The sequence below is a fragment of the Anabrus simplex genome, chromosome 1 (genome assembly GCF_040414725.1).
Source record: "Anabrus simplex isolate iqAnaSimp1 chromosome 1, ASM4041472v1, whole genome shotgun sequence".
In the NCBI taxonomy this organism is placed as follows: domain Eukaryota; kingdom Metazoa; phylum Arthropoda; class Insecta; order Orthoptera; family Tettigoniidae; genus Anabrus; species Anabrus simplex.
The window spans coordinates 138,106,432-138,221,678 of NC_090265.1; the positions used below are offsets into that span (position 1 = coordinate 138,106,432).

General features: G+C 41.1%; 1 protein-coding gene across 1 annotated transcript; it reads right to left on the bottom strand.

Moving 5' to 3' along the window:
• Positions 1 to 18,739: 18,739 nt before the first annotated feature.
• On the bottom strand, positions 18,740 to 89,664 carry LOC136863039 (trypsin). Its single transcript, XM_067139361.2, has 7 exons — positions 89,511 to 89,664; positions 83,775 to 83,836; positions 75,366 to 75,457; positions 69,321 to 69,480; positions 51,283 to 51,393; positions 37,191 to 37,331; positions 18,740 to 19,147 (listed from the first exon to the last, which is right to left on the bottom strand). Exons 1-7 carry the CDS (start codon positions 89,593 to 89,595, stop codon positions 18,941 to 18,943), a joined length of 858 nt encoding a protein of 285 aa, XP_066995462.2. The 5' UTR covers positions 89,596 to 89,664; the 3' UTR covers positions 18,740 to 18,940.
• Positions 89,665 to 115,247: the final 25,583 nt, after the last annotated feature.

Genomic DNA, 115,247 nt, shown 5'->3' on the forward strand with positions numbered 1-115,247 from the left:
ATCTTGCCCTTTACAGTTACGCTATACATATAGAGTCACTGTACTGCCCTTTGCCCTTTACCTACAAGCTGACTGTCGGTACCAGCAGTGTTTGACCACGTGCTGGACTGTTTTGTGTCCTGTCGAATCCTCTTTGTTCTGTGAGTTTCGTTATACCGGCCATCGGCCTTCGGCACATGCGAATAACTTATTGTGTTCTGCTTTGTTTTCAACAGTTCTGTAAGAGTGTTTTCATTGAAGCCAAGGAACAAATACCGTACAAACGACGGTAAATACTGGAGTCCTGTTTGAGATTATTTTACTAGAATAAAACCGGACAGAGTATAATGCAATTTGATGTTCTTTTTTCTGTAAAGGGATCTTCAATCGACACAGCGAAGGTACATTTCAAACATAAACATCCCACAACAGACATTTATCAAAGTAGGTTCGTATCGGTGCATCATGTTTCAGAAAATGACAATGCAAGAACTGAAACTTCACGTTCTGAGCCTACCACATCTGTTCGGGAAATAACTGGACAAACCTATTTCCTATGTCACTAATGCAAGCTGTTTCAACACCATATACTACCACAAACATCACCACTACTACAAAAAATATGTCCGAACCAGTGGAGGCTGGTGGACTCTTAGGTCGTGTAGGGGGTGCGAGGAGGGGTACAGTACTTTTTCCACGCCCCTTTCTCGACAACTTTGACAAAAAGTGAAGAAGGGCAAAATCGGGTTTCTCTTATATTAAATGAATAATAATGTTTTCGACACCGGAACTTAAGGCTGCCCTTACCAACTATTTTGCAATTTGTATATATAATGATGAATATTTTTAAAGGATACCATCACTGAGAATACAATGTGGAAATTATCTGTGTACGGAATTATAGAGAAACTGATGGTAAATAAGAAACAGTAAAAGTTCAGAGTTGTGATGGTTCGAAAGTAATGAGCGGGCAACACACGTATGTACAGGAATGAATGACGGCCATGTACAAAAATGCGCACTTTGTTCATTGTTACGCCCATCAATTGAATTTGATTATCGAGCGCTGTACAATCCAAGACAAGCAAATAAAGGGTTTTTAAAAGTAACTTTGGGATTTTTATCGTTTTTCTCCAAATATTCCAAACGGACAGCCGTACTAGATGAGGTCTCTAAGAAACGGATCCCGAAAAATTCTGCTACTTGTGGTTGGAATTTTCGGGCACGATGCTTAAGAACTGTCTCCGTTTACAAAAATGACCTCCGTTTACAAAAATGAACTGAGGGAATGCCTAGAAAAGATTGTGGATGATGACAATAATAGTTTTTGTGACTGTCTCCGAGAAATCGCGTCTTATATCAACTGAATGCACGTGGGATAGAGTGAATCTAAGAGCTCGTTCCGTGTATTTGAAGACAGTCACAGAAAAGCTCAGCTGTTAGTTTTTTCAATGTTCTTCTTTAAAGTAAGAGTCTAGCTTGGCCATTAAGTTAACCAACCCACGAAATATTCCAGGATTATCGGATGAATCCGTTTCATCGTGTCCTCAAATTTCCCACAAAATTGAATGCCGTCATTCAGTTTAATGAGTATCTTACGGTTTCTCGATACATTCTGATTTAACTGCTTTATTTTCAACCTATATGCACTTTCTAACTGGCATCCGATGTCCACCTTACAAAGCATCGTTAACTCAGTACTATTGTTTATATGCTTTTCACTAGATTTATGTTTCTCTACTTTATCCTTCAAGTGTTTTAGGTCCTAAATGCCAGTTAATGTCCACACGAGATCACCAGAATTCATAGCCAAAGACGTGCAAACTAAAGAACGCGTTTCTTACCTTACGTCCACACAGTCAGGGTGCATGCTTGTTCAATGTGCGATTGAATTTTCTGTTATAGCCAATTTTACTTTTGCAAGGTTTCTGAACCTATGTAATAGACTACTTAAATCATGTTTCGTAGATCACTGTCAAAAAATATTTCCGCTCTTTAAAATAGTGTCCACAGAATTCATTTTCAAAAGCAGAAATAATTAACCACCCTAAGACGTAAACATAGTTAAAACAAGCATAAACATTTAAAACAGTTGGTAAAGACTTCCGCACTGCGAGCACAACTCACCAGTTTCAAAGTCTAGAGCACAGAAACACCTGCAGCTTCATCGGCTAGAACACTAAAATATGTAGGCCTACACTTGTTAATTTTATTGAAAATATTGTTGATCATAATTTGTCCTCTTACTTCAATATTAGCATTCTGTATCCTTGGATTGTCATGAGTTGGATTAGCATCACGATGTGTAAGATGTCATTTTAGCTCACTGTCGCCGGCATCAATTCGATAACGCAAAAATGCCCTAAAATTGCCGTCATGCTTACCTTGATTTGTTTGTATAGAAATGAGACCGGATTCTCTATAATCTTCTCTGCCACAAAACAGTACAGTTGAAGTTCATATGTAAGACATAAGATACCATCGCAGCATAACGGTGTGATGATACACCCTTTTCCCAATGAAATCTCTTTTCAAAAATTTGTTGGTTGCATTCTTATTCCGGGCAGGTATTCAATATTATAGTGTTCATAGTGGCCAGACAATACCTTATGCTAGGCACGCTGCATGTATGAGAACGTGCTAAATTAAATGAATGGTTTTCAAAATGCACCTACAATGCCTGAGAGTACGTCTCCTTATTTTACCACAACAGCCATTAAATTGTCCATTCATATTGCTGGCTCCGTTAAAATCCATATCTCTAAAACTGTCAAATTTAGACCAAGATTGTGTCGATTTTCGATAACAGTATTGGCCAACGTAAAAACACGAAAATCATACACGGGAACAAATTTAAGGAGATCTTCTGGAATGACGAAATATTGTTTCTGAATGTGTACGAATGCAGAGGGAGAATTGTTCAATACCCTGAAACATCTGCAGCTTCATCTGCTACAACACTAAATAAAATACACTGACTGACAGAGCAAATGCAACACCAAGAAGGAGTGGTCAGAACTTTATGCCAATTGCAGGGTAGACTGACGTCACTGAGGTATGCTCATGATGTGAAATGCGCTGCTGTGCTGCGCACGTAGCGAACGATAAATGGGACACGGCGTTGGCGAATGGCCCACTTCGTACCGTGATTTCTCAGCCGACAGTCATTGTAGAACGTGTTGTCGTGTGCCACAGGACACGTGTATAGCTAAGAACGCCAGGCCGCCGTCAACGGAGGCATTTCCAGCAGACAGACGACTTTACGAGGGGTATGGTGATCGGGCTGAGAAGGGCAGGTTGGTCGCTTCGTCAAATCGCAGCCGATACCCATAGGGATGTGTCCACGGTGCAGCGCCTGTGGCGAAGATGGTTGGCGCTGGGACATGTGGCACGTGCGAGGGGTCCAGGCGCAGCCCGAGTGACGTCAGCACGCGAGGATCGGCGCATCCGCCGCCAAGCGGTGGCAGCCCCGCACGCCACGTCAACCGCCATTCTTCAGCATGTGCAAGACACCCTGGCTGTTCCAATATCGACCAGAACAATTTCCCGTCGATTGGTTGACGGAGGCCTACACTCCCGGCGTCCGCTCAGAAGACTGCCATTGACTCCACAACATAGACGTGCACGCCTGGCATGGTGCCGGGCTAGAGCGACTTGGATGAGGGAATGGCGGAACGTCGTGTTCTCCGATGAGTCACGCTTCTGTTCTGTCAGTGATAGTCACCGCAGACGAGTGTGGCGTCGGCGTGGAGAAAGGTCAAATCCGGCAGTAACTGTGGAGCGCCCTACCGCTAGACAACGCGGCATCATGGTTTGGGGCGCTATTGCGTATGATTCCACGTCACCTCTAGTGCGTATTCAAGGCACGTTAAATGCCCACCGCTACGTGCAGCATGTGCTGCGGCCGGTGGCACTCCCGTACCTTCAGGGGCTGCCCAATGCTCTGTTTCAGCAGGATAATGCCCGCCCACACACTGCTCGCATCTCCCAACAGGCTCTACGAGGTGTACAGATGCTTCCGTGGCCAGCGTACTCTCCGGATCTCTCACCAATCGAACACGTGTGGGATCTCATTGGACATCGTTTGCAAACTCTGCCCCAGCCTCGTACGGACGACCAATTGTGGCAAATGGTTGACAGAGAATGGAGAACCATCCCTCAGGACACCATCCGCACTCTTATTGACTCTGTACCTCGACGTGTTTCTGCGTGCATCGCCGCTCGCGGTGGTCCTACATCCTACTGAGTCGATGCCGTGCGCATTGTGTAACCTGCATATCGGTTTGAAACAAACATCAATTATTCTTCCGTGCCGACTCTGTTTTTTCCCCAACTTTCATCCCTTTCGAACCACTTCTCCTTGGTGTTGCATTTGCTCTGTCAGTCAGTGTATGTAGGCCTACATTTGTTAATTTTATTGACAATATTGTTGGGGTTAATTTGTTCGCATACTTCAATACTTTCTTTTTGTGTCCTTGGACTGGAATACGTTGGGTTAGCAACACGATGTGTAAGATGGTATTTTAGCTCACTGTCGTCGGCATCAATTCGAAAACGCAAAAATGCTCTAAATTGCCATCATGTGAAGGTTGATTTCTTTCAAAAGAAATGAGACAGGATTCTCTGCCACAAAAAAGTACAGTTTTGATAATTGGCGTTAATCTTTTCCGATTTTCCTCTATTTGAGATGCTCCTACCTCTCTCTCTGTTTGGTCAATATTACAACTAGATTTGTTTGCAAAAACAGGGAAAAACTTTTAAGCTGAGCATGACTGCCTTTCCTGTTCCAACATCAGATAAAAGTATTACTCAGTACTTACTAAAGGCTCCCGGTTTTGCATCTGAATAGGCCAACTATCGAAACACCTGTGGCCAGGTTCATTAGAATTTTAAATCACTCCTTCTTACGGGAAAATTAAAAATGTCAGCAAGGGGCCATATTTCCTTCGAGTATTTATATTTCTGTTCGTCATAAAAACACACGGATAAATAGAGACTTACACCATAGTGAGAAATACAATAACATTTTAGAGGATCATCTTCAGAAATAGAAGTACAAGGCTTATAAGTTCGAGATAACACAGCACTAGAAGATTCTTCACCTGCGTCGTCTTTATTTAGGTTTCTTCGGTAAAATATAATTGTCTAATTTCTTCATTATGATGTGAAAAAATCACATGCCCTCACGCATCACATCAGCAACAGTTATGAATTTCCGCAGAAACCAACATCACTAGTTTACTTCACAAGTCGTACTGTCTGGAGTGTGACTCTATCTGTCTGAAGTTCTGTACTCGTCACATAACAAATACTTTGCCTGTTCTTGTCATCTATAGTTCATACAGCCCTGTTATGTAGGCCATTCAACTTCTTGGTTAACTATACCATTTCTCCACAAGTCCACACATCCTCTCAGTCAAGTCTGGCGGTTTTGCAAATAACGTATGGGAAATACCTAAGAACTGCGATGTCTTAACAATTGCACAATGCAACACACACTGTAGGTTAAATGCCAGGTCATGCTCACTGTAATATTTATTAATGGAAGCATCAGCACACTGTTGGCAAATACGTAGTTCAGATTACAAGAAAAACAATGAACCACCTAATATCTTCATTTACATGGCTACCATTATTAATCAAAAGATCTAATTTCAAAATTTCTGGGGGATTTATCCCCCATTCCTCCACTCCATACGTCCCTGCCGCTAACTGAGTAAGTACAAAACGACTACGTGGAACCCGTGCGAAGAGGACAGAATCAAACAAGATTAAATTTAACCGATCGAAATACCCAAAACATGATACTCTACCCAAAATTTATTGATTGAATTCTCAGATTAAATGTTCCAAACTATTTTAATTAATAATCCATGAATTTAAGAATACAATGAATACCATGAATATTATATGCCGAGTAAGTGTCTGACCGTAGAGCTGGCGCGTACTCATCGTAATGCAACTTGTTTATTCATGTTATTAAATACAAATTAAAATAATTCTTCAAATTTCAAAGTGGAAAGAAAACTGCACCTTAAGTTAATTACAAGGTTAAGAACCCTCGAGGTTGATAACATAATTACAGGTTTGTGAAATTTACAGTACGTAATATACTGGTGCAAAGTATTAAAACCTTACAACCCTCCAGAAAGGTCATATACAAAGAAGTAAGTCTTCGTATCCACATACAACGCCATCAAGTAATCACAAAGGGATTAACCTTTACAGTTTCTTTAAAAATTATTTTGCGCTAATATGCTAGGAAAAGTGTAACTCTCCTTGTCATATTAATCAGAAATAAATTATGGCTTGAAATAAATATTTATGCAGTAATTTCTTAAACATGAATGTAAATAACCTGAAGATTAATTTCATCAACAATTACATTTACTCAACTCTAACATCAGTCGACGGCACGGATACATATTTGCTTAATTAATAATGAATTCAATCACAGTGAGAATTCATTTCAATCAAACTACAAAATATTAATGATAAAAATTCAGAGCATCAGCATACTCATCAACAAAGGCAACCATTTTCATTTCAAATAACCCACATGATAAAAAACAAAACGATCTGAGGTAATGGCCCATATAAGAAACAATGACGGCGCCCACTTTCGCAACGAACGGCTGGGCTCAGTGAAAGTTGTAACACAGGAAACAAAAGATATAAGGTCCAAATATGGCAGACAAAACACAAGAGGAAAGGAGAAGTTGTAAAATATTTTCAGTACAGTTCATAATCTTCAAATTATTTAGTTTCGAAAAGCAGTACTCTTATTCTTCAAATAAATAACATGAATTGAGTACCGTAACCGAATATAAATAAAATTATTCAGTAGAATATATTACCTTTAAATGATTTAAATTAAAACAAATAATACCAGTACAGTTGACACATTTTTATATGCTTAGGCATAACAAGACCGTGTCTTGAAATCAACGAGAGTCATCAGTATAATATGATATTTACAATCAACTAGGATTCTTTTTCATTAGTGAATCGTAACAGTAGTAAATATATTATTTTAAGTGAGTAACAAGTTTTTTAGATAACTGAAAGATAAGGGGTACCGCAATAATAATAATAATAATAATAATAATAATAATAATAATAATAATAATAATAATAATAATAACCGGGCGAGTTGGCAGTGTGGTTAGGAGCGTGCAGCTGTGAGATCGCATCCGGGAGATAGTGGGTTCGAACCCCACTGTCGGCAGCCATGATGATGGTTTTCCGTGGTTTCCCATTTTCAAACCAAGTAAATGCTGGGGCTGTACCTTAATTAATGCTGTTTCGGGGTTATCTGTGGAACGCAGAGAGGTGAAGAAGGTGCGGGCTAGAATGAGTCTATCTACGGAAGTCAAAGATTAATTTAAAATTTTTAATAAAGGTTATATTTCTATTCAGAAAATCAACAGTTAACGAATAAAATTATTCACTTAGTGAAAATAACAATGTAAGAGGTACAATGACAATTTTGACCCTACAATAGAAAACCCAAGGATAGGTAATTTACATGTTTTTTAGCTTCAACTTCCAAATTTACAAGTTAACAACGTCGCTAATGTTGCGTTAGGTTAGATAAGGGGAGATATCTCCCAATGCACAATTTTCAAGAGCACTTGGCTCCAACAGTAACAATATAGGGCCTTTCCAAAGGCACCACTAAATATTACACAAATACCAGAAAAGAGCTTACATGCTCTCCAAATTCAACCAAGGAGGCTGGCTCCCAATTTCTTACAGCCTACTAAGCCAACTTTACATAATACCTTTCAATTATTGGTCTCTCGAGGCACAACCTACAATTTACAATTTAGTTAACACAGGGGTATATAGTACCCATACTACTGGGCCTTCGTGAAAAGGAAGAACAGGTTAAATTACAGGCCCAACTCAAAATGTATGGAGGCGTACACTTGCGCTCCTTGAAAACCAAGTTTAAAACCCTACTTGGGCTTGTGGCCAGATGATGCAGAGGCTAATCCCACACTACTGAGGTGACTAGAAAGAAAGGTTAAGTAATGCTTTACAGGAAGAGAAACAGTTACAAAATCGTAGTCACCTCAAGATAAATTGAAGGGGAATTCGAGAGGATAACTCACTCTCTATTCCCGAATTACAGTTTAAGTCTTTATGAAATTTTACATGAGAAGAGACAGTTTACATTTTAGAAAACAGACGGTTACATACGTAAAGATCAGACCATTCCCCACGTGTCAGTTTGAGGAGATAGCTACAGAGATAGAAAACTGGTGGCCATTACCTGGGCTGATGTTCTGCCTACCGAAGAATGAGGCACCACGCCTCCTCTCTTAACACACACACACAGAAATTCGACGATCAATAAGACAAGGTAACTTGAAAAAGCCGCAGCTTTTATACCCAAGAGGAGGATTCGAGAAGGCTCTGGACTAAGTCCGGACACACCCTCTCATTTTTATTTGCTAAACAAAAAATACAAGAAGCCTATGATTACCTGAAAAATAAATACAGAAAGTTTGTTATTGGCCAGACTCAAACCTGGCGGGAGGAGAATGAAGTGTTGCAAACCTTGAAGTATCAAATTAAATGGAAGTCAATTCAGTTGAGAACACCTATGAACACAAAATTTGTTTAAATCACTGATTTTTCCACCTTACACCAGAGTGCATGACATCAGTTTATTTGTAGAGACATCTATGTAGAATAGAGAGAATTTCTTGATGTTCACCAAAATAAAACAAATAAATCCAGTCAGTTTAGGAATAACATAACATATTACACGGTTATTTAGTAGTGACATCCTCTGATCAATGTCCCAATTTTATGCATTAGCTGTTTAAAGTTTTTTCGATAAATTGTGTTCGTTAAGGGGCTTCTTTTAAATATGCGGGGTATAGGTGTACCTCCCGGTACAAAGGCCACGGCGGCTTCCTTCCAATCCCTAGGCCCCCTGTCCCATCGTCGCCATAAGACCTATCTGTTTCGGTGCGACGTAAAGCGGCTAGCAAAATAATAATAATAATAATAATAATAATAATAATAATAATAATAATAATAATAATAATAATAATAATAATAATAATAATAATAATAATAATACATACATACATGATTAAACAACAAGAAGAAAGGTTATGGCAGATAAAAATATGAAACAGGAAGACAATATGTGATTAATTATAGTTATGAGAGAAGATAATTTCTTTATTTTAAGAACATTATGAAGTGAAACCTATTGCAAACGCACGAATGCCATAAAATAAACATATATGTTAATTCAATTACACATGAAGATAAATTTGAAGAATGATGCGACTTTTCGAAGAAGTCGATGTAGATTATTCATACCTAGAAGATTTGTCCAAGTTCACGATAAATTTATTACAAGATGATTCTCGAAATGAGTATAATGCAGACTTATTTGAATTAGGTTATCCAAACTCAAATTTCATACTACCGAAGACCCAATGGATCATCAACTTGGTTTAACAACGAAATAAAATAGTGAGACATGTTGAAATACTTCAATAGCAAGTTTACGAGTAAAGAAAGGAACACACGTTGAGAGCATCTATTCCCTCACCAACCAGGTTCGAAGAGCACGTAGGAGTCTCAATCATTCCCGTAAAAGGGATCAAAATTGGACCTCCAGGTGAGAACATCTGTCTATGCGAAGGTCAGATGAAAAATGCCACTCGAGGTAACGGCACTAGACTTACTGTGGTTACAACGGCAAGATATAGCCTGTAATTATTACTAAAACTCTCATCAATCAACGCTGTTTGTATGTGTCTACCGAGTAAGTGTCTGACGGTAGAGTTGGCACGTAGTCGTCGTAATACAACTTGTTTATTCCCTCTCGCACGTTATGGCTTTATAAGTGGATTTACGTCGCACCGATACAGATAGTTCTTATGGCTACAATGGGATAGGAAAGGGCCAGGAGTGGGAAGGAAACGGCCGTGGCCTTTATTAAGGTGCAGACCCAGCATCTGCCTGGTGTGAAAATTGGAAGCCACGGAAAACATCTTCAACGCTGCCGACAATGGGGTTCGAACCCACTATCTCCCTATTGCGAGCTCACATCTGCGCGCCCGCACCCGCACGGCCAACTAGCTAGGTTCGCATGTTATGGATTTTATTGTAGCTTTCCGACAATGTCAATCCAAGACTATGAGGCTGATGATTGAGTTCGATCGATGGATTAAAGTAGACAGTTGTTTCACGTCGTTGTCCGCGTACGTTAAACATTCTTCCAACCTTGGACATCACGAGCGCACTAATGCTCTTTGTCTGCAGTCTAGGTTTCATATAGCAAAATTAGGTGTAACCTATCATACATGCGTGTGTTCAGTTCTTACGCAGTTTTTATTGTAAACCATGACCGCACTGTCTTCGAAATAGCGCATGAGCTCTAATGGAGAAGCAGATCTCCGTAACTATCGAAAAACCATGCCTAGATTTACGTTTTACGTGCTCTACGTAATCAATCCATGTCCACGACTGTCGTCTAACCTGATCACAGCAATACCACGTGCACGTGGGTATCCTGGTAGCTGATCTCGCATAAACTCACCACAAAAATCGTGAATGTCTAGTTTTTGGGCAAACGTAACAAATTCTTCGTGCGTTAGAACGCGATGTGGCAGTGCATTGAGCAGACTTTTTTTCATGACATGGAGATGCCGAGCCCCTTCTTGTATGACACTAGCTTCATGTGTAGGCCTACACCTTTACAGTGCAATGCAATTGCCTCTATCGTCTTATTATGGCGTTCACTGTTTTTCAGCTCTTGCTATGCCTCTTTTACAGCCTCGAAAGTTCCTGCTACAGCACTAGAGCCACCCAGCTGAGATCCCAAAGCTATTCCAGAAAACATCGCTGGTAGGAATTAATCTTATTTTTGTACATGTTACCGAGGTAACGTTTTTAGCCTTCCCCATTTATGTTTTGGAGTAGCTATCGCTGTAGAAATTACGGTATGTCACATTATGCTCATCTTTCAAACTTGCTCTCTACGACTACTTCTAGGTTACTGGAGGCCATATTCCTAACTTATTATTTGACTTGCCTAATACTCTCTGTTCCATTTTATTTCAAGAACTGTCTGTTTGTGTTTCGCGTGTTCTGTGCCAAGCAGCGGTAAACTAGTGTCTGCCTTATGCGAAAGCGAGCCCGGCTCTAGCCATGCCTATGTCGCTGGCCAATCAGGGCTATCGAAGATTGTTACGTAATGAACTTCTCTCTCTGGCTTGGTAGCAGCCCCTTGTCTGCTGGAAGCTATCATGGCGATCAGAAGCCAACTACATTGTGGCTCTACGCTAGCAATCTGTGTAACCATGGATTTCGGATAAAACCGTTGATGTGCGAAGATGTTATTCATCCTCAAGAACTTTAGAATTGGTTTGGCCTTCCTACTAGTGGATTAAGTACGGCTACGGTGAATAAATTTGTGAGTATGTAAACAACGCGTCTCCAGAACATGGAAGCTACATTGGAACTGTAAGTTACATTTTCATGCATCTAATCTTCATCATCAATGGGTCTGTGACTTCAAGTAATCTTCCTCTTCAAAATTTTCCGAACTTTAAGCGGTGCTTGGAAAACATCGGATGATTGAAATTAATGTAGCCTAATCATTTAAAAAAAAGGAAAAAACATTTCGGTATTGGTAATTCTCCTTCTGAAACATGGGTTTCTCATTTGTAATTTTCTAAAAGCTTGCTCTCAAAATTTTGACTATTGTTATGTTATATTTAATTTAAAGGTGATGTTTTCGCGAGTTACGGGGTGGTTTTGTTTCACCCTAAAGAAAAGTATAATTCATTTGTGTAATGCCTGAAAGAGTTCCCACAAGTGTCTATTTCTAGTTTTCTGTTCCTTGTTTGTTCTATTTACTTTTGGTGTCATGCCTTCTCTCTATTTTATCTTATTCTGATAATTCATTATCCTTGAGTTCTTTTGTTCTTTCTCGTGTTCCATTTTTGTGGGTCCCTTGGGATTGGTGCCTCGAAAATTTTGCCTGCACCGCAACCATGGCGACGTTTACTAATTTTTTAATGATTGTTGATTGATTGACTGAAAGTTGAGGGTGGATTTTTCCTTTGAAGCATGAATTCGGTATTCTGCGCTATTTTTCGGATGTACTTGTTTTCTTGATTGATGTTTTAATTACTCTTTCGGGTAATCTTTGTTAATTTTCGTCCGATTTTCTGTTGTGGTTTTCTGCGCCTATTTCGGGTTCATAATTGGAATTTTTAAAAATCTTGACGCTTGTGAAAGCTCATGGCAATAAAATTGAAACTGGTCAAGTGTTTTCTGAAACTTTAAAGTAATTGCGAATTTTGGTGGAAATTCATTGAGATTGCAGATAGGTAACTTAAATCCTGCCGTAGGCCTACTTAAGATACCAGATTGTGTTCTTTAATTTTATTTAAATGACGGCCGTCATGTTATTGCAGGTTTTGCCGTTATTTTCTTAATTTCCTAGTTATCTAAGTTTTAATTTATTTATTTTCTTCGTTACATTGCAGCTCATTGAGCCTAATTTAATTACATTATTTTCTCCCTGTTGTTAAACACTCTTCTACATTTAAAAATTAAATTCTTTTATACTGCATATCTGGTTGGTCTTTCTTTCAATTCGTTGTACCAGTTAATACTGTACGAGTTTAATTCTAGTATCTACGGGAACCTTTTGTTTTCTAAAGGTAAGTTGTCTTTACTTGGTAATTATTTTGGTGTGGGGTATGTGCCCAGTGTTTAATTTCTTCTTTATGTATTTACTTATCTTGTCTTGTACTCGTACCAGCTCAAAGTACGGTACCGGCTGGTACAGTACAGGAATCATTCGTGGACGTTTGCAGAACATTGCATTACTCTTCGGGGAAATTCTTGCTCTTGCCGCGCATAGAACTTTGGTGATGGATACCTAACCGTGAATTGTGTTCTCCTCGAACAGCTTGTCACCTCACCTTTACAGCTGCTTTCCATCTTATAGCCTTCGTTTTATCTTCATAAAATTGGATACCGTGGCTTTTACCATTCTATACACAACGTCTCTCGTCAACAGCGAGTTATCAACTGATAGTTATGTCTGTACATTGATTATTTTGGCGAAATTTTCTTACAGTTGTCCCTTTCAAGTGTAATAATGACCATCTGCATATTTCTTAGCTTCATTTTCTTCCTAAAAGACCTCATTGTTAACGCCTCCCCCTCTCCTAAAGCAAGATTGAGGTACAATCTATCAGACGAGCAAGAAAATTAAAATTTGGCAAAATTATATGTCAGCCTGTAATCGACGGAAAGCTGCCAAGATCTTTAAATATTTCATTTCTTACCCCCGAAAAATATCAGAATATTGAGGCAACTTTAATGTCGGTGCAGACCTTCGTTTCGAGGTATTTAGCGGCTAAATGGTGGCGTATCAAAAAACGGATGGCACAATTTCAGTTAAATTTGGTCCTATGACTTTTCGTCGTATCTCTATTCCTTATGTGTTAGATTTGTCTCTATTATTTTCTTGATTATACCTACATTTTGCCCTTTGTAAGTAGTAGGGAAATGCACGTTCTAAATCACATGCGTCAACATTTTTGTACTGAGTCAGCACCCGAGGTTATTAACCCCTAGTAGTGTACCCAGGGGATTCTGATTCCGAGGACAATGACTCCTAATTGAGTAGTAGGGCAATGGGATTCGCGGATTTTGCGTACGAGAGCAAGCCTTACCTCAGTCGCCATCTTGGAGGGGCCTAACCCCACAGGGCGTAGTTTTACGGCCAGATGCCCTTCCCGGTGCCACATTGAAGGGGCCTAACTTTACAGGGCGCAGTTTTACGGCCAGATAACCTTCCCGGAGATTCATTCGTATACAGAATGCCTGAATGTCCTTGCCATTTATGTTCTCTTTTTGGCTCTCATTTTGGCATAGATACCTTAAATCCTCTTATTAACGCGCACTAGTAATATATACACTTTACACCAACACAGGTTTATTCTATCACCTAGCAATGATACTCGATGATATCTGTTCATTAATTGAATTGAAAAAAATATGCAATGACACTTCTCGTTAAGCCATACTCTTTTACTTGGCCGGCATGGTTATGGAATTTCCTATAGATATGACTGCGTACATTTTCTACCCACGAAATCACACCGCCGCGTGTCGAACACACGGTCTTCCTGACCAAATCAATTACACATTATATTGAACACATATACGTATTTCTAGGGTTTCCTGACTCTGTCATGTACAAAGTGGATCACTATAACGTTGGTTTCCTACCCATCACCATAAAACACTTAAGAACAACATAAATACATGAATATATTATACACAGATGTATACAATCACTAGTAAATACATTGACAAAAATAGATCTTGAAGGTATGGCCTAGTCAAGCCATATGGTGTCAGCTCAAATTCATCATCCTGACGCAGGTCGAACCTACGTTCACCAGCTTCCAAAGTGCAAAATTTGAAACCCCTATCACGAGATAATTTAACAGATAAAAATGGGGAGGAATCTGTCCTTTACGGACTCAAAAAATTCTCAACGCTGGTCATAATATATCATTGGCGTGGAATTATTAATGCAGTGGTAAATGAAGGAGGTTACAGTGCTACTGTTCTGAGAGCTTTTAAAGACGACTTGGTCCACATACGGGTCCAGGCACCCCTTTACGTCGTAAATCTCTCTCTCTTACTGTGGGCAGTGTTCAACCAGCTGGGCCACAAGGACACTCTCTATTTCTTCCTTCGCTTCTCATTTTACTTGTTGCCAATTCTTATCTCTCATTATTCTGGGCATATTCAGCCTAATTTAATACGTCACGATAACCAAAATTATTCTAATTATTTGTCATTCTGTCATCTCGAACATTTCACAAGCATCAACTCCCCTACCTTCACACCACTGCACCTCACATCCAACTTATTCATTCATTCTACTCAACAGGTGTTTAATTAACACTACCTCACTCGCGTATTTATATAATTCATAAGATGCACCTCGGGCTTGTACATCTTCTATGATCATATTCTTAATTATTAAGGGAATTATAAAAATGAATGCATTACCATGTTAAGCAAATACGTAATATATAATCAAACTATTATGAAGATCCATACCAGTTACAAAAATTAGGAAGGAATTATAAATTCAGTTGAAATGCTGTTCCGCCCTTCAACATATGCTTCACGCACACCTGAGCTTAATGGGATCTTTCGTTCTAATTCATGAAAATAAGCCCGCTGAAATATTAGTGATTATCCTTAAATCACAGAAAAAAATCCTAATTAGATTAATAAAATAATCTTTCCCAGTAACACGCGTATAGTGTTCCCTACATTTAATATTATTAATTATGTAAAATAAACAAGATTGATATGTACAAATTGTATCGGTATGCGACCATGCATATTTCATGCCTAGTATATATAAAATGTACTAATCGACATTGTGTGTAGTCTGCTGTCATCTTGAGGGTACACCTGGGGTTTTTATGCTTCCATTACGGCAGCTTTACTTGTAGATAGTCCTTGGTTCTTCTTCCTCGTGGTGTCGTCCATGATGTCTCGAACTGTGGTCTCCTACTGTCGTAATATCTCGACGTTCCCTGAAGAGATGAATGCAGGCACTCAGGCGTGGCTGTAGTTGATTGCAATCCTGGGTTCGATGATCACTCATGAACATTCAGGCAAAAATGGAAAATTGGTTAATGAATACTGTTTATGTGCTTTCAAATAACCTACTGGTGATTAGACCTACTCATTAACTCAAGTGGACTAACCTGAATAGCGGTAAGTCTGTGTAAGTCACTATTCATTCCCTTTTATCACACGGCCTGATTAATATTGCCGTTAATTAACATGAGTGTCCATAGAGTATGCAGACGTTTTCTACCGAGAATACTGTTCTATTAAATTATTGTGCGTCACTCACTATTCAAATGCCTTCAATTCGGCCACTACTAATCACTGAATGTAATCGTCTGTCTCACTAATTCTGAGCGACCTTACGCGTTTGCCCGTGCTTTGATAATTACTCTATGAACCGTCACTGAAGTTACAAACATCTATAGGAATAAAAATGAAAATAACACCTTTATTCATCACTACCGTACTTGTTTCGAACCACACGACTTATTTTCGCGATATCTGTACCACGCTAATATATATTTCTTCAACACTGCACTTCACACACTGTTATCCAGTTTGCACAGTTTCGCTCCGACACGTAAGTACTACGGCCGCACAAATTACAATGGGGTGATGGAGCTAGGTCTGGGTTACTTTTATAGAGACATAGCCGTGGCAACTATGGAAAGGGTTAACCACGCCCATATGCGGAAATTAGCTCCGCTAATCTTCATCTTTCAGCATCGTGTGAATAATCGAATTGTAGCTCTTGGCTCCTACTTTACATTGATATATTTTCATGTAGATCCCATCGTTGGGCCGTTCGTATTCTCAAAAGCGTCCTTTTCATAAATCAACGTGTCATGTATTATCTCGTGGCGACTCACACTTTCCTCTCACGTTGCCAGATCCTAACACTTGGCCTCGAATTACGCACTGCTGTATGACGTGCGTCATTACCGATCCATTCTTAAAACATTGCGTTTTCATACATCATCAATTTGCATAAAATACGCCGGTTCAAATGAGTCCTTACCCGTAAATTTCCATAGGTTATCTCAATAAAAATATTATTATTATTATTATTAGTTAAATATGGTGGGTTGGCACCAATTAATGTGCGAGTAAATCGGTAAGGATTTTTATTTCTTGGGGTTAACACGTCTTGATCCACTCCACTTTCTGACCAAATACTCTTCTACGCGTAGCGTCCTCTCATACTTCTTTCTTCCTCCAAGTGAGAGCGCAATTCCAAGGTTACGCGGTAATGCGCCTTCTTTTGCTCGGTACAAGCAATTAGATCTGCACCCTTCGAGCTTGCGTACCGCAACTTGTATCCCGGTTTGGGCTTAAATTGCTAATTACGACACTATATATCGCAGAATGTTGCGGAAAAGGGCATATATTGTTAACTAGGCCTCATAACATGCGTATGGTGTGGTGATGAACGGTTACATCACCAAATATGTGGATTCGAGTCCAAGTGCTTTTTAATCACTCGTAATTTCTTGTCCCCTGGGACTCTATTTTCTCGGAAATGTTCTTCCATCTCTCTTAAGAACTGCTTTGGTGATAATGTCGCGGAATTGTTGAAATGATTGAGCCTGTCAACATACGTCTTAATGATATTTATTATCGCCGGATTACCATTGTTATTATTTCCAAATGTTATATCATTACTATTCCGATTTGACTCTGCTGTTCCCGTCGACGTTGTTTCTCTTTCATTAATTTGTAATTCAATTGCTTTCTGCTTCTCATTATAACTTGAAATTACAGATCTCGTTGTCTGGTGTTCCATTCGCATCTCTTGTATTTCCTTTCTGATTTGCTTCAATCCCTCTTCTGCCTTATCTATTCTCTGATTAGCTTGATCTCTATTATGCTCCACTTCTCCCTTCATTATGCCTATCTTATAGGCTATTTGGTCTCTAGCTACTATACAATTTACTTCCATTGATTTGTTAGTAGTTTTAATTCCTCCATTTAACTTAGCTAATTCCTACTGATATTGTTACCATCACTGCTGGGAAGTAATTCTTAATCCCTCGATATCATTTGTTAATCTTTTTATCCCTTCTTCTTTCATGTTTTGAATGACGTTTCTGTTTTCAGATAATCCTTTTCTGATTTTGTTTACTTCCTCGTAAACGTCTTTATTTTGAGTCACCATAATTTCAGTCATTTCCGTGCGCATGTTTACTATGTCGTTCTTGATTTCTGAAATTTCTACACGAATTATTTCGATTTCGATTTTTTACAATTTCTCTCTGTCTCTCTTCCATTTTTCTTATTTGCTCTAATTGCTTCTGCTGCAATTCCTCTTCTCTATTTTGATCTTCCTTCTTTCTCTTCTTATCTCCTCAGATTAATTCTTGTTGCTCTTCTTCCTGCCTCCTGATTATTTCTTGCTGCTTTTCTTCCTGCCTCCTGATTATTTCTTGCAACAGTTCTTGCTGTTTCTCTTCCTGTTTATTTTGATCTTCCCTTCTTTCTATTCTCATCTCCTCAATTAATTCTTGTTGCTTTTCTTCCTGTTTCCTGATCATTTCGTGCTGATTTCCTTCCTGTTTCTTGACTATCTCCAGCAGAATTTCTAATATTCCTTTCTGTTCCTCTCCTATTTTCTTTATTTCTTCTTATTGTTCCTGTTTGTGACAGATGCTAATTTCTTGGCAATACCGCCTCGCAAAGCCCATTTGAATTCGCCCGCGACGCGATCTGATTGGCTAACTTCATCAGCTGATAAAATAACTACGGTGCGAGTTATCTAATTATTTTTTCAAATAATTTATTAGTATGGCCAACCCTCTAATGCGTACAGGCCTATACCCGGTTTACATTGTTTCCGACCACTCTGTATTTTCGTATTACGAGTACCTTTTGCCCATTTTGAAGGAGCAGTTATGGGGTTAAACAAAGTTCAGAAAATAGGGTGTAGAGACTAATTTTTGTATATGCATTTATTTATTTATTTATTTATTTGAGCAGATAAATAAATATTAATAATGTAATCCACAAATTATTATCACGTAACGTTAATGACGTCGAACATACAGACTAAAATACATCTGATTTCATCACATAAGTGCATCTCATAAATAAAGTCCACAGCTGAATATTACGTAACTTTAATGACATCGAACGTACAGACTATAATGAGATTTCGGAAACATAATAGGCCTATTAGTGTTGACTAGAATTTATCAATCTACAATCATAATAAGTATTTTGCCATATCTGGAACCCATTTCGTTCCTGTTTCAACTATAGTTACGAAGTAGATTCTACATAATTTATCCGGTACAAAGCAATTTCAATCATTTTTAGTCCAGTTCCAAGCCTCTGTGCTATACTGCCTAGTTTGTCCTGAAGCTGACTTCTGGATTATGTTTGCAATCCAGTCTGCGTAATGTGCGACTTCCGTGTACTTGCCGGGGTAGTCTTTATGTCCACAACTGATCCCATTCTTTACTATGCCTGTGAGCTTTCCTTCACACACCAATGGGCCACCAGAGTCCCCCTGGAATAGAAAACATAAATTAAATTTCGATTGAAATGAAGGGATAATTATACAGAATGTTGTTTTTGAGACAATTGCTTTTACAATCAAGTGATTGAGCAGACATACCAAACATGAGGATGTTGTTCTGATAAGTGAATGAAGATGAAACTTTTTCTGAAGCAGCCATAATTACCAGTAATACAAAAGCCATTAATCCTATCTCTTTTACACCTCGAAGCACTGAAAATATAAGGAAACTCTTATGTAACCCTGTCTCTGGCGGTGAAAATTACTATGTAAAATGTAATTGGAAAATTAAAATGTACATGTTAAAGTTTGTATTGAACCCATGACTTTTGTGCCCTAAGAACATTATGCATAAATTAACAATTAAACTAAAAGTTAGATTCTTGATAGCATGGATTTGACACGTGACGAGGGGGTGATTACCTTCGGTCCCACGCTCTAGGGTACGTGACGTCAGCCACACGTGTCAACGGCGGAAGAATCTCAAGTCATTTTTGTGAACTATTTCAAAGCGCGTGTACATGGCGTGACCCAAGCCAAGTCAAAAAAATATAGTGCCTATCAAAGGGGGTCAATCATCTCACAAATCGAACCCGTATAAATTTTAAATGTCCATGAACACTACCGCCAGAAATGTAGCAAGCATGTAGTCACTTTCAAAATTCTTGAAATTACAGTTTAGTTAAGTCAGAAAATTTATAGAAATTTTCTTGGCGGCAAAGGGAGATATCCGAAGAGAGGGGGTAACTGCTATAAATATGAAGGGACGCCATGACGAAGTCTCCTTCTCCGGCATTTGTGATACAAAGCGGACGAAAAATTGTTGAGCTGCTCTGCGAAATCAAACCAACGAAAGTAGACTGAGTTCAACTGCAGATTTTAGCCATTGTGGCTAGGTCTTGTCTCCATGAGGAGATAGTTTTCTTGAGTGAAATAATTGTACCAGATAGGACGGTCAAAGTACTGAATAAATTCTAATGTGATTAAGTAATTCGTGTGCGGAAATAATTATAGTCCATCGTGTGCGCTCAGCAAACAAGTGAAGGGTATTTTCTTTTTTATGCTTTATTCCAGGAAACCTGAAGAAACATAATGATCTGTACAGCCATGAATGTAAAAATGGCTAAATAAAATGCCAGGGTCGCAGGTGAGCCCTATGACGAACAATGGTGTGACTACATGAGGTAGGTGACTTTCCATCTTACTACCTCTTATATCTTGTCTCATGATCTCTAAAAGTGTATTTGAATGGGGATATACGACGCAGTGGTCACCCCTACTAAGGTTTGTAAATGTGAGAATACGACTAAAATCATTTGTTTCATTTTCTACTTGGATACATTTTTGAAGTCTTGCGAGTGCCGTATAATGTTGTAAAAAGTTATTGAATAGGGTTTCGAAGTGATATCACGTCCAATGTAGATCGTCATCCGTGTGAGTGTACTGCCTTTATTTTGTGATGTCAAATTAAGATGTTCATTCGACGTAAATTTTTCCTGTCTGCAATTTGACGTTAATAATGTAAAAATCCATGGTCACTCATTTTCAATCGAGTAGAAGCGCGCTGTCGGGTGAGAACCTAGGGTGATGAATTTGGTCACGGAGAGAAACGTTTTTCTAGGCCCATTTTAAACTGTGTCTGACTGACAATAAAAGATCTAGTAGAATGTTTCAGTCATTTTCTCGTAAAAATCAAGTTATTAAATACGATATCCTTTATGCGAAGTTATTCATGATTAATGCATTGTGCGATATTAGACGTCGAGATTTCTAGTGAGGATTTTATTCCAGTACTTTGTCGATGATAATTGTGGAGCTGGGAAACAGAGGTTAGTTTTGTTGATATGAGATTTGTGAATCAGGTTGGACCTATCATTGAAGCCGGGACATGGAAGCCCGAGGAATGTTTTATATGAGTTGAGATGAGATGTGCGAATCAGGTTAGAGTCCTGTCATTGAAGCCGGGACACGATAGTCCGAGGTATATTTTATAATGTTGGGAATGGAAAGAAATACATAGAAATCCATAGCGGTATTAATTTGCGACGCGTATAATTAGTGTGGGCATCTTGAAGCATAATCTGTGCATTTTGTTGGTTAGTATATCGTATTTGTTTAATTATGTCGGCAGAGTTTAAAAGGTGAGCATTTTGAGAAGCCAGTCAACTGGAATAAACCAGGTGTTTCATGTTACTGCCAAGCGAACTTGGGGACGAGAGGCCTCAGCTGTGATAACGGGACAGGCGTGGAATTGAGATTGTACTGTATTCTCGGCCGGGGAAAACGTTAAAATGCTGGATTTAGTTGAAATTCATAGCCGGTAATGATCTGAGTATTGTGAAATACTGTAAAATTTGTTTAATTGGGGACGTAATGAACATTTGAAATCACGAACTTTGAGTATAAGGAACAGAGTAACCAAATTCAGGGTTGTCCAAAATATAGGGCGATGGTTGTGATGATCGGTTTGTCTGTGAGGGGTGTGCAAAATTCATAAATGGTATGACGAGAGATGACATCGTAATTATATGGCGAGTTGTTTGGTTTGTACGTAGATTATTAGGATATCCAAGTGTTAATAACGGTTAGGACTAAATTAGATTTTAAAAGTGTGAGATCAGGAGACAAGATATATAACTGGACGTGAATTATGTAACAATTCTTTTCCAGCCAGATAAACATCACAAGATTGAATTTACATCACAGCTCCGTAGGAATTTGTGAAGAAACCAGAGTCCGCGGAGATAAAATTTACTGTTCTTTAACATTTCGATAAATCATTTAAATTTATTTAATTATTAAGTTCAGTGAAACCGCATTTTGAAATAACTTTAATCAAGCGAATAACTTGGAGATGCATTGTGGAAATTTTAGTTTGTTTTCTGGGGAATATTAAAATGTAAAGTAACGATTAAGGGGACATATCCGAAGGAAATGGATTTTACTGCCACAAAGTTTGTGAGCATTGCTATTGTTGTAATTATTGAACTTTGATTGATTGAGCAGTGAATGTGCTGGGGATAGTAAAGTGGAAACTCTGGTCATCAACCGATGTAACTTAATTGTGTTTAGCCTTCAGCCTAGAAACTTGGATGGTCAGGGGTCATCAACCTCAGTGACTTAGATTAGGGCCATATGCCATTGTAGCATCATTTCCTTGCGGACATCATCCACAATGACTTTAAAGTAACTTAGAAGATTAGATGTCGGTCCATGACATAGACGCAGGTCACATCGATTCAATTAAGGGTCCATGCCGTAGAACCACTGTGTGGCACACACCAATTGGACTGCCTTAATTATACCCAGAGTCCAGAGTTCGTGTTACGAGGGCTGGACCATAACGAATCACTATGATGGTACATGTGGTCTCACATGGAAGCTGAATTTAAGGATTTCCAGACTTTCCTTTCTTAAATGATTAATAATTGAGACAATGGTTTCTAGTAAGAATGCCCATCAGGCAGTTACGTTAAAGTCTCACACCAGTGTTCTGACCTTTATGTAAAAATGATTGTGGTGTCCAGTGGACACAATTGACTATGACGCCGTTGACATATCAGATTGCTTCAGAATTTTCCTGAATAAATAGGAATCTTTTAAATAGACCTTTCATTCCAGTAGATAGATTAGAATTACTGAACCCTACCTTTACCTCAGCAAGTGACGAAGAACTCGACACGACCCAAGAGACAGATGTCATGAACTTTGCTGATAGGTAAGAAAGGTAGCCATCCCTCAATGTGGACCAAAGGGTTCAGTATTTAACGAAAACAATGTTATACTGTAAATGTTACATTAATGTAAATTGGACAGAATCATAACAGGTATTATTGAAATGTCCTTATGAACTGAGTGACGTTGTAGATAGAAGTTTTACTTTGACGTCTACGGGTTTGCGAACTCTTGAGAAAGCTACATATAGTTGTCCATGACTAAGCACTGGAATGGAAAGATTTATCCCTACTCTATGTAAAGGTTGCCCCTGTGGCTTGCTGATGGTGACAGAGAAGGCCGAATTTACAGGAAATTACCACCGTTTAAGAACAAATGAAATTTCAGAATTTCCACAGCTATTCTTGTAATAAAACACGTTCTTCTTGTAGCTGGATCCTTCAGAATTTGCGCATGAACAATTTTTTGTCTAGTTTGATCTCAGTTAATCTCGTTCCGTTGCACGAACCAGCATTAGTATTTAGATTGAGAAGAATATTGCGACATATCCAGCTTGTTAGGTGTCATTCCTGAGAGATGAAGAGAGTTGAGAAATATAACAGGATAATGTACTAATGCATAAACATCATCGCATTCTACGGAGTTAATTCTAATGTACAGAGGCTAAATAAAACACGGATGAATGGATGGCATTTTATGTTCTTCGTATTTAACATTTTATCAGACTTAATTTTAATTATTATTAAAATATAATTTACTTCCCATGTAGATACAAACTCTGTGGACACCGAGAATACACATTTTATCTATAGGTTCTGAAAAAATGTCTCTGAGAAGAACTTGTACAATACCAACAACAAATTAAACTTATACAGCAATCAGAAAAGGCAAAGGGATGTGTCAAATTCACCTTTAATAACCCGAGGATTTATGAGATCACCAACTTATTCAAGAAACACAACACCAAACCAGCTTTCTCTACCAACAACAACACGAAACATAGGTTCTTTAATCACAATAAAGCTAATAAACTTAAGGATGACGAATTCCTGGAATCTGGCGTTTATAAGCTAACATGTACTCAGTGTAAAAAAACTTACGTGGGACAATCAGGAAGGAACTTCTTAATTAGATATCAAGAACACGTCAATGCAGAAAAATACAGAAGATTCTCTGCCATGGGAACTCATATGAAAGAGACTAACCACAAATTCACTAATATCAGACAGGACCTTCAAATCATATGTATGATCAATAAAGGAAATCTAATGAACAACCTGGAAAACATCCACATCGTTCTTGATAAATTAGAAACCGGTGAACAGAATCTTAACGAAAATAACGAGCAAAAAACATCTTGTACGAGCATATCAGTAAATACTTGGAATGGGTAGACAGGAAACAGACAAGACGGACAAGGGATATAATCAAACACGACATCGCAGAAGCACGGCCTAATCTTCCTCCTCCCTCACATGATATATTAGATGACGACAGAACTCTACTTCCCTTCTCTCCAGAGTATTGCACGAACTGTCAGACTATGTCACATCGCGCTACTACACTAGGTCGCGCTCAAAGACAGACCATCTGGACAGCGCAGAATAAACATCTTTTCCAAATAAGAACGAGAGGCAAGATGTCCTGATCAGGTGACCGCCATTTTATAACAAAGGAGTCACCAAAGAACTTTTACCTAACAGTCAACACAGCAATGTTTTTCATTATAACCTAAGAGTATCACTTGTGCTTATTTTCCTAATGTTTTTTCATCTTAGTTTTTTCTTTTGTACAGCTGAAGATGACCACTAAGTGGTCGAAACATGTTCTGTAAGTGTTAATATATATTCAATTTTGCCTGAGGCATAAAATAAAGTATCGATTAGGTGGTTCTTTATATTAACTTCTTGACAATACCATACACTCATTAAATTTTGAGAACGTTATTTTATCAACATTTTCAGAACCTGTTAGTTGATATCTTTAACTTATTCTGCTTCTTTCGGAGAAAGAATTCAATTCTCATTCGGCCGTAAAGAAAACTTAAATATTGTACAATATATTTTGAAATCCGTTTTTATGAAATAGTAATTATGCTATTTTAGCCTAGTTATCCTTTCCTGAGTTTTAGAAGCCATGTATTACAGTTGAGATCTACAACAATTTACATTCCTTTTTTAGTTTAAAAATCTTAATTTTAGGCCAAAGAGTAATATATTTTAACATTGACTGAACGGGGTTGGGAAAAGCGAAGATATAAATTCTACCTGGCACTGATATTTGAAGTCGTTTGAAGGGATTCAAAAAACATTTGCATGTAGTTTAATTGTCCTCTATTCGTTCACTAATGAGCAAATTACTGTGTTTTCATATTTATCTTGTCCTTTTCAAGCGAAAATATCTAACTACTGATGAAATTCGGCCAGACCTTGAGGTACTGACTGCCAGCAATATTCCTGGAACATCAGAGGATGTTTTTATCACTCCATTGGATGATACGAGTCCTATATCAAATGCCGATTCGGGTGACGAAAATGACTACTGCAATCCAAACAAAATTAAAGGTCACAACTACGGGCTGAAGCACAAGTTGTTGTTTACGATGATGGCTGAGCTGCTCTGGAATGTGACAGTGGATTTTGTGGGGATCCCATGGCATGAAGCTAGACGCCCTACCGTTCCAGCGATTAATTTTAACCAGCTGGTTATCGAAGTATGGAACCCCTCATTGCCATGTTAAGCACACGTGCACAGCCATGGTGGTCATCTTCTGGTGGACGGTCAGCCTCGGCGACGTTGTCACGTCTGCAAAAGTAAAACTGTCCGAGCATGCCAAAGATGTGATATTGCTTTACACCTATATTGTTTTACAGAATTCCACAGAAAGTAAAGTGCAATGTGTAAATGGGGACGTCTTTTCAACTTTGTAAATTTAGTAATTTTGGCGGATTCAATTATTTTTTATGTAAGACAAAATGTTTATAATAATGTTGCGAAAGCCTATTGGGCCATTTCAATAACGAGTATTCAAAGGAACGTGTAAGACAGACTAGGAAACTCGACTGATTACCTCTGTAGTAAATTTGTCATTTTTTAAATAACACTGAGTCATAAAATACACCAGTTGTTCTTCTATCATTAAAAGTATACCACGATGAACCCAAACACGAAAATAGCCAAAGTCTATGTTGGAGCTATGCCCCTGGGGACCATGCCCAGCGGGTCATTTATGACCAATACTATAATTTTTAAACAACAAAAAAATTGAAAATATTTTTGGGATGTTTTTGGATTTGGATAAACCGATTTGAGTAGTCAAAACCGTAAAATTAGGAAAACGTCTTGGACATAAATGGGTTAAATTCAATTAGTATTGTAATATGTAGGTTTCTAGGCTGTCTGCGGATGGAGTGTAACCATCCTAGTGGGTATCATCAAATGTCTTAAGGATTTACGAGTGTAGACCCTCGTTTTCCTTTTTCACTTTGCCTTCTGCTGATTAAGCTTTTCTAAATTTCCAAATTTGCTATCCTATTTTCGGTCTGTAAATTTTCTTTCCTTGCCTTAATCATCCGCTGTGTCTGCCCCATTAGGTTTTATGGCGAGTTATGTCACGGAATTGCTTGAGTGGACTCAGCATCCCACCCTGTCTTGTTTTCGGCCTTTCCTAATTTACCTTTTATTTTCTGTAATTTTCGGCCTTCTAGTAGATTATGCTCCTGTGCTCCTAGATCTCTCTGATCTCAATGATTTTTAGTTGTAGGAGTAGCGAGCGTCTAGTTGGTAAAAAGCTAAATATGTTTTTAAGCATACCTAGGAGTGAGGTTTGAGATCCCGCTGAAGGGAAAACATTTATTATTGTAAGCTTAAGCTTCTTCACTCTGTGAAAGCTAAAGATTAACTTTCTACCAAAGATGATTTTAAGACTAGCAAGTCTTGTATTGTAAAATGGGAGCTCCTTCTCCCCTATTAATAATTACTCTCTAAAGATTACTATTGTAAATTTCCTTTCTAATTTTGTTGTTACGAATAGAAAATAAACCATACCCATGGCACTACAACCCTTGAAGGGTCATGATCTACCAAAACACCTCTGCTCAGCCGAAGGCCTGCAGATTATAAGGTGTCGTGTGGTCAGCACGACAAATCCTCTGGCCGTTATTCTTGTCTTTCTTGACCGGGGCCGCCATCTCACCTTCAAATTGCTTAATTGTAATGACGTAGGCTGAGTGGACCTCGAACTAGCCCTCAGATCCAGGTAAAAATCCCTGGCATGGCCGAGAATTAAATCCGGGACCTCCGAGTAAGAGATAGGCACGTTATCCCTACACAACGGGACCGGCTTAGAAAATAGAAATTAAAACCAAAAACAGGAAAATAAAATATAATTTTGGAAACACATTCAAAATGTTAAGTTTTTGTGCGGTCATTTGCCCAGTAGCCTTAGGCCATGCCATTTCTTCCCCTCTACTGACCTTGTAACTCTTAACAAGAACTAGTATATTTTAACGAGTCGGGTGGGGTGGTAAATAAATAACAACTGATCGTGTTTACTCTAGGATTTATTAACTAATAGTAATTATTTGACACTACACAGGCACTCCGGGCCCACAACTTAGGCTAACACAGTACACAATTACACTCGTCCAATTTCTCTCCGCCCTCAAGACCAGCCACACTATTTGTTCACACTATCGTTTATTTGCTAATACAAATCAAATTACTCACTCTTCCACAACTGACACTGACAGTCTAAATCATTTCCACAGTTATTCTCGCTGTCGCTATAGCAGCCACTCACTTGATGTCCCGCGCACAACAGGCTTACAAGCTGTAAGACTGTCCGTCCACTCCCAACACTCTTCGTTCATTGTCCTTCGTCGATCCTACGTCGAACTCTTCCACGCTACAACGGACTTGACCTCACTTCAAAGCAACTGGACCGAGAGACTAAACTCCTAGACGACTCACAGAGACTGACACGCAGACTGCTTCCTCAACTCAGGCTGAACCTCATCTTGAATCGACACTCTTCACAGCGGCACTCCTCGACAGCATTAGCTCTCAGGCCAAACTGAGTGTACTCCTTGCACTCCCATTCAATTGCTAGCGGAACTCAGCCCAAACAGAACCGCTGAAGCCCATCCGGCCTCTCGAAAGCGAATGATCTGTGTTTACATTCCAGCCTTTTCTCACATCGCCGGCAGGCTTCCAGTGAACTAATGGGGCTACGACAGTAGTGGTGGCTGAGGGGTTGGTCTCGCGCGTACGGCTCGCCCCTGATTGGTTCGCTGTGATGAGCGCCGGGGCCACTAATTCTGTGGCGTCACTCACGGCTAGGCCCAGACTAAGTTGCTCCTCCCAAGGCCTTACGATGAAATGGTGGAAACCGCCAAGGATGTCTTCTTCTACGTTGTCGATTTCTATCATATTGTTAATCGTTTTCGCTCCTTCTATATTTCAAGGTTTTTGTTTAGTTCTGTGTTTTCCATACCCTCCCCGACTACGACAGACAGACAGACAGACAGACAGACAGACAGACAGACAGACAGACAGACAGACAGACAGACAGACAGACAGACAGACAGACATAACGAGAATCGAGTATTCTCGTTTGGTCCTCCGAAATCGATATGTTTTACAAGTACTTCAAAGAGCCAGCTGTCTGCCTTGCCAACTTTGTTTAGTTCCTGGCATGGCATGCCATTCTTAAAAGCGCTCTAGTGTCCTTTTGTTTGTAATCCTTCGCATTTTATTGTTCTGATGTCTTTCATCTCAGGTATTATTTCACTTATCGCAAAATAAGTAAATTTCGGTTTGAATTGACGTTATTGCTTTAATTCCCTAATTCGCATAGGTAAATCATTATTTTCTTAACTATAATCATTAATGATTCATTAAGATATCTCAAAATAATTTTAAATCCTTTTGCAGCATTTATCGTTAATGAGAAAAGTATATCTAATAATAGGGCGTATGGTAGGAATACATTTGAGCTGCCTGAGCCAGTAAAGAGGATACGCTGGTAGAGGGCGCTCTGGATGTTCTAGAACAATGGGTACTGAATCAGCATTTTTCCATGCTTTTGGCGGGAAATTTTAATTTTTGCTTAGTAAACCTTTTTTGGTGCATGCAAGGTCAATGACCTGGGTTCTTTTGACCCATACGTAAGGTCAACACAGCATAATAACGTCATGAGAGCAATCCTAACCTCACAGGCTCCACCCTGAAGGAGTCCTATAGGTCATGTTGGTCATGTAACGTTGCTCCCTAGGAACGTTAACCCAGCCTTATCGGTCAGGTTAGAAACCGACCTCTTTGGTCATCTCCCGACGACCAAAAAAATTGCCGGCTTCCATGGGGCTGGAAGCCAGCTAGTGGCTGCTCTCGCACGAATGGGTGAACTGCAGTGAAGTCTACTACTACAACTAAAATGTTTGCATTCCTCCCCTGAAGGGGTATGCGGGCCTCTTAGACGGTGACGCTGTCTCTCAGGCCGAGAGATTTGTTACGGCGAAGGAGATGTTCGGAGATGGTGAGGGGGTTGGTGGCCGTGGCCTATAATAGGAACGGTCCCGGCATTCGCCTAAGCACATGAGAATGGAAAACCACGGAAAACCATTTTCAGGACAGCCAACAGTTGGGGCCATCCTTGAGGTCCAGCCCTGTCCCGTGTCTCGAATGGTGAGGCATAGAGCCAAGGGAGAGCCGTGGTCACCCCTCATCTGCTTGGTTGATCGGTTAGAGTGCACGGCTGATGGACCACGGATCAGCCGTGATCACTTATGGGCCAAGACCCACTCTGAATCTACCGACGAGTGAAGTCTGTTCGATCCCGCTTTTCATAGCGCGCTCGTTGGCGATGGGAGTTGGGAGAAGTGGGGAGAGCTCGGTGCGTGCGCAGACCTACAACTAGCGCATACTGACGCTTAGTTCGTGAGTTAATAGGTACGTTGTAGGGTTGACTAACAGATGGCGGTAGCAGTTAGCGGTTCGTTCTGTGTCTTCCTCTACGAAGTGCTAGTGGGCAAGTTGGCAACACGCGTAAATGTACGAACGCAAGCCCAGGTTCAATGGTTACGACCTATGTTTGCGAGTGTTTATAACACTCATTTTCGAATATTATCTTACTCTGTTCATAAATTTAAAATCTAGGCACATTTAATCATGAACAGTAGAGTTTATAACAGTCATCATATATAATCTGCTATGTTCTGAACTGAAAAGAACAATCGCGTGTTTTGCAATAGCACTTGCGGTAATTACATAACCTGCCGCGTTAGCCTCATACGGTCGGATCCACATCTCCAGACGAGGTCGAGGACGGGATACACATTCTCATCATTCACTTCCTGCTCCACAGTCCCCGCTTTTTTCGGCTGGGTGGCTACCTTGGTTGGCTACTCAGTCGGCCCAAGAAGAATCAAATTGGCAGACACCTCGTTGGCTGTTGCTTTCCCTCACTATGACAACCTCTTTTATCATCCAGAATGTGGCCACTGACCACACTCCCGCTGAAATTCGCCAGCTTATGCTGGAATGCGGTTTTCACGTTCGAGTGGTCCTTCGTCTACAAGATGTATCGTCTGGCCAGCCGTCTCCAGATGTTGCGGCATTCTTCGAGACTGAATGGGAAGCGAAACATCTCTTCTCTTTTGGCACCATGAGCCTCCTCGGTGTAATACGGCAACTCCGCCCTACTCCGGCCCATATCCTCCACCAATTGTCCACCGATCCTGACTTCCCTCTCAAAGTCACGTCTCCTTACAGCACGCCGTCTACTACTACTATTACTCCCTCCAAATCTACGTCTCGGTCCACTGCTGCTCCTGTTCCCCCCACTACCACTGTCACTGTCACTACGTCTGTCCAGCCTCCCCGGACTACTACTCCTACTACCACCGTCGTCACCGCCTCACGCCTTAATTCTGTGGCTTCTACTACTCTCTCCACTACATCTTGTCACGCTTCTCCCGTCATGTCCGCCATCCCTACTTCTTCCCTCTCCACCTCTGTATTGCCTACTCAGCAAACTTCTGCGACCACTCGGCCTGACATTGCAGTGACCGCGTCCGCCTCCGCCTCCGCCACCTCTCAGGACGTCTCTACTTCTCGTCGCACACGTTCTCCGTTCTCCAGCTGTGTTATTCGTGGGATACACCCTACCATTCTCGAGCGAGACGTCCTCACTGAATTTTAACAAGCAGGGGTGCCGGCACGTCGTGCGTTCCGGATCTACAATGATCACGGCCCTACGTATATGATCCGTCTGCAACTTCCATCTGACGCCGACGTCGCTCACCTGGTCGCCACTGGTGTCCGCTTCCGCCGCAGGACCTACCGTGTGGAAGAATCTTACTCTCCAGTCCGTACTAGTACTCCCTCCTATTCCCCTCCGTTGCATGATCCCTCTCCACTGACTGACCCCCCTCTATTGAATGCTGCCCCTCCCTTGCATGTTCCCCAATCAGTTCCGCCGTTCGCTTCCACCCCGTCAGTCCAAGCCTTACCTGCTCCTCCACCTCCCTTCCTCTTATCGCCTTACTCGATCTTTGAAGTTCTCCGCTCTCTCACTGTTTCTGTTGCCAACATGACCATCATCCTCTCCTACCTCCTCTCCCTACAATACCCTTCTTATTCCGTACCCCTTCTCCCACCTTTTGTACAACCTTCATATATGTAACGTAACTATGTAACTCTCTGTAATATATGTTCTATTTCGTGATACGCGCCCGAGACCCATCGCTTTCAATAAATTTTCGCCCTTCTCTTCCTCTTTGCTGTTCGCGGGGGCCTGCTTCTGCGGGGTGCTTTGCGGGTCCCCTTGGGTTCCGCCTTGTTGTCCCGGTTTCCCTGCGCCAGATCACTAATTATCTCTCTTCCATGGTATGTACGACACATACCCTCTTTCAGCGATATACTCTCAGGATATTTCCTACTCTTAGGCCGAAGAGCTACTCGTTTAGCTGATGGCCCGCCCATCACCTGATGGGAATGAACCAACCGTGTGAAGAAGAATAATAAGAAGAAGAAGCGTTAGCCTCTTAGTTAACCTATACGTACGACCCTATATTTTGTTTCCGGTGACTGGAACACTCAATTTTTATTATAACCCATTGGCCTTACTTATTCGAACACTAGAGATTTATGGTAGCCTGCTGTAGCCTATGTGAGGTTAGGTTAGCGTTCCTAGGGAGGAAGGTTAGGTTAAGACGTCATAATGACGGCCTAACCTCACCTACAGTTCAGCTGACAGATGGGGCACCTCCAAGGGCAGCCTGTAAGGTTAGGATTGCCGTCGTATGTAAGGTTATGAAGTTATTATGACGTCCTAACCTCCCCTAGGGTTCAAAAGCCCCCAGGTCATTGACTTTAATAGTTAGAAAAATTTGGACTCGGCAAAAATTCAAATTTCACGCCTCCAGATATGAAAAGAGAATGTGTAAATGTGGGGAAGATAAGGAAGCTACTAGGAACGGGAAACGATTACTGGACTTTTGTGCTGGTATGGGATTAGAAGTTCGCGAATTTGTTGTTCAAGCACAATGCTATTTACCAAGACATATAGGAAAGTACGCACTCAATCCACAATAGTCGGTAACATAAATGAATTCAGGAATTAATTATCTGAGGGTGAGAGCGCTAGATAATGACTTGTCTTCATTATTATTATAATAATCCATGTGCACTCGTGAGCAATTGAATTAGATAGCTGCTGTAGTGGGGAAATAGCGCTGTGGTCAGTCCGGCGAATGTAATAGGAGGGTGATGCAGGTAACAACGATAACATCAGACCTTGCATGGGCTGTATGCGTAAAAGTTCACTAGAGGATGGATAAGACACGAGACCTCAGCGCATTTGTTGGCGATCGGATTGTCGGCACCAAGTGTATGGGCCACTCCATCGATGAAGTCGCGCAGGCACTGAGCTTTCCCAGGACCACCGTATCAATAATGTACTGGAAGTACGTGGATTCGGGTAAAGCCACCGCAGGGTCAACTGTCGTGGTGTATGGCGCGTTGATGACCAATCAATCAATCAATCAATCAATCAATCAATCAATCAATCAATCAATCAATCAATCAATCAATCAATCAATCAATCAATCAATCAATCAATCAATCAATCAATCAATCAATCAATCAATCAATCAATCAATCAATCAATCAATCAATCAATCAATCAATCAATCAATCAATCAATCAATCAATCAATCAATCAATCAATCAATCAATCAATCAATCAATCAATCAATCAGTCAATCAATCAATCAATCAATCAATCAATCAATCAATACTGATCTGCATTTAGGGCAGTCGCCCAGGTGGCAGATTCCCTATCTGTTGTTTTCCTAGCCTTTTCTTAAATTATTTCAAAGAAATTGGAAATTTATTGAACATCTCCCTTGGTAAGTTATTCCAATCCCTAACTCCCCTTCCTATAAAAGAATATTTGCCCCAATTTGTCCTCTTGAATTCCAACTTCATATTGTGATCTTTCCTATTTTTAAAGACGCCATTCAAACGTATTCGTCTACTAATGTCATTCCACGCTATCTCTCCGCTGACAGCTCGGAACATAGCACTTAGTCGAGCAGCTCGTCTTCTTTCTCCAAATTCTTCCCAGCCCAAACTTTACAATATTTTTCTAACGCTACTCTTTTGTCGGAAATCACCCAGAACAAATCGAGCTGCTTTTCTTTGGCTTTTTTCCAGTTCTTGAATCAAGTAATCCTGGTGAGGGTCCCATACACTGGAACCATATTCTAGTTGGGTTCTTACCAGAGACTTGTATGCCCTCTCCTTTACATCCTTACTACAACCCCCAAAAGCCCTCATAACCATGTGCAGAGATCTGTACCCTTTAATTTCAATCCCATTTATGTAATTACCCCAATGAAGATCTTTCCTTATATTAACACCTAGATACTTACAATGATTCCCAAAAAGAACTTTCACCCCCATCAACACAGTAATTAAAACGAGGGGATTTTTCCTATTTGTGAAACTCACAACCTGACTTTTAACCCCGTTTATCAACATACCATTGCCTGCTGTCCATCTCACAACATTATCGAAGTCACGCTGTAGTTGCTCACAATCTTGTAACTTATTTATTACTCTATACAGAATAACATCATCCGCAAAAAGCCTTACCTCTGATTCCACTTCTTTACTCATCATTTATATTGAAACGGGAATGCCCTGCGAGCATTCGCGTTCATGTATTTCTTGAGAGGAACTCGCTAACACCCGGCTGTATGGATTCAAAACGAGCGCCGAGCGCGCAGGCATCGTGGGAGACAGCATGCAAGCAAGCACTGCTCCAGAGTGCCAGCCAAGGCCAAGTGACGTCACACCGAAAGTTCTCTTCTGTTCTATGGCCTTTCATCACGAACGAAAGGTTAAATCATAATTTCGAGAACGTCACCTTGTAGGCCTGGACAATAAATTCTACTAACCAATATTTCATTAAAATCAGCGGAAGGATAGCCGAGATATAATTTTTTTAAGATGCTCACATTTACAGTCACGTCGTCCGACCTTCGGCAATAAAAGGAAGTCGCCAGCCTTGAGTGAGTCAGTGTGTCACTGGAAGTCTCAGTGTGTGTGTGCGAGCAAGCACATCGTCGTGAACCAGTCGCCTCGCTATACGGTTCGTTACTCTGTCCGACTGAGGACCGGGGTTCGAAAGTACGTAATACTAGTGTTGAAAGCCTTCTCTGTGGACTCTAACTTCGCGTGTAAGCGAAAGCTTATTCTTGTTAATATCAGTCTGTCGAGCCGTGTAACTTCATTTCGTTTGTGAATTGTGTAATTGAAGAGACTGTACATTTTGAAACTGTGCTTAAAGGACTTAGGGCATAAAGACTGTGCTTTAGTTGTTTCCTCTACAAGAGACTGTGTTAGGCTGTTTCTTAAGAATTGTGCCATAGTGACTGAACAATTCTTTTATGGACAGTGTCACTTTATTTCGTAAAGAACAGTGCCTACTTTTCTTTTCTTTCTTTCTGCATAAAACTGTGCCAATCTTCATTTCTAAAAGACTGTGTCAATCCATTTCACAGAACTGTGCTCATATTTACTTTCATAAAACTGTGCCGATATTTTCTTTCAAGGACAGTGCTGATTCGTGGAATACGGTACCTTTATTTTCTTTTCGAGGGACTATGTCAATTCCCCTCATAAAGACTGTCTAAATTTACGTGTAATATTGTGATAACTTTACCCCTGAGAAATTACGTGATTTTGTTAAGACCGAGTCGTAACAGAACTTGGTTCTCTTTCACAAGACTGCCATAAACTGCTTCTTTCTGTTTTCGCAGAAGCTTTAATTTATTTCTACGAGTGTGTGTGCTAGGACATTGCATGTACTCGTTGCAAACAGTGCAGAGAGTGTGTCCAAAGAACGTTATTTTGAGACGGAGTGAAGTGCTAAACTATCGCATCTCGGAAAGTTCCAGATTATTTTCATTGTTTATTATTTCAAGTTCGATAGTGCCTATTGCATTATTCTCACAAAACTGTGACTTTGAATTCATCTTTTTTCAAAAGTGCATCCAACACCATTTACAGTGGAACCTATTGGACCAGTTAACACTGTCTCGCCTTAATTCGCAGTGCAGTGCGGTAGAGAAGTGTCGTATCAGATTCCATTGACATTCTGTGCGAAAGTTCTACATTCCTCTGCTCCTTTCATAGGATTTTGTGGAATACAAAACTTAACAACTATTCCACGCTGCACTATCATCAGACGACCGCCCCAGGTTTGGGTCTCCGTCAACATCAAGAGCTGACAACAGCCGTGGGTCAACTCTGACAACGTGGGACGACTTCGACGACGGGAGACGACGCCGATGCCGCAGAACGACGCCTTCTCCACATTTTCAAGGGCATTCTAACTATTCGTCTGTAAAAGGTGACATGATTTCTATGCATTTCTTTTGAATAAACTGCAAGTTCCACTTTATATATGAACTTATTTCACTACCCTTCTCTCATACTCTCTAAAGCATGAACCGTACACGCCTTGGCGTTATCCATGCTCTCCGCAAAACTGAAGTACGGGCGTTCCTGTTTCAATATATATAAGAAATCATAAAGGAATTCCCCTCTAAATTATTACAGGGTCATAAAGCTTCGCCTACTCTAATTCTCTGAGATCTATTTTCTAGAAATATAGCAACCCATTCAGTCACTCTTTTGTCTAGTCCAATTGCGTTCTTAGGTCACCGATGACTAGCTCGGATCGTAAGAGCAGATAGACGGGCCACAGTATAGCAGACGATTCATCAATTAAGTGCTGGACAATAGCGACATGTGAGCGGCCATACCATTCAGAATCATCTCCTCGCTATGGTGTAAAGGAGCGAGCGTCCCGTGAGGGTATCTCTGCTCAAAACCCGTCACAAGACACAACGACTGATATGGGCAAAGGAACATCGTCATTGGTTGCTCGAAACATGGAAGAAGGTCTCGTGGATAGATAAGTCGAGGTACCAGGTGGTATACATCGATAGTCGTGTACGAATGTGTCATCAACGACGTGAAGCAATGCATCCCTCTTGCCAGCAGGGTACAGTTCAGACAGTGATCGTGGTATCCTTGTATGGGGACTGTTCGTCTGGGTTAAAATGGGACTCCTGCTACATCTCATAATGACCCTCACCGGCGAACGTTATAGGAAACTGTTGGCGGATCATATTCAGTCCTTTCTTCGCCTCCAGCATTCTGCAGCAAGACAAGCTTCAGCCTATCGCTCCCGAATTGTGGCTGATTGGTTCGATGAGCACTCCACGGATGTGAAGATGCCTACCTGGACCTCGAGGAGCCTTGATTTGAATTGCACCGAGCCAACTGAACACATCTGGGATGCTCTTGAGAGGGATGTGCGTGCCCTAGAGACTGATCTTTGTGTATTATGGGAGGCTGTGCAGCGATCGTGGATCAGTTTAGCTCTCTAAAACGCTCTCGTTGTCATGTCACGCCGCATCGCCACCGTCATCAAGGCAAACGGGGCGCTACACGCTAACACGCTACTAGCCTGGTATCTCTAATTCAATTGCTTATGAGTGTAGGCTGATGGGACGTGCATTTCTCCTTATGGATTATAACATTTCTCCCATCATACGTGACTATCAGCATAACTTTCGGATTACCGGTTTATCTTTTCATTTTAATAATGGCCTCAGGATTTGCTTTCAACAGATCTTCCGGTGTGAATGACAAAACGCGTGGCATTTCACTTTGTAATATGCCGAATGTTCTATTGTGCTGAAGGGACCTTTTCTTCAGTTCAGAACACTTACGTTGAGTCCAACGCCGACATCACGCCCTTACATTTATAAATCTGTCTTACCTGGCATGCGTCTCTTCCTCCTTCCAATCGACCCGCACACATGAGGTCACCAGAGAATTTGTGGTATAGGCCCTTGCATTTCTTCCTTGGAAAAGCCTCGATCTCAGTCACCTTGAGACGTGTCACAGTCGTTCCATTTTCCTTCAGAACAAACGAGAAGCAAAGGTACCAGCATTAATGTGGTGAATAGAGGAAATGCATCATTAGGCAACGTCTTATTATAGAACTTCATTTTCAAGGAACAGTGCGTAGATCGTGAATCGTAGTTATTTTATTAGATACTATCAACAACAGTAGAGAAAATACGCGACAGTCTGCGAGACGTCGAGGAACAGCGATTAGAACTCTGTCTAGCGGAGTGACCTGGAGTTACTGATTCTGTCATAAGGGCACGTGTATTTGTTTGTGAAATTTTTGGCGTTATTTGTACGTTTGGATTAAGTCGGCATAAGTAAGTAGTAGCGTGTATCATTCCTTTATATTATCTCCTCTCAGCGTGAGTGGAAAAATGTGTGTTGTGTTTGGCTGCAATAACTATGAAGTGCAGAAGGATTCACGATCTTCCGTTTCCCTCTTGAAAAGAAAATGTAAGTAAATATTGTGTTTGGATGTATATATTCTTCCAGTTACAAAGAGATGTTTATAACACTTCCTATACTTCTGACCTGGGAGACATATTTTAACTGGCTTAAAATATAATAAGCTTATTTTATTGTATAGTGCAGCAGTTAATCTTCAATACCGATGTGTTGTGGGTGTGATCTGCGGGTTTTGATTTAATTCAGGAAAATGCATATGTGTATAGCTGGTTGTGTTCCAAGTTGTCCCATTTGGAATGCCGTAATGCGTTGTCAAGTACTGAAGAAAATATGGGTGACTTAAGAAATGCACATATTTTGTTGAGACAATATGATGAAAATTTTCTTTACCCTAATGTAATGGCAAGTATTGCTTATAGGGAAATATTGAATGTTTTGGGGGCTAAATCTATAGATTTTCGTTCTGTTAGTGGGCTTCAAGTTAAGAGGAAAATTGTCCAGCTCTTAAATGTTAATTCATTGAGTCATGTGTGTAAGATATGTGCCGATATTTTTATTGATAAGTGTTTTAATGTGATGATAAAATGTTTTTTAAATGAGATAAATCTAGCCGTGAAAGTTCAGGCAGGAATGTTAAAGCTAAAAAAGTAATGCATAAATGAAAGATCAAGCCCTTTCACAGCACTCCATTGCACATCTTGGTTATATGTATAATTTCAGTCTTTAAATAATAACCTGTTAAATAATTCTTCATTCATTTACCGGTATCCAGGATTTCTTTAGCAACTTCGAAGTTAAAATCTTAATAAAACTTTATTTCTGGACGTAATTTATTTATCAATTTCCGTATATGCATTTCCATTGATATTTGAATTTAGCACAAATTTCCAGGTCACGCCGCTAGGAGCGCTACTTACGAATTGTCTCCCATTTTAACAAGGCTAAATCCGGAAGTGTCACATATTGTCTCTACTGTATTTGATACTATCTTGCTTGTTTAATTGCTTTGTAATTTTTGTGTAATACTTTCGATATTTAAGCGTTTAACAGCAGTTTTCATTTCTGTTAGTGCGTTGTAGGATCTAATAATAATAATAATAATAATAATAATAATAATAATAATAATAGTAATAATAATAATAATAATAAGGAAGTGGAAATGCTAAATATCCATCAGCTTACAGGCTAATCACTTGTCTACAAACGATCTACAAAATTTTTACATCCATACTCGCAGAAGAAACGTATAAACATATCAGCAACCAAAACATTCTGACTGAGGAGCAGAAAGGATGCAAAAAGTTATCACTAGGGTGCAAAGAACAGTTAATCATAGACTCCGTTGTAACGCAACAGGCAATACACTCATAAAGGAACCTGCACGCAGCGTATACAGATTATCAGAAAGCATTTGACTCAGTTCCCCCACTCATGGTTAAAAGAAGTTCTTTATTTGTACAAGATCAATTCTGCCAGAATTCATTTTCTTGAGGTTACTTTGAACAATTGGAAGACAGTGCTCTGCGTTAAGACAGAAAATAAATGTATCCTGTCCGACACAATTAAAATTGTACGTGGTATATTTCAAGGAGATTCATTAAGTCCTCTGTCGTTTTGCCTTGCAATGAATCCCCTATCCAATCTTTTAAAAGCTACTGGTTTTGGATTTGATATTAAATATAGCAATAGGAAACACAGAATATCCCATCTGTTTTATATGGGTGATCTGAAAGTGTATGCCCACTGAGCTTCATACCATATCTTTAATTGCGGGAATGACACAAACAGAGACCTACAAGTATCTTACATTTGCTCAGAATGCAACTCTGGAGCACAAGAAAATCAAACATTAACTAATTGACAAATACACATCGAGGTTGCATCAGATTTTGCGTAGCTACCTAAATGCCAAGAACAAAATTAAAACAATAAACACGTACGCTATTCCAACTCTTGTTTATTCATTCGGAATTCTGAAATGGTCTGCTACAGAAATAGGCAGCATACAAAGAAAAACGAGAACTTTGCTCACCACCTATAGATTACATCATCCAAATTCATGCATGGAAGGGGTCACTCTTCCACGAAAATCGGGAGGCCGAGGAGTACTGGATCTTCAAGTCATGCTCCTGAATCAGATAAAGAACCTAAGGAGATACTTCCATAAAAAACAAGAAAACAGCCTTCTACATAAAGCTGTAGTACTTGCTGACAAGTACACTGTTCTGTACCCATACAATGCCTCTGACCCTCATACAAATCACCAAGTATTCCTTCAGGAGAAAGAAAGGACCTGGCAAGAGAAGACACTCCACGGAAAATACTACAGCAGTCTAAACCAACAGAACATAGACAAGAATGCGTCGTGCATGTGGTTAAAAATGGGCGCTTATTTGGGGAGACAGAGGGATTTGCTGTTGCTATACAAGACCAAGTCATAGCTACAAACAATTACAAAAAGTACATCATCAAAGACACCGGCGTACTCTCCGACAAATGCAGACGATGCTCCGTTCATCTCGAGACCATCGACCATATCACTGCGGGCTGCCCAGTACTTGCCCCCGTAGAATACACGAGACGACACAATCATATCTCGGGAATTATACACTAGGTACTTGCTCAGGAAAACCAATTAATTCAGGAGCGTATCCCTTATTATATTACAAGTACCATCCAACACCACCCCAAGAGAACGAGTCGATTAAGATTTATTGGGACACTGCTGTAGTGACAGACAAAACAGTCAACCATAACAGACCAGACATCATACTGGTGAACAAGAAAACTGGGACAACTTTCATTATTGACATCACTATCCCCAATGACAGCAACATTGACAGGAAGTACCATGAAAAAATCTACAAGTACAAAGAACTTGCAGAAGAGATCAAGAGGATCTGGAAGATGAAACTGGTACGGATAATCCCTGTGATTCTGCCAGTCAACGGCCTCATTCCACACACACTTCACAAGAGTCTGCAAGAACTGGGTCTTCCACCGAACATCTACAAAATTATGCAACATTCTGTCCTCCTGTCAACATGCAACATTGTGCGATCGTTCCTCTCGCAAGAATGAAGATCCTGTAATCTAGAGTTTTGTATATACCTGTACATCAGTGCTTGTATTATAATGTGTAAGTACTTCAATTATTGTATGACACTTGGTGCATCCCGTGCCCTGTTACTACCCATATTTCCTGTGGAGAAGTGTATGAATAATAATAATAATAATAATAATAATAATAATAATAATAATAATAATAATAATAATAATAATAATAATAATAATAATAATAATAATAATAATAAATTAATAAAGATAAAGTAATCCGTGAATTTGGGGTTAAAACTAAATTGGCAAACCTAATTCATGAAATCCTTATAGACACTATCTCGAAAGTAAAATTTATGGGTGAAATATCTCGACATTTCACAATAAATACAGGTGTGAGGCAGGGCGATGGTTTATCCCCACTCCTTTGCAACTGCGTCCTGGAGAACATGGTAAGAATTTGGAATGAAAAACTGAAATAATCCAAAATATTGCCACTCGTGCCGGGGGAAAAGAACAAAGGTGTTGGAATAAATTGCCTAGCCTTTGCAGATGACTTTGCCATACTTTCAGAAAGCCTTACAGATGCAGCAATGCAAGTCAATCTCCTTGAAAAGACAGCCAACATGACAGGGTTGAGAATCTCTGCTGAGAAAACAACATTTTTGACGAATATAAAAAGTGCCCCGAAGTTTTTAGTAACAGATATTGGTCAAATAGAAAAGGTAAATAAATCCAAATAAGTTATTTGGAATACTTACAACAGAAAGTGCTTATCAACAAAACTTAAAATAAAGCACTGGAGCACAGTAGTGAAACCAGAATTATAAGGAAAATATTAGGTCCTTTAAGAATTGCAGAGTTTTGGAAATTAAGAAGTAACAAAGAAATTTACCAGCATAGAAAACAAATCAGAAACAATAAGAAAAGGGAGATTGCTATTTCTTGAACACATTTACAGAATGGATGACAATAGACTAAGTAAACGAATCTTCGAGTACCTTTGGGAAAAGAAATCAGCCGCCACTTGGATTCAAGAAGTCAAGAAAGACCTGGAAATAGACAGCATACGAAAAGAAGAATTATTGGAAAGAAAGATTTTTAGGAAGAAAGTCTGACAAATGGAAGGATTCCAAGGGAGGGAGGAAAAGAAAATAGGCACAAAGTGGACTGAAGACAGGAAAAAGAAACACAGTGAAACAATGAAAGAATACTGGAAGAAAAGGAGAGAACAACTAAGGAGGAGAATTGAAATTGTAACGTGGTTCTTAGAAGGCCAGAAGGCAATAGTAATAATAATAATAATAATAATAATAATAATAATAATAATAATAATAATAATAATAATAATAATAATAATAATAATAATAATAATAATAATAATAATAATAATTCTTTTTCTACCGCTTTTCGCGGCTGCGAACTGTGTAGCACATGCGGATTTGGCACTTTTTACGGACGGATGCCCATCCTGACACCAACCCAATATGGAGGGATGTAATCAATATTGCGTGTTTTTGTGGTGCTTGGTAGTATGGTGAATTTTCTGAATATGAAGAAGAGAGTGTTGGGACATACACAAACACCCAGTCCCCGAGCTAGAAGAATTAATCAGGAGCGTTTAAAATCTCCGATCCGGCCGGGAATCGAAAAGGCAGTACGCTGACCATTCAGCAAACGAGTCGGACAATATAATAATAATTGTACCGGGCGGTACACCTCCACTCCGTTAATTTAAAATGTGCGCCTGTTGGAACTCCTCTGCTGGAGGAGGGCTGAACTTTATCTACGCTGTTAATTCTTTACTTTCTCAAAAGATGTCACCATGTGGAAAAATTTGAGTTTTTGAACTGTGTCATTTTTGATGTGTTTTTGTTTCGCTTGAAGTAAGAAGTGTGAACTTTCTCTTCTAGAGGACACTACTGAAGATCTACAATAGTGCAACCTAGTGCGGAGTCAAAGAACTATTTTGTTGGAGAAAATTTAATTTCAAGAGTTTGTTCTTTGTTAAATTTCTTTCTGTCATTGTTTAAGTTGGCAATATTTACCCCTTTCTTCCCCTTGTTATGAATGTAACCAATCCCGAATTTCTTTAATTAATTTCTGACCAATCAGGGGTATCTTCCCCCAACTTGAATCTGTTGCGGGGTCCTATCCAATAAAAACGTTGTGGGCGGGTGTTTTCTTTCCCCTAACGCCTAGAACCTTCCACGAGAGGTTATAAACTGCTGATTTTTGGGTCTCCGGGCCACTTCTGTTCCATCTTTCAGTGTGTTAAGTACATAGCAGGGGGCGGGAAGCGCCTCTTTCTTCGGCAGCGGTCAACAACAAGGTAATGGCCGATTAATAACTTCTTTCTTTGCTAGCTCAGCAGTTTAACTTTCGGGACGGGTTCTAAGCGTTCTACCATGTAACCTTTTCCTAAATGTAACTACTCTTTTATATATTCTCTTTTAAAGCTTCATATTGGGATAGAGAGTGCTAACCCTCTCGAGCTCCCACTCATATTGTTGTGAGGTGAACTTAGTTTTCTCAACCTATTCTTCGATAACGTAAAACTAAGTGTTCTCTTCTTAAGTCACCTCTTTAGTATGGGATTAGCCCTTGTGTTAACGGCCTAGTGCCAAGTAGGTCTTAATCAAAGTGTACTAGGAGTGCCAGTTTGCCTCCTCCCAAATTGTCATTTTAGAGGTCATTTAATTAACCTTCTTTTTCATTCAATAGACCTCAGTAGGTTGGGTATTTTACCCCTGTGTATATGTCCTTAGAGGACAGCTTGAAGGTGAAGTTTGGTGTGGCCTGTGATTGGCTTACACTTTGAGAGCAGATTGCGCTTTTGGAATTCAATTTTTGTATGCCTCGAGGAGGCTTTACTGTGTAATTTGGAGCAAGTGCTCCAGGGTTTGATTGGGGTCTTCTGCCCCTTGGTTAAAATTTGTATATCGGAAAGTTGGGCTAGTTGCTCAAGAATTGTGAACTCAGGGCTCGAAGCCCAAATTCTGTAATCTCTGTAATTGTACATTTCAAATTGTGTTTCGGCTACTAAGTACCTGTTCTTTGTTATTACTTAATTTTGAAAAGAAAATATAACCTTGTTAAATTTTACAGTAACTTTGATTCCGTAGTTTGAGACTCATTCACGCCCGCACCTTCTTTCACCTCTACCTACCACCAAAACACGGTAACAATAATAATAATAATAATAATAATAATAATAATAATAATAATAATAATAATAATAATAATAATAATAATAATATGCCAGAGTATGTTGCAGTGTAAAGAATATTATCTATTTCGACTTTCCCCAACTGGATCGTGTAATCCTTGTGTAGTATACAGTATCTCTTCCATTTGATTAATTTTTGTTCTCAGAATAGTTTTTTAAACTTTCGTTTATTTTTTACAATATTTCATATGCCTATAACTAGGTTTAAGCTGGCCCCGTGGTGTAGGGGTAGCGTGCTTGCCTCTTACCCGGAAGCCCCGGGTTCGATTCCCGGCCAGGTCAGGGATTTTTACCTGGACCTGAGGGCTGCTTCGAGGTCCACTCAACCTACGTGATTAGAATTGAGGAGCTACCTGACGGTGAGATAGCGGCCCCGGTCTAGAAAGCCAAGAATAACAGCCGAGAGGATTCGTCATGCTGACCACACGACACCTCGTAATCTGCAGGCCTTCAGGCTGAGCAGCGGTCGCTTGGTAGGCCAAGGCCCTTCAAGGGCTGTAGTGCCATGGGGTTTGGTTTGGTTTATAACTAAGATTAAAGAATGGCTAAGGAATGCAGGTGGAGGTAATGAGGGTGTCAACGGACATAAAGTCATATGGGGGAAGAGCTTGAGGGTTTGAGAGAGCTGACACGACGCAGAGTTATTTAATAAAATAATCAGAGGAGCGTGACTGTCTCCGGTGATCTCAATTTACCACATGTTAACTGGGACGGTAATGCGAATGACAAGACGTAGATCAACAAATGGTAAGTTAATCTGGTAAGGATAGCCGAATCAGAAAGTGATGGAACCAATTAGAAAGAAGACTATTCTGGACGTCCTGCCGAGCTCTACGAAGAAAGTGACATGCTAGGTGGTAAAAGTGATCCCGAAGCTGTTTTCGGCGTAGTTAAAAACAAATGTGTCAGAAAGTTCTAAGAGGAGGGAATATTCGGCAGTACTATGTGGTTGATAAGGCATGTGTGAGGGAGTTTAACAAAAGTAATTATGATCTGTGGAAAATGGGATGGGTTTAAGATATTTATTGAAAGATCCACTATATTATAACAGAGAAATATAGAACTTAAGGAGAAAGTGCAGGTTGGAAAGAAATAAAGTTAGGAACGGTTGTAAAAGTAAGGATAAATTGAAGGAACTTCCCAGGAAACTGAATTTAGTGAAGAATAGAATAAAATACTTCCTTCCCCTAATTTCGGATCACTGAGGAGAGAGTAATCCAAACTGTTCTTTTTGTACATGTACGATTTTTCTTATTACAGTTAGTTTAACTACTACTACTACTACTACTACTACTACTACTACTACTACTACATTAGACAATTAATTAAGCATATTAACTGGTTACATCCACTCTCCAAATAACCATTTATTATTTCACTCTTTTGTCCTAGATGTTGACATAGTTATATTGATATTTATTGAAGAACATTGCAGGCTTTCGGCCCAAATAGGCCTACATGTTCCCGTTACAAAGAGAAGAAAATAAAAAATATAAACTAAATCTACCGTGTGGACGCAAAATAAAAATAAACTTAGTCTACTATGTGGACGCTCACATGGGCGGAAAACCGGGCCACATGCAAGCGACACCCTTAAAACTACCTTACTAACCGGCCGTTCCGTCCCCCCTGGTGAGGAAAAAAGGAGCCGCTCTCCCTGGAACGACGCGTCCGGCCCTCTACACAGTTGACAAAGCTATATCGTCACCATTCTGTTTGATTACAGGTCACCCGCGTGCTGGAATCCAGTACGCCAGGCGCCCCGTTTCCCTCTCTCCCTCTCGACCTACATCTATTCACCTTTGTCAACAACATTTGGGATAGGCCCGCCCCATCCCTCCCTCTTGTGTCATTCTCTCCCTCCCCCTTCCTAAAAATACAAATATACAAAGTCGACATAGTTATATCAACTAGGACAACTTGTATACTACCCTTCATTAGTTGAACTAGTGCTTACTTCCTTTCACTTTATTCTCTTTTTCCACATACTTTTTTACAATACAAAAGTATTTTGCTGTCCTACCCGTCGCGATCCACTCTTTGTTTAGCAATTTTTATCTTTGTATGAATTTTTTTCTTTTTATCTTTGTTTTGAAATCACGACCGATGTATTTGACCCTAATTGAGTCTGTCTCTCTACATACTGTTACGTGCCAGCTCCGTGGTAACCCCTTTCGGTACTTCCAGGTAGGGGCAAGTGACTCACATGAGCTGGGATCTCCCAGCCGGCTTGTGGGGTGGGGCCGGCCTTTCCGTGTATTGTTCTCGTCAGCCAGCTTACCTGTGAGTTTCTTGGAGATTTAACGAGAATGTTCCGTCTCTAGTCACCTCGCGAAATTCTGGCTCAAATCACCCGAGCTATAAAAAGGGAGGCTAGCTGCGGACAGTCAGTGACAGTTGGGCTCCGTGCGGGAGTCACGGTCAGCGTTGGACTCCGTGGTGAAGTCAGTGAGAGACTCAATGTATTAGGGTTCGGTGGCTGGGCTGAGGGCGACAGAGGTGTTGGCTGTCGCTAGTGTCCCACCGAGGTCTGAACGAGGAACGGTTATTGTGGTGCCGGAGAGACCAGTGAGTGGGTGGGCTGGAGACGACAGAACGGAAGACTGTACTGTGTGTTCGTGTATTTCTGTGGACTAAGGCTCGGCGTGCGTCAGCGAGGGAAGCCGCTATCGCGAGTATGAAGGTAAATGGACCTGTGTTAATGTTCGCTGTTGTGAGTATCGTCCTGCTTTTGAATATCGTTAAACTGTTTAGTTGTTCACTGCATGTGACTGTCTGAATTACTGAACTGTCTGTGGAATCGAACCAACGATTAGTCATCGTGTGTCGAGTGGCCCGTAGCCCTGGGTTCAGATCCAGCTGTCTACACACAGCTGCTGCATGAGGTGACTGGACTTAGGGAAAGTGAAAGTGAATATTAAGCGTCCGTATGTGTAGCAACGAGTGTGGAAAACCACGCAAAACCAACCTTCAGCGCTGCTGACAGTGGTGTTTGAACCCACTATCTCCCAAATGCAAGCTGACAGCTGCGTGAGCTAAACCACGCAGCCACTCACTTGGCCGTTTGAGATATTACTAACAGATTTGATAGAAGGCAGTTGAGCGTTGTGAAAGGTTATTCCAGTGAGGCTAAACTTGTCGGATTCCAGCAAGATATAGCAGATATCTTAGATTCCGGAGATCAAATGAACTGTATTGCTATTGTCTTATCCAAGGTCTTTGACAGGGTAGATCATGGAAGATTATTGCGGAAAACGAGGGCTGTTGGACTGGGTAGCCAGGCTGAGTGGCTCAGAGGTTGAGGCGCTGGCCTTTTGACCCCAACTTGCCAGGTTCGATCCTGGCTCAGTCCGGTGGTATTTGCAGGCGCACAAATAAGTCGGTAGATTTACTGGCACATTAAAGAAGTCCTGCGGGACTAAATTATTGCACTTCGGCGTCTCCGAAAACCGTAACAGTACTGTAGTCACTGGGACGTAAAGCCAATGACATTATTATTTGGACTGGATAAAAGAATGACTGAATGGATGACTAAATTTCTAGAAAACAGAACACAGAACCACAGATCGAGCTGCCAAGGTCCTCCGCAAACACAATATAAAAGCCGTGTTTGGCACCGCCACTAAAATTGCTCACAGTCTATGTAAAACCAAGGACAAATTGTCCCCACTTTTACATCCTGGGGTATACGAAATACCCTGTACTTGCGGTAAGGTATACATTGGCCGGTCCGTTGGTACCCGTATCAAGGAACATGAACGTAACATTCGTCTCAACAAGCCAGACAAATCAGCGGGTCATGATATCATGTTCCAAGATGCTCGAGCTGTTACCCAACACTAGAAGCTACAGGAGCGGGATTATACGGGAAGCTGTGGAAATACGTAGAAATCCTAACAATTTCAACAGGGACACTGGCTATCAATTAAGTAATACCTGGTTGCCAGCCATTAAGGATTTATGTAGATACTTCGCTTCCCTATCCCTTCACTATTGTTATTTCGTTTCGGTGTTCTCCAAATTCGTACGTTCGTCATCGCCATATTTTTCATTCCAGGCTTGTATCAATGGCATGCACCTGTCAATGTCATATGTTACGTGCACATGTTATGTGACCCTCTTAGACTGATTCTGATGGTTCCGTCAGCTTCCGCTTCGAACGCTAGCGCTGTACTGCGTCCGGGGAGCCATCTGGTGACGAATGAAAGTAAAATGTCCACTTATATTATAACGTCTAAATTTAAAGCTCATTGTTTAAGAAGCCTTCCTCGTGGACAGTCGAGAGTTTCTTCTGATGACGCAGAGCACAGTTCTCTGCGAAACGTAAAGAATTTCACCTTATTTTCTTGTCACGGCATAACCCCAAAAGCCTATATCATGTCTGTAACTTTGAGATCATTTAAGAAAAAACGAGGTAAACAATTGATATGGAATCTGCCTCCTGGCAGATCGGTGGTGACTGATTAAAAGCCAACAGCAAATGATGGTTACTCATGATGGAACGATCGGTAGTGTTATGTCACCCACAAGGCTCCATGTAATTTCATCATATCATATATCGTAACTGATACAACACTTCATTTGTGAAGTCTAACTCATTCATTATAAACCATGTATATATATTGTTTATGAGATTTTTCCGCTCCTGAAAACCGACCGCCCTGGGCAATGGAACGGCTCGCCGCTCTCTCTAGCTCAGGGGTTTCCAATTTGTAAGAGTTCGAGGGCCATATTGGAAACCTAGGCATGTTCGCGGGCCGCACTTGAATAATAGGCCAATTTTCGTAAAATTCTGCATATAGTAAGTCTACAGAAGTACGATTATGAAAAAAATAATATGCATAATTCAATTGAAATAAAGGTTTGATAATTTTAATTACTTAGGTAAAACATTATTTTACAAATACATAAAAGAGTGAAATTTGGAGCCGGGCCGAGTGGCTCAGATGGTTGAGGCGCTGGCTTTCTGAAGTTGGTAGGTTCGATGTTAGATCATTCGGAAGATGCTCAAATACGCCAGCCTCGTGTCGATTGATTTACAGACACGTAAAAGAACTCCTGCGCGGCAAAATTCCGGCACCTCGGCGTCTCCGAAAAACATCAAAAGTAGTTAGTGGGACGTAAAAATTAACAATTATTATGTGAAATTTGGATTTTAAAATGTTTTAAAATGAAAAAATAATCCATTCAGATCAACTGAATTTTTAAAAAGAGGATATAATATTAAAGAATGAACTAGTTCGGACTTGGGTCTATAACGAATATAAAAATTAATACATTTTTGAACGACTTATAAAATATTATTTTGTGACTATCCTTCACATTATTTATTAAAATGCTCTTGCGGGCCGCATTATATGGCTTCGCGGGCCACATGCGGCCCGCGGGCCGCCATTTGGAAACCCTTCCTCTAGCTGGTCGTGATCTGGTACCGGTACATGATTTGGTACTCGAGCATCTTAAACCAATCAATATCATATACTGTTTATAAAATGAATATGTAATAAAAAAAGGCGTGTAGCCTGGCGTAGAACTTTCGATTTGACGCTTTATAGCCGACCTGGGTTGTCTGAGAGGATGGGGCCCTCCCTATGATGAATTCTAATTCTGAAGATGGCACAAACACCCATCCCTCGAACCATCGAAATTAACCAATGAATGCTAACATCTCTGACATGGCCGAGAATCTAATCTAGAACCCCCTGGTGCTAACTATTTAGCCATGGAGCCAGACTAAGTGTAAATTCGTGTCCTCACCCCGAGGTGGTGCAGATCTTTTCAAGTACACCCTCAGTGGAGGTGAGCTGCATGTATCATTTTAAACACATACCAGCCCTCCTATCATTCTTACATTTCTGGCAGTACTGGGAATCGAACCCCGAAGACAGCAGCTACTAGTGCTAACCGCTACGCTGCGGAGGCGGACAATAAATAAATGAAATACTGTTTAAAATTATTATCTAGACGTCATACTTAATGAGAATGTTGATTATGGTGTTTTATGGAACCAACTACACATTCGTCACAGCGCGACCTTTTCTGAAAGTTTATACGTAAGACACTTTTGTTGTTGCTACCTATTATGTGGAATATTTGACAGTAAAATTGTGAATGCATCCCGCGTGTACGATATATTATTAACTACAATACTTCTTGTGAACTAATTAACACGAAAGAGTTACTGCATATCGGCATTTTACCTTTCTATAACATATTCAATCAATCAATCAATCAATCAATCAATCAATCAATCAATCAATCAATCAATCAATCAATCAATCAATCAATCAATCAATCAATCAATCAATCAATCAATCAATCAATCAATCAATAGTGATCTGCATTTAGGGCAGTCGCCCAGGTGGCAGATTTCCTATCTGTTGTTTTCCTAGCCTTTTCTTAAATGATTTCAAAGAAATTGGAAATTTATTGAACATTTCCTTTGGTAAGTTATTCCATTTCCTAACTCCCCTTACTATAAATGAATATTTGCCCCAGTCTGTCCTCTTGAATTCCAATTTTATCTTCATATTTTATCTTCCTACTTTTATAAACCCCACTCAAACGTATTCGTCTTCTAATGTCCTTCCAAGCCATCTCTCCGCTGACAGCTCGGAACATACCACTTAGTCGAGCAGCTCGTCTTCTTTCTCCCAATTCTTCCCAGCCCAAACTTTGCAACATTTTTGTAACGCTACAAATCGAGCTGCTTTTCTTTGGATTGAATCAGGTAATCCTGGTGAGGGTCCCATACACTGGAACCATACTCTAGTTGGGGTCTTACCAGAGACTTATATGCACTCTCCTTTACATCCTTACTACAACCCCTAAACACCCTCATAACCATGTGCAGAGATCTGTACCCTTTATTTACAATCCCATTTATGTGATTACCCCAATGAAGATCTTTCCTTATATTAACACCTAGGTACTGACAATGATCCCCAAAAGAACCTTTCACCCCATCAACGCAGTAATTAAAACTGAGAGGATTTTTCCTATTTGTGAAACTCACAACCTGACTTTTAACCCAGTTTTCCTGACCCCATGCAACTCACAGCAGCGGTTCTTGAGAAACAAGTTATTCTCCAAACGTCAAAATAAAGTTATTTCCAGCCAAAATACACAGTTCAAAGCTGTTACTGGACTGTTACACAGAAAGATAAATCTGAGGACAAACCTAGCCAATATGAATCAAAGACACATTCTTACCAAGAAACAGCCTTCGGGAAGGTTATAATAGAGATATTTCTTGAGATTCACTTACCTTCGTTGCACCCCAGCCACTAACAATGCAGTCTTCTCCATGATAGCCAACATCTTGACGAAGAGACACTGGTTCTATTCCGATGTAATTTCTTGCAAAAGGTACGTTCAACTGAAAATAAATGGTCATGCAATTTATTGCTGTTTTGGACCAGTTGTCAGTCTATGGATTTTATCTGAGTAACAAGCAATGAGACAAATTCTAATGCTTATCAGTACATTGCCTTAATCTAGATACAAAAATAATTCAGAATTGTGGAAGGTATAAAATGGCAGGGAGGGATTCAGTTAGGTGGAAATATAACACGCAGCTTGCCCTCTGCCATTGACTCGGTCTTAATGGCAGGCTGTGTTGAAAGCCTAATATCATGAAGTTTGAAAAGAGGTGTAGTGAGTATGGAATGAACATTAGCATTTCCAATACTTAAGTGATATCAGTAGGAAAGAAACCTTAGAAGTTTAAATGACAAGTCAGGAATTAAAAACCGGAACAAGTAGAGCATTTTAAGTTTTTTTGCTAGTGGCTTTACGTCGCACCGACACAGTTATGTCTTATGGCGACGATGGGATAGGAAAGGCCTAGAAATGGGAAGAAAGCGGCCATGGACTGAATAAAGGTACACATTTGCCTGGTGTAAAAATGGGAAACCTTGGAAAACAATCTTCGGGGCTGCCGACAGTGGGATTCGAACCCACTATCTCTCGGATGCAAGCTTTTTTAAGTATTTAGGATCTGTATTCTCCTAGAATGCCGCTGCTAGCGGGACCTAGTGTTCATAGTGCATTAAGTCTTCTGGTATAGGCTAGAGCAATTTTGCTACTTTCATTGTCTTATCCTTGGCTTTGATAAAATGAAATTGACTGAGGTATGAGCGATGCTAGTAATGCATTCCTTATGCAGCCAGTCCCTGTTATGAATGGTGTAAAAATGTTGCTCAAAAGGTCGGTTGGTGCATGCATGTCAGTGGGCTTGGCAGACTGATATGTAAGCAACTTCTGGCTCGGGGAGGAAAGCAACGGGGAACTACATCACTCCTCATTTCCCTAGTGTCCCTCTTCAGTGATGCCTAGGCCATCTATGACAGCAGATGGCGGAGCTGTTGAGGATCCAACCAACATTCAGGCTGAATTCTGAACATACACCTTTTCCTAGAATGGTATTATAGTAAGTAAATTTGAATCAAGGTGTAGCAAGGCTAATATAGTGAGCTCGCAGTTGCGATCGACTATATTCTGTATGAAAGAAGTCAGAACTCGACGAAACTATTTTACATCGATTTGCTTTGGGATCGACTTTGTAGTACGGGAGTGAATGTTGGGTGGACTTAGGAGGTCTTATTCGTAATTTAGAAGAAACAGACATAAGGCAGTAAGAGTGATTACTAGTAAAAGCAGGTGGGAACAATGGCAGGAGGATAAACGAAATGAGAATATAATAGCTAAGTTAGGAATCATCACGTTGGATGAAGCTGTACGCAGAATCCAGCTCCGGTGGTGGAGTCGTGTAAAATTAATAGCCAATGATAGGCTACCCAGGAGATTAATGGACACGGCCTGGTCTGATCTGGTGATGCTGGTACCTTCCCGACCGACCGAACAGTCCACTTCCACAGGCGAACTCGACGCGCTTGCTTTCGAAGTTGCCCGTTGGTGCTCCGCAGTGTTCATACGGAGTAACGCTGGTGATGGTGATTCGTCCGTCGGAGGAAGACGTTAAGCCTTGAACAGATCCTTCGGTATTGTTCGACAGGAGCAGGCTATGTGCCGGCATCGAGTTTCACCCTCTCTCTTCCTACTGTCATACGTAGTAGAGTAATTAAGTTCGTGGACTGGCCGTCTAGCATCGGTGTGGTGCACTATAACGAAGTGTTGCACCACAGGATGTTGCCGTGGCAGTTGGTTCTTGCGCTGACGATATTTCCTGATCACTGCGCAGTCGATTTTGGTCCTCCAGAGTTGATTTAAGTATCTTCTTTTCGAAATTTAATCCTCCGATACAAATCTCCTGGCCTGAGAGACGGCGTCACTGTTTAGGGCCCGCCTCTCCCTTCAGGAGAGGAATGAAAACATTTAGTAGTAGGAGCTGTAGACTATCGGTGGATGCAGAGTGGGTCTCAGCCCACAAGAGGCCATGGCTAATCAGTGGTCCGACAGCTCTGCACTCCGATTGGCCAATCGAGGAGAGGATGGGCGGCCACGGCTCTACCGTGGCTCTACGCTTCTGTACTCGGGAGACGGAGAGGGGCTGGTACCCACCGTCGGCTATCCCGAGAATGATTTTCCGATGTTTTCCATTCTCCTGCACTAAGGCGAATCCCGGGACAGTTCGTAGTATAGGCCACATCCACCAACCCTCTCATCTTCTCCTCACATCTCCTTCTCCTATACAAATGTCCTGGACTGAAAGACGGTGTTACCATCTAACAGGTTCACGTGCCCCTTCAGGTGAGAAATGAAAACATTTTAGTAGTAGTAGGAATCTAGACGCTGAAGTACATTTAAATACACGGTGTGACAGAACATCTTAATTGGAGCTTAATATTGTCATCAGCTCCCGCTTGGAGCGCTGTGCCAGCATACAGCGAGCCACCTGGTGACGAATGAGCGTACTACTACAGTTTCAACGGTAAAGGATTCTTAAATTCAAACCCTCATTACTGTAGAAGTCTTCCTCGTGAACAGTCGAGATTTTCTTCTGAAGACGCAGAGCAAATTTCTCTGCGAAACGCAAAGAGTTTCACCTTGCTTTCTTGACACGGCACAAGCACATAAGCCCAACCATGTTAACGAGTACGGGCCGTGAAAGCAACAATGTTTACATTTAAACTGCGTCTGTTCGTGTCGAAAGACAAGTATAGGGTCAGTAATGTTCCTTCTGCGTGATAGCAAGCATTTGGAGTGTTATAAGTGTGTGTTAAATAATAATTATGCCGTTATGTTGCATTCTGGGTTGTAGATCGGGATATAATAAAATATCCGGCGTTAGGCATTCTTCAACCAGCCAAAACAAAATGATTTTATTGCTTGAGATATCGATTCCCGTTAAGGGCAAAGGGAATCCGGAGAGACTTTCAAGTTCAGAAATCGGTTCGCAATCTTTTAAAGGAAACAGACACATGCCAATGGCGAGTATTTTATTATAATTCAGTTCTGTGTGTAATTTCGTGCAAGTATTTTGAATTTAAAATAAACATTTTTTTCTAGTTGCTTTACGTCGCACCGACACAGATAGGTCTTATGGCGACGATGGAACAGGAAAGGCCTAGGAATAGGAAGGAAGCGACCGTGGCCTTAATTAAGGTACAGCCTGGTGTGAAAAATGGGAAACCACGGAAAACCATCTTCAGGGCTGCCGACAGTGGGGGTTCGAACTCACTATCTCCCGGATGCGAGCTCACAGCTGCGCGCTCCTAACCCCACGGCCAACTCGCCCGGTTTAAGATAAACAAGCTCCTTTGAAAGTGTTTTCCAATATTTCCAATATTTTCCAACATTTCTGTCAAATAAATAATAAAGACAGCTGGTGGACCTACCTGAAATTTATTGTTAGCTTGTAAGGGATTTTATCGAGACGGTGCATAGCAACATAGGGAAGGGGAACTTGTTATATCACACTAGTTCGGAGGTACCGTAAAACCACTTGCTTGTGGGCAAGGAGTGTACTTCTGAAAGGGAGAGTTCGTAGGTAGATAAATAATAAAATATCACATCAGCGTATAGAGATAAGGAAGTGGCCCGATGTTCATCTTACTGCCTCACAATCTCAAGGACGAGTTTGTTCTTTGGAGTTTTATAACATTTGTACGGTAGGATAAACTGTTTGCGACACCAGATTCAGCAGATTAAACAGTGCCACGCCTGACCTGTGGTTACCCTTAAAATACTGTTAAAACAGTGCATACTATCGAAATCTTCAGTTCTTGGGATCGTAAACGTATTCTGAAGTAGAATATTTTGTTCTTCTCTGAACCAGCCACTGTCCTTCATTTACTTTTTTCAGGGTATCAGCGGTATTGGGAAATGTCGATTATACGTTCTTGATCAGATATTTCGTAAATTTAAGCGCTTAAAATACAATACGTCCGCCTCTGTGGTGTAGTGGTTAGTGTGATTATCTGCCACCCCCGGAGGCCCGGGTTCAATTCCCGGCTTTGCCACGAAATTTGAAAAGTGGTAGGAGGGCTGGAACCGGGTCCACTCAGCCTCGGGAGGTCAACTGAGTAGAGATGGGTTCTATTCCCACCTCAGCCATCCTGGAAGTGGTTTTCCGTGGTTTCCCAATTCTCCTCCAGGCAAATGCCGGGATGGTACCTAACTTAAGGCCACGACCGCTTCCTTCCCTCTTCCTTGTCTATCTTTTCCAATCTTCCCATCCCCCACCAAGGCCCCTGTTCAGCATAACAGGTGTTGCCACCTGGGAGAGGTACTGGTCATTCTCCACAGTTGTATCCCCCGACCCAATGTATCACGCTCCAGGACACTGCCCTTGAGGCGATAGAGGTGGGATCCCTCGCTGAGTCCGAGGTAAAAGCCAACCCTGGAGGGTAAACAGATTAAGAAAAAAAAAACATAATACAGTACAATATAGTGTTTGGTTAAATACAAGAACAGCTGGCACTGGAATGTGGTATAATTACTTGCTGTCGCTCGCTGTAGACTGCAGTGGTGGCGCGGTTTAAGATCGAGGCCATCAGTTGTTCTACTTGTTCTTGTTACATTTAACCGTGATAGACAATGATGGACCAGAATGCTGTGCATCAAAACTAAGACTTTCATCCTCACGCATGAATATCTTTACTTATCATCACTCAAGGTAGTTAGAGTAAAGCCCGGTTCACACTAGATGTGCCGAGCCGTTCTGAGCAAGACTGATCAAAAATCGCTTATATGTAATTCAATGGAATCGTTCTCACTTCATGTTCCGAGCCGTGCAAGGAAAGATCAACTGATCATCTCATCGGTCTCCATCCGATCTGAGACCGGGACGGCTCGGCTGGGATCGTCAATGATCGTCTAGTGGGAACGCGTGAAGGGCCAAGGGCGAAGAATCAACAGGCTGCCACTCCTCACTTGTGCGATAACCATGGAATTGAGTGCGCGCGTGAGTATCAAGAACTGTATGATTTATCGCACAAAAAATACAGCGACATGAACCACACGTTGAAGCTGTGGTCCGAAATCTCCGAGAAAGTTGGACAAACTGGTAGAATTTTTATTCATCGTCAACTAACTCCGGAAATAAGGTGAAAAATTCTACTTCTCCTTTTCACTTTGTCAGCATTTGATTCACCCGGAACCTGCAACTGGGCCTATTCTCCTCTTCTTCGTCCAAAATCAGAGCAATTTTAATTAATGATTTGATTGAAAAAGGCATTTTAATTTTTGGCACTGCTGTTTACTAGCGGACCTACTGGGATAGTTCTGTTCGTGAAGTTGATTTGGGCTCGTTATTTCACCCAGAGACCTACTGGGATAGACTGAACAGAACAGGGAGACCGAGCGTGGATCGGCTCGACCGCGGAACGTATAGTGTGAATCGGCCTGGATCGATCCACGCCCGGATCATGACTTGCTCAGAACGGCTCGGCACATCTAGTGTGAACCGGGCTTTAAGAGGTAGGGATCACGCGCAGGTCTCCCCACCACGCTTGGCCGTCGATGACGTCACGTGAACCCTCAGCGCCTTGTCCTCTATATGAGGTAGACTAATACACAGCTGTAAGCTATTCTGTTTTAGCTACAAGTTAGAGATAACTTCATTGATATTTTAACATCACCTAAGACAATGCATTCCACTTCACTATTACAGTAGAGTAATAATAGGAAATACAGTGTGAATCCAGCAGCGTTTCAGAAGTATTTCGATCAGTATAAAAGGATGTAAGAATGCTAAGACTGTGATAGCAGTGGAATGGCCATTCCATATGTTCATGTTCTCAACACCTATGACAACAATAACAGACTCGAACATAAAGCTTGATGACTGAAAGAAATACGTCCGTTGTTACAAGCAGTATTGGGAAACTATATACACTGTCAACAACACAAACAGCAAATGTTCGGAAACTGTCCACAATACAAACAGTACAGTAAATGATTTCCTGCAAGTGCCAAGAAATGACAAATTCCACGTTAATATTACATAGGCCATATTAATGAGTCTGTATATTAACATTCTTAGCACTGCTTTCATATACAACATAATAAATTGCCTTTCATAAAAACATAACGGGTATGTTATACACAAAGAATAATGCTGATATTAAAAAAAAGAATATCAAACACACTTATCCATAGCATCAGTGGAATTTATTTGCTTTTCTTCTTTCTTTATCGGTGTTGTATTAACAGAAACCCGGTCTCTTCAATGTCTTACTTTTTTTAAAGCGTCCATTCGAATAAAAGAACGGCTTCTCACGAAGCAACTTGCAAGCTCATAAATTTCGGAGAATTTCTTTTTCAGGATATCCGTAAGGTTTGTGATGATGTTAGAACCCTCTTTCAGTTCTTTCCCGTGGTAAAATTGAAACTACCGAGCTCGATAGCTGTAGTCGCTTGAGTGCGGCCAGTATCCGGTATTCGGGAGATTGGCTTCGAACACTGTCGGCAGCCCTGAAGATGGTTTTCCGTGGTTTCCCATTTTCACACCAAGCAAATGCTGGGGCTGTAACTTAATTAAGGCCACGGGCGCTTCCTTCCCACTCCTAGCCCTTTCCTGTCCCATCGTCGCCGTAAGACCTATCTGTGTCGGTGCGACGTAAAGCAACTTGCAAAAAAAAAAAAAAAAAAAAAAAAAAAAGAAGACTATTTTTGAAATTTAATTTCCACCCCTTGTAGTTTGACCTGTTTTCTCTCCGTAATTACTTTCTATATCGAGGTGGTTCTTCTTTATCCTAAAAGCTATATAGCCAGTGAAGTCTTCAAGCAGCTCCTTGGTTTCACGACTCCCCTCGAGCTGTTTTACTAGATCTTCAAGGGCTTTAACGAACCCTTGCTCATCCTCCGATATAAAATAGGATGTTGTGGGCTCAACGCTGGCCTTAGACTGGCACACGATATCCGAGTTTTGATCGAGTTCATCAGTACATATTTGGGCGTAATATTTCATAATCTTCCGGAGAACAGTTGGAATTTCTTATCGCCTGGGAAGCATTGAGGATAAAAGCAACGATTTCACCTTTCGCGTCACAGCTGTCGGAAGAGGATCGTCATAAAGCCTTCCGAACCCTCGAAGCTGAGAAAGATAACTTTCGATAATGTCTTGATTACTTCTGTCACCATTTATTTACGTCAGTGGTTTTAGGAAATACATGAAAGTGTATGTTTCGTTCCTTCGCGTGCCTGCTATGATTTGTGCAGCCTGCAATGACATGACAAAGCATACTGAAAAGTGTACACTATTACTGCTTTTTACGTTTTATCTCATAAAATAAACACACACGGTTTCTTATACACCATAGATATGTTACTATCGTGTACTATTAGCACCTAGCTTCTGCGTGCACAGCGATTCTTACTCAAACTACCTCTACCTCACTCAGACAGTGTTGCCAACTGTACATCCTAAAATATCGCTAAATTCGTTGATAAAAGTCTCTAAAAATAGCCACATTTTTGTCAAAGTCGCTAAGAAAAGTCGCTAACATAAAATTACCAGTAAACATGAATAAAATGGACATACGTATGCAGAAAAAATATTCCATCTTCATCGTCTTCCATTTCCTCCTCAGCAAACGATGTAGCCTGTGAAGTGGAAGGTTGCTGAGTTGTTGATGGAGCAGGTAATAGTTCAGCCTTGTTGAATAAGCATTTTTAGTTCCTATCTTCCTGACGACCTTCTCTGGAATTTTGTTGGAATGGCAGGTTTTTCCCGGGCACATAAGCGCATTCCTGATGTGCAAGATGGTAATAGTTCAGCCTTGTTGAATAAGCATTTTTAGTTCCTATCTTCCTGACGACCTTCTCTGGAATTTTGTTGGAATGGCAGGTTTTTCCCGGGCACATAAGCGCATTCCTGATGTGCATGATGGATGCTGCTGTTTCGACTTTCATTCTGTTTCTCAATTTAGATTTCACAATACCAAGTTTACTAAAGAGCCTTTCTACTTCAGCATTTGAATGCGGGAGAGCCAAAATTTGCATAGCAAAAGTAGCTAGTTCCCTGAAGGGATTTTGTCTTGCCGAATCACTATACTGTAACACCTCTATCCAGAAATCTGTGGTATGTGAAACTTGACTCCATTTTATTGCGTTTAAATTACGCCACTGATTCTTAATGTGATCTATATCTGAGATACTACAACCCATATCTTCCGCTAACTCAAATATTGGGTTTTTGACAACATTCAGACAGTTTTTAATAGAAAGGAGAGCCATTTTCCTTAGGTTTTGAAAATTCTTCGGTAGCCTATTTTTTAGTTCTGTAATTAGCTTTTTCGTGAAGTTAATACCGCGGCCCCTAACCACTTCTACCTTTTCTACTGATATAGTTTCCGCCAGTTTTTCGAACTCGTCACCCAGATAGGGTTTGGGGTCCACGTAGCTATCAATCACATTTGATGGAGAAAACATATCAAATCGAGCAGTTGGGTTTAGGATTTTCCTTCCTAAAAACTGTATACGATTCGTGAGATCATCAAGTAAACGAGTGGGGTCTGCATTTTCAGATTCAAATACTTTAATTGCTTTTTGGACCTCATGCAGAATACTTTTTAGGTACCAAGTCATGAACAGTCTGTTTGATAAATCAGAGTACATTTGGAATAATATCTCTGAAGTATAACTCTTTTCTTGTGTCCTTCCTACATCGAAGTGTAATTTGACCTCATCCCACTGTTCAACAATTCGCCGAACAGCAGGTTCAATGGATAACCATTTTGTTTCACAAACTTTTAGAAATTTGAGAGACTCTCCACTATTTATTGCATTGTAAATTTGCTTTTAAATGCCCTGTCTCTTGCTGAAATGAGCAAACCAAAGGTAACTTTCACGGACAATGAAGTCAGCATTACGCGGCAAAGTGTCTTCCGTGGCATGAGAAACAGCCAGCTGTATGGAATGACACACGCACCTAATCATTTTCAAATGAGGAATATTAAACTCTTTTTCATAAGTTCATATACCCCATTGTTCAGCCCAGTGTTCACGGAAGCGTTGTCTACACCTATACCTAACAAATTAGCAGGCTTCAGTTGCTCTAAGAATATTCCTGGTGCTGTGCCATTTAGTAAGTCTAGCAAACCTAAAAATCTTGATACTATCCTTTTCATACTGGCGCTGAAGTAACGAATTATGACACCCAACAAGTTGGTAACGGATATATCTGTCTCCTCATCTATTATTAAACTGTAACCCTGATCGCCAATATCAGAAACCATGTCCTCAACAAAATGTGGTGCTAGTACATGTTTTATTACTTCAGTATATTTTGTTCTGTGTAAACGGAGATCTGCTGGTTTAGAACTATCGCCAAAATTTTTAACACACAGTTCTGACAAAGTGATCTACAGTCAACAATGAGCAGTTGTGATCTGTGTTTTTTCTTGAAGTCATTCATGTTTTTTTAGGTGTATTTACGCAAATTTACACGTGCGATTTCAAATATTCATTTTCGTATTTTCTTGTTTGTGAACTGTGTTTTTATTTTTTGCTCAACACCATGGGTAAGCCAAAGTATCAGGAAAACTACTGTGAAGACTGGAAACATCAGTTTAAATGGTTATACCGGTAGATTCTGGTAAGTCCAAAGCCTACTGCATCTACTGTAAAACAGAATTGTATGCTAAATATAATGATTTAAAGAAACATTCTAAAACTTAGTAACATAAAATGCGATCAGGGCCGTTTACCTCACCACTGCAGAAAAAAATACCGTTTGCAAAAGTAAACATAAGTACTGCTAGGAATGAAGGAAGTTTGGCATTGTTTATTGCGTCATACTGATAGGTGCGAAGAGACCAATTCATTTTCTTAGCGCGCGCGCCTAAATCACCTCCGTCCGCTGTGTAATGTTACGCGTAACTAAGAGGCAAAAAAAAAAAAAAAAAAAAAAAAAAAAAAAAAAAAAAAAAAAAAAAAATCGAATGACTGACTAATCTACTGCGTTAATACTGTATTAACGCTGTCTGTGCAACTCCCAGCGCCTACACATGATGTCATCCAGCAGATAAGAAGAGGAATTGCCGAAGGATGTCATAATGTGATTATAAAATCACATGAAATGATATACAAGGAAGTTCAGATTGAAAAATAACCGGTCATAAACATTCACGTATTGAACTGCAGTTTATTCCGTTAAATTGATGATAATTTTATTAAACTATGAAATTCACCAGTTTTCCCTCTAAAGTGCTTGAATAATCCCCAGAAAAGTCCCTAATCGGAAAAATAAAATTTTGTCGCTAACAAGGTTCCCGAATTCCCTAGATTTAGCGAATTGTCGCTGAAGTTGGCAACAATGCACTCAGAGCAGAGTCAACGCGAGGGTCCTGCGTGACGTCACAGCTCTGCTTTGCCACTGCGCACCTCTCTCGTGATCCCTACCTTGTATTCTACGTACCTTGATCATCACTGAACATATAGTACACGCCGTATGAACCTAACAGAACACCATATTGACCACTTGATCAGCTATCATATTGAGAACTAGTGAACAATAAGGCAGCCTTTCCCGCCACCAAAAAGTGATAGGGATAATTTTAATTGAAAATATTTTCTGTTCATTCGCTATGGAGAACGAAAGCACGCGGGCATATCGTTACATAATAATAATAATAATAATAATAATAATAATAATAATAATAATAATAATAATAATAATAATAATAATAATAATAATAATAATAATAATTGTAAGGGAGGTACACCCCAACGCCGCGCATTTAAATCCAGCGCCTAAAAGAACTCCTCTACTGGTGAAACAGTGAAATTGAAACTATACCTACTTAGAACTTTAATCAGAAGATGTCACCACTAAAATCTGATGTAATTTTGTTATAGTGAACTTTCTTCAACTGACTGTATTTCTACTTGTTTTGTTTGCCATTCATCAAGAAGTTTGGACTTTCCTCCACAGATGTTACTACTAAAAACTATGATCATGCACCCTGGTGCGAATTGAAAGAACTTTTGATTTAAAGAAGTTTTGTATACATAGGTTTTTTTATACTAATTGATGTTCATTTATTTTTGGGTTGGCAATATTTATCTTTTCTTTCCGCCAGTTTTGAATCCAACCAATCAATAATTTCTGTAATTAATTTTCTACCAATCACAGTCTTCTTCTTCTTCTTCTTAGATTTTGAGTGTAACCTTTAAATTAAACAATAAAATGAGAGGGTGTGGCTAGTTTAATCTTGAATGGTCTCGAAGTTTCCCCGAGGGCTTATAAACTGCGGATTTTCAAGTCGCTTGGCCATTTGATCGTCATCTTACTAGTGTGTGTGACAAAGCAGGAGGCGGGAGGCCTCTTTCATCAGGCAGCAGAACTTCGACAAGGTAATGGTCACATAACATCTTTCTTTCTTGCTATCTCCGCAGTTTAAACCCTAGGGAAAGGTCCGAATTAACTACTATGTAACCACTCTTCTAAAAATGTAATTTCTGCCGGCTAATGTAATAACTTCATAAACTCTTTAACTGTAAATCGGGGATAGAGAGTGAAGTACCCTCTCGAGCTCCCCTTCATCTTGGTTTGAGGTGCCACGTTTTTGTTTCTCCAATGTATTAAAGTTATTTCCATGCGTGCTACCTCAGTAGTTTGGGAATATCCCCTGTTTCGTCGGCCAAGCGCCCTATAGGTCTTAAATTCTTTTGGAGCTCAGTCTTCGACTCCATTCAAATTGTACTCGGGCCGTTTATTATTATTATTATTATTATTATTATTATTATTATTATTATTATTATTATTATTATTATTATTTTGCTAGTTGCTTTAGGTCGCACCGACACAGATAGGTCTTGTGGCGACGATGGGACAGAAAAGGGCTAGGAGTGGGAAGGACGCGGCCGTGGCCAGCATTTCCCTGGTGTAAAAATGGGAAACCACGGAAAACCATTTTCATGGCTGCCGACAGTGGGGTTCGAACCTACTATCTCCCGAATACTGGATACTGGCCGCACTTAAGCGACTGCAGCTATCGAGCTCGGTAGGCCGTTTATTTAACCTGTTCTTTTTCACTAAGGCCCTGTAGGTTGGGTACTAGATACCTCTGTGTAATAAGATTTCTGTTTGTAAATAGTGCCTTGTAAGGCCAGAGATTATTAGAGTTTCATGCTCTGTTGCCTTGAGTAGGCTTGGAAACTGAGAGCACGTTACCTTTTTTTCAAGTCTTGTAAAAGTGCCTCAGGGAGACCTGATATTGTAATTTAGGGAGCAAGCGCTCCATGTATTAGGGGATTTCTTCCCTTGAGTAAATTTGTGTTCCTTGTAAATTTGAGCGTGTAGTTCAGGAATTGTAAAGTTAGGGGCTTAAAGCCCAAGGTGTTAAGGTTCGGAATCTTGGATTTTTACCAATCTTGTTTAACGTTTGCTACTTGTAAAAATTGTCAAATTTTGATGTCTGAAAATATAACCTTCAGTTTAAGTTTTAAATTCAATTCTTGACATTGTAGTTAGACCCATTCATCCCGGCACCTTCTTTCACCTCTGCGATCCACGATAAACCACGGAATAATAATAATAATAATAATAATAATAATAATAATAATAATAATAATAATAATAATAATAATAATAATAATAATAATAATAATAATAACAACAACAACAACAATAATAATAATAATTTGATGTATTGGTAGCTCCCTCTGTGGATAAGTGATAGAGTGTCAACCTCCGGATCCCAAGATAGAGGAAGTCGGATTTTTGAAGAGCGGACAAAAATCCATCGACACTCAATGTCGTTCGATGTGGGTATGTAAAAGATCTCTGGTGACACATTTGGTGTTTACCTTAAAAGTCAGTAACGGACATAGTTCGACTCATTGGCTGAATGTTCAGCGTACTGGCCTTCGGTTCAGAAGGTCCCGGGTTCGATTCCCGGCCCAGTTGGGGATTTTAACCTTCATTGGTTAATTCCAGTGGCTCGGGGGCTGGGTATTTGTGCTGTCCCCAACATCATTGCAACTCGCACACAACACATAACACTAACCTCCACCAGTTACCAATACATGGCAGATGCCGCCCACCCTCATCGGAGGGTCTGCCTTGCAAGGGCTGCACACGGCTAGAAATAGTCATACGAAATTATAATTATTATAACAGCCATAAACGCTCAAGAGAGATTTGGTTTACTCTGCCTGCCATCTGGCAGACCTAGAGTAAAACAGAACGTCGAAACTGATGAGCAAGCAGCCAGATGGCGTCAAATTAAAATGCTTGCACACGGTAGCTGAGGCGATAACATTATTATTATTATTATTATTATTATTATTATTATTATTATTATTATTATTATTATTATTATTATTATTATTATTATTATTATTATTATTATTATTATTATTATTATACATACATACATTATACATTATCATTATAGACTGTTATACCTTTCAGCGTTCAGTCTGCAAGCCTCTGAGAATTTACTAAACGTCGCCACAATCCTCGATTTGCAACAAGTGTTGTAGCCTCATTTAGTTCTATACCTCTTATCTTTAAATCGTTAGAAACCGAGTCTAACCATCGTTTTCTTGGTCTCCCTCTACTTCTCTTACCCTCCATAGCAGAGTCCATTATTCTCCAAGGTAACCTATCCTCCTCCATTCGCCTCACATGACCCCACCACCGAAGCCGGTTTATGCGAACAGCTTCATCCATCGAGTTCATTCTTAAATTAGCCTTTATCTCCTCATTCCGAGTACCCTCCTGCCATTGTTCCCACATGTATGTGCCAGCAATCATTCTTGCTACTTTCATGTGTGTTACTACTAACTTATGAATAAGATATCCTGAGTAAACCCAGCTTTCGCTCCCGTAAAACAAAGTTGGTCTGAAAACAGACCGATGTAAAGATAGTTTCGTCTGGGAACTGACTTCCTTCTTACAGAATACTGCTGATCGCAACTGCCAGCTCAATGCATTAGCTTTACTGCACCTTGATTCAATCTCACTTACTATATTACCATCCTGGTAGAACAAACAACCTAAATACTTGAAATTATCGACCTGTTCTAGCTTTGTATCACCAATATGACATTCAATTCTGTTGAATTTCTTACCTACTGACATCAATTTCGTCTTCGAAAGGCTAATTTTCATTCCATACTCATTGCACTTATTTTCAGGTTCCAAGATATTAGACTGCAGGCTTTCGGCACAATCTGCCATTAAGACCAACTCGTCAGCATAGGCCAGACTGCTTACTACATTTCCACCTGACTGAATTCCTCCCTGCCAGTTTATACCTTTCAGCAAAGGTGAAAGATTACAGCCTTGTCTAACTCCTGCAAGTACCCTGAACCAAGAACTCATTCTACCATCGATTCTCACTGAAGCCCAATTGTCAACATAAATACCTTTGATTAATTTTAATAATCTACCTTTAATTCCATAGTCCCCCAGTGTGGTGAACATCTTTTCCCTCGGTACCCTGTCAAATGCTTTCTATAGATCTACGAAACATAAACACAACTGCCTATTCCTTTCGTAGCATTTTTCAATTACTTGGCGCATACTGAAAATCTGATCCTGACAGCCTCTCTGTCGTCTGAAACCACACTGGTTTTCATCCAACTTCCTCTCAACGACTGATCGCACCCTCCCTTCCAAGATGCCAGTGAATACTTTGCCTGGTATACTAATCAATGAGATACCTCGATAGTTGTTGCGATCCTTCCTGTTCCCTTGCTTATAGATAGGAGTAATTACTGCTTTTGTCCAATCTGAAGGTACCTTACCAACACTCCACGCTAATTTTACTATTCTATGAAGCCATTTCATCCCTGCCTTCCCACTATACTTCACCATTTCAGGTCTAATTTCATCTATTCCTGCTGCCTTATGACAATGGAGTTTATTTACTATCCTTTCCACTTCCTCAAGCATAATTTCACCAACATCATTTTCCTCCTCCCCATGAGCTTGGATATTTGCAACACCACCATGATGATTTCCTTTTACATTGAGAAGATGTTAAAAATACTCCCTCCACCTCTCCAGTGATTCCCTGGGATCTATTATGAGTTCACCTGTATTACTCAAAACACTGTTCATTTCCTTTTTCCCTCCCTTCCTAAGATACTTTATTACTGTCCAGAAAGGTTTCCCTGCTGCTTGACCTAGCCTTTCCAGGTTATTACCAAAATCTTCCCATGACTTCTTTTTGGATTCAACAACTATTTGTTTCGCTCTGTTTCTTTCATCTACGTACAAATCCCTGTCTGCCTCGGCCCTTGTTTGGAGCCATTTCTGATAAGCCTTCTCTTTACGTTTACAGGCTGTTCTCACTTCATCATTCCACCAAGATGTTCGCCTTTTCCCATCTTTACACACAGTTGTTCCTAGGCATTCCCTTGCTGTTTCTACTACAGCATCCCTGTATGCCACCCATTCACTTTCTATATCCTGAACCTGCTTACTGTCTACCGTTCGAAACTTCTCACTAATCATATCCATGTACTTCTGTCTAATTTATTCGTCCTGGAGAATTACAGATTTCACTTTCTCTACCCTAGGCCTAGAGATACTTACTTCACTACAGATCAGATGGTGGTCTGTATCATCGAAAAATCCGCGAAAAACTCGTACATTCCTAATATATTTCCTGAATTTAAAGTCTGTTAAGATATAGTCCATTATGGATCTGGTACCCCTGGCCTCCCATGTGTAGCGGTGAATAGCCTTATGCTTGAAGAATGTATTCGTAACAGCTAAACCCATACTAGCACAGAAGGCCAGCAAACGCTTCCCATTCCTATTAGCTTCCATATCTTCCCCATATTCACCAATCACCCTTTCGTATCCTTCAGTTCTATTCTCAACTCTGGCATTGAAATCGCCCATTAGCACTATTCTATCCTTGCTGTTGACCCTGACCACGATGTCACTCAATGCTTCATAAAACTTGTCAACTTCATCCTCATCTGCACCCTCACATGGTGAATACACGGACACACTTCTTGTCCTAATTCCTCCCACTGACAAATCTACCCACATCATTCGCTCATTTACGTGCCTAACAGAAACTATGTTGCGTGCAATGGTATTCCTGATAAAGAGCCCTACCCCAGACTCTGCCCTTCCCTTTCTAACACCCGTCAAGTACACTTTATAATCTCCTATATCTTCCTCATTAGCTCCCCTTACCCGAATATCACTTACTCCTAGCACATCCAGATGCATCCTCTTTGGTGACTCAGCCAGTTCTATCTTTTTTCCATAAGCCTCATTAGGATATTGATAGCTCCCCATCGAATTCCATTTCGTTCGCCAAGTTGTTTCCAAGGAGTCCCTCGCCTGTCAAATGGGAGTGGGACTCCATTACTCCCATAGGTCCGAGGCTTGCTTAAAGTGTTCTGAGCTCGGTAAATTCATGAAGCAGGATGCTACCCTACTGGCACATAGTCCAAGTGAGGATCTCTCCTCTAACGGGTTATGGACCACCGGTGAATTGTATAGTCCTAGCCGCCTGAGCACAAGGAGGGCCACGACTCAAATATGTCCGAGATGCTCACTCCCATTCCATAGCAACTGGTATCCCGACTCTCAGGACCACTTTCTAGGCCACTCAGCCGTTGCCCATGGTTCACGAACTAGGACGTGACTACAGTAACCCATTATTATTATTATTATTATTATTATTATTATTATTATTATTATTATTATTATTATTATTATTATTATTATTATTATTTTATTTTTTACAACTTGCTTTACGTCGTAGCGATACAGATAGGTCTTATCGCGACGATGGAATAGGAAAGGGACTCAGAGTTTGGAAGGTGGGAAAGAAGACAGAAAGATCTTTATCGACGTTTTGCGGAAACATATATTAGCATGATGGTAGGAAGGGAGAAATTACACTGATTAGGGCATGTCTGGAGTCAGAGGAAACTTCCCTAAAACAAGTAGGCTACTCAACTTTCAGCCATCTGGAAAACGACCCAAGAGAATGTTCAAGAACGACCTGGGAAGATCGAGTGACGGCGTTGCTGTAACAGGCGAGCCCAGCCGCTACTGTGACGAATGCAATACTACTACTAAATGTTTTCATTCCTCCCCTGCGGGGAGAGGTAGGCCTTCTAAACGACAACGCCGTTTCTCAGTCCAGGACATTTGTATCGGAGATGTGCGGAGAATGTGAGAGTGTTGGCGGCCGTGGCCTATACTGGGAACTTTCGCCTTAGTGTAGGAGAATGGTAAACCACGGAAAACCATCTCAGGACAACCGACGGTGGGTACCAGCCCATCTCCATCTCCCGAATACAGAGGGGTAGAGCCACGGTACAACCGTACTGATTTGTGGGCCGAGACCCACTCTCCATCCGCCGACTGATGGGTCTAACATCTGTGGTAAATACGTGCGACTGTCTCTGCCAAGATTTGTGACTTTTATCTTCTAGCATGGGCCTTACTGGTCTGTGAATAATAATAATAATAATAATAATAATAATAATAATAATAATAATAATAATAATAAGAAGAAGAAGAAGAAGAAGAAGAAGAATAAAAAGATATGGCCTCAGATATCGACTTACAGTCCTTCTGAAGTGGTGACATCCAGGCGGCGATCCGAATGTGCTGCTATCTAGCAACAAAATTGGAATTCTCCTGAACTATTACTGTGTCTGAGCTAATTTAATTATATTGTGTGACACCGCGTGCGCCACCAGAGATCTGTATCTTCCCAGCAATTATGACATGGACAGTGAAGATTTTTTATTACACTTCAGAATACGACTAACGTCAGGTGGGACTGAATCTGTTATCATGGGGTAAAGATTCGGACTCTACCCGTGATGCACCGGTGATTGCAGATAAAGACAGGAAATGTTGATTAATCGTGTACCTGGTAATTACTGGGCGAAATAATATCTTACCTTTAGCAGGGCAATATCAGCCTGGAAGTGGTAATCTGCGTTCATTTTATTCTGCTTCTTTTCATGAAAATATGCCTTTAATACGTTCCGACGAGGTACCCCCAACCGTTCAGAGGTACAGACAAGACCCGCCTCTATCTCCAAATGCTTCCAACGCTCCCTGTAAACATGACACAACATCCTGAAAAAAGCGAGTACATACATACATACATACATACATACATACATACATACATACATACATACATACATACATACATACATACATACATACATACATACATACATACATACATACATACATACATACATACATACATACATACATACATACTGAATCCGGTTTGAGACTCACTGGAAGGCAGTCAGATTCAGGAGATGGATAATAAAAATAGAGAAATTATAACATCTATTTTAATCTTCAAATAATCTAATCTCTAGCTTTAGATGATGATGATGATGGGAATGATTGCTATCAATTAAAATATTTTAAAAAAATATATTTTACAGTGGAAATATTCATTGCACATTTCCTAACTTAGGTTAGATTTTATTTTATGTTATTAAAATATATTCTAGATTCAAATCGATCTTGAATTCTTTATTAGACACATTGCTTGTTAGAAGTATCCTAATCTAAATCAGACTCTTATTTACTGTTACTGGCTGAATCCTACCCATGCTACATCAATGCTGCGTGCCTGGGGAGATTAAGGCGACACTCCTGAGATAAAAATATATTTTGATCTAATCCATGGATTTTCACGAAACTTTGTGAAAATGTCACCTACATAAAAGTGGAGATATCACGAATATTTCTTTCATATACAATAAATAGTTTCCCAAAATATATTTTTTGAAATATGTAATTCTATTTTTCATGAAATTTAATTAATGTAAATTCGTAATTAGGTAGATAATACTTATTTTAAAAGCACTACGTACAGGTTTTTCTATACATAACATATATAAGGAGATATATCGTAGTAAAGTTTGTGTAAGTTTTACGTTCTAAAATTTTGGACTTAAACATCCCTACTACTTGAAAAAATTCTGCAATCAAAAATTCCATACGCAGGTTTTTAAATATAGCTGTGATACATATACCATATAAATTTTCTTACATTTGGCAGAATATTATGGGAGAAAAATGGGATTTAAATATAAAATTACAACTGGCAAACATATCATAATTACAGTGATAAATTGTTTTAATTCAGTGGAATAACTTTGTGACAAGAAAAAATCTCAATCCTTTCAATTTTTAGCCATTTAAAAAATTTCACCAAATTGACCAAAATATCAATTTTTATCTCCGGAGTGTCGCCTTAAGTGATACATGATTTGACCTAGTATAAGTACTATTTCCTTACTAAATTCGCAGCAATAGACCAAGTATGATCGGTATTCATATCTAATTAAATAGAACACTACACAATAATCACAACTTTTACCTCGATTCAAACCATGTCGTCTCAACACGACACAGTATTTATCCAATATCATCAGGAGTATAATTTAAGGATGCAGCACATTTCCACAGGACAATCAAGATGATGAACGTAATATCACACAATTCCATCGAAACTCGACTTAGAATCATGAGAAATGCAAAATGAGATCGAATGCCGTACGATAACAGCATCCAAGTGAAAGTGTATTGTAATGCCATTCAAATTTTCACACTGTATTTATAGGATAAAATGAGCTTATATATTACCAGCTGTTACCCGTGGCTTCGTTAGCGTGGATTTCGTAATTTGATAAATGGTAATCGTTCCCTGATACTGCACTAAGACATTTTCTGAAAATCCTTTAAAGTATAAAAACTCACCGAAAAATTTAGTTTCATTTACCCCAGAACCTCTTTGTAAACTACGTTTGTGGTATTGCCTTTTAGGGCTAAGATGACCAGACTACTGGCATAGCTAACTCTGGAACATGGGGCATAGAACTGTACATGTGAGGAAAATTCCTCTCGCAAGTCGAAAAAAAAAAATACGGTACGTGTTACTTTGTTTTTAAAGGGTATTCCACATACCAATTCTCACGTCTGTAACATCTTCAGTTTTTGAGATATAAGAATCCTCATAAAAAACATTTAACTCCTTTTTCGCTTCTTTCCACTCTCTTAAGTGGATGTTTCGAAAACAAAATGGAGACTCCATGTACCAATTTTCAAGTCTCTAACATCTTCAGCGTTTGAGATATAAGTATCATCTTAAAAAGGATTCGACCCCTTTTTCACTTATCCCCCCCCCCCTCCCTTAGGTGGATTTCCGAAAAAAAAATAGGTACGCGTTTATTTTTTAAAGGAGATTCCAAGTACAAATGTTCATGTCCTTAAATGGTTAAGTTTTTGAGATATAGATATACTCATTTTAAAAATTCACCCCCCTTTCACCCATTTAGCGGCGGAATATCCAGAAGTCCTTCCTTAGTGAGGGCCGGCACTGGAATATAAATGTGTCCCCAAAATTTAAATTCGTTATGTCCATGTAGTTTTGGCTCGGCGATGAGAGTCAGTTAGTCAGGACATGCTATTATATATATATCGTCCCTTAAGAAACAACACTGCGTATCTGACAATGCTGTTCCTGCCAGCATTTTCCTTAAGTCTGGTCACGCCTCCGGGCCACATAGTGATATTCTGTTCATCAGAACAATTTTCGTTGAGTTCATTTCCCTATGCACTTGTGTTAAAGAAAAATGAACCTTAAATACACCATACTGTAGGAGGGGGTTATGTCATGCAAACGTACATTCCTACAATACAGTACAGTAAGGTTCATTTTCCTTTACACGCGCGCATAAGATGAACTCAACGAAAATTGTTCTGATGGGCTGAATATCCATATGTGGCTGAGAGGCGTGACCAGTCCTAAGGAACGTAATGGATAGGAAGAGCGTTGTCAGATACGGTGTTGTTTCTTAAGGGACGATATAGATTCATTCTGAAATTCCCCTATTGTACAGCTATCCGTGACGAGGAATACTATTTTCTTTGCATACAGAAGGTCGTTTGGGATCTCTGCGGAAAATGTTCGAAGGGTAATTGACACGGCAACAGACCTGCTGCCTAGCAACAAGTCGTTTAATCTGGTTGCCATGGTAACAGACCATGGCTTATGAAAAGCCATGTCTCCACCAACGATCATGCTCAATTGGAAAGCCAGCATTTGTAGCTATAGCCCGACAACATAATTTCCATTGCAGCAGACTTTTTCGCAGAGCTACCATGTCTATCTTATCCCATTCCTCCTGACAGGCTTTCCAGAGGCCATTGATAGTGCGTGGACGTCTATTTCCTAAGGCCCTTTTTAGGAGTCCAAATGCATAGAATTCCATAGGTATTTTTAAAGCAACAAGTCTCCAGTATTTTGGTGCAACTAATATGGCGGCTGCGCATGCCCGCTGGCTTCAACTTAGGCAGCATATTTGCGACTATATTACTGTACTCGCTGGTGATGATCAGATTGTGACGTATGGTCTCCTCGTGCCTGACCGAGGCGGTAAAAGCGTACTCGGATCGCCCGGAAGGACGCGGGTTCGAATCCCCGTCAGGAAATCGTAAAAATTTAAGAAATGAGATTTTCATTTCCGGAGGTGCATATGGCCCTGAGGTTCACTCAGCCTACACCAAAAATGAGTACCAGGTTAATTCCTGGGGGCAAAGGCGGCCGGGCGTAGAGCTAACCACTTAACCCCATCAAGTGCCGAGGTTACGGATAGTGGAAGCCTTTACCTTCCACCACTCGAAGGGCCTTCATGGCCCGTACGGAGATGACTTTGTTTTGCTTTTATATGCTGATTTCTCTCCTGTTCTACTTTTAACCAAAAAAGTTGTGCATGAAAAGGGGATACATGCGAGGCAAAATTCAATGGAAAAGTAAATCTAATGCAGTAGTTAAAACTCTCTGCAGTTTCTTATTTTGTTCACCCCCAGCAACACAACATCACAATAGTTAAAAATTGGAAGTATCAATGTTTGAACCAGTCTTATTTTTAAGTTGAGAGGTAATACGGTCTGGTGAATCCTAAGGGGGTGAATTGAATTATTATTATTATTATTATTATTATTATTATTATTATTATTATTATTATTATTATTATTATTATTATTATTATTATTGTTGTTGTTGTTGTTGTTGCTACTACTCCGTGTGTTTATTTCTTTTTATGTGTTTTGCAAGGATGTGTTTCTGTTTATATGTTAACTGACTTTAATTTAATTTTGTTTTTGTGGAATACAGTACTCTCTGTCTCTTTTGATTGTAATTTGCCACCACTTGTCCAGACCTGCGACCTGCACCTTCTGTCCTGCTAAAACATTGATGACGACTGTTGATGAAATTGCACTTAACTTCGTCACCAGACGGTTCTTTCTGCGCTATTATATTCCGAGAAATAATGTTGCAATTTTGCTACCATAAATGTTGGAATTCGATGCACATCGTGAGTTGAACCGAGATAGTTTGTTTTAATTTATGAAACATGGATGAAGCTTTATGACGGAGAACCGTACGAGAAAGCATATTATACAATCTATATAGAACATCCACTCCTCCTACTCCGTGACACATACAGTACAACCCATTACGTGCCTTGGCATCTGCATGATCAGATTGGTTACAGGTATTGAAATGCACGCGATGAGCATGGTGACGTCCTCTTCAGCTACACTACTTGACTTTCTTCACAGGATCCACTCTCATTTCAGACGACTCCTCAGTTGATCTCACGCAGCTGAGGCAGATGCGCTCAGAGGACATAAGTCGTGGGACAGGCATCTGCTATTATGTGGGACCCTTTCTAGCTCCCTGAAGTGCAACACCTGGACATAGCAGCGATTCAGCAAGTTACTGGGACACCTCTGGAGTGATATTAAGCCATGGCTCTTCAATAGGTGTGGTATTTGCAAGTTGCGGATTGTAAACAGGAACTGACCTCTCCATGACATCCTAATGTTCAATTGATTTCATATCGGGTGACAACGGAGGCCATTCGATTGTTTAGAACTTTCCAGAATGCTCAGCAACCACTTGCGGACAACATAGTATCTCCCCTATCTGTAGGTGCATTATCCTGCTAGAATTGCCAATAGTAGTGCTATATGAAGGTCATGAACAGATACAATTGTCAGCAAGCAGCTGAACACAGCGGTCGGCATTTATTGGCTGGACTAGACAGATCGGTGGACCGAATCCGTGCCACGAAAACACACCCTACTCATGTAATGAGCCTGTACAGTGCAAGGTGCTTTGTTGACCATTACCTCAAGTGATCTATGCCATGCTAGAAACAAATGGAACGAGCACTCATCTGATCATGTTGCATGTGTCCAAACTTCTTCGTCCATCACAAGACCAGATGGCGTATTGTATCCGTCATATGGCAGTAACCGGGTCACTCTGCTGAATCGTCTGCTCCTATATCCCAAGTACGCTAATAAACGCCTCACTGACTGCTGCCTACGCTCTGGCATTGGAGCTAATGGGTTTGGTGATTGCCTCGAACTTTACTCCTAGACGTCGCTGGTCAGGATCATTCAGCAGTCGTGGCCGACCACTGTGCTGTCCACCTTCAAAGCGGCTTTCTCGGTTGAAACGTAACACCGTAGGTCGCGGAATATTGAACACCTGCACAACTTCGAAAAATAGAATGTCCCATTCTTCGGCAAGTTGACATCGTCTTGCCATGAGCGGCCCAGGCTTTGTGGGTTGTCCGTACACAAACCATCTGAGATACTAGTGAGCAGTCGTCAGCGTCGAGGTACAATCTCTCCAGGTTCATGCCCCTTTCTCTGAGTTTAGGTCCATAATTGGTGTTATATCAGGAAGCATGGTGAAATATATATAGTTTCAAATATGTATGTGACATTTCGAATATATGCACCGTTTATATGATAATATAATATGGTTTTCTAAAAGAGCATGCCAAATTTTCGTAAATACCATCAAGTCGAAGAGAAATTATTTAGTATTATTTAGTATTTAGTAAATTCATAAAAATCACAAAATGTTATTTCGATTATAGGCTACTTACTTTTCTGCACAATGCCTAGCAGTTAAAACGAAGGAATGGTGGATTAAGCTTCCTCCACATATTTGATCCGTCTTCTTGTTTGTGATGAGGACCTGAAAAACGAAGTAATGACACAGATGTAGTTTATAATCATCTCAGTAAATCGCATTCTATGATTTATTTTAATGATTGGAAAATAATTAGGACAGATCAGAGTGACTGCAGTTGACTTGCCCTTTCTGTTTAATGAGTCGGTGAATATCTAGTGGTACTTTGGTGTACTTCTGACATAATCCATAATACATCACTTTTTTGTTGAGCAGTTTTCTTTCATCACATATTTCCTGTCTATAACATGTGTATGAACTGGGTCTGTCCTTGGCTATTGATAATTTGTCGCCGTAAGACTTGTCAGTGAGATGTAAACTAAATTTTAAAAAGCTATCGAGAATGTAAATTAGTATCATAAATTCTATTTCATGCAGTTTGTGTGGCATGCCATGTCCCGAGGTCACCAAGAAATCATTATTCAACATGATAGAACTGGCTTTGGGGCTCCTCCGAGCCGAAACACAGCAGACATTATCTGAGTTGTAGCCAGTGGATGGTCCATTTGAGGTAAATTCTCCATACTACCTGTATGCAAGTAACAATTTCATATCCGAATCAGATCATTTTCATTCATTCTTACGTAAGTCATGTCACCGTAATCGAGCTGTGATAACATAACATAACATAACATAACATAACATAACATAACATAACATAACATAACATAACATAACATAACATAACATAACATAACATAACATAACATAACATAACATAACATAACATAACATAACATAACATAACATAACATAACATAACATAACATAACATAACATAACATAACATAACATAACATAACATAACATAACATAACATAACATAACATAACATAACATAACATAACATAACATAACATAACATAACATAACATAACATAACATAACATAACATAACATAACATAACATAACATAACATAACACATTACATTTGAGTGTAACATATTACGGAACGATCGTTTATGCGGTTACGGCGCAGTCGACTTATATTTCAAGAAAAGCACGACTCCTCGCCAGCTAGGTGGCGCCCCCCTTTCTCTTTTGTTTGCCCCGTCAGGTAGAGTAGGTGGAAGGAAGATGATGAAAACAACTGGAGCACGACTGTTTACTGTGCAGTAACCCATTTCTTTAAAAGAAAGTGTTTCTCAAGTAATATGGTGGCGCTCACCGCCCATTTTGAATTGGCGAACAAGCTGGTGACCTGCGAATGTGTAGAGGAGAGAGCTGTCTGGGTTGATAGCAGACACCACAAAAAGTCTATTTCGCATGCTTGATATTATCTACTAATAGAAAACCTGGCCCACTAGAGAACAATAGAATGATTCCTCTCTATTCGCTATAATGTACCTTATATTTGAGAGCCTGTTTATTAACGAACTAAACGAGACCAGACTCTTTTTTTTCTATTTGCTTTATGTCGCACCGACACAGATAGGTCTTATGACGACGATGGGTTAGGAAAAGCCTAGAAATGGGAAGAAAGCGGCCGTGTCCTGAATTAAGGTACACATTTGCCTGGTGTGAAAATGGGAAACCACGGAAAACCATCTTCAGGGCTGCCGACAGTGGGGTTCGAATCCACTATCTCCCGGATGTAAACTCACAGCTGCGCGCCCCTAACCGCATGGCCAACTCGCCCGATCAGACTCTTTTTAATCGGTCGACACGTTCACTCGCTACTCCATCCCCTAGTTCCCAGGGGGGTAAGGAATGCGATAAGGGCCCCCTGCCAAAATAAAAATTCAGGCCCCCTCAAATAAAATGCAAAACCTATACATTTAATCATAGCAGGTAGAAGTACTGCAATACATTGTGGAGTTACATAAACAAAGGGATTATTCGATATATGAAGATTATTAAAAATAATGTTTAATAGGTTTTATTTGACTATCTCCGTAGTGTAACGGCTAAGCTGCTGAATTGCGAACCACGCACCACTTAGGTGTTCAAACTTAACTTTAATTGGTCCATTTTTTGTAACTACAGAATTATACTCTGTAACTGATACGAAATCTTGGTTATAATAATTTATTCGATTACAAAAAAACAAAGGACAGAACAACATTAAATCAAAAATTGTTCAAATAAAGTTTGAAAAATATCAAACCGAACAACTAATTTTTTTTTACAGATTGCTTTACGTTACACCGACATAGATAGGTTTTATGGCGACGATGGGACAGGAAAGGGCTAGGAGTGGGAAGGAAGCGGCCGTTGCCTGAATTAAAGTACAGCCCTGCCGGTGTAAAATGGCGAAACCACGGAAAATCATCTTCAGGGCTGCTGACAGCGAGGGGGGGGGGGGTTGTTCGAACACACTATCTCCTGAATATTGGATACTGGCCGCACTTAAGCGACTGAAGTTATTGAGCTCGGTTTTTAAAATTTTTATATACTGTATTACTACTGTATCATACTGTCCGGCTCATTGGCTGAATCGTCAGCGTTCAGGCCTTCAGTTCAGGAGGTCCCGAGTTCGATTCCCGGCCGGGTCGGGGATTTTAATCATCTCTGATTAATTCTTCTTGCCCGGGGACTGGGTGTTTGTGTTTGTCCAAAAACTTCCCTCTTCATATTCAGACAACACACTACACTATCAATCGCCACAGAAACACGCAATAGTGATTACATCCCTAATATACGGTTGGCACCAGGAAGGGCATTCGGCCGTAAAGCAGTACCAAAATCCACATGTGCGACATAGTTCGCGCTCGCGACCCGATAGATGTGGGAAGAAGAAGACCACATTAAATCATACTTAAACCCAATAGTTTTTATTGCCTCGACTATTTTTCCCCTTTTGTCCCAGATGATATACATTGTTACACAGCGTGGTCGGAAACAACGTGAACGTGAACGTGAGCGTTAGAGCGTTGGTCATTCTGATCGGTGATTTGAAAAAAAAATACGTCGATACCTCGCGCGCCGTTGTCATTTTATAAGCTGCTGAAATTAGCCAATCAAATCGCTTCGCGGGCGATTTCAGATAGGTTTTACGAGGCGGTATCGCTAAATCTGCACGTGGCTTATGACTGGCTTGAGATCGCCAATAGAAGAAAACTTCTCCAGGGGAGGGACTTGAATAAGGCTCGGTCCACAGCAAGCACTCTACAGTGGCACTGGCTGAAACCTGCAGTGTGTTAGTGTTTGACGCTCATTTTTCGACATGGCTCTCAAGCCCGACCAAGCCACGTGTAGATTTAGCAACACTGTCTTGTAAAGCCCATTTGAATTCGACCGCGAAGAGATCTGATTGGCTAACTTCAGCAGCTGATAAAATGACAACAGCGCGAGATATCGACGTAAGGTTTTCTAATTGTCGATTCGTATGACCAACGCTGGAACGCTCATCTACTTGGTTCACGCTGTTTCCGACCACCCTGTATAACATCTGGGACAAGCATGTATCCTACCCTTCATTTTTATTCCACTTCCGGAGGTGCACATGGCACTGAGGTCCACTCACCCTACACCAAAAATGAGTAGAAGGTTAATTCCTGGGGGCAAAGGCGGCCGGGAGTAGAGCTAACCACTTAACCCCATCAAGTGCCGAGGTTGCGGATAGTGGAAACCTTTATCTTCCATCTCTCCAAAGTTCCTTCATGGCCTGTACGGAGATGACTTTGCTTTGCTTTTACATATTTTTTAGAATACAGAAAAAAGTATTCTTCCCGGTGCAACCCACTCTTTATTTATTTTACAGTTGTATGGGATTCTTTCTTTCCTTCTTTTTTTTTAACTTTATATTCATTACCCATATATTTAACTTTAATGAATCAGTCTCCCTACATGTTCTCAATAGATGAAGTTTTTTCATTCATTCCTCACAGAATAAACAGCGATTTTCATCATGTTTCTCTCTTACACTTTATTCTTACACAGGATGATCGGAAACAACGTAAACCGAGTATATGAGTTTTGGAGGGTTGGTCACTCAATCAGTCACTAGTGATATGCATTTAGGGCAGTCGCCCAGGTGGCAGGCAGCCTCTCTTGTTTTCTTAGCCATTTCTTAAATCATTGCAAAGAAATTGGAAATTTATTGAACATCTCTGTTGGTAAGTTATTCCAATCCCTAACTTACCTTCCTATAAACGAATATTTACCCCAATTTGTCCTCTTGAATTCCAACTTCAAATTGTGATCTTTCCTACTTTTAAAGACACCACTCAAATTTATTCGTCTACTAATATAATTCCACGCCATCTCTCCACTGACAGCTCGGTACATACCACTTAGTCGAGCAGCTCGTCTCCTTTCTCCCTAGTCTTCCCATTCCAAACTTCGCAACATTTTTATAACGCTACTCTTCTGTCGGAAGTCATCCAGAACAAATCGAGCTTCTTTTCTTCGGATGTTTTCCATTTCTTGAATCAAATAATCCTGGTGAGGGTCCCATACACTGGAACCATACTCTAGTTTAGCAACACCGCGTCACAAAGTCGATTTGAGTTCTCCCGTGAAACGATGTGATTGGCTAACTTCAGTAGGTGATAAAATTATCACGGCGCTAGTTATAGATTTTTTTCAAATTATTTATCAATATGTTCAATCCTCTGACGCTCATATACCTGGTTTCTCGTTGTTTTCGACCATCCTGTATATACACCTTAACTGCCACCTCCCATTTTTTTCTGAGAGTGCTTAATAGAGCGCTCAAAGAACGAGGTCCCCCGCAAGGAGAGGTTGAATTATCGCGTTAAATTTAGCATTGTGCCATTTACCTAAGGCCTTGAATCATCTATTAATATCTAAGTATCGAACATATCACTAATAATTTGCCAGAAACAGCTTGTAATATACGGGCTGATTTTGGCAACGCGAACTTCCTGTACTTGCAGCCTGCGGAGTGACACGTTGTCATATCAAAAGTTCATTTCCATCTAAATCAAAAGTGAATTCCTTCGGTGTAGCAAACCATTCAGATGATCATATTTGTCCAGTGTGGTGATTTAATGGACATTCTTCAAACAGAGCTACTAATCTGATCGTCCTGAATGCTTTACCACGCCGAGGAATTTCGCTTTAGATTTAGCTGGAAAGACCTCTTGTCATCAGTGCGTTGAGGCTCTGGAGTCTAGCTCTGAATTCGGGAGGTGATGGGTTGAACCCCACCGTCGGCTGTCCTGATAATGGTTTTCTGTGGCTTCACATTCTCACTTTCAGGCTAATGCCGGGACAGCTCCGATTCATAAGCCACAGCCGCTCCTTTCTTACACTTCACCTCACCTGAAGTCTCCGCCAAACATCTCCTGGCCAGAGAGAGGGCATCACTCTCTATGTAGCCTGCCTTCCCCCTTTAGGGTAAGGAATGTAAACTTAAAAGGAAAGAGCGATGACAAAGTTCTGAATAGGCTCAAAGTCGGTGTGGCAAGATTTCGGGACAATTTAAAGAAGTGGAACTTGTCGGAGTCAACAGTATGAGACTGTGATGTTGAACAAAGAAATCAGCAACCATACCAACGCAGGTTGTTCCACATCATACACACTGGAAGATCTGTTGAAAACAAATCTTGAGGCCATCAATGTCACCCAATACTGGGCTAAATTTATTCACGTAAATAACATATAGCCCTTTAACTGTATGCCTACCTCCATGGCTAAATGGTTAGCGAGCTGGCCTTCGGTCATAGGGGCCCCGGGTTCGATTTCCAGCAGGGTCTTGAGTATTGACCATCATTAGTTAATTCCGCTGGCAGGGGGCTGGGTGTATATGTCATCTTCATCATAATTTCATCCTCATCACGAAGCGCAGGTCGCCTAAGAGAGTCAACTAAAAAGACCTGCACCTGGCAAGCCGAACATGTCCTCGGACACTCCCGAAACCAAAAGCCATACGCCATTTCATTATTGAAAATGAAAATCCACAGCCTGTTTCCAGTCATTTGACCGGGTCAGGAATGGAATGAATGAAGCCCCATCTAGCGGCGAGGATGGGAATTGTGCCGGCTGCCGAAGCCTGTCGCACTCCCTTAGGGCAATGATTAAGGAATGATTAATGAAATGAAATTATATTGAAGAGTGTTGCTGGAATGAAAGATGACAGGGAAAACCGTAGTACCCGGAGAAAAACCTGTCCCGCCTCCGCTTTGTCCAGCACAAATCTCATATGGAGTGACCGGGATTTAAACCACGGAACCCAGTGGTGAAAGGCCGGCGCGCTGCCACCTGAGCCATTTCATTAATATTTAATTTATAAATTATGCAAGTTAGTTTGAATTGTTAAACGAATTGTTAATCCCTGCCTAACCGAGGCGGTAAAGGCGTGTTCAGTTCATGCCGCAGGACGTAGGAACAATTCCCCATCAGGAAGTAAAAAAATTACAAAAAAGCGAAATTTCCACTTCTAGAGCGGCAGATGGCCCTGAGATTAATTCAGCCTACGCCAAAACTGAGCACCAGGTTAATTTCTGGGGGCAACGAACTAGAATAAAATACATAGAGTGTCTATAGCAGCTCGATTAGCGCTCCGGGCAGAGGCAAGCAACACTACGGCCGCCATGTTATAAATGTACCAGCTGTCTGGAGCTGTCTGAATAATCTCGCATGTGTGTCAAGTTCATCGTTGATATAAATTATTTTATAGTTTGACTTAATTTACTGTAGCGCGAATATGCTTACATTCTGTTTCGCATGCTTTTGTTCCAGAAAAACAAACAATGTACCGTATCGTATTTCAGGTACCGTAAGTCTGTTATAAGAAGGCTACGTATATTGAAATATCATCTTAATTTTCGACACTGTAAGCACAAAATCTCGTCACATGTTCTCACTAAAAGATAAATAGCTGACTAGGCGCAGTGGGTGAATAACATGAAGAGACAAGTGGTATCCCAAGCAGCGAAGTACTCTCTGTTCAGAATATTTGAAGAGCACTATACGTGTGTATCTAATCCTTGTCCCGTATCTCTACGGGGTCGGGTGTTTAGTTAATTACAGGAGACGTTAGCTGCCCAAGGCATTAGCGATAATTTAGAATTGCTCTTCTCATCCCTACGTAATAGGGAAGGAAACAGAAATAACCCAATGAAGAGCAATTCAGATCAGCATACAGGAAGTGTTTACTGGACAGATGGATTCATCTATGTACTACGGCTCCTTCTGACGACAGCACTTTTACTGACCACTTGCTACAAATTACGAGTCATTGACAAAGTACAGTACTCTGAAATGCCATCTGTGAGGTGGAAAATAAAATTAAATGTCGCGACAGACAGAAGGTTATGTTTGCTCAGCATTCGGAAGGAAAGATTAAACTTATTGCCTAGAAAGATATTCAATATAGCCTCTTTGTCCAGCTCATGATGGTGTGATGTTGCTGAAAAACTGTTCAGAAAAAAGTCATTGACTGAAGTTCTCTCGTCGCTTGCAGGGCAGTTGTTTTACAGTAACGATCATTTATTTATTGCTTCCTAGTTCAGTGAGGAAACCTATTATGGCAGCATTACAAAACTTCTCTTAAAGCAGTATTTTAAATTAGACTGCACTACAGATGCAGAGCTATTACATAAGAACTGAAAGGAGTACCCATATGGCAGAGGTACAAAATATTCGTCGCTGTTGGAGCAAACGGCCATATCTCACAATGTTCTTCCTATCCATTATTTTACTTAAGACTGGTCACGCCTCCCAACCACATGTGGCCCATCAGAACAATGTTCGTTGTGTTCATTTTCGTATGCTAACGTTAAAGGTAAATTAAACTTAAGTACATTATACTCTAGGAGTGCTTAAATAAGTCATTCCTAGAGTGTGGTACCTAATGAATAAGATATGAGTAAGTCTCATTTTCTCGGGCTGTTCAGCACTCGCTTACATAGCGCTCCACCTGCTGAGGTACATTTAAGACATGGCGGTCACCAGATCAACTTTCTTCAAAGATGGCAGCGTGATAGCCATTCTATGTATTATATTCTAGCTCGTTGCCTGGGGGCATAGGTGGCGCGGCATAGAGCTATTCACTCTATCCCACTAAGTGCCGAGGTTACGGATAGTGGAAGCCTTTACCTTCCACTCCTCCAAGGGCCTTCATGGTCTGTATGAAGATGACTTTGCTTTTGGCTTTTTAATCTCCCTGTGATAAGTTTCCATTTGTTTATAGAAATGTGTTTTACTCCTTCCGTTTAAAGGCACTTTACGCCGTACCCAAACGTAAACTTTCTCATGAGAACAGGTTTTCCGTGGCGCTTGCAGTGGTGTGATAACATTTTAAGGTGGGATGGATTCATCATCTCATCAGTTATGAACATGATAATTCACACACAGTAACGCGAAATTTCATTCAAGTGACTTGCTTGAGTACGTTTCTAAAGTATAGCTCACCTGGTAAGGCAATTCCCCTCTTAGAGCATTTCTACCTCCAACCACTCTTTTGACTCTCGTTCCTGAAACAAACGAAAAGAAATTCACACACTGTGGAAATTAATGTCAATCATTGTTACTACTATCTGCGCACTTTTTAGCGATAGATTTGTGTAGGGGTTTGAGGAGTAAGGAGGGAGCGCTACCGGTTCCGTTAGTACTGCCAACTGAATGGAAATGAAATCTGGAATGAATCGATAATATGATCGATCGATATGCATTTTTTAAATCTTTGTTATTTTAAACCAACAACTGTGCCACACACACATTATATAACATTTCTCGATGCGAATCTTACTCCTAGAGTGAATTCTATAGTTTGGCTTTGTTGTGGAAATAACAACAGTACTAGTACGTAAAGTGTTCGCTAGACGTCGCACAGCGATGCATAAGTGATTCATAGTTTGTGTTTCAAAGATTGCCAGTACGAATCTCGAAGATTGCCGAGGTCGACCGCTTCAGCACTAGGGTGTAAATCTATCGCTAAAAAGTGCGCAGATAGTATGTGTGTACGAACTATCCGTAATGCGTGTTTTAATGGGGCTCGTTGGCCTGTGATTGACTGACTGTGAACCATAACTGATTAGATAGCCGGTTTCTATGTTCAGGAATGTGGGATCGAATCCTGGTGCTGACGCTGAACATTTTGAACGTCTTTAAATACGAAATACCCGCGGCAGTAAATTTACTGACACTTTTAATAACTCCTTTCTTCAGGTAAACATTTATGGCAATTGAGCTATGTGTGGATCAGTGGTAGAGTGTCGCCTTCCGGATCCCAAGACTGTGGGATCAAACCCAACAGAGGTTGTCGGATTTTTGAAGCTCTGTAGAAACTCCATTATAGACACTCCATGTCGTAAGCACACTTAGCGTTTACAAGACGAAATTAATTAAAACTCAGCCATTGGTCATCCATCCAAGAGAGTTCTACCACCTGGTAGAGTAATGTGGAACGTCGAAATTGACACGCAGGCAGTCTTAGTAGGAACAAATCAAAATGCCTTCACGCTATAGTAGCTGACACTGCACTATATTATTATTATTATTATTATTATTATTATTATTATTATTATTATTATTATTATTATGCCTTTTCTGGTGAGATGATGTAGTGTTTACAGTATGGTATGGGCTAGAATAAATTTGTTTCTTTCATTGACCTGTCTCAGTCTCATCCTTGGCTTTGACAATATGAAAGTGACCGAGGTATGAGCAATGGTAGAAATACCGTTGGCGAGTTGGCCATGCGGTTAGGGGCGCGTGGCTGTGAGCTTGCATTCGGCAGATAGTGGGTTCGAATCCCACTGTCGGCAGCTCTGAAGATGTTTTTTTTTTCGTGGTTTCCCATTTTCATACCAGGCAAGTGCTGGGACTGTACCTTAATTAAGGCCACGGCAGCTTCCTTCCAACTCCTAGACCTTTCCTATCCCATCGTCGCCATAAGATCTATCTGTGTCGGTGCGACGTAAAGCCACTAGCAAAAAAAAAAAAAAAAAGAAAAAAACATTCCTTATGTAGCCAGTCCCTGTTATGAATGGTGTGAAAATATCCCTCATCCCTCACAGGGTCGGTTGGTAAATGCATTCCAGTGGTCTTGGCAGACTGATATGTAATAGGAACTTCTGGCCCGGTGAGGAAAACGACGGGAAACTACCTCACTTCTCATTTTCCCAGTATGCCTCTTCAGTGACATTTAGGCTATCTACGACAGCTGTTGATGGAGCTGTGGAGGATCAAACCAGCTTTCGGGCTGAGTACGCATCATGCACATATATTATTATTATTATTATTATTAATAATAATAATAATAATAATAATAATAATAATAATAATAATAATAATAATGTTAGTACGCACTTGCCATCGAAGAGTTGATTTTTATGAGGTTGGCACTTAAAATACTGAAGGGAACTGCATCGCGTTTTATAAGCTATTCGAATGGCCAATTTATGAATTCTCAAGGAAGAACCAGACGATCTGAGTGACTCAGACAGTAAAGCGTTAGCTTTCTGATCTCGTCTCGGTAGATTTACTGATGCATAAAAGAAATCCTTGTGGACAAAATTTCTTCCCCTCGCCGTCTCCGAAAACCGTAACAGGAGTTAGTAGGATATAAATCCAATAACATTAAAGTACTGATGATGCTTCTTGTTTATAGGGGCCTAACATCGAAGGTCATCGGCCCCCAGTACTATACACGTACGTGTTCTTCCTTAGTGGCTGATGACCTAGATGCCAGGTCCCTCTAAACAACAAGCATCATCATCATCATCATCAACATCATCATCATGATGTGTTATTCGTTCTAAATATATTCTGCAAATTAAATGAAGGAGATAAATACCAGGGAGGAGAAAAAATAATTTTGTAACATTTATAGCGAGGAGAAGTTCACTTTTCTAACAATAAGCGCCATCATCATAAATTTTAACGGCACTGCCCTGTCCCTTCAAACTTTCTTCTCTTCCTTGTGCTGCCCTCGTCATTTTATGGTGATTCTTGCATCCTATAGTCAGTATCACACCTTCTACTATCTTCTTTCGAGGTCTTCCTCTTCTAGGACTTTGCCTTGTAAAATGCTTAGTTTAAATGTGTCCTCATATATGGACCGCTCTTACTGGTATTGTTGTTAAAAGCGTCTTAGTTCATATATTTCTTTCAAAACTTCGTCTGTTTTTCTCTCTGCCCAGTTAATTTTATCGTCCGTCTCCGTATCCACGTTTGTATGACGTATATTTAACAATGTTTATCAAATATGCATATCGGTGACCATAACATTGTTACTCTCTCAAGCCTCAGTAAAATACGACGAATCCTTAAGACATAGGAATTATCAGGTTAAGAAATGTATTTTGTTTTAAAACATCCCATTTATTTGAACTTTGCAACCAATTTCAGTTACATGAGAAGAAGGAAATGACGAAAGGAAAATTAAGTTACCATTAAGTTAATGCCGTATTATTGTAGATGGTGTTATACAAACAAAGATTTTCTTCGCTGACATTGTGCGCGTTTATTGTGATTTATAGAGAGACCGAACATCTGTTTCTGACAACATCAGTCATTTATGGAGAAGTCAAAAAGTTCAACAACCAATTATTATAGCATCAGAGCCAGACGGCGTCACTATACAAAGTTTGCACAAACAAGAGATACTAAACTAAAACAGTCATTTTCGTTCAGGTTATGATAGGCTGCTAGTGGAGTGGAGGACAATGGCTTTCGCTATCCGTAATCTCCGCTATAAGAAGAATAAAGTGATTAGTCATATGCGTGGTAACCTTTAACTTTAACCTGGCACACAATCTTTAATATTGGGCAGAGGGAAGAACTGAAAGTCACAGCCAAAATATCTCTCTTTTTTGACGGGAATGAACCAAATGCATCATTAGCTCCAAAATAGTCTCTGAAGTTCAAGTTTCGAATCTTGGCGCTCTTATTGGTTATATTATGTTTATTTTCATGCAGCCAACCTTTATTTTCCTGCAGCTCTCTCAACGCAAAAACGTAGCAAAGTAGGTCATGCATCACATCAGTCATTGCCCACAGTAGCATGCAATTTAAAACAAACCGATTGATACAGATGGAGGAAATGCGCAGTGGTGTATTACTTTAGCATCCCACACACAGCTCATAAACAAGACAGGTTTAATACAGTATCGCGATTGACCTGTCTAAAGCATTTGAAGTGGATCATGGGAGACTACTGGCAAAAATGAGTGCAGTTGGACTAGACAAAAGAGTGACTGAATGGTTGGCTATATTTCTAGAAAATAGATCTCAGAGAATTCGAGTAGGCGAAGCTTTATTTGACCCTGTAACAATTAAGAAGGGAATTCCTCAAGGCAGTATTATTGGATCTTTTTGTTTTCTTATATATATAAATGATATGAGTGAACAAGTGGAATCAGAGATAAGGCTTTTTGCGGATGATGTTATTCTGTATAGGGTAATAAATAAGTTGCAGGATTGTGAGCAACTGTAACGTGACCTCGAAAATGTTGTGAGATGGACAGCAGGCAAAGGTATGTTGATAAACGGACTTAAAAGTCAGGTTGTGAGTTTCACAAATAGGAAAAGTCCTCTCAGTTTTAATTACTGCGTTGATGGGGTGAAAGTTCCTTTTGGGATCATTGTAAGTATCTAGGTGTTCATATAAGGAAGATCTTTATTGCGGTAATCACATAAATGGGATTGTAAATAAAGGGTACAGATCTCTGCACATGGTTATGAGGGTGTTTAGAGGTTGTAGTAAGGATGTAAAGGAGAGAGCATATTTGTCTCTGGTAAGACCCCAACTAGAGTATGGTTCCAGTGTATGGGACCCTCACCAGGATTACCTGATTAAAGAACTGAAAAAAAATTCAAAGAAAAGCAGCTCGATTTGTTCTGGGTGATTTCCGACAAAAGAGTAGCGTTACAAAAATGTTGCAAAGTTTGGGCTGGGAATATTGGGAGAAAGAAGACGAGCTGCTCGACTAAGTGGTATGTTCCGAGCTGTCAGCGGAGAGATGGCGTGAAATGACATTAGTAGACGAATAAGTTTGAGTGGCGTCTTTAAAAGTAGGAAAGATCACAAAATGAAAAAGTTGTAATTCAAGAGGACAAACTGGGGCAAATATTCATTTATAGGAAGGGGAGTTAGGGATTGGAATAACTTACCAAAGGAGATGTTCAATAAATTTCCAATTTTTTTGCTATCATTTAAGAAAAGGCTAAGAAAGCAACAGATAGGGAATCTGCCACTGAGCTACTGCCCTAAATGCAGATCAGTATTGATTGATTGATTGATTGATTGATTGATTGATTGATTGATTGATTGATTGATTGATTGATTGATTGATTGATTGATTGATTGATTGATTGAGGACAGAGCTGTCCCAAATGTGCATATCTCGTCTTGGTCCACTTTCGGTCACTTCGTCCGCCTTACTTCACTGAACGCTACCGTCATTATTAAAAAACTTTACATTTAATCAAGGTCCGGCTCCATGACTGAATGGTCAACATCTTGGCTAGACACAGCCAGGTTACAACTGGGGAGGCGGTTTGGCCCTTCATCCAGGCTGATGTACCCGTTAGATTGAACGAAGAAGGAGAGGATAAACTAGAATTTGAAGATAGTTGGTCTTTGCGTTTTTTGAAGGAAGACACGTGTGCCCTCGGTGGTTTGCGCGAAGTACAATTGGAAAATAACGGAAAACCACTACGAGAATGGCTAAAGATTAGAATTTCGATCAGTTGTTTTCACAAGGCTGAGTCCGCTTTTTCGAGTTCACATGCATGCTTTTAAACATTTAGTAGTGCAGGGAACCGAACACAAGACCTTATTGATTATATTCCCAATCTTCACCCGAAGATCATGTCTGGTTCCATGGCTAAATGGTTAGCGTGCTGGCCTTTGGTCACAGGGGGTCCCCGGGTTCGATTCCCGGCAGGATCGGAAATTTTAACTCTAATTAGTTAATTGCCGTGGCGTGGGGAGTGGATGAATGTGTCGTCTTCATCATCATTTCATCCTCATCACGACGCGCAGGTCGCCTACAGGAGTCAAGTCAAAAGACCTGCACTAAGCCTCTCCGGAGGCCATTATTATTACCCCAAGATCATAAATACACTATTATTATTATTATTATTATTATTATTATTATTATTATTATTATTCCATATTTAAACAAATTAACTGGTACTCACTGTGTGTCCTTGCCGGTGAACAGCTGACACTGGTAAGCAGGAAGGTCAACAGGATCACTAAGAGTGCGAAACGCAGTCTCCGCATGGCTGAAGTCTACTGGAGGTCTTCAATGTACTCCTGTCGTTCTTATTCTGCAGTGATATAGCCAGCTATTACGTCACCCACCAATATATCGTTCCTTCTGTTTTTATTGCCCACTTTTATACCAAGAAACGAGTTACGAAACAACAATTGTTCGAATGACAGACCAGGAGGGCGCGCTGCCAGTGATTCACTGCTCTTATCCTAGAAATGAAACGCACTAATATTTTCACTTAACGTGTGCCCTCGGTGTCTTTTACGAATCAGTGCCTCTGTTAATAGGAATACAGAGTTGTTATTGTTGTTAAGTCATGGAGTTCTTTCGGTTCCCTCCGGACTGCTATTTCCATTTCCAGGGTTCATGGAACAACGGAGCGTCATAGCTAATATATACAGGAGGAACGCAACACTTTTTGGCCATTTCAGATACAACAGCTTCATATATGTGTGTCAATCCCTTAACCCCTTTTTTCCTGGTAAGGAGTTGGGGATGAGGTGAGGTGAGTACATACGGCATGATTTACGATCGTATGCCCTTCCTGACGCCAACCTCAAAAAGACGAAATGAATGATGGTGAATGAAACTGGTAAGCAGGTAGAAGGAATCAGCTGCGGCCTGTGAACAGGAAATGTCCCGGACAGACGCGCAACGAATACGATACGGCCGGTCTGCAGAAAACAAAACAGGGTCCCCTCAAATAAGTTGTACGGAACTTAACAATAACACAGTTCATTTGATGAAATGAAATGGCGAATGGCTGGTAGTGCCGGGAGTGTCCAAGGACAAGTTCGACTCGCCAGATGCAAGTCTTTTGATTTGACGCCGTAGGCGACCTGCGCGTCGTGATGAGGATGAAGTGATAATAATAATAATAATAATAATAATAATAATAATAATAATAATAATAATAATAATAATAATAATCGTATGGCCTCAGCTACCGTGTGCAGACATTTCAATTTGACGCCATCTGGCTGTCTGGTCGTCAATTTCGACGTTCCGTTTTACTCTAGGCCCACTAGATGGCAGACCGAGTAAACCGAAACTCTCTTGGGCGTCTATGGCTGAGATTTAATGAATTTTGTCGGGTAAACACCAAATGTGTCACCAGAGATCTTTTACATGCCGACATCGTACGACATGGAGTGTCGAATGGACTTTTTTCAACCCTTAAAAAATCCGACTACCTCTGCCGGGTTTGAACCCGCTATCTTGGGATCCGGAGGCTGACACTCTACCACTGATCCACAGAGGTAGCTGATGATGATGATGGCACATACACCCAGCCTCCGTGCCAGCGAAACCAATTATGGTTAAAATTCCCGACCCTGCCGGGAATCGAACCCGCGACCCCTGTGACCTGTGATACTTTAATTCAGGTTCAATACGCTGTAGAAATGCGTCTCCTTCGTTGCGCATTCTGTCCGGTTGGATGCCAGCCGTCCGCCTCTGTGGTGTAGTGGTTAGCGTGATTAGCTGCCACCCCCGGAGGCCCGGGTTCGATTCCCGGCTCTGCCACGAAATTTGAAAAGTGGCACGAGGGCTGGAACGGGGTCCACTCAGCCTCGGGAGGTCAACTGAGTGGAGGTGGGTTCGATTCCCACCTCAGCCATCCTGGAAGTGGTTTTCCGTGGTTTCCCACTTCTCCTCCAGGCGAATGCCGGGATGGTACCTAACTTAAGGCCACGGCCGCTTCCTTCCCTCTTCCTTGCCTATCCCTTCCAATCTTCCCCTCCCTCCACAAGGCCCCTGTTCAGCATAGCAGGTGAGGCCGCCTGGGCGAGGTACTGGTCATACTCCCCAGTTGTATCCCTAGACCAAGAGTCTGAAGCTCCAGGACACTGCCCTTGAGGCGGTATGGGTGGGATCCCTCGCTAAGTCCGAGGGAAAAACCGAACCTGGAGGGTAAATAGATGATGATGATGATGGATGCCAGCCAGTGCATACCTGTGCTGTTTCTTGTATGTCGGTGAGTTGATATGGAACCCAACGAGGCGCAATTTTTCTCATGTTAAGACATTTCGTCACTATGTGCCACCACCTCTACGGATAATTCCCGGACAGCCCATCGATGATCTACTGAAACGAGACCACTCACGATGTCAATCTGAACTTGAAGAATGGACGGCCGACCTGTGCGGTGCAAATCCGCTGCACGAACGCTTTGACCCATGGGGCAACAGTCCTGTACGGTAATGCAGGACCTCTCAGGGTGCATGCGCCAGTGCACTGCACGGCTCAAGGTGCAGGAGACGACTTCTCTTGGTTGACCAGAGTGCAAAAGCCCACTCCTCTTTCCCTACATCTGTCTCACTCGTTCGGCTTGTCTCCGCCTTCTTCACCTTCCTCGCTGATTCTCCCTTCACTGCGAAATGTTTATGTGCGGTGAGCGGAGACATTCTGTTGTATGGGACAATGTTACAGATGTTAAAAAACTCTCAGTTTGGTTTAAGCACACAATTTATCTTCTCTAGCTCTTCATTTCCTTTTTCTTTGCAATTATACCAGTAAAGTCTGGAACAAGGGGTCAGCTGACAGCAATTCTGAGAGGATTTTTTAAATTGCAATCGGAATTACTCGCACGCAATCTAGTTTCCATGCAAGTCAAAACAGAAAAATAAGCTTTCACATATGCATGTGGAACCAAACATACAGATAATCTTAGCTGCTTCTCGATACAGCTTAGGAAAATCTTCCTTCGACAAATTCTCGCAGAATTCGAGCAAAGCCTTTGTATTCAAAAATAGATATTTTTGATGATCATGTAATTATTGTCCCACGGAGTAAGCATTTCGTTTTATCGTCACGGTTGAGAAAAAAAATATTCCCAGTTTGATTGAAATGGATTTTTTGGAAGTCTTTCGTTTCTTTGAAACAGGTTGCTCCATTATTATGTTGTTGTCTTGCGCTTATCTATTTCACTGATAAACGAGCCGTCTATCACCGAACGCTTCGTCGCTCTCAGCACACTACACCATCCGAGTCAAGCCGAGTTGAGCCGAGTCAGACCGATGCACAGTGCACGGAGGCTCTGCGCTTCTGTTTGCACTCGTGAGATTTTGAGCGTTTGAGAGGCCCTGCGGTAATGCATTCTTGCAACAGGCTTCACGTAATCCTCGACAACATTCTGATGCATTTTTGCCGCGGGCAACTTCGATTTTTATCCACGAACGCTGATCACCTTTTGAAAATATGCTTTAGAGCGGTGAAGTCGACATTATTCACTTCAAAGCAACACAGCAATAACCTCCCAACTCCAACTGGATGTCCGTCAAATGCACACTACACGTCGACAACAGCGCCACCTGACCGCTCCCATGTCCTATTTGCAAATGCCCGATCTCCTGCGAGTGTCTGGACCACGTTGCCACTACTGTATTTACAGGTCTCGTATTGGACATAGGCTCCATTACGCCCAGCCTCGGATATCTTGTTCAATTATCTTTGACTCATTCGTACTACTTGTATTAATTTGCGGTAAGCAAATTCTTTAAATTATGATATTGGAACATTTAGCACATTTTCGTTAAATTCCCAACTTTTCACCGTTTTCCACGCAACTAGTAACGCTTTCTCGCAAATGTTATTACAGATAAGCGGCCCCGCTGTTTAAGGGTAACGTGTCTGTCTCTTACACGGACGCTCCGGTTTCGATTCCGGGCCAGGTCAGGGACTTTTACCTGGATTTGCGAGCTGTTTCGAGGTCCATTCAGCCCATATGATTGCAATTGAGGAGCCATCTGACGTTGAGATGGTGGCCGTGGTCTAGAAAACCAAGAATAACGGCCGAGAGGATTCGTCATGCTGACCACACGACACCTCGTAATCGGGGTGAGCAGCAGTTGCTTGGTAGGTCAAGGCCCTTCTGAGCTGTTGCGCTATGGAGTTTGGTTTGGTTTGGTATTACAGTTATAGATAGATTTCACGTAAACAAAACAAACGATGCCTCGTGGTACGTACCATCACATCGTGGCACTGAATTTGTCCGGAAGTAAAATTCAGCCGTCCAATTCGAGGTTGTAAGGAGAGAATCTTCATCAACAGATCACTGAAAAAGAAAGTGAGGAGGGTGCAGCTTGATGAGGCCACTGACAGCAATAGAGATGCTTATTTAATATGTTGTATGACATTTGTTGATAATAAAAAAGAAATGGTAGAATATTTTCCTTTTGTCAGCAGATAAGTGGAGTTACGACAGACAAAGAATTGTTTATAATTGTGGTCAACTTCACTGTTGAAAATGAAATAGAATGGGGCTCATTGTGTTTGGTGTGTGTGTACCAATGGTAGCCGTTGCATATCGGGCCGTTGCACTGGCCTACGCACACTATGCGTGGCAACGCTTTCAATGCAGTTTGGATCCATTGTATTATCCACAGAGAAGTACTTTGCTTCATAGCACCTGAGTGTTGATTTTGAATGAAGTCCTGTAAACTATCATCAATGCTGTGAACTTCATTAAAACTCGATCTCTTAAAGCTAGATTAATCAGTAAAATGTGTCAAGATATGAGGGCTGAGCATTCGTCTCTCTTTTTTTTGCAGCAGCACTCGATGACTTTCCAGAGGAAATGTTTTATCGCGCGTTTTTGAACTTAGGCGAGAAATCTATTCTTATCTAGGAGAAAAAAGAACTCATGTCATTGCTAAGTGGTTTATGGACGCTGACTTTGTGTTGAAAGTTGCTTATTTAAGTGAACGTTTGGCAAAATAGAATTCGTTGAATAAATCTCAACAAGAAAGTGCAACCCATTTGATTAAGCGTATTGACGAAGGTTCGGCCTTCAGAAAGAAGTTGCTTCTTTAGAAGAGGAAAATCAATGAAGGAAAAGAACTACATTCCATGTTTTCCCTACTCTAGGGGCTTTACGTCGCACCGACACAGATAGGTCTTTTGGCGACGATGGGATAGGAAAGGCCTAGGAGTTGGAAGGAAGCGGCCGTGGCCTTAATTAAGGTACATCCCCAGTATTTACCTGGTGTGAAAATGAGAAACCACGGAAAACCATCTTCAGGGCTGCCGATAGTGGGATTCGAACCTACTATCTCCCGGATGCAAGCTCACAGCCGCAATATTCCATGTTTTGAGCATTTCATAACAGCAGATAGTGTTTCCATAATTGAAGGTCACTTATCTCAACTGTGTGTTTATCTTAATACGTACTTTCCTGAAAAGGGTGACACGTATCAGTGGATTCAAAATCCTTTAATTAGTGATGCTCCTTTGGACTTCAGTACTGCAGAAGAGGAAGTACTGATAGAAACTATGTCCGATTTCAAATTAAAAGTGAACTTTCCATGCATGGCGTTGCTAGGTATTTGAAATGTTATCGGTCCTAGTCCGCCTCTGTGGCGTAGTGGTTAGTGTGAATAACTGCCACCCGCGGAGGCCCGGTTCGATTCCCGGTTCTGCCACAAAATTTGAAAAGTGGTACGAGGGCTGGAACGGGGTCCACTCAGCCTTGGGAGGTCAACTGAATGGTGATGGGTTCGATTCCCACCTCATCCATCCTGGAAGTGGTTTTCCGTGGTTTCCCACTTCTCTTCCAGGCAAATCCCGGAATGGTACCTAACTTAAGGCCACGGCCGCTTCCTTCTCTCTATCTTGTCTTTCCATTCCAATCTTCCCATCCCCCCACAAGGCCCCTGTTCAGCATAGCAGGTGAGGCCGCCTGAGCGAGGTGCTGGTCATTCTCCCCAGTTGTATCCCACGACCCAGAGTCTAAAGCTCCAGGACACTGCCTTTGAGGCGGTAAAGTTGGGATCCCTCGCTGAGTCCGAGGGAAAAACCGACCCTGGAGGGTAAACGGATAAAGAAGGAGAAGAAGAAGAAGTTATCGGTGCTGCTTTACGGAGTTGAAGGAACTAAGGCTTTGTCTTTGGAACGTAGATGTACCGCAGAATGTTGAAAATCCTATAGGTAGACCACGTCACCATCGAGCAGGTACTCTGTCGTGCGAAGCCTCAACCTTCGCAAAGCGTAGGAATTCAGCATATTCCTTTCATATCTCCTCAACTCATAAAATACAGCTGATAGAAAGTGATATACAGGGTGGTCAGTAATTGAGCGTTAGAGGGTTGGTCATACTGATAAATAATCTGGAGAAAAATAATGAGATATTTCGCGCCGTTGTAATTTTATCAGCTGCTGAAGTTAGCCAATCAGATCACTTCGCGGGCTTTGCAAGGCTGTGTGGCTAAATTGAGACCTATGCTGAGAAATCAGCATCACCATGGGTTTCAGCCAGTGTCACCGTAGCGTACTTGCTATGGCGCGAGCCTGCCGCATCGCAAGTCCGTGTTCAAATCCGTCCCTGGCAAAAGTTTTTCCTTCGATTGCAGCTATCAAGCAGGTCTTAAGCCACGTGCAGATTTAGATACACTGCCTTGCAGTGCCCATTTGTAACGGTTCAAATCCCGGTACAAGGTAATATCTGTATTTTATTATTATTATTGCATCTGTGATATTATTATTATTATTATTATTATTATTATTATTATTATTATTATTATTTTATCTGTGAGATTACTATTACTTTGTTATAATCATTATTCAATTCCATTATGCAATGGTTGTCGCTTGCGTATTTGTAATTGAGTGTGTGCATATATACGTATATGTAGATTAACATTAAATACCTGTACAGTGAGAGTTTCGATGTATCAGATGTGGATGTGACGTTGTTATATTGTGCTATACTGTTGACATTTCTGTCAAGTCATCGCCACGTCATGGCTACGTCATCGTGAGCTTTTAGCAATGCGCTCAGAGACTCAGCCGCCCCAGGGGATTTCACCATTACATGCAACGGTTTGAGGCGTTGTGGGAGTATGTCATTGTTATTTATGGAGATTACGTAGCTGTGTCAACCAACGTCTATAAAAGGTGGATGCATATTGTAGCGTCAGTCATTATTTAAACGGAAGCAGTACAGTGAAGAAGTCAAAATGGATAAGTGAACAGTCATTAGTTAAACGGAAGCAGTACAGTGAAGAAGCCAAAATGGATAAGTGAACAGTCATTATTCAATTGGAAGCAGAGACCACAGTTGGTCGGAGAGTGAACGAAGATGGAGTGGCCTCAGTCAGTCAACGGGAGTCAATAGTTAAACGGAAGGTGAAGAGAGAAGAAGTGGATGGTGAACTGATGGACACACTTGCAAAGACGTGATACCATACAGACTTACGAAGAGGTCATATGATATGGAGAAGAAGCAGTCACATGGATACATTACCAAATTAGGCGTGACACATCTACAGTAAACACCAGATTTAAGGAATACGTCGTAATTACACTCAAAGTGTTGAAGGTACAGTCAAGTGAAACAGTGAGGGATATATTCTGTATAAATTGTTAAATGTCCGGTCAAGAAGAATTCAAATTCATGCCTAGTTTCTTTCAGGTGCAATGTCATAATTTCATATTCTCATCTGTTTTATTGCAACAAGACTCACTATTTTTTATATATTATTTAAAGAATATATTTTGTTCTATCAAATGAATTCATAGTTTTATTTCAATGACAGAAAATATCTTAACCTCAAAATTAATGGGGAAACTGAACGCCAATCTCCTTTTCCCAGAACTTACATGGTATGTTGTCAAAAGTAAGCTTATTACCCCACACCCTGTTAGTTAGATAGTAATAAATCTTACACATTGGAATTCGACGGCGAAGCGATCTGATTGGTTAATTTTAGGAGCTTATGAAATGACAACGGCATTAGATATCGAATTATTCATTTTATATTATCTCCAACCACCCTGTAGAAAATAAATCTGGTAATGGACAGGGGATGGTGATTTTGGGCGGCGAACCTCCAGCAGTGGTTTTCCATCCACGATACTGCAACTCTGATCCGCGAAACGTGAAACAGGAGAGAAATCATGATCTATATGATCTGACACCGTGGTCATCCGGTTCGAGTCCCCTTGGTGGATAAACTTCTCACCTTCAATCATGTACTTGAGTGCCGTTAACCTCGAGATGACAACAGCGGCTCTCCATTTGACTGGGAGGGTAAGAAAGGCGTTGTATACATTTTCTAATCACTAGATTACGCGCCTGAAGCCTGGGTTCAATTCCAAACCTATCTGCAGTGTTATTATTATACTTGAGTCAAAAACATGCAAATTTACAGTTAACGCACAAGTCAGTTTGAAGTTCACAAAACATAACATGTGAAATTATATTACAAATGCCCAGTATTTTCCATTGTCCAATCCACTCAGAGTGGCTTGTACGAGATCATCCCCAGTGCAAGATGTTGAGCACAGAGGGCACTGAAGCATGTGGCTTATGGTTTGTTCTTGTCCACATTCACACATTGTGTCACTTGTACTGAACCCCCTGGATCTTCCCACTCCTAATCATAGTTGCCTATTAACTTGTTCATATGCAAGACTTATAATAAATTATTCGACAGGTCTCGGCTATGTGCCGACATGAGGTTTCACCCTCTTCCTACCTCATTTTCAACATAATCCCCACATCGAGATAAGCAGGTCGCCCAGGGACGTCAAATAGAAAATCGTGCACCAGGTGAGCCAAACATGTCCTCGGACACTCCCGCCATTAAAAGCCATACGATAAATAAAAATAACAAAATTTCTATGAAGATATGACACCGGGAGCAGAATAATAATAATAATAATAATAATAATAATGTCCGACTCATTGGCTGAATGGTCAGCGTACTGGCCTTCGGTTCAGAGGGTTCCGGGTTCGATTCCCGGCCGGGTCGAGAATTTTAATCGCTTCTGATTAATTCTTCTGGCTCCGGGACTGGGTGTATGTGTTTGCCCCAACACTCTCCTCATCATATTCAGACAGCATACCACACTACCTACCACCACAGAAACACGCAATAGTGATTACATCCCTCCATATAGGGTTGGCGTCAGGAAGGGCATTCGGCAGTAAAACAGGGCCAAATCCACATGTGCGACGCAGTTCGCACCCGTGATCCCACAGGTGTGAGAAAAAGCGGTAGCACACTAATAATAATAATAATAATAATAATAATATGATGATGATGATGATGAAGAAGCAGAATAAAATGAATAAGGCATTTAATTCATTTACAGATGTTTACAGAATGAACACTGAAAGAGATATATGTCTATAATGAAGATATATTTGTATGTATCTATGTATGAATATCTCATCGACTCAATTACTAAGACTGGTGTACTATCTGCGTCTGACAAGAAGTCGCGGCAGCTTGTAGGTACGGCACCAGTAACAGATATTACACTCTAAGCTACAAACATCAGTCGTGGCATATAGTGTAAACTCTCTGAAACAGATGCATGTTCACTATTAACTTGTTCATATTCAAGACTTATCATTATGGTAGGCTAAATGTGTACAATTGCACTACCACTTTGAAACTTCAGAACAGAGCCTCATTTCTCAAGAGTAACTGCGGACGGAACATATGTTTATCGCCAGGCCTTGAGACTTGAGATATGCGCATGCGTGGCAGCCATGTTTACCCCTCGTACTCCTTACCCCGCTTCCACCCGACTTCTCGTCAGACGACCATAGCAAATTGCTACAGAGCTTTAGAATGGAGGGAAGCAGTGCTGATTTAATGACGGCACTTCAAAGCTTATGTAAGGAAACACGTCCCAACAATAGAAGAATTTAGAAAAGGAGATCCCTTGGATATGATTAGGTTACGACGCAACAATCATATAAATTTCCTTTGCGACTGACCTTGAGAGGGCAGAGTAGTGTGAGGTGTTTGTAGAAATGTAGACCTAAATAATTTTCGATAATGTGAACTTGGAATAAAATATACGGCATGTAACTGTAAATAACTCCTTACGAAGGAGAAGATCACGATTTAGAATGGAGGTTGTGACTTTACATATTCTAATTAATTAAATATGACCTATTACTGAAGGGCAGGAAGAGAGTACTATGCAGATTGACCTGGCACAAGGAAACGACATACAGTGCAGTCGATACAAGCAGTGGGATCGGGAGTAAATGTTCGGGATCAACAGATCTTGTCCCAGAGATATGCTGATGATTTCACGTCTTCCTCCTTGTGCGTACGATTTGAAGAAGTATCTGGCACAGTTCTAAGGAACGAGTGTGTGTTGAATAGCAAGAAGACAAGTACAAGTAATGGCATGCATGCGAAAGCAGTCAGATTAGACGGTTGCCGTCAACGGGTGGCGAGAATTTAAAGAAGGTAGATAATATATTCTGCCAGCTGGTAACTGCAATGACCAGTGACGGTCAAGTTATCAGCTTAACTAGTTGACTTATTACTACCAGGAATTTTGATGAAGAGGAAAACAACTTCGTGATACAGGGTGGCCTAAAAGATCCGCAGCATAGGAATAACAACTTGTATTACAATACTTACAGTGTTTTTCTTCTTCTTCTTTTCCTACCATCTTTCCCACACGTGTGGGGTCGCGAGTGCGAACTATGTCGCACATGTGAATTTGGCCCTGTTTACGGCCGGATTCCCTTCCTGACGCCAACCCTATATGGAGGGATGTAATCACTATTGCGTGTTTCTGTGGTGGTCGGTAGTGTAGTGTGTTGTGTGAATATGAAGAGGAAAGTGTTTGGACAAACACAAACACCAGTCCAGAAGAATTAATCAGAAGCGATTAAAATCCCCGACCCGGCCGGGAATCGAACCCGGGACCCTCTGTACCGAAGGCCTCAACACTGACCACTCAGCCAATGAGTCGGACTTACTGTGTTCAATACGATTGTCTCCAAAGCACTGGCGCCGACTTGGGGGTGGGGGAGGGAGGGCAAGGCGTTTCCTGCTCCCCCCCCCCGAAAATGATCTTAGGGGGGAGAGTGCTATTTTGCACCCCCCGAAAATTCTCCCCTTAGATGTTAAGTCCCCTTAAAACCTGGAATTTGGTAGTCTTTTCCTCTTATACTGTAATTATTTCACTATTACTACACTAAATATAATTAATTTTGTCCTAGACGTTAAGGCGTTAAATTTGAAGAAGTTGGTAGATGGTTTTGTATCAAGAAATGAGATTAGAAAGAGGGCATTACTTCAGAGAACTACATTTTCCAGTGGAGACTGTTCAGGCAGTAGGCCTACATCTGGTGGTAGAGCTTTCCACATTTCGTATCATGAGATGCATAACATACGAGTGCATTACGGTTGTAGGAAATTTATTAAGAAAATGTATGTATGAAGCAAGTTCTAATTTTTACTTGCGATTATTTCTGACTTCTTCGTACACAGCAGAGGCTTACACGAAGTCCTATTTCCTGCAGAATTATGGTATGTGCTGTGTACTGTAACTTGCTCATTAACATGCTGCATGCTTATTTTTCCGCGTGTTAGGTTCAGAACATTGCCGAACCCATCTAAAATGTAAAGTTTTTCCAGGAAAACAGTCGTCATTCACTTGAACGGTGTTATGACATCACTGCTGACTTTGGCAAATCGTTTTCCCTCTGAGATGTAACTGGTCTATACTGTTTTCATTTCCGATAACCAGCTCAATGTAACCACGGTGTTTCTACACTCCACGTTCCAATAACTTTTGTCGTAGAAGACACATAGCACAAAGCGCTTCTCGTCGGTTCAAGTATGAGCATGTGCGATAGTCCTGTCTTTAGGTATAGACTGTCCAGCTCCATAGCTGGAATAAGTTTCCAATGTTTATCATTCCTGTTATAACATGATAATTCAAACAAGATTTAAAATTTACTTTTTTCTGGGAAAGGGTAATTTACTTACAGGGGAATTACATACCCCTTCCCCACCGGATAATCCCTGAAATAAACACTAGTAGTTAAGCCCTACGATCCTTCTCCCCTCCCCCTCCCCCACATTCTTTCTGATTTCGCACAATGGAGCAGCCCAATTATTGTTTAATTCGGCTCAAGCACCCAGTACACGTATCATATTAAACTGCAACAAACATTGCCTTAAACGGAAAAGTGGGCTGCTGATTACCAAAATTGACTCCACTGAAGACACTGACTTCGGTTTTAACAGCATTTACTTCAGTACAGTACATTGTCAGAATGCTTAAAAATCCGGGCTCTAGAATCAGTAACTTGTATTATTTTATGTTTAATCGAAATATACGAGATGGTATCAAAATTTTGCAGCAAATTAACGTTCTTGTAGCACACATATTTTTTGAAGGCTTTCACAGAGAACCTATTCTCTTGCCAGAGAAGAGTGCATACCCTTCGATAAGTTCTCAGAAAGCAGAAAAATGAGAGACTTCCTGAAACTCAAGGCGTATTTGCCCAATGATCATGTTGAGTTCCACGAGAACATTCTACAATGGCCAACAGATGATAATATACAAGGAGACTATTACGAGTGCTAGATTCTTGCTTTACGTAGCTGTCAGCTTGCATTCGAGGGATAGTGGATTCGAACCCCACTGCCAGCCACCCTGAAGATGGTTTTCTGTGGTTTCCCATTTTTACACCATGAAAATATTGAGGATGTACCTTAATTTAGACCACGAATGCTTCCTTCCCACTCCTTGCCCTTTCTATCCCATCGTCGCCATAAGACATCTCTGTGTCGGTGCGACGTAAAGCAAACACAATCATATTTTAATTAAACAACAGGCTACTTTTAAATTCTCGCTGGAATCTCGATTAATGGCAGAAAAATTAATAACCTGCGCTTTGCAGATGACACTTTTCTCATCGCTGGTAGTGAAGAGGAACTTCATGACCTGCTTACAAGTGTGAAGAACACTAGTCTTCAGTATGGTCTAGAGATAAATATCAAAAAGACCAAACTAATGGTAGTTGATCGGCAAGGTCAAATCCAACTTACGGGATGCCTAAAGGACCTGGATATAGTTAAGGAATTTGTATACGTGGGGTCTGTCATCAATGACACGGGAAGCTGTGATAAAGAGGTAAAAAGACATATTGTCTTAGGTCGTGCTGCAATGGTTAAACTTACTAAAATCTGGCAGAACCGGGCAATATCAAAAGCCACGAAGATGCGCTTGGTAGAATCATAATCACTAGTGTTCTCCGTCTTTTTGTACGGCTGTAAGACCTGGACCGTGAATGCTAAAGACAAAGAACGCATTGATGCCTTTTAGATGTGGTGTTGGCGGAGAATGCTACGTGTACTCTGGACAGAAAGAAGAACTAATGTTTCCATTCTGGACGAACTCTGCATCAAGAAACGCCTATCTTCCCATGTGAGTGAGCGTTACCTCCATTTCCTTGGCCACATTCTAAGACGAGACGGAGAGAACTTGGAAAAGGTAATTTTACATGGCAAAATTGAAGGCAGTAGACCACGAGGAAGAACAGCAAGCAGATGGATAGATTAGGCAAAGAAGATCACTGGGCTACCACTTCAGGTCATATTAACGAAATGTGAAAACCGCTCGGGATGGAGACATCTTGTCAAGGTTGCAACACGGAAATGATGGAGTTATGAGGTCACGACGCTCAGTAATGAGCACAACGACTAATGATGATGATGAAATTCTCGCTGGACTTTCGTTGAGGAACATACGCATAAATCTATAGGTGTTGAGAGCTACATACTTTGGATGTCTTTTATCAGATAGCTGGGCAACTGAAGCTGCTGCAAGGACGGTTGCACCTGGGCCATTCGCCACTGTATTAGCACTTCCTGTTTCACTTCATAAGTTGACAGAATATTTGAACTACAAGGCACTGAAAAACAGGCTATCCAAATATGTTTGGCAGTACAGTCCTATAGCGTGACATCTGGTCTTTTATGTCAGTAAAGGTGCTCCTGTCCCAGTATAGGCCCTACCTTGCACCTGTTGTTAGCCAGCTTGTACGAGTGGTCCCAATAAATAACAAGTTTATTTGTATTGAATTGGCTTGGATTATTTAATAGAATATCTAGTCCCGCAGTGTTAAGCGGAGCCTTGGGGGGTAAATAGGCCGCAAAAATTCGATAATGATAATTTCCGTGTCTAATCTCGATATCGAGAGACTCAATAACGCCGAGAGGGAGAGGATCTATGACGTGATGAGTAAGTTTAGACTTAATCAGCACAGCCACACCCCCGCCAACTCTGTTAGCTCTATCTTTGCGGCAGACCGCAAAGTTCTTAATTTTGAAAGACATATGGGGCTTAAGCCACGTTTCTCCTAACAGGAGGATGCCAATGATATGCTTAGGAATAAACGACTGGAGTTCGTATTTCTGACCAGTAACACCCTTACAATTCCAGGCACAGACTATAAGGTCCATAGTCAGAGAACAATCTTTACTTGAGGGTTCTGAGAAGTAGGCCTACTGCATCGCAGCACTAATCAATACTTCAATTTTAACAGTCGTTGTCTGGCATGTCCTTAACTTAGTAGCGGTGTCCTTAAGAATGGGCAGAAGCATAGAGAAGTTTATCTGCTTGGCGAGGTTCGAAATGTCGTTCATGCCCGACAGATCGGATATGGGCGACGCTTCGGCTGACGGTGCAGGGTTCACTGTGGTGTTGGGGGTCTGGGCGCCTCCGTCTGCAGCAGAAAAAGAGAAGTTAAGGTCGACTTCTCTTGAGGGAGGGTGATTATTGGTTTTCTGTCCTTTCAAGTGCTCCCAAACCATCTTCTGCTCTATAATGTTGTGGAAGAGGGAGCATCCCCTCCAGGAGGCGGGGTGCTTGCCCAGACAATTAACACACATAGCTGGTGCCTCCGGGACGAGGGGGCAGGCAGCTGCTGAGTGGTTTTAACCACATTTGACGCAGCGTAAGGGCATCTTGCAGTAATATGCAATATGCCCCCACTTCTGTCTTCTGAAACATTGAGTAGGGCTCTCTCGACCTTTGAATGCCTCACTTTACACCTTGGATCCTCACACGTATTCTACTGAGAATATAGTCTCAGAGAATTTATTCTTAGGGAGGGTGATGCTCAAACGCTTAGGGGTATCAGCTTTTTGGTTGTGGCATCACTCCTAGAGTATCGACACACATCCTGCGGCTGGTACCCAAGCGCCATGAGTTCATCTTTAACCCATTCCACGCTGACCGTGGAGACAATATTTCTGACGATAATCTTAGGACCCTCTGACTCGCGAGCTGGTGCGTGTAGAAACCCTTATTGCTGTCCTCAAAATACTGTTTAATGAACAGGTAATCCTGCTCATTGGCGGCGTGAAACTTCAACGCTTCCCTGGTACTTTTTACTCGAATATCGCCAGTGCAGCGTGATTTCAGATAGTTATAGTGGCGCTGATGACTTATCAGCTACCACTACAGGGGTCACAGAGACTTTCCGTATGGGAGTAATGTCCATGTCCTCGCGCTCTCCTTCTGGAGGTGGGGTGGGGTGGGAGTTCTGTCCCGTCTCCTTTTGAGAGGTGGTCTCAATGATCTCAGTCGGACTAGGAGGCTGAGAGGGGGGAGAACTCGTGTAGGGTTGTGGACCAGTCTCTTTCCGTGGTTGTTGCGACTGAGGCACATTGCTGCCGGGATATTTCCCATTTGCGATGCATTTTTTGAATAATAATACATAAACTTCAAAAGCCTCCGTGGCTCAAGCGGCAGCGCGCCGGTTTCTCACTGGGTTCCGTGGTTGAAATCCCGGTCACTCCATGTGAGATTTGTGCTGGACAAATAGGAGGCACAGGGTTTTCTCTGGGTACTTCGGTTTTCCCTGTCATATTTCATTCCAGCGACACTCTCCAATATCATCTCATTTTACCTGTCATTCATTAATCATTGCCCCAAAGGAGTGTGACAGGCTTCGGCAGCCGGCACAATTTCTATCCTCGCCGCTAGATGGGGCTTCATTCATTCCATTCCTGACCCGGTCGAATGACTGGAAACAGGCTGTGGATTGTTAATGTTAAATAACAGATCCTACCATTCATTCTGAGACCATCATTCTTTGGAAGTAACTTGTTTACTCAAATGGAGTGGCCTATATACACTTAAAAGTCTTCCGCTACTCGAGAACTGATAAGGATTCCCCAATTCATCACTCTGAACTCTGTTAACACAGTTACGTCAAATACAACGATCTGTATACACAGGTATTACAAGTCTTGGCTTAAAAAACTACTAAGATTCTGTTGATTAGAATTAATCCACAGATAAACCTCAGCAACTTTCAATAAGGCCATTGATAGGCTGAAACAGAGAATAATTTACGGATGGAAAGGAGGGGAAGAAGTACCAATAAATGACTTCAACATCAAGGCCAACTGTAATTAACGAACATCTCCAGCGTCTCTGTCAAGTACAAGGGTCAATCAAATATAAATGAGGTCTTCATTAGATTAATATCCAGTATTCGGGAGATAGTAGGTTCGAACCCCACTGTCGGCAGCCCAGAAGATGGTTTTCCGTGGTTTCCCATTTTCACACCAGGCAAATGCTGGGGCTGTACCTTAATTAAGGCCACGGCCGCTTCCTTCCTAGTCTTAGCCCTTTCCTGTCCCACCGTCGCCATAAGACATATCCGTGTCGGTGCGACGTTAAGCCAATAGAAAAAATAGCATTAGATTAATGTCACCAAGCTCGGTACCTGCAGTCGTTTAAGTGCGGCCAGTATTCAGTATTTGGGAGGTTGTGGGTTCGAACCCCACTGTTGGCATTCCTGAAAATGGTTTTCCGTAGTTTCCCATTTCCACATCAGGCAAATGCTAGGGCTGTGCCTTAATTAAGACCACGGCCGCTTCCTTCCCACTCTCAGCCGTTTCCTCTCCCTATCTGTATCGGAGCGACGTAAAGCAACTTGTAAAAATGTTATAAATGTCAATCAAAACTACTTCTGTACTTGGCCACAACTATTTCATCACACTGGCAGTTTGCACATACTATATATTCTTCATAAACAATAGTGGACGGGTATATCAATCCAAACCAAACTCCGTAGCGCAATAGTCCCGAAGGGCTATGGCCTACCAGCCCGAAGGCCTGAAGATTACGAGGTGACGTGTGGTCAGCACGACGAATCCTCTCGGCTGTTATTCTTGGCTTCTTAGACTGAGACCGTCATCTCACCGTCAGATAACCCCTTAATTGAGTGCTAGAATGCGGGAAGAAGCTAACCCGTACAGACATGGAAATGAAATATTTTGAGTTTTTGCATTTGCCTTTACTGCACGAAATTGAGCACATTAACTTTTACCGTTTAGGTTCAAAAACAATTATTTATAATCCAAAAAACATAGGAAAATTAAAATCGTCTTCTAATATCCATTATTTATCTGAAAAATGTCGGCTCCAAATCGCCAAATATGAAGAAAAAGAAATAAAACCTGCCTTACTTTTACAACAGTCCAGTTTTCAACAATTAGGCCTACTTGTTTTAAAATACAGTTAGGTTAAGATTTACTTCAACATGAATTTCTTGTTACATGTACGGTTACCGAGCTCGATAGCTGTAGTCGCTTAAGTGCGGCCAGTATCCAGTAATCGGGAGATAGTGGGTTCGAGCCCCACTGTCGGCAGCCCTGAAGATGGTTTTCCGTGGTTTCCCATTCGCATACTAGACAAATGCCGGGGCTGTACCTTAATTAAGACCACAGCCCCTTCCTTCCACTTCCTAGGCCTTTCCTGTCCCTTCGTCGCCATAAGACATATCTGTGTCGGTGCGACGTAAAGCAAAAAAAAAAAAAAAAAAAAGAAAAAAAAAGGTAAGGTTTGCTAATAGTGTCTGGGTTTCAAGTCACACTGACTCTTAGCAGCCGTCTGGATCTTCGTCCTCCTCTCTGTTTTGCACCTTGAGTGTTTGGTTGAAGAGCACGGTACACGGCATGATGGTTTTCAGCGATGTAAGGGAGCAGAGACATCAAGTCCTCTTGTTTTTCAGCAGCAATCTTTCTGCTAATAGGATACAAGCACTCCGCATTTTGTAAGCGTGAAAAAGCTGTGATGCGTTTGAAATCTGTTGATGTTCTCTATTTCCGAGGTCGTCCAGTACTTTTGTTCAAAACTTTAACTTTCTCCCAAACAGCCACTGGAGAGCAGTTTTCATTAAATTCGGTAATGCCAGGCTTCCTGGCTTCGATCTTCATGACACAAATATTGCGAAACTTCATCTTCTGCCCAGATGTGCACGTCTGTTTCTTAGATTTGAAGTTGCTACTTGCAAGTGCGTGTGATGTTGGCTGCCACTGGCTGACGTAATGTTACCGCTTGGTTTAGGTCCCTCTCGCACTGAAAGATCGCGATTCAGAAATATTCCAAAATCTTTATTTTGTACTGTGCGAGAGTAAAAGTAATTATTCATATTAAAAAGCAAAGTCATCTCCGTACAGCCCATGAAGGCCCTTCGAGTGGTGGAAGGTAACCTCGGTACATGATGGGGTAGAGTGGTTAGCTCTACGCCCGGCCGCCTTTGCCCCCAGGAATTAAGTTGGTACTCATTTTGGTGTAGGCTGAGTGAACCTCAGGTCCATGTGCACCTCCGGAAGTGGAAATCTCGTTTTTTAAATTTTACGACTTCCTGACGGGGACTCGTACTTACGTCCTTCCTGGTGAACCGAGCACGCCTTTACCGCCTCGGCCAAGCAGCCCCTAATTATTCATATATTGTGGGATAATAAATATACAATAGTAATATCCAAATATGTCAATAACTCCTTTGACTCGATAATGAATGACAACACTTCTACTAATTACTGGCTGTTTACAAATGTCTCTTGCCCTCACAGCGGGTCTTCGACCGGCAGTCTTTCCTGGAACGGTGATCCTCCATAACCTTGATTGATTTTCACTTCGCTTCACACACACACATACACACACACACACACACACACACACACACACACACACACACACACACACACACACACACACGCAGCACAGTCATTTTACACAGTAGCTCAATGTAGTCAGGTTCGAACAAAAGTCCGTTGTCTATCACAACGCACGACGACTGTACACGCGAGCACAGAAATGGCGTCCCGATATAAACAAAGCATGGTAGCCCCCACCTCCTCGCTTATCGCATTGCTACAGGTAGACAGCCCGCTACAAGGCTGTTGTGATTGAAATGGGCACTGTGGAGGATGTACAGCAATACACACACTGTGCCTTCAGCACTACCCGTTCACTCCCTTCCCCTTCTTTTCGGTACTGAAGTGGCCTTCAACACTACCCCTTCACTCACTCTCCTCCTTTCCAGTACTGGAGTGGGGCAGTGTTGATTGTTTACGTCGGGACACCATTTCTGTGCTTGCATGTGCACTTGACTCGACTCCAGACAAGGCCGGTAACCTGCACAGTCAACTAACTTGAACCGCTCCACACCCTGAACTCTCAGCTTACGACACGTACCTGACACACAACACAACACAACACAACACAACACAACACAACACAACACAACACAACACAACACAACACAACACAACACAACACAACACAACACAACACAACACAACACAACACAACGCAAACCACTCCTGTTCCAGGCGAACTTGCTTTTATATACCTGATTGATGAAGTTCTAGTGTCTTTGGGGTGCGACCAGAATTCGAATGTTCCAGTTTCGCCTTCCAGACTATTCACGAAAAAGCAAACAATAGACGCCGAGGTCGTCACATACCCACAGGCCAGACGGTAGTTCCCCAGCCTGACTCACTCATTCCTTCCAGGAAATTTCTAAGGGGTTCAATAGGGCGGACAGTCGCATTATTACGTAGAGACACCTTTTCTGCAAGTGGTTGAAGGTCGCACTAACTCAGATAGAGTGTTGGTGAAGGAAGGGGCCATGACTTTAATGAAGCTACAGCCTCAGCATTCGCCCGGTGTGAAATTGAGAAACCACATAAAACCATCTTCAGGGCTGCCGACGTTGGGATTCGAACTCACTATTTCCCCAGCGTGAACTTTCAGCTCCAAGTCTCGTATCGCTCAGCAAACTCACTCGGTCGTATTTGTACCCAGCTGCACATGAAGTCTAACACCTCTTCCTCACTGGAAGCCATGAGAGACGACCTTGCTATACATTAACACTCCAGAGAATACATTATCCTCGAAGAAAAACAATTTCAATGGCAGTGCTGGTCGTTTGGGACGATCGCACCGACATGCGTACCGTTGGATCAATTTCCGTAGGCCGTTTGGAAGGGAAAGTACTGGACGTATGGGACGATTTTCATAGGACGTTTGGAAGGGAGAATATTGGACGTCTGGGACAATTTTCGTAGGACGTTTGGAAGGGAGAATATTGGACGTATGTGAAAATTTCCGTATTACGTTTAGAAGGGAGAATACTGGACGTATGGGACGATTTTCGTAGGCCGTTTGGAAGGGAGAATATTGGACGTATGGGACAATTTCCGTAGGACGTTTGGAAGGGAGAATATTGGACGAATGGGACAATTTCCGTAGGACGTTTGGAAGGGAGAATATTGGACGTATGGGACAATTTCCGTAGGACGTTTGGAAGGGAGAATATTGGACGCATGGGAAGATTTCCGTAGGACGTTTGGAAAGGAGAATATTGGACGTGTGGAACGATTCCGTCTACCCGCGCGCCATGTCCGTAGGACGTTTGGGGCGGAGAATATCGGACTATGGGACGATCCCACCCACCTGCGCACCATGACCTTAGGACGTTTGGGACAATTACAAAAATAACATTCTCCCTCTCATTTTATGCAGACTTGGGACCGCCACGTAGTCATAACCGATCCCCCTGTAATGATTAAAAGTGTTGATTCTTAGATTTTAAAATGTCATCAAAAGAACTATCGTAACCTTATTCTATTTTGCAGATTTAAGATGAATTTGAATTTGACGAACGAAACCAAGCTATTTTGAATATTCCATTAAAGTTACTTTCACAGTCTACTATGCTTCAGATTCGTTTATCAGCTTCCCCTATCTTTCTCTAGAGCCTTTACGAGGGGCGTTACACATTTCTAAAATGTAATTTATCGTTACAGTAAACTCTCGATTATCAGGGCTTATCACCGGACAAATACGCACGGATAACTTAAAAAAACATATAATACGATTATGTTCAACTTAATGCAGAACGAAGTTTTTAATAATACAGAACATACAGTACAATACTGTTTGAAAATGCAATAATTTCAAACGATTAACACATTCAATAACCAATGTTATCAATAAAGTAGGCCAATATAAAAATTACTTACTAGGTTTATTGTTGGTAGAACACTTCAAGTACAAAAGTACACAAATCGTCATTTTTTTGTCGTTCGACGAAAAATAAATCCGTAATGTTATTTTGCTTTTGAGATTCATTTCAGTTTTTCCGTTTACAAGTATGCATGTTCCAAAGTGCAACCCACACATCGGATAATCCGGATACGGATAATCGGGAGTTTGCTGTAGTTAATTTTCTTCTTGAATCGAAATAAAAACGACTTCATGCACATTTTGGTGTGGGTGTAGAACTGCTCGTTAAAATGACTGTGGAAGGATTCTTGCCCATTGTTGATTCTATACTCCGCACTGCTTTACTTCTGAATTGACGTTTTGGCCGATTTTGGCTCTGTCTGGTGGTTATGCGCTGAAACATAGATATGCAACCAATCCCAAGCGGCCATTCATCTCGACTTATATCGGCAGAGTGCGATCTCGAAGCCTAGTTGCCAACTCTAATATTTACATTCAACACGTGGTTAACCTATCTCGCTCAGCGTGTACGGTATTCGGCAGGGTTCGTGATATTTTGCACTTTTCTTCAGTAATAAGTGTTTTTCATATTACACTTAAGAAAATGGAAATTGCAACACCATGAAGGCATTGGTTGTTTGTGTTGATTTTCGAGATATGGAACGATGCCATGTAGGTGTGTGAACGATCTAAGTTACAGACCCACTGGATTGTTGCTACAGGTCTCCCCACGTGATTGGTCGCGGAGGAATCAACTCCAGTATACGGACTCTGGTGTAGCGTAGTTGGCTTGCAGTCTGTGCAGTGAAGTGTTCCCCGTCAAACATGCCTCGACTACAGAGAAGAGCACGCTATCAACAACTGTCACCGTTTGAGAGGGCTCGGATAATTGGGCTGTGTGAGGCTGGATTATCGCTAACGACTGTCGCTGCACGTGTTGGCCGAAAGGCATCTACGGTACAACGTGTCTGGCAGGTCTGAAGGTACCCACACTCGTAGACCTAGCACAGGTCCAGCGCGACAGACAACTGTGAGAGAGGATCGCCGCATCATTCGGGTGGCTCGGATGGAACCCCATGCAACAGCAGCGCAAATTCGAGCTGCTGTGGCACCCCACGTTACACAACAAACAGTTGGTAATCGCCTGCGTGCAGCTGGCTTACGAGCCCGTGTCCCTGCAGAAGGTGTTCCATTGACCCCACAACAGCGACGTGTAAGGCTGGCCTGGTGTCGAGAAAGATTGACGTGGGTCGAGGAATGGCATAGGGTCGTCTTTAGTGATGAATCGCGCTTCTGTCTTGCCCGCAGTGATCGCCGGAATCGTGTGCGCCGACGTACCGCGGAGAGGGGCCGCCCAGATCTTATTGTCGAGAGGCACACAGGGCCAACACCAAGCATTATGGTCTGGGGAGCTATTGGCTTTAATGTGAAATCAACAATTAGTGCTTGTTGAGGGCACTATGACTACTCGACAGTACGTTGATAGGGTACTCAATCCAGTGGTTGTCCCTATGATGGCGAACATTGCTAATGGGATGTTTCAGCAGGACAATGCCCGGGTTCACACTGCACGCATCTCTAGAGAAGCTCTCCACGACATCACAACCTTAGAATGACCCGCCAGATCCCCGGACCTCAGTCCTATTGAGCATGTGTGGGACATGATGGATCGACAACTGGCCAACCGTCCTCAGCCACCCACAACTCTGGAACAACTGACCCGTGCAGTGCAGCAAGCATGGGCCACAATTCTTCAGGAAGTGATCCAGGGCCTTATTGACTCCATGCCTGGACGAATTCATCAATGTATTGCAGCTCGTGGTGGGCACATCCTGTATTGATTGTTGTCCAAACTTGCGGTTAGAGGGACGTGAAAGTGTAATAATCGAATCACAACCGAACACTCGTCCTGCATGTTCAATTGCAGCAATGTAGCACCACTTCTTCTGGGTGTTGCAATTTCCATTTTCTTCAGTGTAGTTTACAGTTTAGCATAGCATAAGTTAGTTCGATACATCTTTAGAAGTTCAGTGTATAAAATTGCAGTTGTTTTATTTACGTCCGTGTACTGGTTAGTGTACTTAATTCGTGCGTGTGTAAAATGTCTCATTTTAGTTCGGGAAAGACAAGTGGTAAGGAAGTTACTCTGAGATCAGTGGAGTGCTCCCTTTGTAGGCCATAACCTCCTACCTGTGCCAGCCATTAGCGGTGAGTGATGTGATTTCCTCATTCTCTTTTCAGGGTCGGATGTTGTTAGTAAGTGTAGTTCTTTTGAATTTGCTTCCAATCCAGATTCATTAGCTTCTCTGAGTCCAGTATTCAATTTTACGAGGGCTGTTTACCGCGATCGTATTGCATCAACTGTTCACGCGGCGGTAGCGCGCTGGCAACAGAGGTAAGGCGATGGAAACGTCAATTTAGAAAAAGCCGTGCGGAGTGTAGTATGAGCGGTAGGCTCAGCAGCCCAAATGCTTAAAGGAAATACTGAATACGGATCAGTGTGGTTTTCGTGTAGCTATGTAGTCAGTAAAGACAGATCATTAGCTCGTGTTATGGCTACCAATGCTGCAGAAGCCTCGCCAACTTCATTTGATGGTAACAACGGCAGACCAAACAAATAATGAAGTCACTTCCCCATTTCCGACTCGAAAGCTGAGTATCTATCTCCTCAGTTATGGAGACGTTTGCATTTTTCTGTATCACTTTTTTTGGCGAGATAAAATCCATAGCAATGCTGCATTTTCAAAATCTGCATACAATCTTGTCAAAGTGAAGTAGAGTCTAGCAACCGAAAACACTCCTTTTATCTCTGTCTACAGTTTATTATATTGTTTGGCAGATTTAGAAACACGAAATAATATGAACTGGAATAACTGGAACGTAATAGCCTACGACATGCACATGAATTGTGTGGACTTGATTTAATAAGTTGGAAGAGTAAGAGAAAATTCCGTCTCTAAATTTGAAGAACATTTAAATAGAATCATTAAGGATTTGACTTTGTTTAGAAAAAAAAATGCTCATTTTAAATACTCAAGGGCAGTGTACGGGAGCGTGAGACATTGGGTCGGGGTATACAAATGGGAAGGAAGACCAGTACCTCGCCCTGGTGGCCTCACTTACTATGCTGAACAGGGGCCTTGTGAGGGGATGGGAAGACTGGAAGGGATTAACAAGGAAGAGCACCATCCCGGCATTTGCCTGGAGTAGAAGTGGGAAACCACGAAAAACCACTTCGAGGATGGCTGAGTTGGGAATCGAAACCCCATCTACTCAGTTAGCCTCCCGAGGCTGAGTGGACCCCATTCCAGCCCTCATACCACTTTTCAAATTTTGTGGCAGAACAGGGAATCGGACCCGGTCCTCCGGCGGTGGCAGCTAATCACACTAACCACTACACCTCAGAGGCGGACGGACACTACGTATTTCATTTTGTATATAAATAACTGATGTATCACACTGTTTCTACCTTTTGAAATTGTAGGTAGAGATTTCCGCCCGCCGTCCGACATTGAGAAACTGGTCAAAGGAAAAAGCATTGTCCAGTTGCCGGGCTGAATGGCTCAAACAGTTAAATTGTTAGCTTTCCGAACCTAGGCTCGATCCTGGATCAGTCCGGTGGTATTTAAAGGTGCTCAAATACGTCAGCTCCGGTTCCCCGGGGGCTCCGAAAATCGTAAGAATAGTTAGTGAGACATAAATCCGGTTTACAGTTCGGTCTGTAAAGAGCTTTTTAAAAAAAAAGTATTTATTGTGTTTACTTGACAAGAATGTTATCTCCATTACATTGTCGTATTTACTATCCATTGTATTTACGTTTCATGGATCCGAGTCCTTCTTTTGCTCTTAAAGTAAAGCAAAGCAGAGTCTTCTCCGTACAGGCTATGACGGCCCTGGGAGGGGTGGAAGGTAAAGGCTTCCACTATCCGTAACCTCGGCACTTGATGGGGTAGAGTGGGTAGCTCTACGTCAGGCCGCCTTTGTCCCCAGGAATCAGTGCTGTTAGGTCTCCCGAAATTTCAGATCTCCCGATTTTTCGCAACACACCAGAAAACTTGGAAAAAAAAAAAAAAAAAAAAAATCTTCCGAAATTTCTTCTAGTCCTAATTTAAGGGAAATGAATAATAATGTTAATGATGCACGGTATATGTGTGCCGAAAAGCTCTCCTTGTCTCACTGAGTGGCGTTTTATCGATAACATCACTCGTTAGGTACTTCCCCGCATTCACTTTAGGCTCGAATTACGTAATCTCTTTCCTCTTATTAAACTCAAAACTCACGCTTGATTGTTATCATTTAAGGGAAATCACCGACCCTGATATAGAATACAAAATCTGCATCTGGCTACGACTTCAAAATTGGCACACAATTCCTACGCCTGATGAATAACTACGTCAACAGGAAATTTGGAGAGAAAGAGAAGAATTATAGAGGGGCCAGATAGTACGGGTGAGTGAAATTCTATTTTTTTTCTCATAATAACTTCAAATGACTATTGCATTCTTTAATTTAGTTGTATTGAAACATTTCATTGCTCAAGAAGCTACCGATAGTGTGATTAGCTGCCACCCTCGGACGC

Coding starts and splice junctions, on each gene's coding strand:
- LOC136863039 (XM_067139361.2), bottom strand. CDS start 89,595: ATGCGGAGACTGCGTTTCGCACTCTTAGTGATCCTGTTGACCTTCCTG. Junction 37,332..51,282: donor GTGGCTGGGGTGCAACGAAG/GTAAGTGAATCT, acceptor TTTGTTCTGAAG/GAAAATGGAACGACTGTGAC. Junction 19,148..37,190: donor GAGGAAGAGACGCATGCCAG/GTAAGACAGATT, acceptor TTTCTATTCCAG/GGGGACTCTGGTGGCCCATT.